The 139532-nt window shown below is 35.4% G+C and overlaps 17 protein-coding genes and 1 pseudogene across 23 annotated transcripts in view; 12 read left to right on the forward strand and 6 right to left on the reverse strand.

Annotated features, from left to right (window-relative positions):
- Positions 1-2529: 2529 nt before the first annotated feature.
- Positions 2530-6226, forward strand: LOC18591887 (Leucine-rich receptor-like protein kinase family protein). The gene is made up of 2 exons (XM_007018302.3): positions 2530-5325; positions 5494-6226. The coding sequence occupies exons 1-2, from the start codon at positions 2766-2768 to the stop codon at positions 5895-5897; spliced, it is 2964 nt and encodes a 987-aa protein (XP_007018364.2). The 5' UTR covers positions 2530-2765; the 3' UTR covers positions 5898-6226.
- Positions 6227-11605: 5379 nt separating this feature from the next.
- Positions 11606-15392, forward strand: XIP1 (Leucine-rich repeat transmembrane protein kinase family protein). The gene is made up of 2 exons (XM_007018304.3): positions 11606-14298; positions 14704-15392. The coding sequence occupies exons 1-2, from the start codon at positions 11829-11831 to the stop codon at positions 15096-15098; spliced, it is 2865 nt and encodes a 954-aa protein (XP_007018366.2). The 5' UTR covers positions 11606-11828; the 3' UTR covers positions 15099-15392.
- Positions 15393-25754: 10362 nt separating this feature from the next.
- On the forward strand, positions 25755-27747 carry LOC18591892 (tubulin alpha-1 chain). The gene is made up of 3 exons (XM_007018307.3): positions 25755-25970; positions 26239-26844; positions 26931-27747. Exons 1-3 carry the CDS (start codon positions 25878-25880, stop codon positions 27585-27587), a joined length of 1356 nt encoding a protein of 451 aa, XP_007018369.1. The 5' UTR covers positions 25755-25877; the 3' UTR covers positions 27588-27747.
- Positions 27748-28141: 394 nt separating this feature from the next.
- XK-2 (xylulose kinase-2) lies at positions 28142-33366 on the reverse strand. Its single transcript, XM_007018308.3, has 11 exons — positions 32963-33366; positions 31908-32562; positions 31679-31767; positions 31182-31246; positions 30478-30533; positions 29666-29786; positions 29508-29582; positions 29371-29424; positions 28957-29051; positions 28696-28870; positions 28142-28499 (listed from the first exon to the last, which is right to left on the reverse strand). Exons 1-11 carry the CDS (start codon positions 33019-33021, stop codon positions 28270-28272), a joined length of 1674 nt encoding a protein of 557 aa, XP_007018370.2. The 5' UTR covers positions 33022-33366; the 3' UTR covers positions 28142-28269.
- Positions 33367-34035: 669 nt separating this feature from the next.
- LOC18591894 (Putative serine esterase family protein) lies at positions 34036-41919 on the reverse strand. 2 transcript variants are annotated; one of them, XM_088809162.1, is made up of 16 exons: positions 41570-41919; positions 40753-41137; positions 40591-40676; positions 39952-40106; positions 39477-39541; positions 39111-39305; positions 38838-38895; positions 38013-38258; positions 37700-37905; positions 36704-36893; positions 36519-36578; positions 36187-36441; positions 35587-35845; positions 35298-35503; positions 35091-35141; positions 34036-34889 (listed from the first exon to the last, which is right to left on the reverse strand). In XM_088809162.1, exons 2-16 carry the CDS (start codon positions 40926-40928, stop codon positions 34599-34601), a joined length of 2499 nt encoding a protein of 832 aa, XP_088665288.1. In that variant the 5' UTR covers positions 40929-41137; positions 41570-41919; the 3' UTR covers positions 34036-34598. The 2 variants fall into 2 exon arrangements, with proteins under 2 accessions (XP_088665288.1, XP_017981618.1); XM_018126129.2 differs by having other exon boundaries at positions 37772-37905; positions 41570-41917.
- A 10953-nt stretch (positions 41920-52872) lies between these two features.
- LOC18591895 (amino acid permease 6-like) lies at positions 52873-56574 on the forward strand. The gene is made up of 7 exons (XM_007018313.3): positions 52873-53245; positions 53363-53596; positions 53844-53937; positions 54080-54294; positions 54447-54589; positions 55674-55901; positions 55988-56574. Exons 1-7 carry the CDS (start codon positions 53134-53136, stop codon positions 56411-56413), a joined length of 1452 nt encoding a protein of 483 aa, XP_007018375.2. The 5' UTR covers positions 52873-53133; the 3' UTR covers positions 56414-56574.
- Positions 56575-57111: 537 nt separating this feature from the next.
- LOC18591896 (RNA-binding KH domain-containing protein RCF3-like) lies at positions 57112-61946 on the reverse strand. Its single transcript, XM_018126346.2, has 9 exons — positions 61818-61946; positions 60340-61058; positions 59657-60088; positions 59272-59526; positions 58718-59041; positions 58370-58431; positions 58153-58264; positions 57576-57730; positions 57112-57464 (listed from the first exon to the last, which is right to left on the reverse strand). Exons 2-8 carry the CDS (start codon positions 61033-61035, stop codon positions 57587-57589), a joined length of 2025 nt encoding a protein of 674 aa, XP_017981835.1. The 5' UTR covers positions 61036-61058; positions 61818-61946; the 3' UTR covers positions 57112-57464; positions 57576-57586.
- Positions 61947-66862: 4916 nt separating this feature from the next.
- Positions 66863-70940, forward strand: LOC18591897 (putative inactive poly [ADP-ribose] polymerase SRO3). 2 transcript variants are annotated; one of them, XR_001929110.2, is made up of 6 exons: positions 66863-68118; positions 68301-68542; positions 68619-68737; positions 68842-68901; positions 70030-70113; positions 70225-70940. XR_001929110.2 is itself a non-coding variant. In XM_018126214.2 (4 exons), exons 1-4 carry the CDS (start codon positions 67133-67135, stop codon positions 68941-68943), a joined length of 1449 nt encoding a protein of 482 aa, XP_017981703.1. In that variant the 5' UTR covers positions 66866-67132; the 3' UTR covers positions 68944-69170. The 2 variants fall into 2 exon arrangements, 1 of the variants encoding a protein (XP_017981703.1); XM_018126214.2 differs by lacking the exons at positions 70030-70113; positions 70225-70940 and having other exon boundaries at positions 66866-68118; positions 68842-69170.
- A 4651-nt stretch (positions 70941-75591) lies between these two features.
- On the forward strand, positions 75592-80878 carry LOC18591899 (Inositol 1,3,4-trisphosphate 5/6-kinase family protein). Its single transcript, XM_007018323.3, has 10 exons — positions 75592-76098; positions 76731-76812; positions 76933-76965; positions 78609-78729; positions 78891-78983; positions 79290-79409; positions 79508-79684; positions 80011-80066; positions 80169-80253; positions 80387-80878. Exons 1-10 carry the CDS (start codon positions 75902-75904, stop codon positions 80473-80475), a joined length of 1053 nt encoding a protein of 350 aa, XP_007018385.2. The 5' UTR covers positions 75592-75901; the 3' UTR covers positions 80476-80878.
- A 3686-nt stretch (positions 80879-84564) lies between these two features.
- LOC18591901 (formin-like protein (DUF1005)) lies at positions 84565-86726 on the forward strand. Its single transcript, XM_007018326.3, has 2 exons — positions 84565-85332; positions 85585-86726. The coding sequence occupies exons 1-2, from the start codon at positions 84707-84709 to the stop codon at positions 86297-86299; spliced, it is 1341 nt and encodes a 446-aa protein (XP_007018388.2). The 5' UTR covers positions 84565-84706; the 3' UTR covers positions 86300-86726.
- Positions 86727-89583: 2857 nt separating this feature from the next.
- On the forward strand, positions 89584-93978 carry ERG28 (ergosterol biosynthesis protein). 3 transcript variants are annotated; one of them, XM_088809064.1, is made up of 4 exons: positions 89584-89796; positions 90098-90444; positions 92606-92812; positions 93386-93978. In XM_088809064.1, exons 2-4 carry the CDS (start codon positions 90330-90332, stop codon positions 93451-93453), a joined length of 390 nt encoding a protein of 129 aa, XP_088665190.1. In that variant the 5' UTR covers positions 89584-89796; positions 90098-90329; the 3' UTR covers positions 93454-93978. The 3 variants fall into 3 exon arrangements, with proteins under 3 accessions (XP_088665190.1, XP_007018389.1, XP_088665191.1); XM_007018327.3 differs by having other exon boundaries at positions 90146-90444; XM_088809065.1 differs by lacking the exon at positions 89584-89796 and adding an exon at positions 90023-90042 and having other exon boundaries at positions 90146-90444.
- Positions 93979-94030: 52 nt separating this feature from the next.
- On the reverse strand, positions 94031-96640 carry LOC148761119 (uncharacterized). The gene is made up of 2 exons (XM_088809063.1): positions 96399-96640; positions 94031-95187 (listed from the first exon to the last, which is right to left on the reverse strand). Exon 2 carries the CDS (start codon positions 95135-95137, stop codon positions 94472-94474), a length of 666 nt encoding a protein of 221 aa, XP_088665189.1. The 5' UTR covers positions 95138-95187; positions 96399-96640; the 3' UTR covers positions 94031-94471.
- A 3027-nt stretch (positions 96641-99667) lies between these two features.
- Positions 99668-101241, reverse strand: LOC18591905 (EPIDERMAL PATTERNING FACTOR-like protein 2). Of its 2 annotated transcripts, none has more exons than XM_018125444.2 (4): positions 101022-101241; positions 100393-100870; positions 100251-100288; positions 99668-100156 (listed from the first exon to the last, which is right to left on the reverse strand). In XM_018125444.2, exons 2-4 carry the CDS (start codon positions 100502-100504, stop codon positions 99899-99901), a joined length of 408 nt encoding a protein of 135 aa, XP_017980933.1. In that variant the 5' UTR covers positions 100505-100870; positions 101022-101241; the 3' UTR covers positions 99668-99898. The 2 variants fall into 2 exon arrangements, with proteins under 2 accessions (XP_017980933.1, XP_088665291.1); XM_088809165.1 differs by having other exon boundaries at positions 100393-100466; positions 100725-101241.
- A 911-nt stretch (positions 101242-102152) lies between these two features.
- LOC18591906 (alpha/beta-Hydrolases superfamily protein) lies at positions 102153-106472 on the reverse strand. The gene is made up of 10 exons (XM_018125412.2): positions 105978-106472; positions 105829-105896; positions 105218-105288; positions 104738-105007; positions 104299-104459; positions 104151-104206; positions 103935-103987; positions 103724-103850; positions 102627-102724; positions 102153-102480 (listed from the first exon to the last, which is right to left on the reverse strand). The coding sequence occupies exons 1-10, from the start codon at positions 106238-106240 to the stop codon at positions 102409-102411; spliced, it is 1239 nt and encodes a 412-aa protein (XP_017980901.1). The 5' UTR covers positions 106241-106472; the 3' UTR covers positions 102153-102408.
- A 2141-nt stretch (positions 106473-108613) lies between these two features.
- Positions 108614-113246, forward strand: LOC18591907 (endo-1,4-beta-xylanase 1). The gene is given in 7 exon segments (XM_088809343.1): positions 108614-109128; positions 109606-109958; positions 110525-110702; positions 110885-111003; positions 111005-111401; positions 111827-111906; positions 112004-113246. Coding segments are annotated over 6 exon segments (1230 nt in total). The 5' UTR covers positions 108614-108972; the 3' UTR covers positions 111854-111906; positions 112004-113246.
- Positions 111898-113096, forward strand: LOC148761120 (endo-1,4-beta-xylanase 1 pseudogene; annotated as a pseudogene).
- Positions 113247-113769: 523 nt separating the features above from the next.
- LOC18591908 (endo-1,4-beta-xylanase 1) lies at positions 113770-119076 on the forward strand. 2 transcript variants are annotated; one of them, XM_007018334.3, is made up of 8 exons: positions 113770-114296; positions 114432-114488; positions 114990-115357; positions 115461-115620; positions 115775-116127; positions 116283-116460; positions 116655-117191; positions 117746-119076. In XM_007018334.3, exons 1-8 carry the CDS (start codon positions 114240-114242, stop codon positions 118859-118861), a joined length of 2826 nt encoding a protein of 941 aa, XP_007018396.2. In that variant the 5' UTR covers positions 113770-114239; the 3' UTR covers positions 118862-119076. The 2 variants fall into 2 exon arrangements, with proteins under 2 accessions (XP_007018396.2, XP_007018397.2); XM_007018335.3 differs by having other exon boundaries at positions 113771-114335.
- Positions 119077-134373: 15297 nt separating this feature from the next.
- KNAT1 (homeobox knotted-like protein) overlaps positions 134374-139532 on the forward strand; it is a 5777-nt gene continuing 618 nt past the window's right edge. Inside the window, exons 1-5 of the mRNA XM_007018337.3 lie at positions 134374-135457; positions 135564-135686; positions 135850-135985; positions 139097-139350; positions 139478-139532. The exon at positions 139478-139532 is cut by the window's right edge and continues 618 nt beyond it. Of these exons, the coding sequence (XP_007018399.1) occupies positions 135065-135457; positions 135564-135686; positions 135850-135985; positions 139097-139350; positions 139478-139532 (961 nt within the window). The 5' untranslated portion in view covers positions 134374-135064. The remainder of the gene's footprint in view (positions 135458-135563; positions 135687-135849; positions 135986-139096; positions 139351-139477) is intronic.

Below are 139532 nucleotides of genomic sequence, written 5' to 3' on the forward strand. Positions count from 1 at the left end.
ACAAATTTGGACTTTTGTGGTGAAAATCTGTCCTCAAATTCACACGGTTGGTTTTGGGATTACAACACTGTATAAAAGTATTATTCCTTTTTAAGCATGTTTAAGATGCTAGATTTCAATATTTGATTTATTAATTAATATATAATTTTTTCAAATTTCTCTTCCCTTAATTATTAAAAAAACATATTTAAGACTCATAGTTAATTGTAATTGGAGGTACTGTAAAGTTGTTACTGTAAGTTTGATACAAGGAATAGCTTAGCTATTTTTTGTCTATTCCCATGGTTTTGCTCTACCTCCGTTTGGTATAGCAATGCCACAATAAATAACTATTATCTGGTAATAGTTATTCTTTAAAATGGGATAAAATGCAAGCATAATTACATCCGAGTTTTCTCATAGGTTTTTGCTATTTAATGACTAGGGGAATAACTTTAAAATGTAACAAGATTAAAATGCTTCTTATAACTTAAAAAATTACAATCCTATACCTATAAATGTTTTTTTTTTCTCATTTTTTCTTTTTTTTTCTTTCTCTTCTCACGTTCTTTCCTATCGCATTCTCTCTCTAATTGGCACTTAACATCAGAGATGACGTTGGTGGCGGTGGCGGCGACGGTAACATCGATCTAGTCATTTCTGACAAGATTCAACAGAGATCCAGTTAGATCTGGCACTCAACGACTAGATCTGGCAGCGGGAAGCACCGGATCTGGTACTTCCTGACCAGATCTCACAGTTGGATTTGACACTCCATGACCAGATCCAGCAACGGGGAAACGTTGATCTGGTGACGTAGTGGCCAAATCTGACTACCTAGTGAGTCAAATCGACGTTTTATTATACTAATCGCCTTTTTGGTGACCGATCCATGAAGAAAAAAAAAAGAAAAAGAGAAAAATAGAATAAAAAAGAAAAATTATTTGTAAAATTTAAAATATTAATATTTTATATATAATTTAAACATAATTAATATTAATATGATTAAACTATTAATATTTTATTTATTAAATTATTAATATATTAAAATTTTAATGAGTATAAATAAAAAATAAAAAATATTAATATTTTAATAATAATATTAAATTATAAATAAAAAGATTATTAATTAAAATATTAATAATCAAATTATACTAAAATATTGATATTTAAATTATTAATTATTAATATTTTAATTAATATTTAAAATATAAAATAAAAATATATAATTATATATAATAAAAATATTTTTATCTTTTTATTTTTTATTTTTTTCTTATTTTAAAATTATTACTATCAATCAAATATCATAATAAATTATAATAATTATTTTTATTCTACTCTATTCTATTCGTCATATCAAATTATATAATATTTATTTTATTTTATTTTTATTTTATTTTATTTTTATTTATTTCACGAATTAAACGTATTTTTAAAAATTTATTAATTACTATGACCGGCCTCTAGAAGGATAGTCCATCAATCACCTAGAGAGATTCAATGTATCAAATCTTCCTGGAAACAGCGACCTCGGTCTTGATTGATGATAGAGAGGTAGCCAGGGATTGATGAGGATGAAACGCCCCAGCGCGTGAAAGGAGCGTTTCGAAAATCAACCCTAGGAACTTTACCACGTGCTTTTTGTAGACCACCGGGGGTACCCCACTTATTATTATTTTTTCTTTTTTTTAAAAAATAAAGTCAACCTCGGCGGCTCTGACGAAATTCCGTGCTACTTCCACTCGCACCAGGCTCCACCACGTCATAATTACAAATAAATGGTACAAGCTTTACTAAGTGCAATCCCACCGGTGCTTGAATGGTTTTTTTGGGGATTTCCTTCTTGTTTCCTTTCCGCAAATTGGAAAGATCACACACAGATTGATCAAAAAACTCGACGTCCACCCAAAAGTGAAAACTCCACCCTTTTGCATTTGTCATCCTCTTTCTTTCATTTAACAAAGACAAACATCGATCCTTGCCCAGTTATTTTGTGCACTTAAAATTTAAGAATTTTTCAGAAAAATAAAAAAATTTGTAAAAATAGATAAATAAAATAAAGTCCTTCTTTTATTAATGCGCTCGAACAAGATACGAGAAGAAATGTTCAAAAGATTAATTTTTGATATTGTTAGCTCATTTATGTAAGTTTCTCCCTTGCTTCTTCGCCGTTGCTTCTCCTCCACTTGTTAAAAGGTAAAAAATTTTTGACCTCTTCGTTTCAAGTCTTTGCTTTGTCTTTTGCATGTCAACTGCCCTACTCAGTACACAGCTTTGGAGATAAGACCAGAACCTGAAACCTTGAATACAAACAAATAAAAGCTGGCTTTGAGGTAGGAAAAAAAAGAACTGGCGGTGCGTCATGTCTCCATGTTTGGATATAAAAAAGAAAGTCTCGACATTCTTACAGCTAACATAAATAAATAAATGATCTGCTCCAAACAAATCAGCGTTTGCGAGTCTTTTTAGAATTTACTACAAAACAATGACCGTTATAACAGAAAACATGAAAAACAAAAGGCCCCCACCCCCAGCCCCCGTAATGACTTCCTCCAATATAATGAGAATTCTCCTTCTAGGTTGCCAGGGATTGCCTTCCTTATTCTTCACAGTGTTTGCATAGTAAGGCAGATCAATGTGAACGCCCCGCCCGCCCGCCACCTTTCTTAAAATGCCACTACCTTGAGTCCACTCTTGTTCTTCTTCTCTTCTCTGTCTCTTGATTAAAAGGGAACCCTTCAAGAAAAGTCATCCCTTTCTTGATCTGTTTTCAAACCTCCGGAATGTCAACCGCCTTTTCTTACCGGCAAATCTTTCTGTCTTTTTGTCTCTTGTTCTGTTTTTGCTTACCCTTTTGTGTGAAATCTGATGAACTCCAAGCATTGCTGAACCTGAAATCTGCTCTTAATAGATCAAGCACCCCCAATGTTCTTGATTCATGGGAGGCTGCCAATCATGTTTGCAGCTTCCATGGGATCACTTGCAACGCAGAGGGGTCGGTTAAGGAAATTGAGCTTTCAAGTCAAAAGCTGACGGGTGTTCTTCCTTTGGATTCGATATGCCAGCTTCCATCCCTGGATAAGCTTTCCTTGGGGCACAATTTATTGTATGGTGCAATCACGAAAGACATGAGTAATTGTGTAAAGCTTCAATATCTGGACCTTGGAAACAATCTTTTTACGGGTTCTTTTCCGGATATATCTGCTCTCAGCGAATTGCAGTACCTTTATTTGAATGGCAGCGGATTTTCTGGTACTTATCCATGGAAATCGCTTGAAAACATGACCAATCTTGTTGTTCTGAGCCTTGGGGACAATCCTTTCGACCGAACTCCGTTTCCTGATGATATTCTGAAGTTGAAGAAGCTAAATTCGCTTTATTTGGCGAATTGCAGCATTGAAGGGACGATTCCACCGGCAATTGGAGATCTTACTGAGCTTAAAGATTTAGAGCTCCAATACAATTATTTATCTGGAGAAATTCCGGTCGAGATTGGAAAGCTTCACAAACTCTGGCAGCTTGAGCTTTATAGCAATGAATTGACAGGAAAACTTCCTGTTGGATTCAGAAATCTGACAAACCTAGAATATATTGATGCCTCTACCAACCATCTTGAAGGAGATATCTCAGAAGTGAGGTATTTGACCAACCTGATAAGTCTGCAACTCTTTGAAAATAATTTTACAGGTGAAGTACCACCGGAGTTGGGTGAATTCAAAAAACTGGTGAATCTGTCTCTCTACACCAACATGTTGACTGGTCCTCTGCCTCAAAAGATAGGTTCTTGGGCTGAATTCGTCTACATCGATGTATCAGAGAATTTCTTGACTGGTCCAATTCCTCCAGACATGTGCAAGAAAGGAACCATGAGAGCAGTTCTTATGCTTCAGAACAATTTCACCGGTGGAATTCCGGCGACTTATGCAAGTTGTACCACTTTAAAGCGGTTTAGAGTCAGTTACAACTCGCTATCAGGCAGAGTCCCGGCTGGCATATGGGGATTACCAAAAGTGGATATAATTGACATTTCTTTCAATCAATTTGAAGGTTCAATTACATCAGATATCAAGAACGCAAAAGCGATAGGAATACTGTCGGCGGAACACAATCTGTTATCAGGTGAGTTGCCAGAAGAGATTTCGGAAGCTACATCTTTGGTCAGAATTGACCTAAATAACAATCAGATTTCAGGGAAACTCCCTCATGGAATTGGGGAACTGAAAAGCTTGAGCAGCCTTAAATTGCAGAACAACAGGTTATCTGGTTCTATACCGGAGTCCTTAGGTTCTTGTGCTTCCATCAGCAACATAAACATGGCTTCTAATTCACTCTCTGGCAAAATTCCATCATCTTTAGGATCTTTGCCGACATTGAACTCAATGAATTTGTCTCGAAATGAACTTTCCGGTAAAATTCCAGAGAGCCTGTCGTCTCTCAAGCTGAACGTTTTTGATCTATCCTATAATCGGTTAACTGGTCCGATACCGGAGTCTCTCTCCATTGAAGCACATCATGGTAGCTTGGCCGGAAACCCTGGCCTTTGCAGTCCAACTATCACCTCTTTCAAGCGATGTCCACCAGATTCTGGCATGTCTAAAGATGTCCGTACGCTTACAGTCTGTTTGGCTCTAGGTGCAACGATCTTGCTTGCTTCGCTTGGATGTTTCTTATATTTAAGGAGGACAGAGAAAGACCACGACCGTTCTTTGAAGGAAGAATCTTGGGATTTTAAGTCTTTCCACGTGTTAACCTTCACCGAAGATGAGATTCTTGATTCCATCAAGCAAGAGAATCTGATCGGAAAAGGAGGGTCTGGGGATGTCTACAAAGTAATGCTTTCTAATGGTGTAGAACTTGCTGTGAAACACATATGGAACACAGATTCTAATGGCCGCAGAAAGAGCCAGAGTACTGCCCCAATCCTCAGCAAACGTGCTGGTAAGGCAAAGGAATTTGACGCGGAGGTGCAGACATTAAGCTCAATAAGGCATGTCAATGTGGTGAAGCTTTACTGCAGCATTACTAGTGAAGACTCAAGCTTGTTGGTGTACGAGTACATGCCCAATGGGAGCTTATGGGATCGGTTGCATACGAGTAGGAAAATGGAGCTTGATTGGGATACTAGGTATGAGATTGCAGTTGGGGCGGCAAAGGGACTAGAGTACCTGCATCATGGATGCGAGAGGCCAGTTATCCACCGGGATGTCAAATCTAGTAACATATTGCTGGATGAGGTTTTGAAGCCTAGAATTGCCGATTTTGGACTTGCTAAGATTGTTCAGGCCAATGGTGGTAAGGACTCCACCCATGTCATTGCAGGCACCCATGGCTACATAGCTCCTGGTAAGTTAACTTCTTACTGTTAATTACTCTTCCAAGTTCCCTTTGGTTTTATCAGAATAATAAGCAAAATTTCTTGGAATCTGTCTTCAACATCCAAATGAAGCATTGATCAGAAGATTGCTTTTAAAGATTCTGCTTTATTAATATAATGTAATGTTAATTCTGCAGAATATGGCTACACCTACAAAGTCAACGAGAAGAGTGATGTGTATAGCTTCGGAGTGGTGTTAATGGAGCTAGTGAGTGGAAAGAGACCAATCGAGCCAGAGTATGGAGATAACAAGGACATAGTGAGTTGGCTGTGCAGCAAACTAAAGAACAAAGAGAGTGTCTTAAGTACAGTGGACCCAAGAATTCCGGATGCCTTGAAAGAAGAAGCTGTAAAGGTGTTGAGAATTGCCATTTTGTGCACGACCGCGTTGCCGGCCCTTAGACCCACCATGAGAAACGTGGTTCAAATGCTGGAAGAGGCTGAACCCTGCAAATTGGTCGGCTTTGTCATTAGTAAAGACGGTGACCACAAGAAACAGGAAGCCATGGTTTATGCTGAGAAGTTCAAGCAACAGCTATAAATCTTGTAACATTGTAGCAGTTTTGTAACATATTAGGCATCAGATCACCTGTGATCAGTTGTAAAGTATTAGCTAGAGCCTTTAGGCTGTATGCTTTGTAATCTGTATAATCTTTGAGTTTAGCGCCAATAATTTTCCATGGTGGAGGCTAATCCCAGGGAAAATTTGTAGTTGCTTACCTCGTTTAGGAATTGAATGTATGAGGCATGAAATGCCATTTCTTAAGCTTAGTCTTTCCCAAAATTAACGAGGGTAATGTGCCAAAAAAATATTCTGTAATGTTGTCAAATCATTGGTCTGAAATCTGAATCACTGCTGGATATCGAAAAGGACCCTTGTTCTGCTCTTTGATCCTTCAGATTTTTGGAGGTAGCCAATATTTTGTTGTATTTCCACAAAGATCAATTTATCCACTCTTTCCTCCTAACTAAGTATGCCATCTAAGCAACACAAATTCATAAGATGTTGCGTCTACTCCAATATCTGAGAAATTTGTTTTAAATTACACAGAAAGCAATATCGTGTAGCTGACCAATCAAGCAATAGCAAAGTTTGATATATCAAAAGGCTCAACTATGCTTGTTTGTTTCTCGCGCCCTCCATCTCTCTCTCTCTCTCAAGTTTAGATTCTGACAAAAAACCAACAAAATTGTGTGTTTAATCAAATAGCAAAAGGAAGAACCAAAATTCAACCTAATTATTATAAATAGAATAGATGCATGTACCTTAAACTTATACGCTCGTTTATCATTTTAATTAACCTTTGAAAAGTTATAAAACGAGATAAAAATATTAGATAACTAGATAAGTATTGTTCAAACTTATACACGTAGGTTGTGTGTATGGTATCAGGTATTGATGGAAAACTCCAAAAGACCAAAACCATCATAAAACCTATAATAATAATATAATTAATTATAACTGATTCTTATTAAAACCAGGATTGATTGGACATCCTACTAAACAACTTTTCATTGCAATCTCCATCAGCTAACACAGAGGTTTCAGCTTTCAACTTTGAAACCCTTCTCTCTTAAGCAATCCGAAAAGGGGAGGAAAAAGTAAAAATAGCTAGGCCCGGATCGGGTTTCGGATAAGTTAAACGGTCAGATTCGAGAGCAAAAGGGGGCCAGAATTTAGCCCATTGAGAGAGGACTATCAATTTTGAGTTGGTGGATCCTGGGCCTATGGATTAGGCCCACAATCAAAGCTAGTAATTGAGTGACTGAAGATGATGCTATCCAAAGAAAACGATTGTGGGCCTAGATGCTAGAAGGCACATAGATTTTGAAGCTGTGCATGGCAAGAAGAAGAAGAAGAAGAAAAAGGAGTAATGTCACATTTGGAATCTATACCATAGAAATGTTTGTAATATTTGTAACAAAACAATGTTTAAAGTGGTATGTGAAGTTTTGTTCTTTTTATTAATATACCCCAATGTCTAACACCAAATCTAGTGACCTGTCAATGGACTAACTCAAAATGCGTCATATGTTGTAAAATAAATGTCACATCAATTTTTAAATTGATAATTAAGATCTATTTATCGTTAATTTTTTTTAAAAAAAAGAAAATAGAAAAAATAGATTTATTTTAGAATTTTTTTTCTTTTTCTTTTTCCTTTCGTGCTCCCTCTCGATCTCCCTTCATGTTAGTCCCAATATGGTCATTACCGATTGGACCTGACCGAACGAGGTTTGGATCCAATGTCAATATGGTCAGAAACGAACTACAGACAAGTCAAAAACAACTTGAAGAATTCGGCTTATTTCAAGCCAATTTTTGCCAGTTTTGAGGTTGGTTTTTCGACCATATCGACGTTGGGTTCGACCAAATGCAGTTGGATAATGGTTAGATCCGGCGTGACATGAGGGATATTGGGAGACAAGAGGAAGGAGAGAAAAGGGAAGAAGGAAAAAAAAATGAATTTAATAAAAAATCATTTTTTTCAAAAAATAAAAATTTTAATTAATAAGAGTAATGCCACATGTTTGCATGTATTATCTATCTTAGTCATTGACTTGGAAACTAAACATAGTATTTATTTGATTACATGTTTTAATTTAAAAAAAAAACACGTCGATAATTTTTTTTAATCGTATTAAATATTAAAACATATTGATAGATGAAATGAAAATTCATATATTACATTGAATATTTTCTCAAGAATGTACTACATTAAACATATTTCAAGCATGATATTATCACAAAACAAAATAAAAGAGTTTTGGATAAAAGAAGTACTAATTGTTCCCGTTTATATCATCTCTTACACAAAAAAAAAAAAATGAAGGCAAAGGTTTTTTATTTTTTTTCGGAAGCAGGATATTCTTACTAGTAGTGCTAATTGATCTTATCTTCAATCCCACTAACATGCTACAAACAGCTTAGCAATGCCATAATGCTAAAGATGTTCATCAAGATGTGCTTAATTAGCTTTTGTTGAGATTGTATTATATGCGTCAACTTCTTGATTCTTACATACTTTTGGAAAAAGGAAAACTTCAACACACAATCTCTCTAAAGTTATTCTCTTCTCTTAATTTTTAATCATTCACTCTTGCAAATACACAAGGAAATCAAGCAACTATAGCTAGCTCTCGACAATCCCGTGAAGAAAAAAAATAGTTTTTCTTTTTTTTTTCTTTTTTGAAATACAAGAGTAGGATTGAAAGAAAATTGAAGAACCAAAAAAAAAAAAAAACAAGTGATAGTAATGAATATATGCCCTTAAACGAGTTGGAATATGGTTCTGCCTTATGATGTTAAGCTTTGCTTTTTATATAAATTTTGGTGAAGAATCACCCCTTCTTTGGGATAAGGGTACACAAACCCAATATATTATAAAAAGGAAAATAGTACTGGAATGGTTGCAGTGGCCAAACCAATTAATGTTACTGTTTATTAATAAATTATTATTTATTTCCACTAATTTGGTTATGCCTTTTATTATTAGAATTGGTTACAATGATCAATTTTTTTGACTAAAAATATTATCACGCGTTGAAATCTTTTTATATATTATATAATATATGTACGTATGTATGTACATATAAGTAAAAAGGGTTTCAAACACTTATGCAAATTAATAATTACAAAAATGATTATAAATTGACTCGTGGTGCAAAGCAAAACCCTAATTATGCTGTGAAAACCAATGATAATGTCTGAAAATTGAGAAAAGAATTGACCCTCTCCAAAGAATAATCTTATTCTCCTTCTTATGAAAAAGGGAGATCATTATACAAATAGAGCGAGGAATAAGATGAGATATTGTGCTGGGACGCGGCCTGCCGTAGCCTAAATTCATCCTAGCCATGTTTTGGCCCTTAATCACAGACTTGGTTGGTTTAGCATGAACAAAATGCTTGTCCATTTCGGCACAAAAGCAAAAGATTTTTTTAAGCTTTAATTTGCAATCTACCCATTACCATCGTTAGCCCCTCCAATTGTGATGAACGAAAAGAAAAGAAGAGAGAAAAAAGCAGCAGCTTATAAGGAATTGCCATGTCCGAATTGCAGCAAATTCGCAGCTGCCAAATCAACACCAAATACTTTTTGAGGAGTGGGAATCTTTGCTTTGCTCTTCATCATTGAGCACATCTCTAGTCTATCCAACAAAGAGATTCCCAATACCATTCAACGACATCTATGGACTTCATGAAACTCATCCCATTATAGCTTGTTGTCAGCTCCTGGCTCTGAAAATGGAGAAAAAAAAAAGAACCCTTCATCAAGAACAAAATTCCTGAAGCTTATCCAAAATCTTTAAGCCCTGTTGAATATTTCCCACTTACATGATTGATAAGCTCGTCAAGCAACCAACTTGAATTCCAAATATTTGCAATCTTTTATCATCCTGTAAGGGGTTGAGTGATCATCAAGGTGACTTTACATCACATACTCGCAAACAACAGAAATTAACCTAATTAAACTATAGATATGCAAGCCAAACCCAAGTTTTTAGTAAGAAAGACTATCATTCATAGATGTTTTATTAGCCATGAGTTTCATTCAAGGAGGGGATATTTCTGTTGTGTCTGTTGAATCAAGCTTTGTTTGGTTATTTGTGAACTAAGGGATGGAAAAAAAAAAGGCAATAAGAAGTTAGGAAAGGACGAAAAGATCTTACATCGTTCTCATACCATTTTCCAGCATTTCCCTTTTCCTTTGAATCCTTCCATTCGCATTTTCATTGAAATGAAAATGCAAATGGAAGCTTACTTAAAATTCTTTGGTATTTTTAACTTAATCCGATCCAGACAAGTTTCAGTATTGGTGGTCCCCTGGGGAAATGCATCCGAAAAATACATTACTGTACCCTTTCTACCCTAATTAACCCAATTAAATATCTCTTAAACAATTATTTTCCAGCTTGGCCCCGCTTGTATAATGCAAATTCCCCAACAAGATTATATAATAGAATATATTATTCCCAACTTGTCCACCTTTATTCCGGAAAAGAATTTTCTAATCCTCTGTGGCCATGTACCCAGGGGAATGAAAATAGAATAAGGAAATAGTAAAACATCAAAAAATTTTGATACGGGTAGTGGAACTGTAAGGATTAAGTCCAAACTTCGATGCCAACATTCTATTGGCTCAACAAGGTCAACCCAGCCATTCATTTGATAACAAATCATTGCTGGTGTGTTTCTTCAATGTACAAATCAGAGGATAATGTGGTTGGTGAAAAATAAGCACTCAACCATGGTGCAGTTGATGGTTGAGTACAATTCAGATTCCAAGTATACTTGCTTGATAGCGTTGTTTCAGAAGAGAATGAGGATGCTTTGGCCAAGTGGTTTCTATGTCAACTTGTGTCATAGTCAGGTCAGAAGCCAAAAAGATAGAGTGTTGAGAAGAAAAAACACTGGCATCATTAATAGTCAAGGATTTGTCTGTGTGACGAATGAGTAACGTCTATCGTCAGAGCTCAGACAATATTTTGTAGCTGAATGCAGTTGACAATCCTTAGGTGAACAAATAACCTTATAGGATAGAGAAAAACCCAGTTTTACAATGAGGTGAGACTGTGAAAAGATTTAACGAATGACCCTTCACAAGTAACTGAGAAAAGTTGAGAAGGAATTACTATACAAGGTTGCGATTGTTCAAGTTTGTTTTTGGCGGTTGATTCTCACTCGTGGGAGCAAATTCCTGTTGTATCATGAGACGAAACTATGACATTAGCTTTATCTTTTGCAAGCAAACAGCTAACAGCATATATAGGAACCCATAAAATGATTCATGTCTAGTATATATATATATATATATATATATATATATATATTTTAAAGGCAGTGTCTTGCACATTATTGCACTACGTACAGCATTGCGAATCATAGTATCTGTCATGTAATGCCAGAAATGCAATTTGCTTTGATTAGAAAAATACATATCAGAAACATTGTACACATGGTCGTGCTTAAATAAATTAGTATATTGATGTAAGTGGCAATATTGCTAACCTACTTGCAAGCGTGTAGAACTTTGGGCTGTGGCCATCCAAGAGAAAGCAGGACTGATCACATCAAGAGGGCCTGATCGAGAGGGCATGCGGTGGTCAGGATCAGGTGCAGATTATTCTAACATCTAATCTGTAGAAAGTAGTTACAGTGATGTTATTCCTCTACATGAGCTAGTGGGGTATAAACATACAAGTAAAGCCTCTTTATGCAAAAGATATGCACAACACACACCTCTTTCCATCTCTCTCAGTACTACAGCACGAACCTGCTTTCTTTCAACACCTTATTACTGCTGCACCCAATGTTCCCCTCAATCAGCCCGTTTATATACTCTCTTCTCCACCTTCTTCTCTGCAACAACTGCCCTAATTAACTACCACTTCTTTTTCTCTTTTTAACATAAGCTGCCTCTTCCCTCTCTCTCTCTCTCTTTTTCTTGTTCTCTTTCCTTTTCTATGAGATGACACCAAAGGCTATTTTTCTGCTTCTAGTGTTGCTTAGTTTTGTGTTCTATTCTTCTGAAGCTACAAGACATGATCAGTCTCAGTTCTTCACCCTAATGAAAGCCTCTCTATCAGGAAAGGCCTTGTCTGATTGGGATGTGAGTGGAGGGAAAAATTATTGCAATTTCACAGGAGTTAACTGCAACGATCAAGGGTTTGTTGAAACTCTTAACCTCACAGACTGGTCACTCTCTGGCAATTTTCCAGCTGATGTGTGCTCTTATCTGCCAGAGTTGCGTGTTCTTGATATCAGCCGCAACAATCTCCATGGCAACTTTCTTAGCGGTATCGTTAACTGCTCTCTCTTGGAAAAGTTCAATATGAGTTCTCTATTCCTAAGAACAACACTTCCGGATTTCTCGAGAATGGCATCTTTACGTCTACTTGACTTGTCATACAACCTCTTTACTGGTGACTTTCCCATGTCGATAACTAATCTTACCAATCTCGAGGTGCTCTACGTCAATGAAAATGGTGAATTAAACTTATGGCAACTTCCGGAGAACATTTCCAAGCTGACAAAGCTCAAAGTTATGGTTTTCACGACTTGCAGGTTGAATGGTCGGATCCCAGAATCGATCGGGAACATGACATCACTTGTTGATCTTGAATTGAGTGGAAATTTCCTTTCAGGTCATATTCCTAAGGAGCTCGGGTTGCTGAAAAACTTGCAGCAGCTTGAACTATACTACAACCAACACTTATCCGGGACAATACCTGAGGAACTGGGAAATCTGACAGAGCTCATAGACTTGGACATGTCAGTCAATCAATTGAGTGGAAGCATTCCAGTGTCTATATGTCGACTTCCAAAACTTCGAGTCCTGCAGCTTTATAACAACAGTCTTACAGGAGAAATCCCAGGTGTTATTGCAAACTCAACAACCTTGACCATGCTCTCACTCTATGCAAATTTCCTATCGGGACAACTTCCACAAAATCTGGGCCAGTTATCAAGTATGATTGTTCTGGACTTATCAGAGAACAATCTAACAGGTCCATTGCCAACAGAGGTTTGCCGAGGAGGTAAATTACTGTACTTCCTTGTCTTAGATAACAAGTTTTCTGGAAAGTTACCTGATAGTTATGCAAACTGCAACTCTCTTATACGGTTTCGAGTTAGTCATAACTATTTGGAGGGCTCGATACCTGAAGAACTTCTAGGTCTCCCTCATGTTTCAATCATTGACTTGGCTGACAATAATTTTACGGGTCCTTTTCCAAATTCAATTGGAAATGCTAGGAACTTATCCGAACTGTTCATGCAGAACAATAAGGTGTCAGGTGTTCTACCTCCTGCAATCTCTCGAGCTATCAATCTGGTGAAGATTGATCTCAGTAACAATCTCCTGTCTGGTTCAATACCTTCAGAAATTGGCAATCTAAAGAAGCTAAACTTACTGTTGTTGCAAGGCAACAAGTTCAGTTTTTCTATCCCCAGCTCACTTAGTTTGCTAAAATCTCTCAATGTTCTTGATCTTTCCAACAATCTCTTGACCGGGAAAATCCCTCAGAGCCTCAGTAAATTGTTGCCTAACTCCATCAACTTTTCAAACAACAAACTTTCTGGCCCAATTCCTCTCTCATTGATTGAAGGAGGGTTGGTGGAAAGCTTTTCAGGCAACCCAGGTCTTTGTGCTCCAGTCCATGTTAAAAATTTCCCCATATGTTCACACCCTTACAACAAAAAGAAGCTAAATTCCATGTGGGCAATCATTATCTCAGTCATTGTCATCACTATTGGAGCTCTTCTGTTTTTGAAACGTCGTTTTAGCAAAGAAAGAGCTGTAATGGAACATGATGAGACGTTGTCTTCATCATTCTTTTCATATGATGTGAAGAGCTTTCATAGAATATGTTTTGACCAACATGAGATCCGTGAAGCAATGGTAGATAAGAACATTGTGGGCCATGGAGGATCTGGCACAGTGTATAGAATTGAATTGCGAAGTGGAGAGGTTGTTGCAGTGAAGAAGCTGTGGAGTAGAACAGAAAAAGATTCTGCCTCAGAAGATCAGTTGATTTGGGACAAAGGCTTGAAGACTGAGGTTCAGACTCTTGGAAGCATAAGGCACAAAAACATAGTCAAGTTATATTGCTACTTCTCAAACTTGGACTGTAACCTGTTGGTTTATGAGTACATGCCGAATGGAAACCTTTGGGATGCTCTTCACAAAGGGCGGATCCATCTGGATTGGCCAATTCGACATCAAATTGCACTAGGGATTGCACAGGGCTTAGCATACCTTCACCATGATCTGTTGCCACCTATTATTCACAGAGACATCAAGTCAACCAATATCCTACTGGATGTCAATTACCAACCCAAAGTTGCAGATTTTGGAATAGCCAAGGTTTTGCAAGCTAGAGGAGGGAAAGATTCTACCACTACTGTCATAGCGGGCACCTATGGTTACTTGGCCCCTGGTAATATTCTGATTCAACTCTATTTTAATTAAGATGTTTTCCTTTACAATACTAAGAGTTTCTTTATAACTTTATTCTGTTTTGAGTTTGAGTTTACATTTTGATTATGTTATTGCTCTTTGTTGGGACCTATATGCAGTTGTATATCAATATATGACAGTTTTAAGTACGTAGTTTTTCTGTTCTAAATTATCACATTAATTTCCTCAATATAGGGTTGCTTTTAAATATCCTGTAGAGAACTATACTTTAATAGTCATCAAGGATCATAGTAAATAGTCATATCCCTATTATATGTAGAAAACCTGAAACTGTAATCTATCATGTACATCTTGTTAATTCATATAAATCTAGTTTTTGGTTTACTCAAAATATTTAACTAAATTTAATTGATGGCTTTGACAGAATACGCATATTCAAATAAAGCAACAACCAAGTGTGATGTCTACAGTTTTGGAGTGGTGTTGATGGAACTAATAACTGGGAAGAAACCAGTGGAGGCAGATTTTGGAGAGAACAAGAATATTGTATATTGGGTTTCAGGAAGGCTGGATACAAAGGATGGGGTTATGGAGGTCCTGGACAAGCGGCTTTCGGGGTCATTTAAGGATGAGATGATTCAGGTTCTCAGAATTGCCATGCGTTGTACAAGCAGGAATCCAAACCACCGTCCAACCATGAATGAGGTTGTTCAGCTGTTGATTGAGGCAGACCCTTGCAAATTTGATTCTTGCAAGTTGTCAAATAAGACCAAAGAAGCATCAAATGTCACAAAAATAAAGAACCAATCAGAAGTATGATCAGATCAGTGCTATATGATGGAGTTTTAGGTGAAGTAACATAGCATCTATAGAACCGTAGCGTCTTCTAAAATATTGAGAGACCAATCATAAAAGCTCTTTGTTATTTCTTTTTCTTCTTCTCTTTTTTTATTTTTTTAAATTTTGCTGATAAGTGGCTTGTAGATTCTCTCTCTCTTTTTCTTCCTTTTTATTTTGTTTTTAGCTCTTGTAAGGACCTAAGGAATTTAATCACTATAACTGCTTTATGGTAACGCACAGCATCTGTATGAAATCATTGCATAGCTTTTGAAAGCTTTGTTTTCTCCTCTTTATCTTTGTTTTATTTTTTCTTTTCATGAGAGTGATACAGAGAAAAGAACACTTCAAAAAAGGCACCAGGGTGATTTGTAAGAGGCTTCTTTTTGGCACTGAAGTGGGGTTCCTGATTCTAATTATAAAAATGGAGGCATGATTCCCCTGGGCAGGTCCACTCCATTCAAGCTATCCATTGAGAAGATGAATTAGCTTGATTGATTGAGGAGCATCTTTGTCTCTACATGTAACTAAGGGACAGACAAGAAAGCAGAAGCCTTTATATTTTTTTGCTTTTTCCTGTTTCAGGTATTTCTCTTTAATTTCATTTGCTTTGCAAGTTTGCATTATTTGGTTGAAGTACAAGGCATTGAGGATTCAAAGGCTGCAAGCTTGTTTCACCGTAGATAGTGAGCCATGAACATCCCCACTCACAAGTTGATCACCCTTTTTTTTTTATTAAGGGTATTTTGAGGAAGAAACAGCATTCCTCCATTTGCCTATGAAAGTTCATCTAACTATCTTAGCAACAAGTTTTCAGCAGCTAGTCTGCAGCTTTAGACTCAAGTTTCAACTAATATTAATAGATCAATATTCTCTGAGAACAAAACTGAAAATTGATTCTTCCATAGTGTGCATCAATCCATTTGCCCCTAGGAAAATGAGGGTTCTGGGTTTTAGTTGTAAAATCATTTTTTAAAAATTCAGGAATGTTGTGATCGAGACGTATCCTAATTAATAGTAAAATCTCTATGCTCAAAGCAAAGGATCTAACTTCTGGAGTACAAACTACATCCCTCCCCCCCAAAAGATCAACTAAAAAAAAACCATCATGAAAGTCATAGTACACTGCTATAGGAACTAGATCATGTCCTAGACAGACATCATTGAGTTATTTGCATCAATGAATGCAAAAAAGCGTGTGCATATACTTGGCACTTGAGTTTGTGTTGTCTCAACTTTGTGAGTGGTTTGCGGGGTCCCCTAAGAAGAATGAGATTCATGGGGAGGAAAAAAACTATTTTCTTTTGGGCATGGTGGAGAGTCCATATAGAAAAGTGGAAAGCTATGACAATGGAATTGTTCTCAACCAAAAGACAGGGTACCAAAGCAAGCTTGGCCTTTCCAATAGGAAAAAGAAAAGGATAAAAAAGAAACAAAGCTTGGCCATGATATAAGAAGCTGCTTTCCAGGACAGAGATATCTTCCTCAAGTACCATACAGGAAGCAAAAGATAAAACACCAAGCAGACACAAACAGAAACAGTACATATTCATCCAAATCAATGACCACTGAAGTCAAAACTACATCAATTCTTCTGAAAATTACAGTTTCTAGAACAGCTTAATTATGCACACGAAAAAGAGGGGGGGAAAAAAGTACCTAATGATGACTTTTACTGAATCACATAGCAAATAAAGTTATCAACAAGTAGGAGACAAATGCCTGTTTTCACAATGATGGATTGCTGAGTTGAGTAGCCACTCTCTCCCTGAAATGATAGAGTAGAGGTAGTAAATTGGTAAGTGCGGGCTAAACAATTGACAGCAGCAAAAGAAAAATGTAGATGATGATGGGAATGACTGATTGCAACACCAAACAAAAAAAAAGAAAAAGACATTGATTATATATAAAAAACCTGATGTGCTAGTAACTATCTGTTGAAGTGGCTTAACAGGGCTGGCACTTTACAATGGTTGCTGAAAAAAGATGATGGCTGACATAGCCACATGTATTTTGACTCCATTGAAAGAGTAGTAGAGTTCACATTGAAATGGGTTGAGGTTGCTTTCAGCCAATGTCCCCAACAGGTGAAATCAAAATGTATTACATCTGATCCAGGTATTGTACACTTGGCAATTTAGAAAGATTCTGCTCAATGTAACAGGGTCACTACATAGTTTTCGCCCCTATTTGGAAGTGCAATCTTAAACATCCACACGGTAAAAACACATGGATGGTCCAAATTTTCCAGTTTAGCAATCACAAACAGATACTAAACAAGAAAGGAAAATGAACATCAGACCCTGAAAAGAAAACATCCAGTACAACTATTTAGGAAGCTTTTCATGAGGTCTGCTTTGATAGCTTTAAAGGCTTTGATGGGGCTTGGTTAGTCCAACTGAAACACATGTTGGACTTTGTTCTTGGGCTGGAGAAATTAAGGGCATTCTTTTCTTTGGGTCTTTGACACTTTCTGGATTAGGAAAAGGGTTTTAGAGTAACAGATCATGCATTCAATTCCAAAGGTTTGCATAAGAAAAAATGCAAGATAACTATAACACAATCAAGGGTAAAGATCCTGTCTATTATTAAAAAATGTAGTAAAGACATAATTTATGAGTGAAATTTAAGATCATAAATTAAGTAAAAAGATAAATAAAAACAAATTAAAAAGTGGTGTACATAGTATTTTATTTTAAATTTATTTGAATGTACATGTGCCAATTTTTGGATAAAATAAATCCTTTTCTCCTAATCAAATCCAATTTTAACCTACTTTCGGGTTTTTTTTAAAATTTTTTTAGGGTTCTTTTTAACGCATTACTTAACAAGGAAGGTTACAAATTTATGATCAAACCAAGTTTGCAACACTTGAAACTTAAAATATTTTGTTATTTTATTTATTTATTTGGAGGTACGGATACCTAACTTGATTTCATTACATTAATATTGAAGATCTTTGTACATGAATTCCCTTTTCTTTTTATTTTGGAGACTCAAACACATAAAAGGAATAGAGTTGGTCACTTTTAAGTATTTTTTTTTATATACAACCACACTTATTTATAATAAAACACACTTGTTTAAGGTCTCAATTAAGTTGGTAATTATATTATTATTGTGTATTTAAATAGATTGCTCATATCCATGAAGCTCTTTCTCTCTTCAACCTCATCTCCACCCTCCACTGCATCTCTCGTTTTTGTTGGAAAACATAGTCAGAAAACACCTCACCTTTGTTTTTATTCTCTTACCCCTTCACCTGAATCATAAAATTTTTTCTTTTCTCAGACGTACACCTAAAATGGAACAGCAACCACCATTTTTTCAACCTCCTAAAAGCAACCCAAAATGGAAGAGAGACAAGGACATCTGGCTTCCTATACAAAAAAGGGCGCTTTAAAGTTGGATGCAACTATTGAAACCCAAAAACAGAGAAAGCCCGGAATTCCCCACTCCCCCAACATTGTTTCTATTCTAAACTTGTTGTCTTTTTCTTTTAAAGCTTTTGATGAAGTAGAAAAAAAAATGAAGAAAAAAATCAACATTCCTTTCTATGGAAAATAATGGACTGATATAGAAATGAAGTAAATAAGATGCTCCTAATTAATACTACTAGTAGCAAAAATTTGAAGGTGAAAAAGGGTTTGGCATGGTGGCACTTGGCAGGAATTGTTTTGTCGGATTATGCGTCTCCTTTTCTTTTGAAGCCTTACAGACAGAGATGTTATATATATATATATATATATATATATAGAAATAGTGCTGTCTTCTTTTTGGTTGGTTAGGAAATGCCCCCTTCGGATGGGAGAAAAAGAAGGAGAAAGGATAAGGAAGGGGAGAGACGGGGGGTTGTTTTTAATATACCAGAAATCAGTGACGTTTAAGGAACAACAGCTTTTTTCCCTGTTTCCCCTTCTTGGCCTCTCTCTCTCCCCCCTATCTCTGTCAATCAGGGCGGCTACCTCACTAATCACTACACAGTACAGCCTTTTTCACTAACCACTTCAATTAACTCCTCTCATCAACCCCCCCATACCCTTTTCCATCCATCTTTCTTTGAATGTTTGTGTTGCTTTTGTTTGCTTTTTCATGCTCGTAGCAGTCCTAGTCTTGGTGACAGACAGCCTTTTTCATTTTCAAGCTAGCATATATTTGAGACAAACTACAAACAGACCAATCTGCACCTTTGGACAACAACTCTGTAAGGGATCTTTGATGGCCCCCACACGTTTTTCCTGTCTTTTGTCTCTTGCAGAAGATTACCCTGAAGAACCAAAAAAAAAAAAAACCATAGGAAAATTGTTTTCTTCGTACTTTTACTACTCAAAACAGTGCATATCCATCTATTCCATGACTTAATATCGGTGTCACTTGCCTTTATAACTAGCATTCCCCCCCTCTTTAGTAAAAACATAAAAAACAAGAGAAAAAAAAATGTAATATATTATCAATTATCTGTGAAATGCAAGGGCACAAAGTTTCATTGCTGCTTTTGTATTTGCAGATGCACTGTAAATGGTGGTCAGAAGATAATAAGTGCATGTTGAACAGACATAATTTGCTGTCACCCTAATAAAAAGAAAAACAGGGTACCTTCTAATCTTTTTTGAAGAGAAAATAAAGTCTGGAAAAAAGGAGAAAGAAAAGAACTTGAACGTTCAAACTCCATGATCAGTTTGGGTTTCGAATGACTTAAACTGTTCAATGCTTACAAAATAAGAAAAACAAAACGAAACATATCATGTCCTAATAATTTGGTGAATCTGTATTAATATCATTATTGGCACATTGGCAACTAAAAACTGAGCCTTCCACCGACAGAGCTCAAAGGCACCCAATGACTGATGAAACGTTTATAGTTCTGAGATATTTGAACCACAAGGGTTTTTAACTCTCTGTTCCCTTGCGTTTGAAGGGTTCAGTCCCTCTTTATTTCTGGTTGCCAGCCCGTGCAGGGGGCTGACTATTAATAGGTCACAGTTGCAGCCAGTGTTTTAAATTCCTACACTTCTTCAAAAATTAATGCCTTTTATTTTGGATTTTTCCTTTGGTCAAGACCACTGGAACAAATCATTATGAATCATCAATTATTTGACATTAATCAACATCTAAGTAGCTTATTCATATCTCCTGGGTTGGGTTGGGGTGTTCCCATTGATACCCATTTCTCTCTTGTTTCTTTAAAGTAATAATGTCGGGAAAATGACTTGACCAATTAAGACTAGTAACATATCATCGACGATAGAGACGAGCCGATCAGTGCTCACCATAAGATAAATCAATCGAACGATCCAAATTAAAAGTTAATTATGAGCTTTTTTAATTGTAACAATTTAAATAGAAGATACTATTTCTCTCTTGTTACTTATAATGGAGCTGCATTCTTTATTTAAAAATGTTGTTACAGAACAAGCATCCAATCAAATTGAAAGTTTATTAGGATTATCCCAATAAAAACTACTAATTTATAAATAAAACTGGAGAAGACCTAGAACCCCGTAATAATACAAAAGAGCACTATACCCTGTCCTGGCCGTCGGATGTAAAACAAAAGGAGCAGTTTTGGTCAAAACAAAAAGCGACAAAGACCTTACGTCACTTTGAAGTGAAAAAACACAGCTGGTGCTGCCTTGCTGTGTGTCCTCTGCCCTGTGCCCCTGCTTGCCTGCGAGGAGCTGTGACTTTTGATTCACTGATGCTTGGCTTCGCTCATGTTTATCGCCATCACACCCCTCACCCGCACCAATCATGTGCTGTAGCATTAGCATTCTTCCCATTTTTCCAATTTTTGTTTCTTTGTTCATGAATTCTATGAAAGGGTTTTTAATCTTTTGTTAAAGAAAAAAAGAAAAAGAGTTAATATTACATAAGAAAGAGAAGAGAGAGGAGCAAAAGAGAAAAGATTGAGAGACAAAACGGTGAGTCTTACCAGAAGAGGAACAAAGATAAAGTTGAAAAAGGCTTTTCACCGGCCTCTTTTTAAACCCCCAACTATGCCTGCCTACAAAAAAATTAAAAAAAAAGAAACACACACACACACACACACACACACACTCTGGTACTATTATTTCTTTAAACTCCATTGAAATCCCCATTTTGGACATGAATGAACCCGACTCTCTTTTCCTCCTCCTTCCACGTTTCTCTCTCTGGAAAAAACATAAAACCAGACAAACCTCAAAGAGCTGTTTCTTCTTTTTCATTTTAGGGGCGTGACTTCAAACCCAGCAGCAGAAACCTTAAACCTGTTACTGTAATGGCTGTTGAGAGCTGCAATGACCAAGCTACCCTTGGTCTTCACGAGGTACCCTTACCCTCTCTTCACACCTTTGTGAATCGAAGGTCAGTTTGGTGCATTCACAGATGAGAGAGAGTACAATGTAGCTCTCTTTCTCCCTGTGTAAAATTACTCCCTTCCCTTATTGCGTGCAAAAAGGCAGACAGGATGGAGCCAGGCAAATATAAATATAAATATATATATAATATAAATATTTTTCTATATAGTTTCTTGCTCAAGAAAAAAAAATCTCACACCTTTTTTTTAGTTTCATTTTTTTGGGGTTTTTTTTCTCTTATTTTCTGATGAGATTTTAAAGGTGGAGGAGGAGCATACGGTTCATCATCAATCGTGGGCATTCAATATCATACATTGAAATGCAGAGGAAAGAAGACGGTGGGATTTGAGAAGCATTTTCGTGATATAGTTTTTTTCACATGTTTGTGAAAGGTTGTACTTTGTTTTAATGTATTTATGGCCATGACGGTGATGATGTATGTTTTTCCCAATTTTCCATAGATTGACTTTGCTTCTATAAATATAGAGATAAAGTTGCTCTATTTCTGATTATGCCCACATTTTATTTATTTATCTTTTTGGGTGCTATGTATGCATTTTATAATTTATTTTTGAGTATTTACTTGCTAGATGAAATATGTGGAGAATGTAAGTGATCCTCATAGACCTCTGTGGATATTCAGTGAAAAAAAGGTTAAGCGTCTTTGAAATGCAGAAGCCACCCGAGGATGGAATGATTCCATTTTGCCTTTAATGGCATTTAGAAATTTGTTTGTATCTTTAGTTCCATTGCTGCATTTGACTTGATTCTATCAGTTTTTCATTGGTCCATGGATAAACAATTGCAGAAGAGTTGGAGAGGGGGGGGGGGGGGGGGGGGGGGGTGGACTGGAAAAAAGAATGTGGTCCATGTATGTAATAAACCTGGATTTTTGAACCATTTGTTTTAGTCTTTGATATGTATGCTATTTTTATGTCTTCATGTTGGTTTCTATATTAGTGAAAAGGGGAACAATTTAGTATATCAATTGTGAGGTTTAGGGAACCGATGTGATTGACTTTTATGTGATATTTTATACAGATCCATTTTAGGGAATTTGAAATTCGAGTGCCTTGTGGTTTTACTTTGAAACAATGATTTGATAAGTGATAACTATGGCGATGCTGGCTTGCCTGTTCCCCTGCCACATTTTATTTCTTTTGACCTTTCTATACTCCTATATGTATTTATGATTTTGCAAGGTTGTGTTAAGAAAAGATGAAGGGATATGTATGTAAAACTTCCTCTCTAATTAGCATCTTAAGCAAAATGTTGAGATGAGATTTTTCATCGGTTGATTTCTGCAAATGACATGAGTGATCAATACTCTCAAGTTACATATGCTTACAGATTTGCTATCCTTGTTATATTGTTATCAAACATTATTCAGCTCTGTATGCTGTGCTTCGTTGGAGTGAATACTGTCTTTTACTTTCAAACTGCGCAACATATTCTTTTACATGCTTATGGATGTTTTGTTTTTGGATATGAAACCAACTTACATAGGTTTCCTGAAAATCCTGTGAACAAGTCAACTTGTGCAATAACTGTATGCTTTGCTCATTCATAGTTCTATTTTGTTTGAGACATATTTATACTATGGGTTTTAACTCTTTCCAAAAGTCTATGTTAGTGCAACATTGTTTCATTATGCTGGCTCTACATGAAGATTTAAATGACAAAAGGTTTGGAGAACCATGTCTGCTGGTAGAAGACAGTTCTTTAATTAAATCATGGGTCTGGTCATGTTGTATGCTTTTTGTGTCCCCCTCCCTATATGTTAAATCATTGATTAGCAACTGTTTCTTATGAATCGAAAGATGAATGTACTTATGCTTCCTGTAACTAATTCAAGTAAAGCTACAGTAATCCCCATGAAATAATTCCCCTTTCCCATATAATTACACACCTTTGCCTTTTCCCTGTCATCATGAATATTTACTATTTGCTCATTACTTGTTAGTTCCTAGGGTTTTGTTGAAATAAGACATACTGGTGAGTGAACCTATTTAATGCATGTACCTTTTGGTATCTCTGTGAGTTAATCTGTCTTCCAAACAAGGTAGCATCCACACTTGTAATTATTCATGTTTAGAAGTAATTTTTGCTCCCTTTTTCCAGTGCTTTAGTTAAATGGCTTGTTAATACCTTGCTCATACAAGTATTTTCTTGGTTTCTCCTATCTTTTCAGATTGCTTGATATAGGTTTTAACTTTGCTGATATTGTTTCTTTTGCAGCTTTCATTGCATGACCTTAAACCTAGGATTCTCATTGTTATGGCACATTAGGCATGTGTGTTTTGATAGGTGGTTAAAAGTTGGAAGTTACGGAGTACTGCTGATTATGTATGTTCACAATTGAATAACACAGCATATTATTCTGATGCAATTAGCAGTGATTACTTCTTCAGTAGAATTAAACCTCACTTAAATGAGCCTAAATGGTTTTTTGGCTGCAAGTATAATTTCCTGTTATCAACTATCAAGTCTAACCAGGTGCACTAATGTGACCCTGTAGTCTGTAGATCTTCCCCCCGGGACTTTGTCAAAACTTCTTTTCCCCCAGTTTTTTTTTATTTATTTATCATTTTTGCCAAGTTTACTTACTGCTATAACATCTAAGGATGCTCAGATTTATCCTTAAAACTTTTCCCTGGGGAAATTTATAATGTTTAAGTTTCTTTCTTATGCGTTGATTCCCAAGTATAAGAATCTTTAACAAGATGGCCTTCTCATTTTGCAGCTTGTCAATGGACTTCATCAAGATCCATGACTCTTGCTATGCACGTTTATACTGACCATCATCATATTAATTCATAATCAGTTCAATCTTGAGATGCTCAGAACCTTTTTAATGCCACGCCAATTGTCTTGAGCCTTAGTGTTGCTGTTTATTGAATGCATGGATTTCTTCCATCAATGAAATCTTCAGAGAATATATTACACATCCATTTAGATGTAACCTGTGCTTGCTGGATTAGACGTTTTGACTTTGGCCGGTCGGATAACATTTCCGTATGTAGGACATGCATGTCCTTTACAGCAGGCGGCAAAAACTTGGAAGAAATGATGTTGTGTGTCGTTTGTTTATGGAGTGACCTCGACCTGCGTTTTGTATAGGGACCAAATAGAAATTGTCGGAAGCTGTTTGTGACATTTATGAGACAGTAAAATTATTCAAGTGGTTGGGGCGCTGCTGCAGCCGCCTCGTAGCTGCCCTTTTCTATCCATTCCCTAGAACCCAAAGAGTGTAATTACTGTAACTGCAAATTGGGGACTTTGTGTTTCGATCTTTGCTTGAACTCTAAAAGTCTCAATAATGGAGTATCAGCCATTCAAGAACCATATTGATTGTTCGCCAGTGTACTGCTAAGCTGAGGCTTTGCAGATCCTATAAGCGGGATTTTCTTCATGGTAACCCAACTGTAATCGGTCCGAAAAAGCCCAAGTCTCAAATCCAGCTCAAAACTCAAACACGAAACATCTTGGCAATTGATTTAAAACCCAAACGGATCCAACCCGAAGGAATTCAGACGCATCCCCTGGTGACACTCAACTCCCCATAGTCCATCCTTCTGGCCCTGTCCAAATCAGCAAAAGAGAAAAAGAAAAATAAGAATTTATATTCGATGGATGCACTGACAGCTATCAAGACATCAAATGATATCACTTTTATTATAAAATGTAAATTTAAAATTTTAAAAAAATTAAAATTAAATGTGATTAAGTTTTTTAAAAAATAAAAACAATTTCTTTTGAATTTTGATAGCCTCGAAAATAAATTCCAATTCATGTTTGTCGAATTTTGAAGTTAAAAAGAAAGATGAGGGCAAGGGGTCAAAGCCATTAGCCTATTCCCATCATTGGGCCCACTGATGGTAACGTAAAAGCCGCTCTCTTTTTGAATTTTGATGGCCTACCTATTCACCACTCACCAGCATTCACATGTTCCCCAGATCTATAATTATAAAGGACTAATTACGACGAGCCAACCACTAAAATGACAAAACCACCCTTCTCCTGCACACAAAAATAGCGCCTCTCTCGGCAATTTGAACAAATTCGCAGCCCTTTTCCTTATTCCAAATCAAAATCAAAATTAAGCGGGAGAAATTAATAGATGAACCATGATTAATTGGCCGTTAGAGAAAGCCAGGCTGGCTATCATTAACGACACCCGCTCCTCGCTGGCATCATTAACCACGGTTAACTAACGCTGGCTTGTCCAACCACAATTTCTTTTTTTTTTTTTTTCTAAAATTTTCCTCTGCCGAATCTCCTATATAAACCCCTCCAAAGAATAGTTCAAATCTCACATTCCCAAAGGCGTCTTGATAAACGCCCATTCCCCTTTTTCAAAGCAAAAATTTGTCTCTCATTTTCTTAGAATTTCCTCTGTATTTCTTTGAATTTCAAAAGAAAAATGAGAGAGTGTATTTCGATTCACATCGGTCAGGCCGGTATTCAGGTCGGCAATGCATGCTGGGAACTTTACTGTCTCGAGCATGGCATTCAGGTAAATTTCATTCCTCTGCTCTTAGATTTCTTTTCCTCATTTCTGTTTAAATCTTTCAATGTTATTTGAATTTGTTGCGTGATTAGGTTTCTCTTGTTGTAATAGAACTTATTAAACCGATAGATCTGGTTCGATTGAAATGTTAGCTGAACGATTTAGTTTATGTTCGATAAGTTAGGCAAGATCTAGGTTTTAGAATGTGAATTATTATGGTACAATTTTTCTAAATGTAGTCCGTTTTTTTCTTTTGTGAAATTTCTTTTTTCAGCCTGATGGCCAAATGCCAAGTGATAAGACTGTTGGTGGAGGAGACGATGCTTTCAACACCTTTTTCAGCGAAACTGGTGCCGGAAAGCATGTCCCTCGTGCCGTATTTGTTGATCTCGAGCCTACTGTCATCGATGAAGTGAGGACTGGAACGTACCGCCAGCTGTTCCACCCTGAGCAACTAATCAGTGGCAAAGAAGATGCTGCCAACAATTTTGCTCGTGGCCATTACACAATTGGAAAAGAGATTGTCGATCTCTGCTTGGATCGTATCCGAAAGCTTGCGGATAACTGTACTGGGCTACAGGGATTCTTGGTCTTTAATGCTGTTGGAGGTGGTACTGGTTCCGGTCTTGGATCCCTTCTCTTGGAGCGTCTCTCTGTTGACTACGGAAAGAAGTCCAAGCTTGGTTTCACTGTCTATCCTTCACCTCAGGTTTCTACATCTGTTGTAGAGCCATACAACAGTGTGCTGTCCACCCATTCGCTCCTGGAGCACACTGATGTTGCTGTGCTTCTTGATAACGAAGCAATATATGACATCTGCAGGCGATCTCTGGACATTGAACGGCCCACTTACACCAATCTTAACCGCCTTGTCTCTCAGGTATTGATAAGAAATCTTACAAATATTCTGATCTGTCATGTTTAATGAGCATAGTTTATGACTGGCGTTTGGCATGTGTGTTTCAGGTTATCTCATCTCTTACTGCCTCTTTGAGGTTTGATGGGGCCTTGAATGTGGATGTGACTGAGTTCCAGACTAACCTGGTCCCCTACCCCAGGATCCATTTTATGCTTTCCTCATATGCCCCTGTTATTTCTGCTGAGAAGGCTTACCATGAGCAATTATCAGTGGCTGAGATCACCAACAGTGCATTTGAGCCTTCTTCCATGATGGCCAAATGTGACCCACGCCATGGGAAGTACATGGCCTGTTGCCTCATGTACCGAGGTGATGTTGTGCCCAAAGATGTGAATGCTGCTGTGGCCACTATCAAGACCAAGCGAACTATCCAATTTGTCGATTGGTGCCCAACTGGATTTAAGTGTGGTATCAACTACCAGCCACCAACCGTTGTTCCAGGAGGTGACCTTGCCAAGGTGCAGAGGGCTGTCTGCATGATCTCTAACTCAACCAGTGTTGCAGAAGTGTTCTCCCGCATTGACCACAAATTTGATCTCATGTATGCCAAGCGTGCCTTTGTGCACTGGTATGTCGGTGAGGGAATGGAGGAAGGAGAGTTCTCAGAGGCTCGTGAGGATCTTGCTGCACTGGAAAAAGATTATGAGGAAGTTGGTGCTGAGTCTGGTGAAGGAGACGAAGGGGATGAGGGCGAGGAGTACTGAGGGAAGGACTGCCTTGATATATTTGCTACTCAGATGTTCTTTGTGTTGCTTCCAATTTATGTCACAGATTTGGTGGCTGAATCTCGTTTTTTGAATGTTTTTGGTTACTTTGGGTGAAGTATCCAGTTCTTCATATTTTCAATGAATAAGTTTTTGTAAAGACTTTGCCGTATGAGAGGTTTCCAACTTTGTTACAACTTAAACATGCATATAAACCTATGTGTCCAGTAATTTTTTTTTTTAAAAACAGAATGTCTTTTGAAAACTTATAAACTCATTTAAAATTTCAATTAAAACTTAAAAAGTATAATGTTTTATGACAACAGAGCTCTTCATAGTGAATGTTAGACCTTAATAATTTTTTTAATTAATAAAAAATATTTTAATTTTTTCATAATTTTTCTTAAGTGAAATATTTATTTAAAAAATTAATAGACTTGACGTAAAAACCCTTTATTTTCAGTTTACAAACATATATCAATTGACACTATTGATGAACGAAATAAATTGAAAAGAGAATAAGGTTTAAGAAGAGCATAACCATGTTAGACTGATTAAACAATAAGGTGAAAATAACTTTAATTAATCACGAAATAACTTTTATTGTTGTTTGTAGACATTTATCACAAAGTCTCTCTCACTCAGACCCCCCTTCTCACACCTCATTGAACTGATTTTACATCTAGCAACGGCCCAACTTTTTGACAAGGCGGTTCTCAATTTCCGTTCTCTTCTTCATCAGTATGGCATACTTGGAAACCAGATTTTGGTCTCCAGCAGTCATGGAGAGCTTGCAGCTGAGAGATGTCTTGTCCAAGGCCTTGTACATCGACGAGATCGGAACAAAACTGCCTTTCTTGCTGCACAGCCAACCATGAGCGGCCCTCAATGCAGCTCCTAGAGATGCCGAATCTGCCAAAGAAACAAGAATCGGATAATTCAGACTTCACACAATGTGCTATGTACTTCAGACAGGGTTAAGTTCTAAACCTTAATATGACAAACATATATAGATTGAAAATCTGAAATTGGCACAAATCTGGGCTGAGTTCATTGCATTCAATGGTTTGCTGTAAACCAATGCAGAAAACAACATATAGCAACATACCAGGTCTTTGGACTGTATAAACATCACAACCAAAGATGGATGCAATTGAGCTCAGAATGCTTTGATTTGCTGATGCTCCACCAGTAGCAATGATTCGTTTTGGAGGAGAAGGCATTCCAAATCTTTCTGCATGAGCACGCATCGAGAGAAATTGGCCCTCAATCAAGGCTCGAACCTGCAAAAAAATCAATTGCTTTTCAATAAAGAGCCGTAGTAGAAATTCATCAGTTTATAACACAAAACTATTTTATAACTAATTACCTCAGAAGGAGGATCGAATTCTAGCACTTCTTGTTCATTCAAGCCATCCACAGTTTCACCAGTGAAATTTTCAAGAAGGTAATGATGGAATCCAACTGAATGTGCAAAGAACCTCTTAGTTGATTATTCAAGGCTTGGAAAGGTTGTAGATTGCTTAGATATTAAATTATGATGTAAATATGACTTATTCCAAGGTTGCATGTGTATTGAAAGATCACCATATCAAAGTATCCCATCATAAAAATTTTCCTATGCTGTTCATATTTATTCCATCATTCAATTGACTACAGTGCACGCCAATTAATGATCTTCTTGTATTAGTAGCAAAATAATTATGAAACTAAACAATCCAATTAACAGGTAATCTCCTCACTGAAACCTTAGACATGCAAGAAGAAAAAACTTGAAACCTACCAGGCAGAGGAGGAAGGATCTCATGCTCCTTGTAATAGAAACCTATCTTCCCACCTGTTTCAGCAAATTGAATGAGAAATAGAGAACAAATAACTTTCATATTCAGGAGAGGTGAGTAAAAGAACGTATTTACTGACCATTTAGTGGAGGAGTTTGCTCTAGAAATTTGTTGAAAACATCCCAAGATTTCTCCGCATAGCGATTACGAACATCTAAATTAACATGGAGGCCATGTTAGATAATTAGAAATCACAACCAGCTTCATCTCAAACAAAAAAGGAGGAATTTCTGCTACCTTCACGCGTCAGAGACCCATTTTTGTAAACCAACATTACCATGTAGCCTTCTGTGTCAACAGGATTTGGGAAAACATGCCCTTCTAATCTTGGTTGAGGATCCTTAGTGATCCCAAATACCTGCAACAAACATGGGCAGAATCAAGTTAGACTTCACTGTGAGGGCACAGATTAAGAGACTAACATCTAAATCTGTTTGCATAGTAGACTAAACAATAACTTGCAAGCCTGGGAAATGCAACTAGTGAGGAAAGCTAAAAAAATATTACAAAAAGGAAGTTCAATTTCTCAAAGATAGTACCACTACTAAACGTCATTCGATCCATTTGTTTGATGTTTCATAAATATGTTTGTGGTGATCAAAGAAAGAGCTTGCAGTGCATTAAGTTCAATTTGTTCAAGGAAAAACGAAAGTATAGTGCAGAACAATTTGACAATTTCCAATGGAAGAATCTATCTCATGATAACATATAGAAAAGTTTCAGAGATCATGAAAAAAAGAGATGCACATGAAACACAAAGCAAAACAGTATTACCAGTACACATGCAATCAGAACCCTGAAGAGAAACTCTTCCAAAACACTCAGGGTAAGTTGTATTGTCATAGACAAAGCAACCAAAAACTTCAATGGAGTCTAAGAATTGCACCTTTGGAGTAGGACCTACCACTTAAAGTTTCACATAGGAATCTTCGTTGACCAGACATGGGACTTAACACATTTCCTCACTGAGGTTGTATATGAAGTTTCAAAGAATAAGAGAAAGCATGGAGATCGTTATTGATCAAATAAAGAGCATAAACAGTACTTACAGTGTCACTGGTGCCCAAACTGATTGCCAGATCACCAGGAGTGTTTAGGGTTAAACCTGCATGCCCAAAATGTTTTTAATTGATGAAAACTTAAGACAAAGAATTCTAACAGTATACAAAATACAGATGCTATCCTTCCAGCTCTACATTGTCAATAGCAGTATGAGATAATTTAATCTATTATGGTTATTTATTTGTTGTTTATTGTTACTTTTCTCCCACCATTACCTTAGTTCTTAATTAATCATATTGTCATGGCCCATCTTACCCCAATGAATCTATTAATGCTTTAAGCTATGTTGTATTGAGTCAGATATGGATGCTGGGTACTGGTGCATACATTTATCTGGCTGTCTACGCCACAAAGAATTTCAAATGCTCTGGGGAGTATGTAAAGTGAAGTAAAAGATCAAGATGGGGCAGATTTTGGTATTTATCTCTTTCTTCCCCTCTTCTGAGTTTTCTAAAGTGAAGGTATTTCAACATACATTTATGCTGTCTTGACCTCTATGTAATAGATTAAAAATTTGAAGGACAGAATAATATTCCTTAAAGTAGAAATGAAGGTCGAATGAATGTTGAAAGGAGACACATGATAACCTATTAGAACATAAGGGATTGACTAGCAAACCAGCATAATTGAGTAGCACCAGAATTAGTCTCAGAAAGAATTCAATTTAAAATAGATCAGGAGAATCATGGACCTGCTAAGCTGTTAGGATTGTCTCCAGACCAATGAACCACCAGGCAATTCTTATTGAATTTAAACCTGAAAAGATATTAATGAGTTTCAAGCTGTCTCTATATGTAGTCAGAGAGATGCAACATAATATACCTATAGAAACACAGGCACCAAAACAAGGGTATTTTGATTAATATCGTAGCATACTAAGGGGAATATATGTAACCATTCATTATCTAGGAGAGTCATAATTTCACAAAATTTGAAGTACACAACCACTACCAAAATCAAATACATAGATGCAAATACTTTACCAGAATGTATAGATAAGCATTAACAAATTTGAAGCCCAAACAAACTATATGCAAAGTAGAGTGTGGTTCGACACCACAAGGAAGCATGTATCATGGACAATGCAAATGGTATGAGTTTTATACCAAATCAAACCCAAAAATAACATTGAAATGTTAGCAACAGATCATCAAGGGTCAAATTCTTAGCAAGTAATATACTACAAACCTATCCACAAAATAGGAAGCTATAGAACCAGCAACAGCATGAGCAGGAGCTAGCTTTCCAAGCTTTTCCTCCAAACCTGGAGCTGTAGCCTGCAACAAATATATCATCATTTCAATAAAAGCCTTAGCATTTAAAAAAACATCAATAACATAAGAAATATCAATCAACAAGAGTTTGGGGATTGATAAAGGAACAAAAAACACAGATTTAGGTAGCATGCCAAACAAACCTCTAAAGCAACTTTAGACCAAGCCCTTTGCTTTATATCCATCAAATTCATCCCTGCACCATCAGTTTCATCAATACAAGCATAAGCCCCTATAAATAGACATGCCATGAAAGAGCTAACAAGAGAGATCCTCTCAGTATTCTTATAAACTTCAGGTTGTGTCTGAAATATCTTCCGAATTTGTGGTCCTGTATATCTCTCATAAGCACGTGAACCTGTAATTCTAGACAACTCCAATGCACCTCCAACAGCTTTCTCTATTTCTCTACACTGAACTGTGGTGCTGCAGTCCATCCATATTGGCGATTCGTTAATAGAAAAGGCATTGCCAAGCTGATCAACTAATGGCTTCTTGGGGTCCAATGATGATAATAATACAGAACTACCATTCTTCCAATAAACACTGCCATGTTGTTGTCCACTACCAGAAATGGCAGCAATTTTCCCAAAATCCAAATTGGATTTAGATAGTTTTTGAAGAATGAGATCCAAAGCCTCCACCCACATTAAGGTGGGTGAAACAATTCTGCCATTATCAGAAGGGTCTCTATAAACCCCATCCTTGGTCTTGTAATGAGGCAAATCAGAGTCAAAGTGAATTAGCTCTGAAGCAACAATCACAAGATTGGAGTCCAAAACAGTTGCCTTCAACGACCTTCATAGAAGGGGAAAAAGGAAAAGATCAAAGGTGCATCTCAAACGGTGAATTCACAGTAGTTAGATTCTAATTTTTAAAATACACAGAATTTTCAATAAACAAACAAACCCAATTGGATAAGCCCTGATCATAACACCATCAAAAATCCAAATTTTTCATAACATAACAAGAACAATACACAATATGGCAACATGGGTTACTTCTAGTTTTGGCTTAATGGCATAGGATTAAAACCCTGATCATAACAGCATCAAATTTTCACTCTTTTAATTTAAAAAAAAAACATTATTTTAAACATCAGAATAAGAAAAAAACACAATTTGACAAGATGGGAACTTTTTGTTTCTGCTCGATGACATTGGATCATGAAACTAAACGGAGACAAAGACAGACTTACTGAGTAGAGCTGTCAAGACCAAGGAACAGAGCGCCATGAGGAAGAGATAAATCCGCCATCTTGGGAAACAAAAAAGCAACCCAATGCTTTGTGTGGTCAAGTGAAGTGAAGAGGAAGCCGCAATGCAGCTTGAGTCAGGTGTTTCGATTATATAGTGAAGGCAATTAAAGCAATAACTAACATCTAAAAACTCAAGAGGTTCTATAAGATAGGAATAGTGGATATGGATATTGACTCATATGAGAGATTTTTGTTGGATAAAATATTTCAATTGTTTTCCTATTTTGTTAACGTTTATCCAATACGGATTCTTTTGCTGGTAGAATCTTGGTCAACCTTCAACCAAAACAGAATTCTAGTGGACGTGAATTTCGTTTCGGCCGGGGAAGTTTTGTCAGTTCGCAGATCCGGTTATGCCACGTCAGCGTATCAGCATTGGTTCCATTAAAATATATTTACTGTTGTTACCTTTTTGGATTTTGCCAGAGGATTGGGTTGGATTATTTCCATAACTAATTCATTAAGCAATTAAAATGAACCTTAAATCACACTTGAATGTTGACTGTTTAATTTCCATTATAAAACATATTTATTTCAAATTTAAAAAAATCAAGTTTATTTTAATTTTAATTTCATGATAAATGATTGAGTAATTGTTAATAAATAATTCAATATTTAAACTTTCTATTGTATGTGAAATTCAAAATAAAATTCTCATAAGTCCCACACAGTGAATTGTTGAAATACAAAAACCATTAAATATCTACTAATAAATTCACTAATTAGAATTGGAATATATGACACTGATTTTTCTCACCACCCGCAGCACCCTTTTTCCTCAATTTCAGTCTCGTTCGTTCCCTCTCACTACAAAGGGAGAACAAAGGAAAATTTCAGGGCTGAACCTCTTTGAAGTTTGAAACAGAACTGTAAGCCATCAATGGCATGCTCACCCTTTACACCCATGTCTTTTATGAGATTATTTAGGTTTCTCATCATATGGAAATGCCTGTCTTGCAGCTTTTATGCAAGGAAATATTGCTTCGTATTTATTTGTAGAAAAAACCTAAAACAGTACAAATGCGATACCATTAGCAGCTGCAGAGGGGAACAAGTCAGCATAATATTCACATAAGTAGGAAATGTCAACCTAAATTATAGTGCTGCACTCATTGTGTGCAGAATCCACTCCCCTGCTTCGGCTTGTTTACATGCATGATCATTCTCTCTGCTACGAACCCAGTGATCGAGTAAAATCGACAACGTGAATCTAACCTACTGGATTTACATTGCTAGTTTTCTAGACAATATCTACTGTAAAAACCTTGGCCACTCTAACTTGAAATTGTATTCTGAGATATGCTAAGCCAACAACGCTCGTGTAAAGGGGAAAAAAACTCGTCGAGATGAAGATACAACCTTTCGAAAGAAGCATCTTCAACCCAATAATTTACAGCGGCTACCATCTCAATGCATCTATCCACGCGTCCAATGTGCAAGAATGTGGCTACCGTTCACACCCTACACCAAATGCAAGGCCAGTGTTGCTCTGTGATGCTTGAAAACTAGAAACAGAGATCACGGGCTCTGCAATCGGCAACCTATCTAGATACCAGGCTTGGACTCCCACAATAATTTACTTAAATAGATCTGGGAATGACCACATTATGAACCGAGCAAAAATATCCGACTCCAAAAACTCTATATGAGCAGCTCGTCCAATGAATGTGTTTAAGTTCCTGCCATATGAGGATGTGTCAAAGTTGACATCACAACGCATGAACACCCGCTGCTCAGAGGTAGGGGCCCGTATCTGGTCCAAGCAGTCATTCAACATCTCCAAAAATGCTTTTCCCTTTTTGGAGTAGTCCATTGATGCTGCCCGGCATGACTCAATTCTGGCAGAATGATATGGAACATAACCATCCTGAAAGACATGTCCTCTGTCAATAACCTTATGGGTAGAAGGATAACACTGAACATCCAATGAACCTTTAAATTATGCAGTTATTCTATTATCACTAAACAGTTCTAAATTAAACTCTTCAGTTTTCATCAAAACTCACAAACAGCCCAATGATTGAAACAAGTTCAAGAAGACAAATACTCTGCAATAGGCATGGAATACCTGGGGCGAAGAGAGGAGGATTATATGCTTGAAATTTTCCAGTGTTTTTTGCTGCAAGAGGAAAAGAAACCGTTTCAGAACTTCAGCGCTTGAAATAAGGTTTATATTTCTGACATGTCTTAAGCAAAATTTTCAATCAAGACAATAGAGGGTAATAAATAGGAAGAACGGAAAACTTAAACCAGAATGTGACTTTGTTCTTCATACCTTACAAAGTTTGTAGAAGAAAGTGTTACGGATATCTGGATCATCTGTAAAAGTGAGCTGATGAATGCATTGTGTACCCTTGAGCTTCTTCAAAAGCCACAGCCCAGAATTGAATAAAGAATTTGAACTGTATAGATATCCCAAGTGTGGACCAGATAGCGATACATATGTATGGAGGAATCTTAGGTAAGGTTCCATAGCACTCTCTGCAGAAAGAAATGCACATTTCTAACAGACATTTCAAAATAGTAAAAATGGGAAACACAACTTCAAGAACAAGACCATCTACCCGCTAATGCTGTTCTAATTATGATGTTTCCAATAGAGTGCCCAACAAAACTAAGTTTGATATCTCTCAAGCGTCCTGATCTTGAAGCTTTATCCATTTTCTTTTTAACAAAAGAAATCACTTCATGTGCCAGCCTTAGTCCCATTTCTCTGAAGTCTCCAGATGTTTTCTCTTCATTTACCTCTGACATTAGAAACTCTATCTTGGGATCTATCAAAAGCCATTGATTCCGAACAAGCCGCAAATCCAGATGATGCCCCTATTTAGGATTAGACAAATTAACTAATTCACTCACTAATCTGTCTCTAAAATGACAATGCTAAACATAACAAGGGTCATAATCATATAAACATCAAATAAGACTTCCTAACTATCAAAACCATAAAAGAAAGAATAGGCTTTGCACACTAAACTGATTGGCACATACCCATATGTTCAATTTTGGGAAGTTATAGTTTAAGTGTCCTTCAATGTGCATAAAATTACTTCAGGTGTTTATTAAAACATACTCAGAGTCAAATGATTCATTGGGAATAGACAAGATTGAATTAAGGCAACAAAACTACAACCCAAGAAACAAGCGTGGGAGAGCGAACTTGCCTGAAACCCATGGACAAAGACAACAATCTTCAAATCACGCCCGTTTTGTAGGGCACTTGTACTTGATGGCCTTTTCCCAGCTTCAGAACTAAGACCAGTGTGTGAGGTTGCTGAATCCATTATATCCAAATTCCTCAAGTATGATTTATCACTAAAAGTGCGACGAGGTGCATTCATCACACGTTCTATAATTACAATAGGAATTCCTGAAGGATCTCCAAATATTTGCATGTCTTGGATTGATCGATTGTTAATCTGTTTGCGAACAATCCTTGCTGGTAAACTAAGATATTTGGAACCAAGGACAATAAGCACTAAACACAAGAACTTACCCTCATTTGTGCAATACTTCGCCGATGAAGCTCAGCCCGCATAGCTGCTATCTGTGCAGGCTGCAATCCACAAGATCAATTTTCCAAAATTAGAAACTAAGAAGTGAAAACCATTGTTGCTCATTACCGAATACATAAGCCAAGTGCAACATATTTACACAATGAAAACATAAATGTTTATTTACATCATCAGTTAACTTCCACAAGCTTGAACCCCTTTTATGCACAATTTGGTGGGAAGACTCATCAAAACTGCCATTTATATAATGATGAGGCATTTCAACCTTGGAGTATACCATCCATATTGACCATTCAGCTCTTCGATCCTTAGCCCATGCATCACGAAGGAATTCAAATATCTGTGTTTTGTTATCCCTGGAAAGAAATACAATTTCAACACCTTTAAGCACAGATACTAAAGCTATATTAAGAGGCTCAACACATCTTTTCTACTGATAGGTAGTTACTAGTTAGGGATAAAAAGATCAGTAAAGTCCAAATAAGTGGAGGTCCAAGCAAATATTTGGAGCCAAAGTAAATTGAAGGCATTGTTCCATTACATGATCCAGGAAAAGTACTTTGAGTTTAACCACAACTCAATAATTGGCCTCCTTAATTAGCAAGTTGATAATCCCAACAGCATCACAGGGTCACAACAAATGCCCTGACGCTATCCATATTACTTAAGATACGTCAAGGTACAGCATCAAACATACTACAACAGCATAAATTTAACCAATAAATGCAGTCAGTAAACACGTTCAAACTTGCAGTGTGCATGTCAACCAGGGATATCAAATGTCCATAGAAAGAATTAGCTTTAAGATAAATTATGATTCAAATGAAACTCTTTATTCAATAATCCAGAAAATCCTTTCTTTCAATTTGAAGGCTTTTTAAAAGCATCTATCATGGTTGTAACATTTCTTTTTCCAAACAAGAGGGAGTACTACAAATCCAACTTAAGATTCTACCAAAACACCACCCCATCCTTACCACATGAGCTGAACCCAAGTGGCAAAGTTTCAATTGCTACTATTACTGCATATAATTCAAAAATGGTCACTATTTGGCACACATTTGTGTAACAAATTGATTGGTACAAAACATAGGTAGCTGAATGTAATATATTAAGATGATGTAAAAGACTCAGTGTTAATAAATAGGAGACTGAGACTAACAAGCCTGCAATATTTGGGAGAAAATGTCTAATGACAGCAGCAACAACTGGAAGTAAAAATGCATAAGCTAACCTGTGGAAATTCAGAAAAGAGTTCCATAAATATAACATTTGATCACCCGATATATGAAACATTTTAATTATATCTTCCTTGGATAAATTCTGGAGCAATCTATCACTTTGAAATTCTGATCTGCCATTTACTCGCTGTTAAAGAGAGGAAGCTATTATAATTTTAATCTATAAAAACTAAAAAACAATAGAAATGAAAAATAGGAATACGAGTGCAGTGCTAGATAAAATAAAACAAGGACCTCAAGACCATTTTGTGGCTTGCCTTGTCCTGAAACTTCACCATCAGCAGTAACCTCATTTGCTTGAAGGAAGGTATCAAATAACTTTAAATCGTTCATTTTGGATGTAAATTCATTTAAATCAACAGCTTGATTAATAGCATTGCCAAGTTTTTGTAGCTCTCCAAGCAGTGTGTCACGAGCATTTAATAATGCCTTAACAAGCATGACCTGTTTCAGATCAGTAGAAGACCCTTCATCCAGCACCTGGTCAATCACATAATTGAACTATCAATACATAAATTATTGATTATCAAGGACATTATAAGATGAATTTCAACTATTTCCTAAGTAAATCCTCAAGAAGTTCTAATGATTTTTATCCCCCAAAAAAGAATTTTATTAAACCCACAATACTTAGAAATAAAACACTAAAAGGCTATATCTAACATTTTTATTTTAAATACAAGCCTCATGATATTCATAAATTCCAATCACTCCAATACACCCACAATTTCCACCACTCCAATGAATAAAGTAACCCCCAAAATAAGCACTTTATTTCTATGATTATATTAACTTTAACTGTAGGTCCTAAATTTCTCGGTCTCATGTGTACACCCTGTAGGCTAGATTCTGAGTTTATATTGTAGCCACAAAACATTTATATGTGTGATATTCCCCAAGCCACATTCTTTTTTCAGCCAATAGCGTTGGTGTATCACCCAAAAACACAGAACAAAACAAAACATCAACTATTGAATGTTTAGCCACAATTAAGCAGATGCACAAATAGACCAAGCTGTGAACAGGGGCAGGTTATCGTATATGAATATTCAAACAAACCTGAGTTGATCCATCAATACTTTCACCAGCAACATCATCAGTGGCAGTATAAGGAGCGCTGAAAAAATTCAACTGGTCAAGTTACTTCAACACATCAACAGAGCACAATTTACTTAATAATTGAAACCACCCCTCTCCCTTTCTCTCATTTCCACCAAGAACCACCCTAAACCCCAAAACCAGGAAAAAAAAAAACAGGTTCAAAAGGGGTAAAGAAAGGAACATGACTGGTGAGAAGGTTAGCCATTGTTGTTTCTAGAATCTGCGACAAACCTGGGTACCTTCGTTGGGGCCTTGCGAGAACCAGCTTTTAGCAGACTGATGTGAACACTTACATCAACAAGAACGGCATGAAATGCATCAAAATAAACAGGGCAATATGAATGCAGTCCTAAAAGAGCTTTAGGAGGGATTCGGAATTCATGGACAGCAGCAGGGCAACCATCAGGAGAAGCCTGAAACTCAAAACTGAATGCAGTGCATTCCAATCAATTTTGGGCATCTTCTTTTAACTCATGCAAAAGAAAATAATGAGAAATAAAACACGCACGCATGCATGCACACCCACACGAACAACGAAAAAAAGTACAACTTTAAATTTTGATCGTGCAGTAATATGAAGACAGGACCTCAACTTACCCATTCTCCAATACATGAGCATACAGAAGCTCAAACTTCAAAATGACAGCTGAAGAGGAAGGACCCTGTCAGATAATGATCATCAGCACCATAATAGGACATAGAAATATGGACCTCTAATGGCTCGACAATAGCCAAACCACCCAAAGTAGAAAAGCTTCTATGCATGCCCTTTCTGAATACCAAAATTAATTGAAGAATAAATACTGATTAACATCATTACTTTCAAGAAAGTCCAATGTCATTTCTATTTCTCATATGGTTGGAGTTGAGATTTTAGCATCTTAATAAGAGTAAAAACTCCAATCTCTCATAGACTAACATTAAGTGACGTATTTACTAATGAGGATTTTAGTCAGTGGTACTGGCGGTTTAGAGCCATGCAAGTTAAGGCAATGTATGGAGTCAGCCCCCCTGCCAAAGGAGTGTATAGTGTGTGGGTGTGGGTGTGTGCAGAGAGAGAGAGACTGCCTACCTCGTTTTCAGTAAGAGGTAGATCAAATGCAACCATGACTGATAAAAGAACATCCTGTCTAGAATATTTGATTCGAAAAGGCTGCGTCGCAAAACTGTTGTCTGTATCATCAATCCGCCATATGCCATATCCATCATCAGAACCAAGATTTGGAGCTGCAACATTTTTCTGATCTTATTAAGAAAAAGCACAGTTTGAAAAGACCATTGCATTACACTTTGAGAGTGTAGTAAATGAAATTTTTAAAAGTAGGTGAAAACAACAAATAGTTTCAAACATATTCACCATTGATCAAGAAGAAAACCAATGGTCGAGTTTTAAAGGAAAATAAATTTGTTTACTTCAATTGCATTATATAGCATATGCTTCTATCAGCCGTGGCACTCCCCAATTTTGTGAACTGCAAGGTTCCTGTTTAAGTCTCTCTAAAGGGACCAGTTTCAATACAAAATGCCAGAATGTAGCTACATTTCAAATGTTTTATAGGTTAATAATATATGCTTGACTAGAATAACAAATAATAAATTTTTTTAAAATTCATTTCAACTTAAGACAATTATCACATTGTTTTAGGAAGGAATGGAGGCAAATGTATAATGAGCATTAGAAGAAAAGGCGACTATAATTTCAACAAATTACCTTCATATTGCACAACTCTCGCAGGCGTCGCTACAGAATCATGCTCATCATCATCCCATCTCATAGTAATCTTAAGTTGATACCATCTAAGCACGCAAAGAAACGTAAGAAGAATGTGATGCACAATTCAAATAAACAAAAAAATACAAAAATACCCCATACCCTTGCTGGAAAAGGTCAAGGTTATGAAACCTATGGATGTAAATTGCAATCTCCTGGACAGTGTCCAACATGACCGCTGGCTGTACTTTAGCCAGGAGTGGCTTTGCATCTGGTAACTTCTTTGCTTGTCCACTTTTATTATTCAAGCCAATTAACCATCCAAGACGTCGTAACATATGTGATCCAGTATCCACAAAACTCGCATCCCTCTTTTATTTTTCACTCTTAAGTAACAATATCCAGCGTCCTGCTCAAAACCGCATTTTCTTGACTCTCATAGAATCATCCAAGAACAAAGCAACCATGCATAAAACCAAGACTCTAAAGAACTCTCTTATACGATCCGCAGTCTTTAATTCCCCTTGTACAGAATAAATGCCAATGGCTGCAGACAAGGAATTATAACAAACAAACTTTAAATAAAAATTATAATAATTCCAAAATCAGTAACCGCATAGTTTTCTCCGAACTTCAAAGTAGAATTAGAATATGATAAATGTTAATGAAGCACTTAATTCTTTGGCATTAAAGGCAGCTATTTTATAACAACATTGCTGTTTAAACCTAGGTAATTAGTTTTTTTATATAAAAGAAAAAAGAAAAAAACATTCTGATATTATTAACAGAATCGAGCTATCTTTCTTCAAAATTAAACTGTGAAGTTAATTTACAACCTCAACAAATACAAAAAAAAAAAAAGCAAAAAGGACATGAAATGGATGATTGAATAAAAGTAAATGCAAATAATAAAAAAAGCCAATGATAAGCAAAAAAAAAAAAAAAACAAGTACGAGAAAGAAACAGAAGAAGGTCAAACCTGGGCTCAGATCTGCAAATTTATTTTTTTGTGGGACAAAATCCGGAGCTAGGGTTTGCAGCTTTTTGGTGTTATAGCTACAGGTAAAAAAAAGGGGGAGATTATTAAAGAAATGGAAATGAAATAAAGATCTCGTGGAATACGGTGATCTTGTTTTTGAATTTTTTTTTTTAAAAGGATGTTTTAAATTTCTTTTCTCTATGTTTGGCTAGTCAATTTTACGATGATGTCCTCGTTTAACGTGTTGTTTTGGAGTGCAATTACACGCACGAGGCTGTCTTGCTTTGCGCCAAAATCCGTCCAACTAGACCAGACCGGAACGACCACAATAATAACACCAACAACGGCCCCTTCTCGTCAAACCTCGGTCTTGGTTCGGGTCGCCCCTCCGTCTATTGACCTTCGCAACTTAGGAGTTAAGCCCATTATTAAGATGTTAATTAGTTACTTATTTTAGTTACAATCATGATTAAGATTTATTTTTTCTTCCCACAAAACAATTATTCTTATACTATAATTTCAAAATTTCATTTAAATGATTCAATTTAAATTTATTGTATTCATTATACTATTCAAAATGTAAATTTTTTATTAAATAAATAAAATAATAAAAAATGTCAATGATTAAAATATTTATTATTTTTTAGATATTTTGATCTAAACTGGAATATTTGATTAGGTAGCAGAACCTATACATACTCACTTAAATTTTAAAATTATTATCTGAATTCCTATTCGAAAATTTAAAAAATTACTTATTGAATATACGTATCAATTAAATATTTAATTAAAATAAATTTAAATTTAATTTTTATGTCCATTATTAATAAAAATTAAATTAATAATTTGAAGTTACTTCATAAAAAAATTATGATTTAAATTATATTTATAACCATTAATAAATTTTAATAAATATTGTACTAATTCTAAAAATTTTATAAATAAAAATAAAGTAAAAATTATTATTTATAATTGAATTCAAATTGTATGTATCTTAATATTACTATCCAAATATTATCTAAATTCATTATGAGTAACAATTTTACTATTCCAATTATATTTAAAATTAATTATGAAATATTCTAATTTTTTTTAATCAAGTCATATATTACCAGATATCCTATTATAAGATAGTTATTGACATCTCTACTCATACTTATAACAACCTATTTGTCATAAATTTGTTGTCAAAATAAGTAAATGCAAAGTATTTAAGATCTTATAGTATTTTGATACTGCACAGGCTTGAATTATGAGTCGGCGAGCCAGAATTATTTCCACGTGATAAAAGAGGCTTTTCTAAAGCTGTTTCTAGTCAAAAAGAGGAGGGGGAGGGAACAAGGCTAGTGGTCGTATACGTGCCCCTGGGAGGAAATCAGGGCATTAAATTTGGTCATGATTGAAGGAAAGGCCAAAAAGCCAAAGCCATTCCAAGAAAACAATAATGAGCCAAAACGAAGATAGATGGGACAGTCACGTGCAGCATGTAACAAGGCCAGGGGACATTTCCCAGGTATTTTGTCAAAAAAGTTTTACAGCCCATTTTGGACTCATACTGGCTAGGTGTCTAGGCTGGGCCAAAAGGAAATAATAATAATAACAATAATACAGATGGCAATTATTTTTCTCTGGACGGATCATGGTGGTCCATTATGGGAATTACAATCTGTGGCCTGTGGGGCGAACCGAAGTCTTACAGAAAAAGTGGGAATATACATACAGGCATGACTTCCAAGGATTGAAACCAGGGTTGAGGTTTACTTAGAAATAAGAAAATACAAAGTGGGCTAAAGGCTTTACAGCTATGAGAATGGAGGCCATATTCTTTCTGTCTCCATGGACCCTTTTTGAATATATCATGGGCCAGGTGGGGTGGTTAGTTGGTTTCCATAGTCAACAGAATAACAACTACTAACAAGGTCAAAAATTTCAAAGTTTTATAGATCAATTACTGGTTTAGGTAAGGAGATTATAATATATATATATATATATATATATATATATAATGTTGCATGTGCCGATAAGGGAAATTCAAAGGGAATCTTCTCATGTAGAAAAATTTGTCAGGGTCATGTTTAACATGGAATTTCTGTTCTCTTGACTCTTCAAACAAGTTGCTAGCTACCACCTCTTGTTAAGTTATAGCACTAAGATATACCAAGTGTTGAAAGACAAACTTCCCAGACTGGTGTCTAGAATTAGGTCTGGAGTTGATTGGCATCCACTTTCCTGAAGAATAAATGGAGAACAGGAAAGATGCCAAATGAGAGACAGGAGGATCATGTGCCTAGAAGCTGAAGCACCCGAGCTGAGGAGATGTGACAAATCATTTAGGCACAACCGTACTAAATAAGGGAAAACAATAAAGCAAAAAGCATCTGAATAATTGGTTTCATCTTATCCCACACTAATGTATTTTTAGTACTATATCATCTCTAACTAGTCATCAAATTTCAAGTGAATGATTATGAGCAAAAGATTCTTCTTAATTGTTAGTGCTTCAGTCCAACGATCCTGACTGAGAATTTGTTCTTTTTTAGTTAAATTTTGATGTTCTCAAGCAATACAAAAGAATAATAGTCTTTCCGCACCACATTGGCATATTATCTCCCTCCTCATTCACAATCATTCATCTAAAGCCATTTTTGATTAATCACGCAACTAAGAATGCTCCTATACATATCCAAAAAGATAAGTTACAAGTTTTAATCGACAATTTTAAAATCGAATGATAAACTATTCATGCAAGATCGATTTTAAAAACTTGAATCATAAATCATTCATCAAATTATAAAATCGATTTAAATTCATGAATTTTAAATCACTCGTGAGCGGTCGCATTGCTAACTTCTAACATCTAGGGAACGCCCTATTAACTTAGATGTCGTTTGGCACAAATTTTGGCACTATGAAGAGCCTCTCCCACTACACTACACTAGGGTCCAACAACAATCGGGGTAAAAAGACGGTTCCCTCCCACTGCACCAGGATGCCAAGCTGTCTTTAAATGAAAATCAAACGTGGAATAGATTGATAGTTAGAACGACATAAAGCATATTTGAATTAAGACAAAAAATAAAACATGTAGGTCATTCCCCAAACGTGGTCCGTTGCTAATATTATTGATTAAAAAAGGAGCATTTTGAAAATAATCCTTAAAGATAAGATATTTTTAAAAATAGTCCTTTTTATAATTTTAACTATTTATAATCAAGTTGGATGAAATTACCCTTAATAAAGTTACACGCTATGATGTTACACGTCATGTATAAAAACCTGTGACAAACCATGGTTAACGTGTTACACGCTATGTACAAAAATATGTGACACGTCATGTACAAAAACCTGTGACAAGCCATGATTAGCGTGTTGCACGTCAAGTATAAAAACATGTGACAAGCCAAGTATAAAAACTTGTGACAAGCTATGGTTAGCTTGTTACACGCCATGTACAAAAATCTGTGACAAGTCATGGTTAGGTTGTTACACATCATGTTGAAAAAAAATACTGTTGTTACACTCCATGTAAAAAAATATGTTACACGCCATGGTTAAAAAATGTTATTACACGCTATGTTAAAAAAAAAATATTATTGTTACACGACATGTTAAAAAAATATTGTTGTTACACGACATATTCAAAAACATTTTGTTACACTTTAATGCCTAAAATGTTGTTGTTACTTACAAACCAAAACTTCAAATCCTTTCAACTTTTTTCTTTTTTTTTGTTTTTTTTTTTATAATTTGGCACAGATTAAATTGTTTCTAACATGTTTTCATAAATCAAAATGCAAATTTTTTTTATCTAAAACACCTACTTTGACTAAAAATAAAAAAAAATATTTGAAAACCTAGATTTATAAATTTCAAAATTTTGAGTTTATTAGTATCTAGGTCCCGAATTGATTCAATTAAAAGCTATTTCATACATTTGTGATTATTTCTACTATTTTAGTTTTATCCAAAATATATAAAAATCGAATTTTCCAAACAGCCACCCACCCAAGCACATCAAAATCATTGTTTGGTGTCTTGAAAGCGTAAGAAAGAGAAATCTGAAAACGCAAAAGAGAGAAATCGGAAGTATAGCAAACGCATGCCGAACAGAGAAATCGATAAAATTTGAGAGACTAGGATGGTAAGAGAGAAATCCGAAGCACAAATTGAGAGAAATTGTGATGAATGGTTTAATTTGTTTGAAATAGTTTAAATGGTATTTTTGTCAAGATATGACTAAATATGGCTAAAAATGGTTAAACTTATTTTGATGGTTACTTTTAAAATGTCTTTATCAAGAAAAGTCATTTCTCTCAATTTTCTCATTAAAAGACATACCCAAATAAAAAAAGTTTAGTGTTTTGAGTAACAATACTTGAAAAGTTCATTTTTTTACTTTAAATCTTTAGTTTTATTAATCACTTATTCATGAAGTACGTTATTAGTTAATCTTTGAACCATTTCCCGACATTCAATACACTCCCACAAGAGTTTTTGGATGCATTGGGACATAAAAAAAATTTGGATGTTCAACTAAAATTGGCATAACGGACCATAATCATCTATTACATAATTAAAGGAAGCCTCATCATTATGCCATGTGTCAACCTAAAGAAAGGTCGCATTTTCAAGCTGAGACTTTTAGATTTTTATTAGAGTTTGCAAAGGAAAAAACCACGGCCCATGAGTGAGTTAAACTAAAATGTCTCTTACCCATGAACGAGTTTATTAAAATTTAAAAAAGAATAATCTACCTTAACACGGTGGGGGCAAATTCTAGTTCATGTAAAGAAAAACTTTGATTAACTGTGCAACTAAAATTATTTCCGTGCATATTTGATAAGGGTGAAGATGGTTTGAATGGATGATTTTGAAATCCATATCAAATATCATCTATCGATCTTCAAAATTTTAGATCATTGATCGATTTATACCTTCATAGCACTACTTTGATATTAAGTATGATTTAGGATCGATTTTGAATTTTGAATTTTGTTTAAAAATAATAATTTAAAGAGAATATTTTTTTATCATAAATGTAAATTACTATCACATCTCAATTTCGGAGACATGACCCAAGCAAGCTTCCAACACATGATTCGCTACAACAATTTATTCAAAACATAAGAGACACATATATAATTAAACTAAATATATATACTTCAAGAGTAATATTCAACATTTCAAAACAATCCACTTTGATTGTACATAACGATCAATATAACTTGTAAATATGAAACTTAAACATGATCTCAAGCCATATATTGGCCAAACATTAAACAATGTATCAAGCATATGAAAAATCGACAACTGATGACTCGATCGACGAAGTAATATAAAAGGGGAAGCCCTAACCAATTGAGAGCACCAACGATCACCTACCAAAAAGTGACTCTCCACAAATGCCAATTAACGATCTATTGACCTGAAACAAAAATATAATTTATGTGTGATGAGATATAAAATCTCAATGAGCAAAAAAAGGAAGGGAGAACAAACTAGAAAGAGGAGTATTTGCAAACTTAATTTATATCAAATATGCACATTTCCTCAAATCATTGCTCAATCATCCACACAATTCTTATAACTTAGGACACATCATAGTCATACAAACCTCTCGGGTGTTAAGAGAGATAAACTAATCATGAACGAACTCAAAACATGTTGGTGTATTTTCAAAATAAATACTTGTGTCGTCAAATGAAAAGCAATCTTAACTCAAGGTTATGTCGCATAGTATGACATAGTATGAGTATTGAATTATAGGTGATTTTTCATGTAAATAGTTATGTCTCTTGATAAAGTGATATGTTGGAAAACACCTCTAAATTCAAAGGTTATGAGACAAAATTATCTTTTCATATTATAACTCAAAGATTATGTCTTATGATATCAATGATTATCCTTTTATAAAGTGATTATTGAAACAATACTTTCATCTAAGGATTGTGTTTTGCAAAGTGCAGACATGTCTTTAAGACAAAGAAATGCCTTGATGAAAGGGTTATGTCCTTGAAAAGAGGTACTTGCAAGTCTATATAAAGGACTTGTTGCCAACCATTTTGACACACTAAAAACAAATAAAACAAAAGTAGAAAAATCAAAAGCAATAAAAGCGTTATGTTCTAAAAAGAAACATAAACACTTTGAGTTCTCATCATCTACCAAGAAAGTCCAAATTTCTTCTAATCTACTAACTGTAAAAAGTATCTAAAGCCAAATAACTTTACAAACCCTCATATGTGTCTAGCAGTTTACTCTCATCAAGTGCAAGATGAAGTTAGATGTTGGCTTTATTGTATCCCTCAAGCTATTAGCATAATTCCTCTTTACATACTAAGTGGTGGGGGCGAAATAAATCTTAAAAATAATATTTATTGAAATGTTCACCTTGAAGTCAATTTTGTTAGTTTTTTGAATTCCATCTAAACCTTATATACATTAACAAAACCCTTTAAATTTGGATAAAAACATCACAGATGCAGTCAAGGTATCGATTGTTTTGCCAAAGGTATCAATACTTCCTGAACAGAATGTTTTCTACCTTCAAGGTATTGATAACTTGGGTAAATGTATTGATACTTTTAGTCCATAATGCTTTTCTCAGGCATTTTGTAGAACAAGTATCGATACTTTCTTACAATGATGGATATTTTTTCCCTTGTATCCAATTTTTCCACTTTTCTCAAGTCAAAACCAAAAAGGGAATTCAACGTTTGGCTCACCAATCCATTTCCGAGCATCATTCAACCAAAACACATGCTTAAACTTTAGGTCCTTAAACCATTTACACCACGCACGTATCATTAACGTAACATCCCATGTAAAGCAAAAAAATTGAACCAATGACAATTCCTGCTTTATGGTTTATGCATCATCTGTCGTGCTTATTTAATGATGCTATCGAAACATGTTGCAACACGTGATCCAAACATGCAACGGCATGTACAAAAAGTGGCAAGGCTCGTAACAAAACATGTTAGGAACATGTAACCAATAATAATATTCAAAACACATTAAAGGCATGTGACCTATTCAAACATGTTTGGCACATGTAACTCATGATTATTCTAATATTCAAAACATGTTATGAAAATGTAAGTCATAATGATGACGCATTCATGATATGCTAAAGCATATAAGTCACAAGATAACGATTCTAAACATATTAAGAGTATGTGATTCCAATTACAATTCAAATTCTAACTCACAAGCCAAATAATCAAAAGTTCAAAGCATGCTATAAGCATGTCATTTCAATTATGAAGTTTTCAAAATATGTTAAGGCATGTAACTCACGCATCAGTCTCAATTTCAAACTCAATTCACATTTTGAAAGTAAAAGTATTGAAAGGTTTGTTTCTCACAAAATCGGTTTTATACATATATAGGTATACTTATATTTCATATACACTTCCAAAACCATATTCAAAACACGGTAGCAATATCATTCATTCCACAATCTCATGTTTTCATCACAAGCATTCCCAATGCTATTCCAAACATGCTTTTATATTTATATGTCAAAATACTTTCAAAATGCCATAACCACTTACCTGTTGAAGCGTGCGTTATACTCTAGCACCTTCCGACGAAGACTCAACCTCTCCAAAATATCAACTTTTTCAACAGCACCTATCTATGATTAATCTATTGTTAATACCTTATTCTTTAGACATAACCTTCACCAATAACCATTAATACTTTCACTAACTTTATTACTTAGCCTCAAATTTGAAAATCAGTAGCTAAAATTTCTAACCCAACTATGAATGATATTACAACTAGTTGTTGACTTGAGCAACTTTATCTTGGAGAGCTCAAGAGTATCAAAGTCCCTCCAAAAACCTAAGTTTAGAGAGTGAAACGAATTTCTTATAACCCATAAGTTTTGAACATTAAAGCCACTATTTAGATGTTTCGAATGAAGAAACCTTACTTCTAGAAGTTTTTAGAATCAAAATCGGAATTTGGATATGATTTTCTTTTAACTTTTTAAGATTTAAAATCTTACGATATGAAATTATTTAATTTATTTTGTACAAAATAATCATTAATTTAAAATTAATCCAAAACTCGATCCAAGAGAGAACATTAATAAATGTCTAAAATCATTAATCATCCTAAAAATATGATTCTAAAAAAAACTTGAATCATAAATCACTGGTCGAGACCAAAGTGATCTTAAAATCAATCCCAATCTATGGACCCAAGACAGTCCTTCCTTGAACCATTGCTCACCTCTGATGTCCTAAAAACACTTTGTTGACGTAGACCTGAGTGGATTAGATTGTTACTTAGAATGACATAAAGCAGATGTGAACTAAGGGGAAAAAAAAAGGAAAAATTGATAACAGAATCGAGACAGGTCACTACCCGAACGTGGTCCCTTGCTAATATTATTGACTTAAAAGAAAAACAAATGTTATGAATAGAAATTCATGGAAAATTAATTCATTTTTACGTTAAGTCTTTAGCTTTATAATTAATCACTTGTTCATGAAAATGTTATTGGGTTAATCTTTAAACCATATATATCTCTTGGCATTCAATATATGCCCACAAGCTTTTTTTTTCTTCATGGTTAATTAGGACAAAAAACCAAATTTGCTTGGCAGCAGCTATGGTGGTCGAGTGGGGGTAACCACTGGGTTAGAAATGGTTAGAGTGCAGGCTCGTGACCACAACAAAGTTGCAGTCAAAATCCAAGAATGGCACGTCTCAGTTAAGGGGACCCATCTCTCTTTTCTTTTTTTTTTTTTTTGGTTGCCATTCTCTATTCAGGAAAGCCATGAGCTGCTGGAGATAAGATACACTCAAACATGACTCGTGGGCTGCTCCAGACGAAGTCATACACACATGGCGTCCTTTTAAGCTCATATATTGTTCTTTGTCCCCTAATCTTTTACACCCTCCACCCCCCCCCACCCCCCCACCATCTATCTCTTCATTCATTATTCAGGACTCGCTTATTTTTCTTTTTATGAGGTTTACTTTCCATTCATTTCTTGTCCAATTCTTTGCAATTGGAGAGCTGTCAATGTTGAAATTTTGGAGAATATCGTTGTATTCAGGTGTCTGTCTATAATTGTTCCATTGAACTATAATGATACTTTGCCTGCGCGTAAAAAGTCTCCCATTTATGCGTGGAAAGTACAGGTTAATTAGATGAATGAATGTGACATGAAACAATGCCAATTATTAAACTCTTAAGTGCTGAAAGGCGGCAAGCAACAAGCCGAGAAGGGATCAGTGTACAAAGCAAACTTCTGCTTCTTGGTTTTCAGAATCTTCAGCAATGCAGCGTTTACTTTTTCCAGGATTTACCTCCTATTTCGTACATGAACCTAGCAGGTTTAGTTCAAGTCCAACTTCCCATGACCGTGATCAAGTACCAAAAAACTTCACGTTTCTATTCTAGCAGTCAATGCCAGATGAAAGAAATGACTCAAAGCCAGTCAACCCCATCTCAGCCTCGTGAATCCAAATTCCATTTCATTCAACAGACTGCTCAATAATTGAACTTCCAAATCCCATGCTTACGTATGCAACACCATATAAAGGAGTCGTTCCTCACATGTGAACACGAGAAACAAATCAGAAAGGGCGGAAAAAGAAAACAAAAGAAAAGACCTCCGCTCCAGATCTTGTCCAAGGCCAAGGCCAAATCTGAACAAAAATGGTTAGCAGCAAGACGCGGCTACCAGTGACACGTAATATACTCCAGCCAATAGTACAAAATTTTCCACAACATTTTCTTCTGTTATCTTGTCAACTTGGAGAGAAAGCGAGTAAAAGATTGAGTCAATAATAACATGCTGTCATTATCTGATTAATTTCGCATCATTTATTTAATATCTGGTTTCGAAAGCATTGTTGTCCCTTTGCAGAATATTTGCTATATTTCGACACGTTAATTAAATCTCTCGCGTATGGTATTTAATGTCTTTTTTCTGTCCATTGTTCTTCGACGTGGATGTCTGTACTCTTCCATCCTTTCGTTTAGTCCTTGAGCTTTGATTATATAGAACAACCATACGCCAAGTAATTAAAGCAAAGTACCGATCAAGTCCTCAGATAATGAATGTTTATTGACCCTTTTTGGCCATAGTACAAGGTTGAATTCCCATTCAGTCATCAAACCTGTCATTTGGATTTGCATGTTGTCCCAAATTAACCAAGTTTTCAAACCCAAACCAGAGCCAATGTTTTCATAGTCAAAAACTATCCGGGGTAAGGGAGTAGGGCAATTAACCAGTTAGGACTGCTGTACTGTACAATATATCAGAACAAAGGATCATGATTGTAAACCTGCCGATGCATAAGAAAGTCAGATTATCACTGTAGGGGATGTAAGAGGAGGCCAAAGTGTTCAAAGTGTTGTCACCTATGAAATTTAAAAGCCCCTCCATTATCTAAACAACAAAAGTCATGGAACTTATAATTATCAAAGCACGGTTCGCGGTTGAGCTATAAGGTTGCCAAATTCCATGGCTAATGTGAATAAAGACTTGGTGTATACTTAATTATGGTAGCATATTTGGAAAAGAGACTAACATAGAATAAAGCCAAAAAATGTTCTATTGGATCCGAGATATATGAAAAGATAACATCGTTTACTCCCTCCAACATTGGGGCCGACTCTCTTGTACAATAATTAAGAGTGATAATCGATGCACTAGCTAGGAATCACTAGTTCAACTCAATTAAGTTTAACTTTATTATTATTTTGTTCTTGCAATCTTCATGAACCATTGATTCAATTCTTAAACTTTGTAGTCGTGGAATGTTTAGAATTTATTAAAACAAGTCGGTTCGTAAAGCGAATTGTGAAACCTACTGCAATTATCATTATTAGATCACTTGGAAGTCAAGGTGTAGCGTGATTCACCAAAAACCTCATCAAAGCATCCATTACCGTAACTTTTGAGCACTTAACGCATCAAAATGATCTTCGCCTGCATCTGATACCCGCCAACAACGCATCTGGAGGGGTCAATCAAATTTCTAATTACGTGTGTTCCTCAGTGTCTTGGGGAAAAGTTGATAGCACTCTAAACCCAAAATTAGCAGGGAACCGACTAAGCAAAGGAAAGTGCAAGGAGGGGGAAGGAAGTGGCATAGTCAAATCACAATGGATGGTTACCATGTAAAACATATTCCCCAAAACCAAAGTGTGGGGACCGGCCCTTATGAGAAGACCCCGAAAGCACGAACGACGACCATCGATTGTGCCCAAAAACCTTTTAATTTCCACTCCCACGCTCCAACCAAGCCCTATATATGCTCGCTTCTCTGTAAACTCTGTATCATTTCCTTATAGGCTAAAGCCAGTTTTATTTTCCTTTCCTCTCCTGTCCTATATATCATCCCATAGCGCTTCAGTCATAATTTCTAGCCTACCCTGTTTCGACATTTGCCACAAACCAACGCTGCCGTTTGACCTTTGCCTTCAACATTCTACTTTCTTTATTACTGCCCCACTTTTTCCAAAAATATAGTCTTCTCTTCAATAACTATTTTAGCTTGAACAGTTCAGAGAGTTTTAGAAAAGAGAGACAGGGATGGCCAGAGAGATGCAAAAGACCAGCATGTTCATTGAGCAAAACCCTGGAGATTATGAGAATGGAGATATCCAGAAGAACTTGGATGATGATGGTCGAGTCAAGAGAACCGGTAGTTATTCCCCCCGCAATGCTTATTATCCTTCTTTGCATGTTTTTTTTTTTCTGTGTCAATGTTTTATGGGGGTTATAAATTTTTCTTAGATGTGGCTTTGGTTTTGATTTGAAGGGACTTGGCTTACTGCAAGTGCTCATATTATTACTGCTGTGATTGGTTCTGGAGTGCTGTCTCTTGCATGGGCCATCGCCCAGTTGGGATGGGTGGCTGGACCAGCTGTTCTCATGGCTTTCTCCTTCATCACCTACTTCACCTCCACCCTTCTTGTTGATTGCTATAGGGCTCCTGACCCTGTCCATGGAAAGAGAAACTACACCTACATGGATGTTGTTAGAGCTTACTTAGGTACTAATATCAGCAGTCAATCTTCACATTAATTAATACTATAAGTGATTGTTTACCTTGTTTGATTTATGCTCCTACCTCTTTAACTTGTTTAAAGTTCCATGAAAATATATTTTATAGAGAAATTGCTTCCTTCCCCATGTAGATATTTCTTTTCAATATCCAAAATTCAACTGTGTTTGTCAGGATGATTAATGAAACAGCAAATTAATGCTTCTGTTTTTTCTTTTTCTTTTTCTTTTTCCAGGAGGAAGAAAAGTCCAGCTATGTGGATTGGCTCAGTATGGAAATCTTATTGGCGTAACCATTGGTTACACTATCACAGCATCAATTAGCATGGTGTAAGTATAGTCAACAGAACTGACTTTGAAAATTTGAAATTCTCTTTCTTATAAACTACTCTTTTTGACTAATGCATTGAAATTTATAGTGACGATGATTTTGTAATTGTTCTTTTGTTGTCTGCCGTTCCATTGTTATCAGGGCCGTCAAAAGGTCAAATTGCTTCCACAAGCACGGCCATCATGTGAAGTGCCAAACCTCAAACTACCCTTTCATGGTCATCTTCGCTTGCATCCAGATCGTTCTCAGCCAAATCCCAAACTTCCACAAGCTTTCATGGCTCTCTATTCTCGCGGCCATCATGTCTTTTGCTTATTCTTCCATTGGCCTTGGACTCTCCATAGCCACAGTTGCAGGTAACAGGGAGAAAGATAGAAAAAGCTCGCATATCCACATAAACAAACAAACAAACAAAATCATTAATTAATTTCGTTTCTGTTTATTCAGTTCGATTGAGTGGCTTGAATTTCATCTAAACCTAATTTGTTTCCCTGAAATCAACATCAAGGTGGGGGACATGTAAGGACAAGCTTAACTGGAGTGACAGTAGGTGTGGACGTGTCAGGATCTGAAAAGGTTTGGAGGACATTCCAAGCTATCGGGGACATTGCCTTTGCCTATGCCTACTCCACCGTCCTCATTGAGATTCAGGCAAGTATACTTCCAGCCTCACACATTAATTAATTTATTTAACTTCACACACACACACACACACATATATATATATATATATATATATATTTACACACATATATATATAGTATGCAAGTAGGTATATGTATTAATAGTGCTGGTATGTAGGTCGCATGGTAGGTATATGTATAACATTAGTACAGTATATACTTTAAGAAAAAATGGTAATGAACAAGATCATGTGATGAATGCATGGAGGTTGAAATGTGTGCCTGATTAAATGTCGGCATGAAATGGTGGTTGTTTACCCTATTTTTTTTCCCCAGATTCCTGCACATAAAGAACAAGTACAACCCTTCAAAAATGAAAGGATTGTTGTTAGGTATTTTGATTAGTTTATGGGGTGTACCCAAGAACCCAGCATGTGAAATTATACGTGTAAGAATCTTTAAAAGGTGTATAGTAGCAAAAAACAAAGGGAGGCTTGGAATGTTTAGTAAAAAAGGACACCTAAAACATGAAAACTGCCTTTCTTTCGGTGGCGGTCCTGAGATGTGGGGGCCAGTGGTAGTAGGAATTAGGAAGAGGCAAGTTACGTTTTCAGCTTGAATTTTTCAGCTCTTGGGATGAATGTTCAGAGATGGGGGGCTGTGGGGGGAAATATTATATAATAATAAATCAAAGAAGTTTGTCGAACGAAACAGGAAGAGTTACTGTAGGATGACGAGTTACGAAGATTCCTATGGACCATATCTGGTGGACCATACTGTTTTCAGAACTTGGGCCACTGCTTCTGTTGGCTTTTTTTCAAAAAGGACGAAGTGACAGCCCCATTTGTGCTCTTTCCAATTCGATCTTTCCTTGTCCACCATCCTTTTAAAAGTGTGCTATGAATTATCATGAACACTATTACAGCCGATTGTGACGTCCAATCTAGTTGAGTCTCAATTTTCCGGTCTCATCTTAAAAACGAATGACCTTTTTCTGAAGTGCAGCCTCTCGATTCGTCGCAATAGATAGGAACTAGTACTTCCATTGGGAAAACAATTTCTTTTTTTTTTTTGCTGGTATAGCTGAGAAATATGGAACTTTATGATTGCAGGACACGATCAAATCGAGCCCACCAGAGAACAAATCCATGAAGAGAGCAACTAGCATTGGTGTATCAACAACTACTTTATTCTATGTCCTTTGCGGCCTTGTTGGTTATGCAGCATTCGGAAACGATGCACCAGGAAATTTCCTGACCGGGTTCGGTTTCTATGAACCCTTTTGGATGATTGACTTTGCTAACGTCTGCATCGCCGTCCATCTTATTGGTGCATACCAGGTAATACCTACAATCCGTGGAACATGTTCCTGTGAAACAATATCACTACTATTCACCTTTGCTTAACTTGATTGACATGCATCCAGGTTTTCTGCCAACCATTATTCGGGTTCGTCGAGGGGTGGTGCGCCGGACACTGGCCCGACAACAAGTTCATTACAAGTGAACATGCTGTTGATGTTCCGTTGTACGGTATTTACTATATCAACTTCTTCAGGTTGGTGTGGAGGACAGCATACGTTATTGTGACTGCCGTGGCAGCCATGATATTCCCCTTCTTCAACGACTTCTTGGGTCTTATCGGAGCAGCCTCGTTTTGGCCACTGACTGTCTACTTCCCCATCGAGATGCACATTGCACAGACGAAAATGCCCAAGTACTCGTTCAGGTGGATGTGGCTGAAGATACTGAGCTGGGCCTGCTTGATAGTATCACTCATTGCTGCAGCTGGATCTATTCAAGGACTGGCGCAAAGCCTCAAGGCATACAGGCCCTTTCAGACTCAGGAATGATATTCCTTACCCACAGCCTTATTCTCTCAAATATGTAAAATTTTTCAATAAGAAAGAATTTGTGCAAATTGTATTTTGTTCTGTGTTGCAAATGCAAATCTGCTTGTAATGTGTTCCCTACTGAAAAAGAATGCTAAGACAAAATTTCTGCTATGGTGCTACCATAATCTTGATAGCAAAAGCACTTTTAAAGCACCACCCAAATGGGTGAGTGATCTAGCAAAGTCAACGATGCACGAAATTTCTCTCATTAACCAATAAGTTTTATATCAAGTTAATTCAACATCATATTAAACATAGTATTTTAATTGTTGCACAAATCATTGCCATGTCATCGACACATGAACTCTTTCACTGGTTCATGTCGACAGTGTCAGAGTTAGTCCTTATTTGAACTGAAATCGCGAATACAAGATCAAAATGTGTAAAATTTTGATACAGGAAAAATGCAATTTCTGTTGAAGTATATGAACAGGATAAGTAATTCTATCATTACAGGACAAAACGGTTATCTCCGACAAAGAATTCAGTCAACAAAAACACTCAGCACATGATCATGGGAAAGCTGATTGTACCACGTCAACGTGGAATCAACCCCTTATAGATACGGATGCATTGACCATGTGTTTGTTACACAGCACTATCATTGGCAAACAGCAGCATCTAAAATTAGTATAATTATATTTATCAAGACAATCAAAAAGTCAGATGTTCTCTACTGTATATATAGCTAACAATTACCTCAGTTATTTGACATCAAAAGCAACAAAACAAGCGACCATGTTTGATGATGTGCCTAAAAAGTATTTACATATCACAGTCTATTGAAGCCTCATCCAATCCAAATGTTTATGTAAGTCAAAATAGTTTCCTTCTCAACTTTTAAAACCCGAAGTACAAATCGATCACTAGTGTAATTCCTCATGTGAGATTAAAGAGGAATGCTTTACAGAAGGAACTAATTAATCTACAAAGTATGATATCAATCCCTAGCTAGTTTAAAAAAGTACCGGCATACTCACAAAACTGTGAAATCAGAATCCCTGGCAGTCTGCAATCAGTAATAAAACACCTTGTAATAAACATATCAAGTAGAAACGTACAAAGCATCACATATATCCAGTTTCAATAACCAAATAAAAGAAGTTACATAGATTATTACCTTAATTTAGTTCACGAAGATTCTGTCTCACTCATTACAAAAGCCTGAATTAGAGACTGGGCTGCATGGGTTTGTTCCGGTGTTCCAGATATTATAATCACTGTTTCTGTTGCCGCGGGCTTGGGGTCAGTAATTGTAATTTTTGCATCAGAAATCTGCAACAGTGATATTGTTATTGAAAATTTATAAAGCTATTGTTTGAATGTAGTTATCATTTGGAGTAATGCATAAAAAATTATTATTTTTAGGGAGTTATCCTGTAAATATAAGTGAAAAATGCAGCTGAGGACTGTAGGTACTTATTGCCATACTCTTAAATGACAACAAGATCAATGGCCTTAAAAGGTGAAAAAAATCAAGTATAACAAAGAAAAAAAAGCCCATGCCCTAATTTCTCTCTACTGACGAGTATAGAAGTGTAAAAAAGCACAATTATGGATCTCTGCATGCCCCTACTGTTATTAACTGAATTTCTATTCTTTTAATTTAAGGTAGTGAGTCTAAATTAGCTTCCTTTTCCGTATCAGGGAAGGAAAGCATGATAAGAAAAGATGAAGTACCAGATTCATTAACATACCTGACGTATCTGTTTCAAACATGCACCATCTTCTCCATATATTGTAGGAACAAGAGAACGAGGAACAACAACTTCAATGGTGGTGCTTGTAATAATAGCTGGTTGGCTTCCTCTACATATCCAGAGATTAAGGGAAACAACAAAACAATTGAGACATTGCCATAAGAAAACTTGTAAACTAATACAACTACTAACAGCTAAATTTTGATTGATTTACCCTCCAAAACCAGAAATTCTTCGGTGGGGAGGTCCAGCAAAATCTGGCATGCCTATAAATCCCTACAAATAAACACAGGAACACAAAATAAATTCACATCTTAAATAAGATTGTCACAAAATCTATTTAGTCTATCAACCTACTGCTTTACAATTTGTTTCTCCCATTTCAAATTTTAGAGCCGTCACCAACATTTTGTCATATAATTCCAATAACCAGATGCAAAGAAGTAAACCACTACTATTAAATCTCATGGCAACCGAAAATACTCGAGAAAGGCTCATGTTGCTTAGCTATATGTGTAAAGAAAAACTTTGCCTTGCAAGGCACGCAATATCACCCCAATACCTGAGGGGCCCATGCTTTTCTTTCAGATATATGGGGAGGCATGCCTGGTCGATGAATATTGCGCATGAAAGGAGGATCATCATGGGGATGAAAACCACCATGTGGAGGTGGGCCACCAAAAGCATCAAAATGGTGAAATGGACCTAATCCTGGAGGTGAAAATTCCCTCCTTCCCATAAATGAAGGGAATGGGGGTCCTTGATCCAGGAAGGCAGGATTCGAAGGATGGTTAATAGACGGGAATGCATCACGAAAGAAATGATGCCGCAGCCTAGTTGTTATTTGCAAAAGAGCCTCACAAACAGTGTCATGTTCTCCATTAATCTGCCATAACAAAATAAAGAATCAAAATGAGCAAGCCCAACCTGAATCTGAAACTAAACTATGCTGGATCAAAATGCAAGCAAAGATATGTTTCACCATAAGTAGATAACATACACAAATACTTCATTACAGTCAACAACAAGATATTGTTACCATCTTTGTAAAAAACCAACGATAATAACACCAAAATTTCCAAAGTTATACATCTTAAGAAAAACACATAAGCACACCTGAACAACTTCTTCACCTTCTGAAGCACACTTTGGAACCTGATCCTTTCCCAATATACGAATATGAGCCCCAGACGACTTCCTCATTTCAGCTATGATGGCACCACCCTTGCCAAGGAGACAACCAATTTGATTTGATGATACAAGAAGCCTGGCCATCAAAGACTTGTCTTTGCTATCAGGTATAGCCCTATTTATCCTGGTATGCACACGGAATACTGCATCTTGTGCTGCTGATATCCTATCATCTGGGTGCTGAAATAATTATTTAACATCAGTAAATCAAAAACCACTGTAATACTAACAACTTAGATAATCAAGAAATAGAAGATTAAATTTTCAAAATCTTGTCATATTTAAACATATCCAGAGAGCAAAATCATACCGCTGGACCAGATATGACAATTATGCGGTCCTCCGAATCAGAAATACCTTCCACAACTTTGATCTCGCAGCCTGTCTCTTGCTGAAGAGTCTTAATTATTGCTCCTCCCTTTCCGATAACACCACCTACTCTTTCATGATGACACAATAACCGGAATGTTAGCATTTCCATAGAAGGCATCATTCTGCCAGGGATAAGAGGCGGAACAGCTGAATGAATATCAACGTCCCGTGGCCCTGCAGCAAAAGGTGGTCCTTGAGAACTAAAAGAATGGTTTGGTGGTGGGTGAACTTCAGGCCTAGGACCAAATGAATGGGATGACTGCCCTGTTGGGTTGAGAGGGGAAGAGTCATGATCCCGAGGTGGATTTTCTATAAGCTGTTGAGAAATGGATTGAAGAGCTTTCCTAACTGCAGCAACCTCCCCCGTGATCTACAGCACAACCACAGAAGATAATGTCAAAAGTCCATAACAAATTATAAATGATACCTAATTCACATGTGGAATCATATGATAAAAAGTTTAAAGCTAGCAACAGCACTATAATCAAGGTTCAAGTCTCAAATAATTGTCACAAAACAAAAACAGGACTATGAAACCTAGCATCACTTCAATTTACATTCACCAAACTATATGGCACATTTGTAATAATAAGAGTAATATGGGAATTGAACATAAGGTACCTGAACTAGTTCATCAGAAGCTGTAGCACATGGAGGAAGTTTGTCTCTAGGAAGAATTCGAATCTGTGCCCCACTTTCGGCAGACATTTGCTTAATTACACTGCCACCTTTGCCAAAAAGGCAGCCAACTTGACTAGAAAGAACAAGTAACCTTAAAACCATCGTGAAAGACTTAACAGTTTCCTCATCAACTCCACCTAAATCTGGCTCTGCTTCAATTATTCTTTCAAAAACAAGTAACAAGGCCTTCTGCACATATGAAGTTTCCTTTACAGATTTCAAATCTTTCACAGGATCAGAAATCTTATCATCATTGTTTTCACCATTTTCCTTTTCTTCATCACTCTGATTGGCTGCATTAGCCTCTTCACCACCATCCTCCTTCCCCTGCTCGATACTAACTCCAGCCTCTTTATCAGAAGATTCAGAACCCATGATGACAACTACTCTCTCATCACAACCAGGGATGACTTCCTCAACTTTGACCTTTGCACCAGTTTCTTGACGAATTTGTGATATGATGGTGCCACCTTTGCCAATGACACTACCAGTTTTAGATGCAGGACATAGTACACGAAAAACAATACCACCAGGCAAAATTTTTGATTGCCCTGACTTTTGCAACTTTCTTTTCCCATTTGTCTCTGAAGGGTTCCTATCATGTGGTCTCTTAGAAGGCGTCAAAGGGGTAGACATGGTTGAGAAGTATGTGAAAATACCTGTTTTACATACATTCAAATGCAAATAAGAATTCCATAAAACAAAATTGGAACCTACAAAGAAAACATGACCAAAGTTCTTATCAGGATTATTCAGAAAATAATAAAAAAAAAATCCATATCTTGCACATTAGGCTGCCCTTGAACGCTTAGAATATCAAAATGTGAAAAAACAAACATGTCAACTTATGTTCACCAGGCAATCTCCAATCTTTTCCAGATAACCAAACGCAATCAAACATTGCTGCCCAACTTTAAGGTAAAAACAAAGAATTAAAACTTCTGAATTAGTTAGTCCGTAATGTCGCTCAAGTTTGGTAGAAGGGTAAAAGTTTTAGACAGACGAGCATGAGCTTGAAGATTCAAGCCTAAAGAACTAGGATTACTTTCATTCCATCACTCCCAATAACACATTTTCTTGAAACTTATATTACATACATTTGTATTAATCTCAAACACACTACACCACTGGTAAAGAAAAAGTCATAGCTTCCTAATCCACGGATTACTCCTATTCTCACAATTACTATGAGTTCTACAGTCTGGGGCTAACTAATGAACTCCGGATAAAGTCGAAGCTTTAAAATAATAGGGAATTCAAACTTTTAGGATCCTTTAACACTGAATTCGAGACTTAAAATTTATGGTAGAACAAACGAACAAACGAACAAACTCTAACCATAATTCATTAAAATAATAAACATTAACCAAAAAAAAAAAACGAGAATATTAAGTAGGTGAAGAACGAAATAAACTCACCGTTTATTCGACCATCCAAAGAAGCAAAACCCAAAAGGAAAATTAATTTACTGATAGCTTCGGGAGCAATGAAGATTGAGAATGGACGAGATTCAAACTAGAGATCCTTAGATTCTTGGACTAGGTTTCTGTAGTACTACTTTTCATTTTTGCCTGTTTTTGTGACTTGATGGGCCGGGTACAGATGGATTTTCCTGTTCGGATTATGGGCCTTTTGTTTTACAGGATACACGGGCTCACTCAATCAGCCCATGTCAATGAGTTGTTACTTGGTTAAATAATAATGTGTCCATCGTCTACGTCATAAAAGCTACCAATTAATACTTTAAAAAGTTACTAATTTAAAAAAAGTTTAAACAAGTTTTTTTTAATAATTCAAACGAAAAACTTCATTAATCATCAGAAACATTGATACAATAAGACATACTCTTACTAGACATAAACAGCTTAACTCTAGCTTTTGTCAACTCTAACATCTTGCAGAAAGAACCTTATTGAAATCTCTTTTCATAATAAAATCCAATGAGATAAAATTCATGAAAAAAAATATATCTTTTTGTACATGTCTATTACATTAATCAAGAGATCTTGTATCCCTTCCATCACAACCAAGCTATTAGCTACAGCTCACGTATATCTTGCAACACAATTTTTGCTATGTTGTTTGGCATATCTGCTACATTTGTCCAAAAGACTTCACCACCCATCAGTGTCTTTGCACGTTGAGCCAAGGAATGCGCTGCTTTGTTGGCCCCTCTGACACAAATAACTAATTACTTGACAAGAAATCCTTTCTAACAGCAACAAGCAATCTTCCGCGATGTGGCCCAGCTGACCTGTACTTCCACGGCTTTTCACCCAATGATTCACCTCTTTGTAATCAATCTCTGCTTCACTCATATAGATTCCTTGTTGATAACAGATCAATAGAGCCCAGGCTAAAGCCTTTAGCTCGGCTTCCACTACAGTTGTGACATGAGGTGTGGGCTTCGAACCTGCTAAAATCACATCCCCGTTCTGTTTTTACACGTTGAATCCAACCCTTAATTTACAGTCTCCATGTGAATGAAACAAAGCCGCATCAGCATTTAACTCAACAGTAGTCGGCCCGCACCATACCTCACATGTAATCTCATCTCATGTCCAACATCCCGTGAATTTCCATGCGTGCAAGAAGCCTTGCGAAACTGATGAAGTATGTCCAAACCAATCTCCACCACTGCCATTGGACTAGATGCAAATTATAAGCTAAAGTAGATACTTGGGTTTGTAGCCTTCAACCTTGTTTAGCTAGCATAGTTAAATTAAATTTCTTTGTATTTCTAAAACCCATGCCCCTATAATGTTTTGATTTGCACATAAATTTCCAACTCTTCCAATAAATTTTATAATCCTTAACATTACCTCTTCATAATATGAGTCAATTTCAGCATAAAAAGTGTCTGGTAATTTAAAACAACTCATGACATAAATTGGGATCGCTTGGGTCATGGCTTGTATTCTTTTATTATATTTAATCAAATTTTTATATTTTTATTTTAAATCAAATAAATTTTTATAATTAATAGTTCATTAAATGTTGTCAGTTAAAATACTATTTATCATTCTATGAAACGCGATGCTAACACAGTATATTAACATGTCATAATAGACAATGATGTGATATGATAATATAATTACATGATATTTTTAACTTTTCACATTAGCATCACATTTGCATTTTTATTAATAACAATTAATCAACTATTAATCATAAAAATTTAGTTAAATGAAATTAAAATACAAAAATTTATTAATTTTTTAAAAATAATATAAGATTTTTTTCAAACATTATATCAAAAGTTATTTATAACAAGTTATAATGAATTTTGAATGATAACTCATTGCCCATCACTTGAAAAGTGATGAATGTGGAAAGTTTTCAATCTCTCAAATCTGAAGCATTGTGATTGTTGGAGAAATCAATTTCAATAAACAAATAAATAGTTTGGGAAAAAGAAAGATTATTAAGAGAGGGAAGAGAAAATGGTGCAAGAAGATGAAACGATACCACGTTTAACAAAAAAAACGTAATACATTGATATAACATAATTATATAGTTACGTGATATTGCAATGAATATTGATTACCCATAAGTAAAAAAGTGATGAATGTGGAAAGTGTTAATCCTCAAATTTGAATCATTGTATTTGTTAGAGAAATCAATTTTAAGAAACAAATAAATACTTTGGGAAAACTATAGATTATTAAGAGAGGGAAGAGAAATGGATGCAAAAAGACGAAATGGTGCAACTTTAACAAAAAAAATATAATATGCTGATATGACGTGATCATATAATTATATAATATTTTTTAATTTTTATGCTATTTTCATGTAACTATAAATATTAATTACATTTTTATCAATTATAATTAATCAACTATTAGTTATACAAATTTAAATAAATTTAATTAAAAATAAAAATTTATTTGAAAATTTTTAAATAATTTAAAAAAAATTTCAAATATTATACCAAAATTTATTTATAACAAGCTAAAATAAATATTGAACTAAAACTCATTACCAATCACTAGAAAAGTAATGATTGTGGACAATCATAAAATTTGAAATATTGTGATTGTTGGAGAAAACAAATAAATACCTTTGGGAAAAAAGAAAGATTACTAAGAAGGGGCATTTTTAAAAACAAAAATGTTTTTAAAAATAGCATTTTTATAATTTTAACTATTTTTAATCAAATTAGACAAAATTACTTTTAATGAAATTACACGTTTTGACGTTACACGCCATATACAAAAATATGTTACACGCCATGATTAGGTTATTACACGTCATGTACAAAAACATGTGACACGTCATGATTAGGTTGTTACACACCATGTACAGAAACATGTGACACTCCATGGTTAAGTTGTTACACGTCATGTTGAAATAATATTGTCGTTACACGTCATATACAAAAACATATTACACGCTATGGTTAAAAAATGTTGTTACACACCATGTTAAAAAAATATTATTGTTACACGTCATATTCAAAAACATTTATTACACTTTAATGTATAAAATGTTATTATTACTTACGAACCAAAACTTCAAATCCTCTCAACTCTCTTCATTTCTTTTTTTTTTTTTTACAATTTGACAACGATTAAAGTGTTTCTAATATATTTTCATAAATCAAAATATAAATTTTCTTATCTAAAACATCTATTTCAACTAAAAATAAAAAAAAATTATTTTGAAAACTTAGGTTTATAAATTTCCATTTTTTGAGTTTATTGGTGTCTAGGTCCTGAATTGATTCAATTAAAAGCTATATCAAACATCTGTGATTATTTTTACCGTTTTACTTTTACTCAAAATACTTAAAAATCAAAATTTTCAAATACCCACCCACTCAAGCATATCAAAACCATTGTTTGGTGTATTGAAAGCGCAAGAAAGAGAAATCTGAAAATGCGGGAGAGAAAAATTGGAAGTATAGCAATCGAATGCCAAACAGAGAAATTGATAAATTTTGAGAGACTGAGATGGTGAGAGAAAAATCAGAAACACAAATAGAGAGAAATTGTGATGAATGGTTTAATTTATTTGAAATAGTTTTAAGGATATTTTTGTCAAGTCATGGCTAAATATGACTAAAAACAATTAAACTTATTTTGATAGTTATTTTTAAAATGTCTTTATCAATAAAGACTATTCATCGTAATTTTCTCTACTAAAAAAGTGAAGAGAAAATGATGCAAAAAGATGAAACGGTGCAATTATTGAATAAAAAGAGTAGTATTTTGATACAGTTATTTGATATTTTTCACCTTTCACTTTAATGTCACATTACATAGTTATAAATATTATTTATATTTTTATTAATAACAGTTAATCAATTATTAATTAGTTAAACATAATTAATAAAAAAATAATTTTTTTCAAACATTAAATGTTGAATGATAACTGATTACATATAACTAGAATAAAAATATTAGATAATAACTCATTACTTATCACTAGAAAAGTAATAAACGTGAAAAGTAATCAATATTCGAAATCGAAACGTTATGATTTTTGAAAAAATAAATTTAAAAAAACAAATAAATACCTTATAAAAAGAAAAATTATTAAGACAAGAGAAAGAAAGAAATGAAAAAGACATTTAACCATGGTAACATCCAAATAATGGAGACTTTTTTTCTCAATTTTTGTGGGATTTCTTAAGTAGTTGCTCGTGGTTGACCACACTTTTTTCTCTTCTATCTAGTCGTATCAATGACTTCTCGTATAATTCATGACTCACCAACAAGTCATTTGAGATTGATATGAACTAAAACAAAGGATGGGAGAAGTGAGGAGAATGAAACAAAGACAAGACTACACCATTGACTTTAATTGAGCTTTGTATTTTTCCAAATTCAAAACGGTTGTAACCTGCTTGTTGGTTCATACTTTGTATTTTCTTTTTAATTCTTTGATTGGATTGAAAATTCTTTCTTGTTTTAGAAAAAAAAAAACTCATGATAAAGACCTCATGACTTGCACGAAAAGTAAATAAAAGAAAAAATAGAGTGCATAAATTGATTTAAATTAATTTAATGATAAGGATAGAAATTTGATAAATTACTTAACAAAAACAAAAGATGAGCATTTTAAGGTGAAAAAGAAATAGATAAATAAGAAAAAATAAAATATTAATATATGAAATTCCTGAATTCTAACCATTTTTTTTTCTAAAGTTGAAAACGCGCTATTTTTTAATGCAAGTTTAATTGTCAACTCGATTAATTAAGAATTAAGGAGAAGAAGAAAGAAAGTCAAAAGTTAGGAATTTTTTTTGGTCATCCAAAAATTTCCAAGTCGCGAAAGAGCTTCTCTGTCTTTTTTTTTTAATTATTTTTTAATTTTCAAATTTCTTTGGGCCAAAGAAAGAAACAAATCGGCAGACAAGCCCAATTGACGTGGCACAATAAAGTACGAGGAGCTGAAAAAGCAACTTAGCCAGCAAGTTTGTTCTGAACAACTCTTCGTTCTCGAAACGTTCATCGCGGGTCCCAAGAAATCTGTAACCGCCTCAATTTAATAGACGTATGAAATATCAGAAATACCCTCGTTCATTTTTGATTACCAACGTTAACGGTCCTAAAACAGAGACCTAGTTTTGTAATTTAATATGAACCCTATTCCGAGTTCTACCCGGATTCCGTCCCGACGCGTTTATATAGCGCGGGTTCCAGTTACACATATTTCCGATTCCATCAGTTCTCGCGTGTATTGTTTGAGAATCTTGAGGAATCTTTGTGTTATAGTTTGAGAAAATTCAATGTCTCAACCAGCAGCAACGACGAAGAATCGGGTGGAATCAGTTGGGGATATGGTTGCTCCTCCTCCACCGCCACCATCGTCGTCATCGAAAAGTTCAAGAAAATGCGCCCGCTGTCGAAGCTCGAAACGAATTGCTTCACAGAACAAAGCGAATTTCGAAAAAAGCGCTGCTCCTTTCCTGTTCATGTACTATCGCAATAGTTCTTGGCTAAATTTCTCGGAGGATGTTGTGAAAAAGCTGCGAGCCGGTTTCTTGGAACGGAGACCGATTATCGAAGCGTCTATCGACGGTGCGAAGTATTTTTTTGATTTGAAGAGGATGGTGCAGATCGATTACGTGACAGGAAATCAACGATCGATTTCTTGGATCGATGAAAACCACAAGTGTTTTTTCCCTAATGTTTTTTACAGCGAAGAAGAAATTACGGAATCTGAAAATGAAAGTGTAAGCGGTGATAATATTGGCTGCAATTTCAAAGATAATAGTAACAATTGTAATGCTAAGATTGAGATTGAGGTTAAGATTGATGGAGCTTCATCGAAGAGAAAACGAGACGAGCCTGAAGTGAGTTCTGCTAACAAAGCCGTAGATGTGATTAAACGTCAGCGTTTGGAGGATGGGGGAGCTGCTAGGTGGCCTGACTCGTTGCTGTTGAGAGAAACAGAAAAAGCTTATGTGGTTGTTAAGGGTCATTTCTTGAATGGAATGAAGAAAGCTGATGATGGGGTTACGGTTACTTCAATTCATCAGTGTAAGCATCAAGGGCATATGAATAAGGCTCGTCGTAAGGCTTTTGAGAAGCAGGTGGGGATCACTAAGTCCGCGAGAGGTACTTCAAATATAGTTTATGCCTGGTATGGGGCTGCCGCCAACGTTGTGGAGAGTGTTCTGGCTCATGGCTTTGGGATGCCCAGCATTGTTCCCGCGGCTGACGTTTGCGGGGTTGGCATTTATTTGTCGTCTTTTCAGTTGCCACAATTGAGGTAGTTGATTATGTCTCTTGTTTATTGTTCAGTAACGTACTTAGCTTTTCCTGGGTGGCCGCGGCTGTTTTGGCTCATCTCTATAGGTTTAATTACTCCCTAATATGTTTTTTTATCTCTTTTGTTAATTTTTAATTTTTATTCTGTTATTTGGCTCTGCTAAATTGTATTAATTCTTCCAGTGCAAAGCTGGCTGATGCTGACGATAATGGTGTAAAACATCTTATTCTGTGCCGGCTTATATTGGGAAATGTCGAGAAATTGGAAGCAGGATCTAAACAGTATCACCCATCTAGTGTGGATTTTGACACCGGTTCTGATGATCCTGAGAATCCGAAGTGGTATGTGGTATGGTCAGCTAAAGCGAATATGCATATTATGCCCGAGTGTGTTGTGAGTTTCAGAGCTTCTGGTAACATTCATGGTAAACTTTTCTAGTCCCCTTGTATCTTTTTTTTATTCTTCATATATAAGTTAATATTTTGGGCATTTCCTTGTAGGTCAACCGAGGCCTGCTGCTGGTGTTGTGTATTCCCTTGCGAGCTTGTTTTCAAAGATTAAGAGCTGTCTTCCTCCTGCCAAAGTGCGGGAAATATGGATTTCATACAGCACATTCAAGGTAAGAGGCTGCATGTCTATTAGATGAAGATGTTTCTTGTTGCTTATAATGGATGTTGGGTTTAAACTATGAACACATTTTTATTTTTTCAATTGTTAAAACAGGCTGGAAAGTTGGCCAGGGATGCTTTTCTAAGGCACCTACGACTGGTTGCTGGAGATGAGGTTCTAAAATCTGCTATTCTGGAAATTAGTGCTTCTGGATGATCTGGAAGTTTGGAATTGTTTTAGTTACTGATTTCATTTGCCTATCCTGTTGGAAAAAAAAAATGTAATTGTTACCTCACAACTAGGATAGGAAAGGAGACGCTTAGACCACAGAAACAACATAAATTGTTCTTACTTTTTTTTTCTTCATTTTTTCCTCTTTCTTTAACCCACAGTACATTGTAGTAATTTGATTAAAGACGTTAAGAAGTTTACAATTTCAGCTAGTGAGTTTTTCCTTTTCTCTTTTTACTATAGATTTTATTTTGTGGACTCTACACCTTCTAAAGATTGCAGTGTGGAGAAGAAATGAGCAGTGAAGTTTTTGATAGTTTTATTCAGTCTGCATCCTCATTACATGTGCAGATGGTACACTCTGGACACATTCATACTATTGACAAGCTTATAATCTGAGATGAACTACTTTGTGATCTAAAGCTGTAAAATCACAGCATCTTTCTCTTTACTTTTCAACATTATTATTTTACCTTAGGCTGTTTCAGATATGTCTGGGTTCTTTTTTTTTTTTTTTTTTTTTTGTTGCACTTGAGGCTTTATCTAAAGCACAATTCTTAAGTACTTAACAATTCATTGGTTTTTGAGTATTGAAACTTATGGTTTCCATGGTATCTTTGTTTCTGTTCTGAAAAGCATATGATGTTTTTCTATCAAGTAGTATTTTCAGCTTTTGGTATAACAGTTTAAAAGGGATTTATTTGGACCTGCATTGTGATCTACAGTTTATCTAAAGCTTTTTAATGAGTAATGGCCTTTGATTATACTAAAGTTGATTGTTTCCATTTTGTCTTTAGCTTCAGTTCAAAGAAGCAGATGATTATAGGTGTCAAACAACTATAATTTATGAAATTGTACTTTTGGCTTTTGCTACAGATTATTGTAGGCATCAATATGAGATAAACATGTCACCTTGGTTATATTTTTGCATGGCTCATAGTTGTTTTTTTGTCCATTTGGTTTTATCTAAAGTATATTGTTGTATCTTTGCTGCAGTTTGAAGCAGCAGATGAGGTGATGTTAAACTGGGTTTTGTTGGCTTTTTCTTACATATTTACCCTTGTGTAACAGATTCAGACCTTTTGAATGATGAAAGGAAGCCTACTTGAATAAGAATCTAAGCATGAGTGCTGAGCTTCCTTTCTAGTTAAGAAGGTTATACCTGTGTTCAGTTGTTGATTTGATGTCATTTATCTTTATTTATTTATTTTTTGTGATGCTTATCCATCTTTAATAAGGAGCTCATTGGGGAGAGTTTTTTTGTAGCCATCATGAGATTGTGGAAGCTGCCCAACGCATGCAAGATGTCAGGGGGTTTTGGCCAAAAGCTTAACAAGGTTTGCATAATTGAATAAGCCAGTTCAGCATAATATGTATAAATGTTGGTCGACAATTGTAGGCTTTACTCTTGATTTTTTTTTTTATTTTACTTGAGTATTGATGTGGTTTATGTTTGGTGTACTATTCACTCTACTTAGTTCTTGATTTGTCAAGATTTTATACAAGTACTTACTAAGTCTCATTAATCCAAAACACTTAACATATCTGGTGCAAACGGTAATATCTGCCTTGAGGAACTAGAGATACTGCAAGTAGTTTCTTTCTTTTTTGGTGTTTTTGGCCCCCACTTGTGGAGCATGCTTATACGAAGGATTGTTATTAAACCCAGAGGTTTAATAATATTCACCTATGCTATATTTTAAGTTGCCTCATATTTATGAATAGGAAAACTTTGGTTGATGTCATGTATCGTGGTATGTTATAGGGTCAGAAGGTGGTCAAAAATGTTTGCTTAAAGCATTTTGCATCAACAGCAGGGGTGTCATCAGTTATTATTGATCTCTATTTTAAAGAATATATGTCCCCTGCGCCCTCTCTTTTTCTTTTTGTGTTCATGTTATTGTGGCATTTGGGGAAGGTTGTTTTCCATTTGAGTTTTTCTCAAATGAAATCAATATGGATAGGCTGTTTTCATGGTGTTTCGTATGCTTTATTTGTTCTTAAAATTTTTTAATTTGTTTATTTCTTTTGTCAATAGTTGGAGAGTTTTGCACTTCCATTTTATCTGTGAGATCAATTAATTCATTCAAGCAAGCAGTCGTTGGATAATTGATAGGGTTAAAGGATTATCACACACTAATTGAAGTATATTTAAAAAAATTAATAAATTAATATGATAAATGAAAAAACATGTTGTAATATTCTAACTTTGTTTATGAACGGAAGAATGAATAATAATGATAGGTTTCAGTACTTACAGGTTAATAATGTTGCTTGGATAGCCCATAGCCCCTTGCATTTTAATTCTCCATTTATTTATGGTATAGTGTTCTTTACTCGTCTTTGGAAAGCATCATGCGCAATTTACCTTTATTATTTTCTTTTAATATGGAAAGGGAGAGGTGAACTTCCAAAGTGAAACTAGCCAATGCTTTTACACCAGAAGCCTGATGAAGGTATGTGAGAGCAAAATATCCTGTTAAAGCACATGGTAGGACTTGAAAAGAGGAAACTATCACACTGAGTTTGCAACAAAGACAGATTTTCTCCTGTGTATCAGAAAGGACCGTTCATAATATTTGAAAATAGAGCGATACCTCTCCTCCCTATTTGCCTCAGCAGCTCTTGATACAACTAAATGAACAGAATTAAAACTGGCTGCCTTTCCGAGCAAGGGTATCAGGACATCGATTCACCTCCTGAAAAAGGTATGCTTTACTGGCTCCGGTACCGTTCATTGGAGAGAGACCTGCATTTTTAGAATTTGAGATAAAAGACTGATAACTGCATGTTGCATCCAGCTCAAATTTCTGAATTCCTGTGATTAACTTATTTAGATAAAAGCTAAATTATCCCTGGAGGCCTATAACTCAGCTTCAAGCCTTCAACACTAACAAACGTCAACCATGACAAGAATCTGAGCAACTAAGAAGTGTACTAAATTTTGCAACTGTATGGGCAATTTCCTCACTGTGACTGGACTTTATTTTTCCGAGAAGAGAAATGAAGTGGAATACCAGCTATGCAGTCCACTAACTTAAAAAAGACCCCATACCTAGATTGCTTGGAAAAAGCATATAAAAACAAAATACTACATACATTTGCAATCAATTGTTCGTCCTTCAGTTGACTTCTGGGCTGTAACCATTTGTTTGTTTCTTTTTTGTTTTATCTTCTTTTGTCCGACCCATTTAACTCATTCCTGTCAACTCTAGAGTCTCGATGAAACATCAGAAGACGGATTTCTTCCATCTCATAAACTAAAAGGAAATTACTTGAAATCTGTTCACTTTTACATTTTAGTGTTGGTTAAGTAGTTACATTCAATTTTTAATTCAGAAAATGACAAATATGTTGAATTTATGCTTGGAAAGATTAAGCTAAGGACCCCAAAAGCAGTGAAGTGCACTAATGGCGATGATGGCCAGGCCTGCTTTGCATTATGATTTGCACCCCTCGAAAGTTGGAGACGTGTCCTTGCTTGTTGCACAACTGTATCCAACTATAGGGGTTGAGAATTACTGGCAAAGCAAAATTTCACATCACTAAAATCACCCGAACCAAACTTGCCTCCCCAATTTCAGCTCTTTCGAAACAGTCGATGTCTTGCTGACAATGGGTCTTTGAGCAATGGCATTGGCAAGTACTGACAGCCAGGTATGAGGTTCCTTCTATTTTCTCAATTCTTAGGTGCTTTAAACCTCTTAAAATTTGCAAGAAAAAATTGTCGGAAAAGTCAAGTTTGCTAACGGAAGCAATGTTATGGTGGGAAATGATGATGGTTGATAAGCAGCTTTGCTACACCACACCTTTTCTCCCGTATCTTCCATTCATATCCGACAAAAGAAATTGGAAGGAAATTAATATCAATATCAATGTCAAGGTCTTGAGTACCCAACTCTTTAAGTCATGTACAAAATACAAAGAGTTGTTGTGTAAAAAATGCTCAACTTGATTTGTTCATCCATCCATATTGAATTCCCAACCTAATCCACTTGATTATAGTATATCCATTTTTTGGGGGGGAGACATTACCTAACTAAGGAATCCCATGTTTGTTTCAATAAAAATGTGGTCAAAGGAATTGGAAAACAAGAAGAAAGACACCAGAGGGAATGACCTAATTAGTGCAATATGGATATCATTTTAAGCTACATCATAAAGATGAATCTTTCTCATTCTGTTAATCTTAACTTTTAGTTTCAGGATTCGAATCCGAGTTTCAGGTTTTTAACTCTTGGAATGTGATGAACCCAAGCTGCCAACCATGGAGAAAATACTTCCAAATGATTTTCAGCATCAACATGTTGGCAATTGGCACCATTAGAACTCGTGGCTGCCCAGCCATGCATACAGTCTCATTCTTCAGTGATCCATCCTAAGATCATAGGCAGAGGAAAGGTCTGAAAGAAATCAACAAACAAAGAACCAAAACATCAAAGTCCCTACCAATCGGTGGCAGCTTTGCTAATGCGAATTTTTTTAAAAGTTATCTCAAATTCCCGAGAGGTCAAACAAACATAGTCCATGGATAAGACTGCTTGGCTTAGGGTAAGAGATTAGCAAAGGCTAAACTAAATAAGAAAATGGTCTCATATTTTCCACAATGGCGGAAAACGACGTGAAGTGGTCCTGGGTGTGTTTTTATGATGATAGCTTTTAGTAAAAGAGACATTATATAATGGCAGTCATGTTCAGCTACGGGAAGCATCCATCATTTTCAGAAGGTATTGCCTGACTTTCCATTAAAGTGAATTGAATCAACGAATCAGTACTTGCTCCTTTTTTGTGCAAAAGGCATGGTGTTATGTGCCCGTGGTTGTGGCTGATGGTATTCAAGTGCGCAAAGTCTTCTCTCCATGTATCATGACAAATCAACTTTTCCCATTTCATTACTTCTTGTTTTTTATTTTAAATGGTAAATTAGAATTTTCATCTATTTAAGTGAAATTTATAAAATTATTCGACAGAATGGTAGTGTATTAAGACAGCATAAAAGCGACATAAAAATTGACTTACTTACTTAACCTGTTTAATAAAAACAAAAATAAAGTAATTCGATTGTAATAAGATCACACAATCCACACAATCAAACTTAACAACCCAAACACAAAAACTAACCGAGAACATTAACTACTCATCCCACCACAACAAAGAGTGCATCCTTTCTATATACTTGTTAAAAAATATAAAATATTGGGTTTTTTCCTCTTTCTCCTGAAAGTGATTTAGAAACGTGTCATCTCTTAGTATGTTATTAGAATTAGCAATAATTAAAGAGACAAAATTTATTAAATTTGTGAAGAACTACTCTGAATTTCATTCAATTGTGTGTTTTATATATATATAAATAGAAGATAGATTTGTAGGGCAAGTTCACAACAAAAATACAAAGATAAATCTTTGAAAATTTTTTCTAAGTGGAGGAGCTATCTGGCCAAGATAAGATCTGCCCACCCGGTCCAAGTGGACCCAACAGGTTAAAGATGGCAAAATAAAAATATATTACATCCACGTCCTACCCTATGAACCAAACCATAACTAACTCCACCTTTGTTAATAATAATAAGTATATAAAATATAACATATTGACACTCGTTTATAAAGGGTTCAATATCCAACGCTTATCCAATTGCAATTGGTGTATACTACATTTTTGTAGGATATATTTTTATTTCAACAAGTATTTACCTTCTTCCAAACTTTAAAAAAAATTCGAGTCTAATTTTTTGATAAAAATAAACTAAATATTCGGGTGTTTGAAATTTGAGTTATATTATATAATTAGTGATTTTAATGTGTTATCAATGCTTGGAAAGATGGCATTGATTCCATTTCATGGTCAACTGGTGAATTTGGTTTGAAATTTGGTGGCTTCTATAGAGGGCAACAAGAAAACAAAATAAAAAAAGAAAAAAAAAGATTGATCAACTTGTTGAAATCATGGGGTTTTGCATTTTTCAACTTGTTCAATAAGTGCTTACGTTTCAATGTCCAATCCCAAGTATTCCCTAACTTTTTGTACAAGTTATTCCTAACACTTTTTTCTTCAAAATTGTAAATCATTGAAATGAAATCAAAATTAATGTTCCACTTCCACTCAATCATAGACCCACATTTAACTTTAATCTAATTGCTACTGTACAATCGGGTTCTCTTGTATTTAGTTGCTTACTTCTTTTTTAACATATTGACTAAACCATTGGAATATGAAATATTATAATCCAAGTCACCTCTAACAGAGTTTTTTTTTAAAAAATCAACTAATTTCTAAGAATTTAAGAAAAAAATTTTGTACACATATATTTATGTCATACATCTTATCTCAAACAGAACAAAAAAGAAAATATCTTAAAAATTTTCGTATTTATTCTTGAGGTTGATTAATGATTATGAGACAAAGCTTATCCATGAATTTGTAACTCATTAATATTTGTGAATTTATCATTTTATCTTATTTATTATAGAACAAAATTGATGATGAAAAGCCGGTCCAAAAATTTTGCATTATCTAGAAAAGAGCTGGAAATAGTAAATTGAATTATCCCCAAAACAAATCCCAGGTGTCACCACTAATCTGCCACGTCATAAGCCACCTTTTCCGTGATATATCTGGCACATGTGGAAACGCATCGTCATTGCATCACGCTTGACGATTTGATTATCAAGTTCAAATCAAATTGAACGCGTCCAGAAACTAAGCCAAAAAGCAAGCGAAACATCTAATCCAAACTCCTCCTTCCCGAAAATATGTCCACAATCAATACGCCTATTTATACACGCGTTTTCCTTCACCAAACCCCAAACTCACCCATAATACTATTTCCCGTTCTCTTCATCTTCTTCCTTGTTCGTCGTTTTTTTGTTTAACAGACTCTCTGAAATCTCGGGGATCTTGGTTTTCCTCGCATTCCTCTTTATTTACCTAATTTTTTACTCCCATATGAGGCTCAAGGAAGAATATTCTCATAACGTCGATGACTACGACGACGAGGATTCTGAAACGATGTCGCAGATTTCTGTCGGAGCTTTACAACAACAACAACAACAACAACTGAAAAACGTTGTTGTTGTCGGTTACGCGCTTACTTCTAAGAAGATTAAGAGCTTTTTACAACCAAAGCTTGAAGGTTTAGCCAGGTGAATCTCGCGGTTTTTTTTTAAAGGTGTAGCCGGAGATTTTTTGTATACGTTTATTTTTTCTGGTTGATCGTTTTGGAATCTAATGTGTGGATTCTAAGGTGTGAGAATATGCTGCCAATTTGTGTCGTTGTCGTTTTGGTTGTCAGGAAAATGAAGTAATTTATGTGAATATTACATCAAACTCTTTTACTCTTATAAGTCAAAGAGTTTTTATTTTATACTAAATATGTTTATTATGTTGATAATAATATGTCATTTTCAGTATTTACTTGGAATCAATTCATGAAGATATTTAATATTTATAGTATTTTTTGTAGCAAAGATTTTGACTTTGGTCGTGTATGATGTACATATTGAATTTGCTGCTATTACTTAGTCTTTGCTGTTATTGTTACTAGTATTGGATTTAGTCTACATTTTTTGCTGCAATATGACCTTCTGCTAAAATTAAAATATGGGTCCTAAGTTCTTGTGTTTTCAAAAGAAGGGATGCGGTTGTTTTGTACCTTGATAGCAGAAAAAGCTTGGATTTTGCGGTTACTATTAACCCTTTGTTGCTGTTCATGTGTTGGGTTTTTTTTTTTTTTTTTTCTGGTGAGTAACCGTGTAAAATGTTGGAAATGGAGCAGGAATAAGGGTATATTGTTTGTTGCAATTGATCAAAACAGACCTCTTTCGGATCAAGGTCCTTTTGATATTGTACTGCACAAGGTTGGTAGATACTATTTCTTATATTTCGTGATGACATGAAAAAAATAAAAAGAATGGTGCAAACAAGTACTTGCGCTTGCGTGTCTGACTTAAAATGGCCTGTTTTTGTTTCTGGTGCAGTTGACCGGAAAAGAGTGGCGCCAAATTCTTGAGGTTGGTCCAAATCCTAGATGCTACAGTATAAATTTTGTTTTCTTTTGAGAATGATGGATGTCTTGGAAATGATCGAGTATGAAGCCACTGGTCTTTGATATATTACGTTGCCATGTTGATGTGTTTTTACATGTGAGGAACCAAATAACCCAGTGACTGGTGACAGACAATTGCTTTGTGTTTAAATCTCATGAGTGGCTGACATAATTTGCAGACTGCTTGCTCTTTCCTTCCTCATGAAACCTGACTTGATAATTGAGGTCGAGGCCTTAAGCTTCCAGCAAGTGAGGATGTTTCTACTTCCATGGCCATCTAGCTGATTTTTCAGGTTTTCCTTAGCATTACCTGCAAAAAAACTTTTTCATTGTTTTGAATGGCTTCATTTGTCCTGGGTGTTACCCTTTTTATCCTGACTCAATCCTAATAAGGGTAGGATCTGGTGTACCTCTAGTATTTGCTATATCATGCTTGAGGACTAAATTTTGCAAGTGCCTCCCTCATCACTCCATTTTTGGCTGCTTGATGAAGTGTCTAGTAAAAGGATTCACTTCTCTTATTTGCAAATATCCAGCATTGGTTCTAGGATTACAGTGTCAAACCTTCTGACCTCAGCTGGGTTCAAGTTCTTATGTTCAAATTTATATCAGTTATGCTTTGGAAGTTGGGTATGCTGTTTTTGTCGTATTTTTTATGCTGAAACATTAATGTTTTAGGGAAAGTTATCTTTGAAACTTCTGTAGTTTATCTCAGTTTATAATTTTCAGTTTTTGAAGTTATCAGCTGCTGCACCTGATATCCTTGGAAACTAATGCTAGAAAATGAGTTCAATTCATAACCAAAATGGCCCACGTTTTCTTTTCTAATTCTGTTTTGAGTCAATTCTTTCAGATAAAAGTGTAGATACTTTTTCATAATTCTAGCGCTGGACTAACCCATTCTTCTTAAATAAGTATCCTTTTTTTTATGCATTATTTTTGAACTGTCAGCTTTTACTTTGTATTGTGAGCCTGTATTGTTGTGCATTTTCAGATGGTTCCTTGAGTTTTATGTCACTTAATCTTAATAATTTCTCAATTTTTGTGTTGCTGTGTTTGTCTAGTTATTTAATGTGCTTTTCATGTGAGATTTAATTTTTCCTCTTTTTTTTTGGGTGGGGGGTTGGAATGGGGTCCACATCACCTGTTGCTTTGCTTTCTTAAGTATCTTCTAGCATGCGTGGGCTGTTTTCAACTTTCAATAGTTCAGTGTCGGCATAAGTTTAGGTGGATAGGATTCATATGTTACAACCAGAGGATGATTTCTTAACCACAGTTGCCTAATGAAAAAAACAATTTAGTGAGCTGCCTTGTGAATTTGCATCAATGCATGACTAGATAATGCATGTGAACCAGGAATTATGAAGTATGTTAGGTGTCTCTTTTATAAGCTCTTCTTCTGGAAAGAATTGATTATAAGCAAAAGTGAAAAGCAAGGAAACTTTTTCTTTTTCTTTTTCACCAAAGGATTATAAAGCGTTTGGTTCTGGACAGTAATATATCAACAATTACTTGTAGAAAAATTGCTGTCTCAAGGGTAATTTGTTTGCTAATTACACATTTGTCTTCAGACCTATCCATCTTACAATTTCTAACCTATAATTGCAGGAATATAGACGAACACATCCAGAAGTCACAGTTCTTGATCCTCCTGATGCTATACAACATTTACACAATCGCCAATCAATGCTACAATGTGTTGCAGATATGAATTTATCTGATTCTTATGGTAATTTATGCCATGTTTTTTATGGTTGACATTGGAATTTAGAATCCAATGGGAGTAGGGTTTTTCTTCCTCTCTCACTGGCAACTTTCCAGTTTTTGATGAAAGATTTACAGATGAACTCCGAAGCTGATCAAAATGAATGTTGATGTTTTACCATGCAGGAAAAGTTGGTGTTCCCAGGCAATTGGTCATTAAAAGAGATGCATCATCCATTCCTGATGCTGTAGCCAAAGCTGGGTTGACACTGCCCCTTGGTATGCAGATTTTTTCATGCGGTGTTCTAATATGTTGTACCATTCTATAGTCTCCATTTAAGTTATACATAGTCATTGGTATGCTGTGCATTCGACTTAATGATCTGTTTCATGTGGTGTATATGTTACCTGTGAGGTGCTTGGGACTGTGGCTGGACTTGAATCATAAGAAGCATAGAGATGCTTTTGCTAGATCATGCTCCCAAGTCGTGTGATTTACTTTAGGATATCAATTTTTTCCTTCGTCTGATCTAATTTTTATGTCACTTTTTTCTAAGCAAACTTGCTTATTTCTGTCTGTTTCAGTTGCAAAACCATTGGTTGCTGATGGAAGTGCAAAGTCACATGAACTATCACTTGCTTATGATCAATACTCCCTTCAGAAACTTGAACCTCCACTTGTTCTGCAGGAGTTTGTTAACCATGGTATGCAACTGCAGATTCTGTAGAGACTAATAACCATAGGCCAAAATTCTATGATCCATCATTAATTGCTGTACTGTTTTATATCATAATGGCTGTAGGAGGTGTTCTCTTCAAGGTTTATATCGTTGGAGAAGCTATTAAAGTGGTCAGGCGTTTCTCTTTACCTGATGTAACTAAACGAGAGCTCTCTAAAAATGCGGGTGTTTTTCGGTTTCCACGGGTTTCCTGTGCTGCAGCTTCTGCAGATGATGCAGATTTGGACCCTAGTGTGGCTGGTGAGTTGTCCTGTCTAAGAATAGCTTTTCTTCGTTGCTACTCTCCCAATTCTGCTTGTCGGCATTTGTCAACGTGAATGTTTGATCATCTGATTGGACTTGAAACGTGTATGAAGAAATTTTCATGGTTGAGTAAAAAAAAGTTATAAAGGCTGAATGAGCCCTCAGTTGATTGCAGCTTTTCAGTTAATTTCATTCAACACCATGTGATGTGTCTCAAGTAAAAAAGGAGATGCTGCTTTGAACTGTGCTGAAGTGTGATGTCTTAAGTCATGCTTTTAGCATCTTTGTGGGCCGTCTTACATATGTTTTTCCTTCTGTTGCAGAGCTTCCTCCTCGCCCTTTACTTGAAAGACTAGCCAAAGAACTTCGACGTGGACTGGTAGGTTTTTCAATTTTGACTATTAGTTTCCTGGTCTCTACATACTAATGTGTAAATCATGCTTATAATATATATTTCTATGCAATTTTTTTGTTACTATAGGGTCTTCGGCTATTTAACCTAGACATTATCCGGGAGCATGGGACCAGAGATCATTTTTATGTCATAGACATCAACTACTTTCCTGGCAAGTTAAACTTCTACCGTATAAGCATCATGGGGGCAGTTTTGGACTTGGTTTAAAGCCCCCTTTTAATTCTTTGTTCGAAACACCTCAGACATGCTGATTTGCTCTGCAATTGTTTGTGAAATTATTGCAGGCTATGGGAAAATGCCAGGATATGAACATATATTTACGGACTTCCTCTTGAGCCTTGTGCAGAGTGGATACAAGAAAAGATCATGCTAGTGACTGTCCGAAACCCTTCAGGAATCGAGATGTTGAAAAACTCCGAAGCATCAGATGCTCTCAATAATCATATGCAAGATGAGGTCTTGTACTTGTTACGGTACCCTTTGTATAGCATCATGTAATTCCTGCTAGCGGCTCAAGGAGGGTGTATTTCAAAGTGCAAAAAGATTTCAACCTCCAAATTCTGTAATTACATCTTGCTGGTAGGATTGTTCCCTACTAAGAAGTTTACAATTTAAACAGCTCTTTAGAAATCAACTTAAACTCATTCTTGCTCGATTCTTTTGTTCTACCTTGTAATTACCCTTATGCTGTTACATGTATCATGGTGATAGGAGAGCACTTTGGGGCAATCAACAACATTTCTCGTTCTTAATACACATTATTTTGTTCCTTGCAATATCCAATGTCTTGTTTTCAGTATGAGTCTCGATTAGAAGAAGGATCCTTGTCCTCTGAACTTAACCCTAAGTGCTGAAATAAAAGGAATTGATTGTCTCAACTCTCAAAACATTCTCTCCTTTTTCTCTATTAATTTCTCCTGCATCATGGTTACCCATCTCGTTATTGGTGGCATAACTGGTCTAAGGATGATTCTATACCTTAATTCTTGCTCTTTTAATTTGCAATAATGTAAACTCAAAATTCAAAAAGTTTTAGTACCTGAACTGAACTCTTCTGATTTCTGAAGCAGAACTTCAGAGTAGCAATGGACTGTGGGTACTGTGACTATGTGTGACATGTTTCCATTTTCTTAGTAAGTGAAACAAAAGTAACCTATCTAATGTAAATTTTAACCGATTGCCCAAATTCAAATGAAATAAGATTCACAACTAGTTATTAAGTGAAACGACAAGGCTTGACTGTTATCAAGAAAAAGCTATCCGTTCCTTTTGGCAAAGTCTGTTGGCATAGAAATAGAATTCCATGTCCCTGCTCGAGAAAAACTTAAACATAGGCAATTCATGGGAGTATATTACAATACCAGAATCAATTTCATTTTATCATTCAAACATGAAGCCTATAACTAAGCACGAAAACCCAGACAACCAAACAAAAACCTTCAAACAAACACGACACGACCGACATAATGATAAAACGGAAGCTACCCACTGGAAAGAGGTGCCTGTAGAGCAGAGCCAGCGAGACCAACCTCAGCAACAGCACCAACATCGCCACCACCATCATTGTCACCAGCGCTTGAAACCAGGGTCCAGTCAGGAGGGAGTGGAGGCAAAGGAGCGTAAACGGTGGGCTTCCTCCTTATGTCCCATGCCTGCGTCTTGCGCGGCCTTGTCTTCATGTGATGCTTCGTTGCCTTCTTCTGCGGTCGCGATGAACATTCTATCACCAACCCGCCATTGGCAATTGTCCAAGATGGGAGACTAGGTGTCCTAAATGAAGGTGTGGAAGAGATGGAGTTGGGGATAAAGGTGACTTTGGGAGCTGAAGTTACGGAAATTATAGGCATGGTTTTTTCTTTCTGTTTCGGCTTGGATTTGCTCCCTCTGTCCTGCCTTTGTTTTGGGTTTACATAAAAGGACATGGAAGAGTGGGAGAGTTAAAAGCGTAACAAAGGAGAGTGAAAGGGGTGTCTCCACACCTTTCCTTTTGGATTACATGCGTATCCTTTTCTTCAGTTGGGCCTCAAAGTTTTCTTATGGATCATACCCATTCGTTATTTCTTTTGGGCATTCGGCCTTTGGGTCAACTATCTGCCTCCTCTTCTTTCTTCATTGAAAGAAAGGATTCATAACTCTTACCTAAATATTGATTGAAAAGTTTTATTTTCACCTCCTTCCCATTAAAACCAGTCTAAGTACTCATTACGTTTGAGAAAAACTAAAGCTAGATGCCCTAATCTTGAAGCAAAAAATTCTTAATGTCAGCCAACGTATATAGCTATATGCTAGTTTGAGTTTCAATGGTGAATAGAGGGATCCACTCTCTTGAATGAATGAGATTATTGCTTGATTAAATCACCATTATGGATTCTCAACCATATTGGTGCTTTGGCATACCCTTTAATTAATTACTTCATATTGTTTTTATCTTCATTTACATTCTCGCCGAGTTTATCACTTCATTTTGCATCATTGAGGGGAAAATTTTATAAAAATAACAAAGCATAATGTTTAAATTTTTTTTTGGAATTATTTGAAAAAATTAAATATATATATATATTTTTATTAAATTCAATCAAATCTTTGTACTTTTATGTTAAGTTTTAATAAGTATTTGCAACTAACATTTAACTAATTATCATTTTGATGCTGCATGTTACTAATATGAACCTAACGTATCTAATAAAAATGCCACATGATCATATTATTATATCCACACTTAACATGTTATGTCATAATTCAAAACGAAATATTAGCTTGTCACATTAACATCACATAATATAAAAATGACAAAACAACGTTTTGATTAATAACTATTAATCAATCATTACTCAAAATGACTTATTTGATCGAAATTAAAAATATAAAAATTTATTTGATTTTCTCATAAATAGTTAAAAACATTTTTAGATATTATATCCAAATAATAATAATAATAATTAAGGAAAATAATTGTCATTAGAAGAGCTTCAACTATGCATCGAAAACAAGTGTATGCATGTGTTTTTTTAGAGTCTTTGTTAGATGGTAAATTACAATATGGAAATCCAAACCAGTGCAAGCATTTAATCATCAATAGCACAAAAGTGTGGTGAAAAAAACGTTGTCTATGCTATTACATTTTAGGTCCACATTTTATGATTAAGGAAACATGCATGGTTAGGAGACAAGACTTTAGTTTCGGTTGGAGTTTATCCCAAGCTACAGCTACGTTTTGTGTTTATATTTTTTTTTGTTTTAATTTTTTCAATATAACGTTCATTCAAAACCATTTAAAAATGGGGAGGAGGGGGGGGTTCCTTTTTTTTTTTTTTTCCCGAAATTATTATGGATAAATACGGAAATGAAATTAAATATTACCAATATATATTTTTTTGGTTTTTATTAGAATGCGTCATTGTTATGGATAAAAATAACAGCTAATTATCTATTTTCATCAGAAACCATCATCCATCTAACGTTTGGCTACCGTCCGTACCGCAGCCTGCCTCTAATTCATTCATGTATCAACAAGCAAGTAGCAGACTTCAAAATTAATACCACAAACTCCATTTTTTTTTTTGTAAACAATATTATTAATTTTCCAACAATATGACATCAGCATGACATGGGCGAGGTCAAAGTCTTTCTCCCCCTCTTTCAAAAATGAAAATTGAAATCCATTCCCAATGACCCACGTGTCTAACACCATGCGATCCTCTCTGAAAACTCAGCAGTCAGATTCTGATCCTAACCACCGGATAACCAAATTCCAGATCAGACGAACATAAGTCACTAGAAAAAAAAAAAAAAACGGCGGACCCACCAAAATAAAATTAGAATAAAGAAAATAAAAAGAAAGAGGGAAAAGGAAAACCCTCAATGGCACAACCCACGTGTGGTACCAAAGATTCACTGTATAAACACAAACAAAAATACAATCCTAATTTAATTAAATTAATTATCAATTTTAACACACCGGATCTTTTTTTTTAATGTATTTCCATTTCTTTTTTGTGTGCATAGAAGAAGCGAGATTCCGTATAGGTGGCCAGACTTGCAAATCGCCAAATTGAACAGACAAGGGTGTTTTCGTCATATAACAAATTTCAAAAAAAAAATAGGAGTCTACAATAGAGTTGGTCAGGTGAGAGGAGAGAGAGGGAAGGGAGAGGGGCCTCACTCAGATACCGTCAGCTTCGTTCCCGTCTGGCAATCAACGCCAGGCTGTACCCAGCTGTCTTCCACCCCTACCCTATCCCCCTCTTCCCCGTCTACCCCTGGTTTTTTGGCAACTAATCCCAAAAGCCTTTCCCATTAATCCCCTCCCTATCTAAACTCTCTTACTATAGAAATAGAGAGAAATTGTCTCAAATAAAGGAAAAAGAAAATTCAGAGACTGGAAGGGCTCACAGCAAACTCAGGAGAGAAAGAAAAAGAAGATGATGAATAGAGTGTTTGGCGTACCACCATTTCCAGTTTTCCGAAACGCATCCCTTACACGTTTTCCCATGTGACCTCCGTTCACATCTCACATTTTTTTAGCTTAAACCCTTCACTTTCTTCATTGCTATAAACAAGAGTGTAGGTTTTTCTCGAAAAGGAAGGGGCAAGTGAAACTGAAAATGGACCCTTGCCCTTTCGTACGAATTACCGTAGGTAATCTAGCGCTGAAAATTCCGGTTGCGTCCAAACCGGCGCGGTCCGTTGTTCACCCTTCTTCGTCGCCGTGTTTTTGTAAGATTAAGCTCAAGAACTTCCCTTTGCAAACCGCCGTCGTTCCCTACATTCCGCCGGAGAATCAGTTCCCAGACAACCAGCTCCAAACCCTAGCCGCCACTTTCCACCTCAGCAAAGCTGATATCGACAAACTCGCCGCGAAATCGATCTTTTCCGCCAAGCTTTGCCTCAAGATTGCTATCTACACTGGCAGGAGGGGCACCACTTGCGGGGTTAACTCGGGGCGTCTGTTAGGGAAAGTGTCTGTACCGTTGGATCTGGCGGGAACTGAATCTAGGGCTTGCGTTTTCCACAGTGGCTGGATTTCGATTGGGAAAGAAGCTAATAAAGGTTCCTCTGCTCAGTTTCACTTGAATGTTAAAGCGGAACCTGACCCGAGATTCGTTTTCCAGTTCGACGGCGAACCCGAATGTAGTCCTCAAGTGTTTCAGATCAGAGGAAATATCAGGCAACCCGTTTTCACTTGCAAGTTCAGCTTTAGAAGTACCGGTGACCGGAATCAAAGATCCAGGTTGGTTTTACTATTTTTAGTTAGTTATTTTTTAGGCTTTTTGTAAAGTTTTTGTTACTAAATTTGAATGCTAAATAGTACGGTAAAGAAATTGCAAAGTTAAAGTTTGCCAGATTATGTTCTTAATTGAAAACTATAAAAAATTTTGATTTCATGAAAAAGTTTTTCCTTTCTTTTACTTTTTACTGTTCAGTTAGTTCCAAGTGTTTGTTCTTTGCTTGTTGAGTAATTTTTTAAGTTATAATCGGACAGGTCGTTACAGTCAGAGCCAAGTAGCTCTCGGGGTTGGTTAAGCTCGTTCGGAAGCGAAAGGGAAAGGCCAGGAAAAGAGCGGAAAGGATGGTCAATAACGGTCCACGACTTATCCGGCTCACCTGTAGCCGCCGCTTCAATGGTTACTCCTTTCGTGGCCTCACCAGGTTCGGACCGAGTGAGCCGCTCTAATCCCGGCTCATGGCTGATTCTCCGTCCGGGGGATGGCACCTGGAAACCCTGGGCCCGTCTCGAGGCTTGGCGCGAACGTGGCTCTTCTGATGGACTTGGTTACCGTTTTGAACTCATTCCTGATATGAGCGCCGCGGCTATTGTTTTAGCCGAGTCGACTTTGAGTTCAGGTAAGGGAGGGAAGTTTGTAATTGATCTAGGCGGCGGCGGCGGCACGAACGGGCGTGCGACGCCGGGGAGTGCGACGTCGCCGGCATGTAGTCCGAGAAGTAGCGGGGATTTTGGGTACGGATTATGGCCGTTTTGCGTGTATAGGGGGTTTGTAATGTCGGCTCGCGTGGAAGGTGAAGGCAAGTGTAGCAAGCCTTGCGTGGAGGTGAGTGTACAGCACGTGAACTGTACGGAGGATGCAGCTGCTTTCGTGGCTTTAGCCGCTGCCGTTGACCTGAGTATGGATGCTTGCAGGCTTTTCTCTCAGCGGTTAAGAAAAGAGCTTTGCAATCACCAGGATTTACTTGGGTGATTCGGATTATCCCCCTCCTCGTTTTTTTGTCGTTTTTCGTGGATTTTCTTTTTCATTTTTTTCCTGAGTGGATGGGTTTTAGGTTCCATCGTGGAAAGCGAGAGGTTTTCATTTTACCGCTACGTATTTTACCACTAACAAACAAATCTTTAAATCTCTGTACAGTGATGAGAAGGGGAGATCATCAGATTAGACAGGCACGCTTCGTTTCACCGTGTGGCTTGTGTTAAATTCTTTTTTTCTTCTGTTATGAGCAAAAAAAAAAAAAAAAGAAAGGGTTGTTTTTTTTATGAGATATTGTAGTCAAGCTGACTTCGTCATAGTCTTTTTAATAGTACCATTACTATTTCCTATTTGAATTAGATTGTACGGATTGATGAGCTGTAATGTTATGGTTTGTCAATTTTAAGTTGGCAATTTCTGATTATCTCTACTCTTTTAAGTACTATTACTCTTGATTTAGTTAAACAAGTGAGGTTAGGGCATTAATGATTGATTATTTGGCTTTGAAAATAAACCGAAGGATCAGCAAGTGAAGTGGAGGGTTGTTGGGGAAATGAGCAAGGGATGTGCGTACACGTTACTACTGCTTGTTGGTTATTTATTAGAGCTTTTTGGCATTATTTCAAAAATTGTTTTATGGATGATAGCTGTAATCCGCTTTCATTATGTAGGCAGAAAAGAATAGAGAACAGTGGCCTGTTTTAAGCGTGCAAATGGAGAGGAATTAAACTATTTTAGAGCAGACTTTGCATACAATCATGGTTTGTAATGACTTAATGCTCATAGTGCAATTAATAATGAGGTGAAGAGTTGCTGACTTTCACATTCAAAACAGTTTTGGCTAACATAAATTCTATGTAGCAAAGGGTTCGTAGTTGTTACACAAGGCGTATATTATTATTTTGAACGGAAGTGCTGTAAAAGGAAAGTTGTAGGACCTGGATTTGGTGGCGCGTGCCTATACGTAAGGGTCCATTTGAATTTTTGTTGGTGCCAAAATGGTTTTTGAAGGAAGGGGGACCATGAGTCCATAACCTTCCCTTCAACTTCTAACTTCAAAAGGGGGAGAGGGAAAGAATGGAAGGGAAACGTAAAAAGGAGACAGAGATGCATGTGAGTGCTTTGCTGGTGGCACTCTGCAGGCAGGGGCCTCTCTCTGCACACAGAATGGCTAAATTTTGAACAGTTGAAGATAAAAAACAAAAGAAAAGAAAAGGAACAAAGGCTTAAAAAATGTGGACATTGGCAGAGAGGCCAGATAGGCTTACGTTGGATTGGCAGTATTTGTAGGCGACTAAAACCGAAGTTGCTTCGTCGGGACGGACTCGAGACTCGAGAATCAGGAGTCAGGTTCACGTCTTTGCTTGGGTGTGTGGGCAAGGGGGGGGGGGGGGGTTTCAGGTTTTTCTCCCTCTTTTCACATAAAATACTGTCACAGCTTTTATTGGAAAGTGAAGGATGCTTAACTATGGTGTGGGGATTTGGGGAAAGAAAAACGTTGGTGGGGTTTAGCATTAGACTGCATCACTATCACATGAGGTGCGTAGCAATTACCATAGGTGTGGTACGATCGGGGGTTGGGACCAGAGCGCCCACAGTCCCAGACCCTTCGTTTTGTTGGCCTATGGAACTCGGGCCTCGTGCCAACTGGGTCCTGACTCCTCGCCCACAAACGCTTTACGTGTCAAATTTTAACATTTACCCACGATGATGAAAATCATCAAAAAGTACTGATTCACGAGAGTTTTATTTTGCATGAATTTCACTTGGCCATGTCTTTTGGACTTGGTAGGGAATCTAAATCCATGCTCCCTTTCGGAGTGTTTTAAGGTTTTAACTCCGCTAGTGGGAAACAAGAGAGGATTTGGATTCGGTTTGCTGTTGGAACTGTGGCTTTGATTTACATTCACTAACGATATTGTCAATTATTTTCAAGCAAGAATCATCACTAGACCAATTAATGAAATGCAACATGCACCCATCATTGGCTAATTCATCTAATGCAACAATTTCTCGTTTTTAACCCATGTAAAAAGGTCGCATTAAAAATTACTATGGTTAAAACTACAAACGTGAAACGCTTTCCCAGAGAGTTTATACAGTTAATTTACCAATGAAAGCGAAATCCAATCAAACATGCTTAATGTAACATCAATGTATCCATCAAACTAAATCACCGCATACTTGAGCATCGACTCGGTATTCAACAAAATGCTTTTATTACTTTAAAGAAAATATTTCCTGATGCGCCCACCACGGAGCGGTACGACCTTGATCAAGAACCTTCCAGATAAGTTGAGATCAATAAGAACATAAGGAAAAGAGTTTCTTTTTACATGTCTCATTCGGTGCGGTGAAAAATCTTAATCATAATCTTCTGTTGGGTCATGGTATCCTCGTATTTCACTTTCTCCCAAAGTTTGAAAAACGTTTGGCACAAACTATTTGCCCGTACCACTCTTAAAAAGAAGCCAAAAAATGGACAAATCAAGGATGACGTTGGGAATGACGTCTAGTGACCAAGTGACCAAATTGTCCAACTGAAATACATTATTGTTTATGGAAATTTCACTAGTTTTAATTTACTAGTTAATTTTTTTAATGGAATTTATACTTAATTTTTTAAAATTATAAATATTTTTTATTATTTTATTATATTTAAATATTTTTTATTTTTAATTAAATAATTTTTTTATAAATTAATATAAAATTAATTATTAATTAATTAAAAATATTATTTTTTATATTATATTATATTATATTACATAATATGATGATATATCATAATAAATTATAATAATGTAATAAGATATTTTTATCTTCCATGTCAATACATAACAACGTTATGTGATATAAAAATAACAAGTAATATTTTAATTAATAGTATTTAATTAATAGTTGATCATTAAAATTTATTTGATTTGATTTAAAAATATATAAATTTAATTAAATTAATAAAATCATAATTTTTATTTATTTTTTAAAATAATTTAAAAACCTTAATACACATGTTCAACACAGATGATTTCCCTTTTTTTATTTTAAGCATTATTTGTCTAAAAGATTCAATGGTGGTGGCTTTGTTTTAAGTTAGATGCATGAAATGTTGGAAAAAGGTTGCCAAACAACATGACCACGATGATGTGAAGTAGAGAAAAAACCTTTTTGATGTTGATGAGCAGATGCAAATTTTACCACAGGAAGTTGAAAGGAATAGAAGAGAAAATATCTACAATACCTGGAAACCATAAAAGGAAAACGCAAGTTGGGGAGGAAGGAAACCATCAATTTAATAATAGTGATTTAGAGCTGGAACTGAATATGATGCCAGAAGGAATGCAACCACTCCCGGACTAGGCACCATTCAGACCGAAACAAAAACAATGGGTAAAGCCTGGAAATCTTGTGGCTTGTCTCTTGTTGACAAATAGAAAACAGCTTCATTAAAAGTTGCTGTCTTTGACGTATTCTGGAAGTATGGGATGACAAGAAAGGTGAGTTAGATTTACCTAATTTTTTTCGTAAATGGAGTTAAAGGAGCATTTTTGCTAGCAGTTTCTTGGGTTTGCTCGTCTTAACAATATTGGGTTTTTTTTTTTTTGGGGTGATATTCAAGTCTAAAGGAAGGATAACGAATTAGACTTTGGTCTTTTGAATACTTAATCCACTGTTTTAGAGAGGGGAATTAAGCCACCAGTGGATGGTTTGAATTGAAGCAATGTTAATTTCAACTAGAAGTGGTAATATGTTGTCAATTAAACACCATTTTGAAAGCTTAAAGTCTCCATGTTACAGTGATTAAGTATGATGAACACGAATTTGACATTCACGACCATGTTCCAGGAGAGCAGGAGGGTAAAAATGGCAATACGAAGTCAAATCGAAGCAGTAAAAAACAGTTAACAAGTCAAAAGTCAAAACTGTGACTGACTGACTATCCATCCAAAGGCAAAGGTTGCAACTTTAAGTCTTTAACTGGATCTGGTCAGCGAGGCGGATAGGAGGGAAAACCAAAACGCAAGAAAAGATGAAGGCTTTGGGATGGTGGTTAATGCTGGTGGGTTCACTTCGATTGGTTTCCGTTTGGTTCGGCTTTTTTGATATTTGGGCTCTTCGTCTCGCTGTTTTCTCCAACACCATCAGTAATCTTCTCTCTCTCTGAACCTTGTTTTTTGGTTGCTTAATTTCTTTGCATTTTTTTAATTGTTTCTGATGATTTGTTTACTGTGAATTAGAATATACAAATTTCGGAAAGATCGCAAGAACAAATCTTTAATTTTTAACAAAGAAAGTAAGCTAGTTTTTTTCTGGGTCATGGAGACAAGGTGCTGTTTTTGTGTGCGTGCCGAGTGTTCGGTCATGTCTCTTTAAATTAGAGATCGAATCTTCAATACCCAGATTAAAAAATAGGGAAAAAGTTAAGTTAGGATCCCAAAGTCAAGGGATTTTGAAGATTCTTATAGGAAAAATGTTAACTTTGCTGCTTTGGGAGCTATGCTTTTGGAAAGCTTGTAGCGATGACCTAATTTGTTTTTCTAAAAGCAAACAAGAACTTTCAATTGGGTTAAGGAATGTTGCATTGACTGACAGAGTATTTCTTCATATGGAGTGATGTATGGAGATTATTTTTGTTTTAACGTTACTACTAATCAGCAACCTCTGTAGCTTAAATTAATGGAATCTTTTGCTTCTATTTTTGCTTTTCTGAATCCAATAATGAAGATCTGCTAGTCTGCATTTGAAATGCTTCAACAAACTGATCTGTAATAAACGCATAAGGATAGATGGTGTATCAGACTTGTTGGGTTAGGTCCAATTTCCTATTTGTTTTTTGCTCTGAATTTTAGATTCTTGCTTAATAGGCCAATGCTGATGATTCTTCTTACTTGAAGTTAGATTTTGATCCAAGGACTTTTTGATTGCGTCTTGGTTGATGAAAAGGAATGAGGGTTGTGTAGAGAGCAAGTCACATATCTCTATGTAAACGAAGCTAGCAGAACCAAGAAAGATACATATTGGTAGATTTTAAGTTGTAATAGGTCAGTCAATGGTAGACAAACCTAGAACTACCATGTAATGGTGGGTACCATGAAAAATAACAAGGTGGATGAGTTTGGTAAGCAAACAGTTGATTTTAGGTCCATTATCCAAGAAAGATATGGGATGTCAGTTTTGGAGTAAACAAACACAAAACAGATTTGATGCATCTGAAATTTTAGATGTATTCGTTGCAGCTTCAAATGTAGTTCTTTAGGTGCATGTTTTAGGCGCATGTATAAGCCATTGCCTATTTGAAGTGAAAGATTATGTTGGCAGCAAAGGGGACATTGGTGGTTTCCAGCATGAAAAATAATGAGGACATGTGGATTTTGATTTAAGTTGAAACACCTGGAAGAAACTATTCAATGATGGATACTATGAAGGGAATGGGTTTGCTTAGAAGGCGATAGGATTTGAGTCCAGAAGCCAAGAAAGATATAGAAATTTGGATTTTGATTATGATATCAGAAAAATTAGTACTCTTAGTAGAATGTGAAAATGTCCCTGTTCCTTTCATGGTCTTTTGGGTGCATGCATATACAGTTCTGTCTTTGAACTGTATGAGTATGCCATAGGGAAAGGGAAAAGAGGAAGTGTTACTGAAAATTTAAGTTATTACAATGCTCTCATTCCTCATCCAATGCATATATGTTAGATACGGCTTGAACATGATATTTTGTGCATGTAAAGGGAGATACTGTATTTGAGCATAGCATGCCTTACTTTTTTTGGAGAATTTTGAAGGTGTTTCATGACAACTTTAAACTATGTTTTCTATATCCTTGATGATGTGTTTTGCCTTATCCAAGTTAATTCATTTTGATGATTTCAAGTATCTGTTTTGAACAAAGCAAAGGATATTGGAATTGAATCCCTCTAAATGTAGTTGCTTTTTGGCTATTAAGAAGCTCTAAATTCTTTTGAACTACTTCAACATCAGATCGGGGAATGGAGAAAGTAAAACATATGCTAATCTGACCTTGGGATACCTATATTTTTCAGATTTACATTTTTTAAGAGTTAACGAAATAGTTAATACCCCATTTTATTTCTATGTTAAATGGCACCTTTGTTACCCTTGCAGTTGAGTTTTCGCTGCACTTTCTGAGATAGATATTAGAAAAAGGGAAGAAGATTCTGATATCAGTGTATTGTGAAAACGTCTCCACCTCAGAATTGCGTTTTGTTTTCTGGTGAGGAATAATTTGTCATTCCAGATCTTGATAATTGGTCATCTCCTATTTGTTTTTAACTGATATGCAGTGACTGAAGTTCACGGGAGGACATTCGGAGTTTGGACACTTTTGACTTGCACTCTCTGCTTTCTTTGTGCATTTAACTTGGAAAATAAGCCACTATACTTGGTGACATTTTTGTCATTCATCTATGCCTTTGGTCACTTTTTGACTGAATACCTCTTCTATCACACAATGGCCCTTTCAAATCTGACAACTGTAGGCATCTTTGCAGGTATGTTTTTCATGAGGAAACATGGCATCATTTTGAGTTTGTTTTACATGTCACTGCTTTTGCATGAAGTTTTTGACTGAAGTTGCCTGATAGCTTTTCCTTGACTTGTTACTGTTTACATCAAACTTGTAGATTGTATAACTGACCTTGAAATATAATCAATTTAATATTTAATGAATGGTGATTATATTCTCTTCAATAGCCTGGTTTGTAGCTTTTATGTTGCAATTGCAACCGGCATAGAACTACATTGAACCAAGCCAGTCCTAAGCTTTTACAACAGCAAAAACCAAGTTTCTCCTTGATAAAGCCTGAGCTCTCTTATGCATCTTTGTTGGACCTTCTTTAGTATGTCTTGATCCGTAACAAATAATGGCATCCACATTTTAGGCTGAAACCATGATGTGTTCTAAGATTGTTATTTTTCATTGGAAAGTCATTGGTTCATCATGATCTGGTTAAAGTGTTATGGCTTATCATTTTCCATGAGACTTTGATTACCATACGACTATATGAAAATTGTCATTTTGGCCTAGAATTAATCATGTTTTTTTTTCTTCTCAAAATCATCAGGGACATCAATTATATGGATGCTGCTACAGTGGAATGCACATCAACAAAGACATGTCAAGCATTCCTGAAAATGGACTCATTTACTTTCAGTTGCTTTACTCTTAGTGCTGACACAGTGATTTCTCAGCATTAATTTTATTTTTCAACCAGCTAACGGCTGTTTACAAATAGATTGTGGAGGTCTGTCCCTGGCAGAATTCAAAGCATTCTGATGTGCAATTCTGTTTGAGTACTTTGATTATAGTTTAAATTGTAAGAAAAGAGACATGGCTCTAAACTTCTATACCATACTTAATTGGTGGTATTTGGAATCTATGGTTTTCTTGGAACCATTGCATGAACCTCATGAGGACCCCAAGGCCCAAAAACGATGAGTGTGACTTTTCTTCTCAGCAGACTCTCCTAAGGCCCAAACAGGAGGGAACATGGAAAAAGAATTCTCAAAAGGTAGCAAATGGCATCCACCCCATCCCTGGAAATTCTTCTCACTCTGTATCATGTCATTTGGATTGGGGCTACCTTTGGCATAATTTATGGCGATTAAAACTAGAATGGAGATTTCTCTATTCAATCGGACGAATCATTGGGATAAATTTGTTGTGTATTATCCAAAAGAATAGTAGAAGTTCTGCTGGATGACAAAGATGAGGAAGCTTGTGCATTTAAATATAATAGAATAGTTAAAACTCATTTAATCTCAAGGAAGCATACAGTTAACTGATACCTCTACAAGTTACACGTTTAGTTTTACGATACAACACCAAGGCAGTTCTACTTCTTCCTAATTATTGGCAATCTTGAAAAATTTCTTCTATAGCATGGGGCAAATGCTAAAACTTTTGTACAGTTCAGCTACAGGCCTGTATTCTGAAGACAGGAAAAAGCAACTATCTCCTAAGGCATAACAAATAAACCCAACAACATGTTGATCAGGAACTACTGTCAACTTATTCTGCTGCAACTTTGCTGGAATTTCCTTCTCTTGCAAAATGTGCAAAAGAGGTTGATGAATCGTATCAGATTTTATTGTTGAAATGAAGAATCCCAAAGACCTGAAAGACTCAATTCTGAGCAACACCTGCTTTCTCACTTGTTGTTGATGATGCTAAGGTTTCCATTGTGTTCTCTGGTCTGTGCTATACTAAAACTTGATACTTCCTCACCTCTTTGTTCATCATGTACCTCCACACTTCTCAAACGTCGAATTTGAGCAGCAGTTCCTGTATCAAGGTTGTTTTGCACAATGGAACTTGATGCATCATCACTCTTGTACATTTCCTCTCTTGGATCCTGTAAATTTTCTTCACCTTCATTTATTGCTTGATCTTCTAATGAACTTAAATCCTCAATTTGGTTTTCCTTCTCTCTATCCTCTTCGTCAATGAGATCCTCAACTTCCTCAGTCTCTTCCTCGTCCCCTTTCTCTTGATCACGCCCATCAATCTCATCATCTCCACCCCCTCTTCCATCATCACTCTCTTCCACCTCTTCTTCTGCTTCAACTTCTCCACTTCCGCTATTCTGATCAGTGGATGACCCTTGTACTTGAGGATCAAGATCCTTCCTCCCAAGGTTTATGGCTCCATGCTCACTCGTTACCTTTCGGAAAATTCCAGGGCCCTTCTTATCGTAAGTGTCCCTAACTTGGTTCAGCAACCAGATGCAAAAGGCAAGCAAGGCACATATCTGAAGAACATGCTTTACCTTGAAGCCTTTATACCTCTGGTTTCTATTAGCTGATTGCTTTAGCATGGTGAACCCTTGTATATATGTTTCCTTCCGAAGCAAGAGCCAAATTTAATCTGTTCAAGTAGGGAATGAAATTACTTATATATAGAATGCGTCCGAAAATCTAATGCTGAATTTCTCTCATCGTCGTTGTTCATTAAAAAAGTGGTATCCACGAAACTAAATTTTGAGCCATTAATTTATTTTGATAGATAACATGTGGGTTCTTTTTCCATAGGGTTTCACAAAGATGACAGGATAACAAAGTTCACAGGGGAAGCATGATAGGGGGATGAACTAAGTTTTGACAAAAGATCAGTCTCAAACTATAGATTGTTGCCTCACTCTAAGAAAAGGGTCTCCTTCCATTAATGAGACATTGAGCACCCAACTAATTCTCCACCACATGAATTGTAGCTGACTTGGCATTTGCGAACAACTACGCTAATGTGAACCAAACACGTTTTTCTGGAGGAAATTAATGTTAAAGGTAAGTTTCCATGCCCTACATTTAATGAATTTGTTCGCTTGTTTCCCAACTTGCAGAAACCAGCGACCAAGCAGGGCACATTAACAGGGTAGGTACCGTTTGCAGAACCAAATAGTCTGAATTCTGTGATAAGCTAAGGCTAGGTTCTAATTACCATTGGTAAATTCATAGCATGGGTTCGAAATTCGAACCCCATTCTTTGAAAGTGTCAAATTCTCAATTCAATTGTGACAAAGTCGAATAGATATATAGCTTTCACAAAAGACAGAAGCCAGTTCATTAATGGACTAGCTTGAGGTGCAGCTAGGATAAACGACATGGGGAAGAGGCACAAAATCTTTGAACTAAGAACCAGCTTTGGAAGAGTAAAATTTTCTTTTTAAAAGTAGCATTTAAGTTGCAATATGTGTCTGCTCCTGTTTCATTTTGTTTTCTCCATTAGACCACGGTGAAAAACAAGAAGAAAAAACCATAGTTAACCCTTTTATCTCTGACAAGTCCTCTGTAGATATTGAACTTTGCAAAAACACAACAGACACCAAACATTTATCTCTTTTAACTTAAAAACCACACAAAGCTGTTCGAATTTGAAAATTTTCTCAAGAAATTAACAAAGAACAAAACACATTGATACATAAGCCAGCTAATACTGCAAAAATTAAAGAAAAAAGAGAACTCCTGACAGAAACTCATAAAAGTAATGCAGGTCAGAGAAAAAGGTTGAAAGAAAAGATACCCTCTTAAAAAGGCAGATCCGTAAAAAAAAAAAGGTGAAATTGACAAAGAAAACAGTACCCTTTTCGTAACCCGGAATCTTGGACACACGTATATCCAAGGGAGTGTACTTTCAGCAGCAACAGTAATATCTCGGACGGAAATCTTTCTCCAAGGAAGTGGTAGGAGAAGGGTGATGATAGAATAACCACAAAAAGGAGAAGAGAGGTACTTGAAGGATTATTATGGAATGAAAATGGAACAAAACCAACGTGAGGGGTATATCTTTTGAAGAAAGGGATAGCGAGAGGGCTAGAGAAGTGAATGTGAGAAAACACACTAATACAGAAAATGTCAGCGTATACTACCACACTTGGCAACGAATTGATGGCAATTGTTTCATTCGTTGGTTTCACGTGTGGGGTTCATGACAAGTATATCATGTCCTAAACGACTTCGTTTGAAACTCTCTGCCATGAATGCTCCAAACTGTGGATGTTGTTTTCTTGGTGTCACATTCCAAATTCCTATCCAGGCATGTTCTCCACAGGAAACGTCACTATACATATATAGCATTCTTCAAGAATACAATATTCCCAGTTATTTATTATCTGCTAGTTGCCTTTTGTTCTCTCCCGGGACATATCCTCTCCGCAGCACCCATTTTTTACTACTGGGTCAAAAGATTACTCCACCCATCTGACAGGAAAGAAAAGAGTCAAGCCTTCAATCCTATGAACAGGTAAATGAAAAACACGAAGAAAGTGATCTTAAATCTTTAAAAGCAAACACAGGAAAAAGGAGACCAATGCACTCAAACATTAGCTCTTCTTCAAGATCCATTTTTCCATTTTTGCAGCTTTTCTTAAAGGGCTGAGACATAGATTTCCTGCTTTCATTTCAGTACATATGAGAAAACTCAAGTGGAAAAGAAAGATTCCATGAATTTTTAATCTTTCAAATTGCTTTTTTTCCATTTACTTGGATGAAAAGAAAGAGTGAAACATGACATGACTCAATGAATAAACCGGCAAGTGTGATTGAGGCTTTTGTTTTTGTGTTTTACCTTTTTATCTTTATGGCTTTACTTTTGCATTTCCTTAGCTTGAAACTGTTGGTGTTGGATTTTAGCACCCTTTACACATCAATTCACAATACACACGCGTGTGCATAGTAAATTTCACAATTGAGTTCATTTATTTACCTTAAAATGATTATTACTCTTTCAATAAAAAAGTAAAAAGCATGAATTGTGTTTAATTATTTTTCATTTCCGGACCCTAACAAAATGTATAAAGATGTCGATGCTTTTCTGTAATCAATTATTTTATATTATTCAATTCGATTAAGTAAAAATAGATTATCCTATAATCGGGTTTGAGTAGTATTAGGATACTTAATGCTTGAATTCAATTATAAATAATAATTTTAATATTTTTATATTATTTTTTATTTATAAATTTTTTATATTTAATATAATATTTATTAAAATTTATTAATGATTCTAAATATAATTTTTTGTTAATAAATCAACTCTAAATATTTAATAATTAAATATATTTAACGGGTAATGTTTAAGATATTCAGTTATGAAATCAGATTATATTTCAAAAATTTAATTGAGTATTTATAAAATTAAGATTCTCTATCAAATAATATGGTGATTAAAATACTTAAAAAATAACAAACAACTTTTACTTTATCCATTGATATATATAAAAAGAAAAAGCAGAGATTTCACTCTGTCACAGTAAAAATTTTCTTTGCATGGCTCCCTCTGTGATATGGCCGTTGAAGATAGTATTTGATCTCACGCTACCCAGGAAAAGGACATGCAGAACAGAGTGGTGCCCTTTTCAACTGAAACCCTGAAATCTCCTTTGCTGATCACTGGTGGTTACTGCCAAGCACCACACCCACCAGAATCAGAAAAGTAGAAACAGAAGAACTTTCGAACAATATTGACCTCTGCCTCTCAAGGTTTTACTGATCAAAACATTAATTAAATCATTGTCATTAGTACAAATTCTATCCACCTGTTAAATTCCTTCTCTTATTAGCAACAATCTGTTTCCTTGTTTTTTTAAACGAGGTGGAAAACAATCCTTATGAGTGAAGCACAGCAATTTAAGCTGTTCACATTTTGTTTGAAGATATATAGGATATTTGATGGGACAATTTTTATATTAAATATCTGGGTTATTTTGTTTTATTTTTTTTTTCATTTTTCATGACCAAATTTTCTAATCATGACATCAAGTTGCAGCTTATGTATTGTCACCAGTAACATCTAATAAGCAGTAAAGCAGAGAGAGAGAGATAGAGAGCAAAGAGTGAAAAGAAAAAAGAGTTACCCTACAAACCAACTAAAATGATCCCATCCATCCATATAATTTTGATTTGCAGAAGAAAGGGGGGATGCAGTGAGGCAGATTAGCAGCTCTGCAAGACCTAATGAATGACGACGATGAGTCCTTCACTTCCTTCGGTAGTCTTTCTGCAATCTTTTTCAGGCCCATATTCAATGCTGCATTTAATGTTTTCTAACCTCTGTGACATGAAAAGGAAACAGAACCAAATCCACCAGCCCTTGCCACTTTTTTATGCACTTAAAAAATTGTATTTCTACAATAAGATACAGCAGCGACAGTTCAATTATTTAAGTGAGATCAGCTTCAGAAAGAAGCATGGACCATGTCATGGAATGGAACTCTTTTCGTATTTCATTTGCAGGTTTTTTTTTTCATCAGCTAGTAATAGCCTCATGGGGTTACAAGAAAGGTTTAAGGAGAGTGAACCCTGCCATTTACTGCTTACCAGCATATATTTTTTATTGTTCAAATATCTGACAATACCCTTTATCATCACTAACTTTAACTGCACGTGAAGATTATTTTCATCCATCTTGTAGCTTCAATTTCACCGCTAACCCTTTCTTTTAACCTTGATCTAATCAGAAGCATTGTTAATCTTGATTTTGATGGATATAAACAATAGGTTAAGGGACAATAGAAGGGAAATAATGAGATGATGAGGTACGCTAGGCATTTTTCTCTTCGAGGTGGGCTGTCTAACATGCACGGGGTATCAGCTTTCTCTCTGGAGTGTGGTGCACAAATCTTGTAAGATACGAAAGCAGAACTGTCTGACAGACTTGATACGCACCCATCTTTAGCTCTTTTAACTTACCCATGTCGTCACTTGCCATCAAAATTAACAAATCTCACCCCAAATTTTAATGACAATGAAGATTTATACAGGTTGGAGTTAAGGCATCTTAGCTATTGCTGATGCTGTTTAACTGTAACTAAAGTCTGAAGAAAACAAATAGTGGACAAAGGCATTGCGAGTTAGGAGAAGGGTATAACCTTGGCAGGAAAAAGCGAATACATTTTATATGGCAGAAAGGGAAAAAAAATGTTACAGAAAGTAAGAAAGAAAGAAACGCTTTACATTGCGCAACCCATATTTCCACCATGCAAGAGGAAAGTGAAGGAGACAAAGGTATACAATTGAAAGTCAATTTATCCACAGTTGAAAGGAGGTGCTTTTACACTGAACAGTGTTTATTTTTACTGAAATCAGGGATTGAAAATCATGTTCCCACACTTGCACTTCCAACTCATGGGCTTGTAGTTGGAGATGTCATCGCCTCTGGAGTATGCAATTGAGAATATTGCAGCTGAGAATTGGCGGGTTCTGCGGTTTTCGGATTGTGTCGTAACAGGAACTTGGATTGCCTCACAGTGCGGGCAGGAACTGCACCTTCTCTCACACCTTGGTGGCCTTGACCCTATTAGACTTCTCATCACCAATGCCTTCTCCTCTTCAATCCCTTTCTGTGCATACAACATTATTGAATTCTGTCACTTCTGATTGGATTGATAAGAAAGAAGCAAGAGTATACATGAAATGGAAGTATGATCCTGATACCTGGGCAACCTCAAGTAGTAGCCTGGAAAGAGGCCTTCCTGGAATACATGAAAGTGAGAGGAGTTTTGAGTCAATGAGTGGATTTTCTAGTTTAAATTTGGAGAATTATTTTCCTTTTTGGAATTTAGACAAGGAAACTTACCTTCAGCCATGAATCTAACTTGGGTCAAGCTTGAAACCAAGAGCAACAGCAGGGAAATTATTAGGTGTCTATTTCTGTGGCAACAAACATAATTTGGAGAGCTGCTCATCATTTTTCTCAAAGAGAGGAGGGTGAGAGTTCAAAGCCTTAAAAGAGGAGAGATACGGGGATGGGGTGTAGAGCAGTAAAATTAATAGGACCAACGCAGGGAAATTAAATAGTTGGCAGTGTAGACGGTAACTGAATCTGAACTTCTGAAAAGTGTCCCCAAGGAGAGCTTTCAGTACTTGAATGCCACCTCCACAATGCAAAAAAGAAGAGTCCGTTTTTACCTTGTAATATAGTATCTCTGAATCAAGGATGGAACGTGGAAGGCAAAAAGAGCACTGCAATGAGGCTAAAAGCAAATGGGGAGGACCTCAACCGAAAAGGGAAGGACCTCAGCCTCGTTTCATGAGCCACCAAAAAACCAAGGTACCTTACGATATGAAAAAAAGAGAAACAAAAATGAAAATAAACTGTAGCAGCCCAGAGCAGTTTGCAAAAGCAAAGGATGGACAGCACAGCCAAGAAGAGAGTGAAACCGTGAATGAAAACAAAAACAGAAACAAAAGAGATCACACAAATACCAAATGATGAAGAGTTTTCTGCAAAGGGCTTTATGTAATGTCACAGGTGGGATGAGTTTATTGGGATTTCCTTTTCCTTTTCCTTCTCCATTTCTCCTTTCAATTTGTCCCCCACCCGGTTTACGTTCCTTTCGATGGGAGACTTGGTTTTGGGTTTTGGCTCGTGGCTCGTGCGTCTAGAACAGTTCCACTCCAACACGCCAAATCCCTCCTCTCTCTCTCTCTCTCTGTTACTTGGGAATAGTATTTTTATTTCTATTTCCCAAGGAGGATACTATTCGCGGGTTGGTATGTAATAGAACAGGCCATGGAGTTTGCTTGATAATATGCTCTTTTATGGGAACAGCAAATTTCTGGGTTGGTGAAGAGTTAAATTTTTTACCTGCAGGCTCACGCACGCTCTTGGGAATGAGAGTCGTGTGTTCTTAACAGAGAGCACTGTATATACTCTGCTACCCTAACTGCTTATGTAGCCAATTATAGCAGAGTTTCTCCGGTGGTGCTCCCACAAGTTTTAAGATACCAGCTCATCCCAAAAAAAAAAAAAGATTACATTTTACGTAAGATTTCAATGCTGTCAAAACGAGAAGCAGCTCCGTATCCAGAAATCATAGGCTTTTGTCCAGAATTCCACGTTTAGGAGATTTAAGAACATCTTATAATACTCTGTAAGTCATCACAACGCACCAAACCCCGTAAGAATATTACTCCAAAAACTTAAAATTTTGTGGACTGCACGGGGACCCATAACATTTCTAGTTGCGTCCATCACTTATTTTACTTGTGATACCTTCTTCTATTATTGATTGTACACCATTACGGCAGCACTAGAATGCCAGGAGATTGGGCCAAACTCCAGCTGCAACGTAAAAGCCAACACAAAGAACAGGGGTACTGAGCTGGGCTGGGACCGACAGGAGGCCACAGATTTTCTAAATTCTACTAAATCTTGATTACTAACACTCCAACGCCCACATACGTGGAGTTGCTTTCAAGCTGTTAGCTGCTACAATCTTTGGAAGATACCGTCATCTTGTTTTTGACAGAAAATAAAGCAGGTTAAACCGCTGAACTAAGAAATGTTTTTTCCAGCGTCGGGCGCACATTAATAGCAAGTAACCCATCTCCACATCACACGAAGGAGACCTACGATTATTATATATTTTGAACGTTTATACTTGTAATACATAAATTTACATTGAGATGCTATACTACTTTCCTTTACAGAGGGACTAATCTCTCTCTCTCTATATGCTTTTTGATAAACGACATATGGTATTTCACCTCCTTCTTCTCTTAGTTGACGTCCCTCTTTTTGAATGCCATTGGACCAAAAAATAAAGCCATTGGCAATTATATATAGTAATAAACAACAAACTGGCACCTCTTATAACAGAAAATTGTCAATCATGTGTTCGACTACATCAGCTCCATCAGAATTAACCCAGTAGTTTTTCACCTGTACAGAATAAGGTGATAAAATAGCGTCACTTACGGCAGCATCTATCAGAATATTTGCATGGTACAAGGAAAGAGAGTGAAAAGGGCTGGAAGGATTAAGCTCATCTACATCCAAAACAATGAATTTTTGAAGAATAAACTTGCCTGAATGGTGCTGTGTGCAAGAAGTCTTTGTCGACTTCCTTTGAAGTAAACATCAACCCGCTCCCAGCTCACTTTTGTTAAGCCCCTGATCATTTCCTCTACAATAGCGATAAAAATGAGTGAAAACTGTGAGTCAACTGGGCAATAACTAGTTATTTAACCATTATCCTCTACTCGTAGCTTTAAATATGTAATGGATGAAATGAGTGATTTTGCATCTTCAAACAACAAAAGTGCCAAGTTGAGAAAAATTAAAAGTAATCAGATGTTTAGAAATGAACTTAAATATGTACTTTAAATGTAAAAGGTAAATCAGAAATGGTGTGAAATTTCATCCCCTCTTTCATTTAGAAATGTTTCTTTGCCAACAAACAACCAAATCAAGGAAAAAGAAAGTCTTTTTCTCCTTCCATCTTGCCTTTTCAATTAGCTTAAAAGTAATCACAGAGTCATATGTTTGACAATTTAGCAATTATAGGTGATCCATTGAAGAGAAGGAGAGTAAATAGTAATCACAGTCAATGACCCTTGAAAGAATCACTTTCACCATTTAAACATCTTCAACTCCTCTCCACAACTCATGGATTATACATTTTGTAGAACTTCCTCAAACATTGGGCCGTAACCAAGATAGACCTATCATGCCTTCAGCCTGCTTTTAACTATAGATCATAAAGTATTGAAAATTGTGTGATTATATCATGATTAAATTTTCTAATCCGAATTCAAAAACAATAAACAGCCCGACAGATTGAAGGAAAACATTTTTCCACAACAAGATAAAAGTTAGTTGAATCCAATTGTTTATTGACTTAGAAGTTATTGCCATCCTACCTCAGTACTTTTCTATTCTATATACATTGCTGAGTGAAATTGTAAATAGGAGTGCTGTTCCTTATGCTATTTTTTAAATCTCTTTACATCGACTAGAGCTCTCCATAATCATTAAGAAAATGTTACAAACCAATTCCCTTGAAGTAAGATGATGCCAACAACCCAAAGTAACAAATAAAATGACGTTTAGGAAGATCTCCAAAAGATTATGATAGAAGGCGATTTCATTACTAGTTTTACAAGAAAAAAATTAGGAAGCAAACCTTCCATGTTTATCTTCTCTTGTCCATTGACTTTGGCCTCTGAAGGGACTTCATCAAGAGTGGCAGTTTTTGCTGTCTCCACATTTACGATATGCGGGTATTTGTCACCTCTTGGAAGATGTTTAATCTGATAGGGGCAGAAATTCACATTGACATTAGCTTCATAGCTTGGTGATACAATTAAAAGACCCCAAAAATGCTTAATGGTTACCTTTGGAAGCTCATTTCGACGCCGTAAGGAAGAGGTACTCCACCCAACAATATCTAAGAAAGGCGTTAAGTTCTTGAACAGTCAGAACAGTTGGAATCTGGAATAAGTCTTATCCTAGTGCCTAAAACAGTTAGATCCACTACTAAATCTTCCTTGACTAGTAATGTTCAACGAGAAAGTATAGCTATGAAATCAACTGATATAGTAAAAGGATACGGTCGAAACTTGCATTTGCATACGCAACACGACGCCTGAAGGACTGCAGAGCAGACCTGCAGTTTGAAGAAGTACAACTATAAGTCTGTAATTCACCATCTGCTCTAACATGCTTTAAACAAAATCTAGGAAGCTCATGAAAACTCACATAAATTTAAGATCTTCACAATCGCTAACCATCTGGAGAAGAAGAGGAGGTTTTCCCTCCTTTCCATCAGTCAAAAACAAATGTTTCCCAGTTCTACCAAGTAACCAAGATGTGCGAGCAGCAACTTTTTCCAGTGCATGGGAGCCACATAACAATGGAATCTGAATAATGCAAAGCCACCAAAGGAAAATATTACCAACCTCTGATGAAAATATTAAAAATATATGTATTCTTCTACGTTTTATTACTCAGTTTTCACTTTCATGTATACTTGCATAAAGATGAATTAGTCGTCTCTTACATCAGAACATATTTGAAGACTTCATTAACTTTAAAAAATTATGCAATTCACTTCATCAAATGGCATGCAAAAGCAAATTATCTAACGACTTTCAAAGCAACTCCTGATCACATATAAAGAAGCTGGTGAATGGAATACCTGTTTATGCCACCGAGAACCAAGGTGCGGACTTGCAAATGTTATGAAATTAATGGGCTCTAGTCCAGCAATTTTGCCTTTGAATTTGTTTTCAGGGCATGAATCTCCCAAATGATCAGTTCCACAATCTCCATTTGTTTGAGAAAGTTCTCGAGTGAGATCTTGTGCATAAAGCCGCGCAATGGCATACCTTGCTACAAGGCCACCTAATGAATGACCGACAAAAGATATCTTCTGAACACTTGGGTGACGGCTTATGACATATTTAACCTGAAAGATAAACAGCATTCTCCTATTGGCATGGCAACCTCAAGTCTGAACTAATAAAAAAAACAAGAAAGAAGTACAGACAATATCGACCTACAGAACAATACCTAACTCTCAACTGTAAGCAGGAGGTTTGTAAATTGGGAAAATGATGTAAGTTGCATTCATAAATAAAGGAAAGATAGTTTTGAATATAAAAAACTCATAGCATACCTCCTCTGCTAATCTGTCGCCCATTACATTGACGCCATCGAATGTCAACATTGAAGAATTGCGTTCACTGCCTGCATTGCACATTAAGCATACAGTAATCATTTCATTATGAAAGCCATCTACAATATCAATTATCACAAGTATTATTTTTTTGGAAAATACCATAGTATTATTATGGCACAAGATATAAATCTTCTGAAATCAACAAAGCAGACAATAAGCTGTAAACAGGGGATGCAACTAAATCATTCCTAAGGGGACTTCTATGGTTCTTAGGAAGGTTATCATCCAGCAAAACTGAATATGAAAATAACAATTTGCAAAATTTTGATCTTCTGGATTAGTGAGTCATATCTCCTTATAAAATTTCTACTAGGTCTAAGGTCTAAACCAAAGGTTAAATCAATTCAAATTTGCCTCAGAGTTGCTAGTTAATCTAAATTACTTTGCAGTATAAAGAAATATTGAAGAAGAATTATGTAACAGAGCAGCAATTTTTTTTTTTAAGAAAAAGTACAACAATCACAAAATTAAGTTGACATTAATCGCTAATTAGCGTAATTATAAATTAAAACAAAGAAATAAAAAACGCAGAGAATCATAGAACTCACAGTGAACAATAACATCTTCCGGATACTTCTTCAAAAACTGCTTTGCTGCGTATGTCCAATTCTGAGCACTGTATAAATATCAATCCAAAAATCAGTCAACTGGTGCCAAATAAATAAAAAAATAATCAAAAAGATTAACCGAGATCAACCTGCCAATGATGCCATTAACCATGATAACTAGATGAGTAGGATCATTACGCTCTCCCGGAAACTCGACTTCCATGTCAACACCTCCGTTCTCATCAGATTCCATTCTCAAGCATCCAAATCTCACCAAACTCGACGATCTTCTCTTCTTCTTCTTCTTCTTCTGCTTCCGCTTCTTCTTGTTATTGTTGTTCTCGTTTCCATCCTTGATCCCTTCTGCGTCATCAACTTCCTTCTCTCGTACCCTGCTAGAGTCTCCCTCCATTGAAGCTAAAAGTACAAAAAAAAAAAAAAGCAGAGCTAAAGAGAAAAAACAAAGTTCTCTCAAGTCTTTTTTTAAGCGAGATTGTAGGCGAGAGTCAGAGCGCGTTAGATTTTGTTGGTGAGGGAGGAGGGAGGGAGTCGAGGCACTCTGCCATGGTTTAAGTAGCGAAGGGGGACGATGAGGAGCCGGGGGCGGTTTTTGTAGTTACGGGTTTGTTAGCTAAATGGGGGCCGCGGGTCCCCACTCTTGTTTTTGAAGTTAATTGCCCTTGATTTTTCCCGGTTTAATCACGGGGTGGTTCGATCGGTTTAGGTGCTTGATCCAGGGTATAACTGGTATTTAAAGGAGGGTTTTGTTCTTTTATTTTAAGTACAAGTAGTAAATCTTTTATTCCTTAATGATTCTAGAAAGAGACAGAAATTAACACGTTAATTCCTTAGATTTGTCTTCAATTTTTTAAGTCGTTTCGCCTTAGGCGGCTTTTTTTTTTAAAGTTAAAAATAGGTGGCAAAAAGACTGTTCCCCAATTTGGCAATATAATATATTTATAGGACTACGAAACTTAAAATTAGTTTGTAGGTAAGATTTTGGTGGGGTACGGCCCTAAGGCTGGCCAAATGTTTAACACCGCTGATCCAAGGTCCGCGTACGAGTACCAAAAGCATGACGGTGCCAAATCTTACTGTTTGCGTTAGTCAGAGTAATCAAGGTGGGGTGTTTCATGTTGTTTCAGATGCCGTCTTAAGACACTTTTCGTAGCACAACGTACAAAACATTCGGACTCGTGCAACATGTGCCTAAAGTGCTAATTGTCATGTTCTTCCATGTATTAAATTCTTAGATTTGGCACTCTAGGATCTAGCAGGGTAACGCCCATTGATGGAAAAAATAACTTTTGTAGCCATTGTCAACCATATGAAGTTTAATTAAACATTGATTAAAAAAAGAAATAAAAACCCATACTTATAACATTAAATGTAGAATCAATGGGCCTTTTTCCAATCACATTCTATGCTGTCTAAGGTCTTATGCTATTGCAAAATCGTTAATTAGGTCGGGGTGCACAGGTTTGGTAATAGTTAAAGCAAGCAAATTGTTATGTTTGTTATTTGTCTGTGTCTTCTTTTTTTTTTTTTTTTTTCCAAAGAAGAAAAAGAAAGCAAAGCATAAGCAACTTATCCCTTGAGAGCGTGGGCAACAAGGCAAAAGGTCGAGTTAGATGACTTTGGATTTGGTAGGTGGGTGTTGGGTGGTTTGAGTGGTTCTTTGTTTATAAGACTTTGCCTTACTTTTTTTAAAAACCATATAAAAAAATTAAGTTGTGCTAATTAAATATATAAGGTTAAGTAATACTAATGTTAAGAAAAATACACGGATTAATGTTCTGCATAATATATGATGCTTCAATGGTCAAACTCTTTACTTTCCAAGTCTATGCCTTACAATTTCAAAATATCTAGAAGTCCTCCAGCCTTTTTTTTTGGGGTCAATGGCAGTAGCATGACTCTTCAAAGTTTTACCAAAGTAGACGAACATCTTTCTCTCAAGTCTTTTTCTCTCCCATAACTTTATTATATTCTATTCTTTCTAGTTGTCTATATAATTGAAATGAGTAATGTTATTTTATTCAATATTTGAACCGTCACTGCATACATATAACAGAAAAAAAATTATATCAATTTAAATATTTTTTAAGTAATTAAATGGTCAATTTACGACATTTAGGCATTTCTCAAGTCAAAAATTCTAATCCCCTTTCTTTGATTTTTCTCTTCAAAGATCACACTCATCACAAAAAGTATAAATGCAATAACACAATATTTTAAAATAAATTACTGAAAATTTTATAAAAATTTAAATAATTTTTATATTTTTACTAAGTTCAAATGTATGGCTAATGATTAACTAACTGCTATTAATTAAATTTAATTATTAATTTATATCACGTGACATGCTAAATGATGGTATAATATAATAACACGGTTATGTGAAATTTTTTACTTTCAACGTTAACTTCATATTGATATAAAAAAATAAGTGATATTTTGATTAATGATAATTAATTAATTATTAATTATAAAAATTTATTTAAATTAAAATAAAAAATTTAATCAAATATAATAAAAAAAGTAAAATTTTATTTAAATTTTATTAAATAATTGAAAAAAATTTTTGAAAGTATTGTCATACAACAATTACCGGAAAAATAGTAACAAAAAATTAAATTTTCCCAGCCTAAGATGAGAAGCCGGGAAAGCCCACCAAGTGCTAGGAAGTACAAAGTAATGATAATTGCAAAGTGTTTGGGCTCTTCAATTGATTGATAGGCCTTATTCTTTTTTTTTTTCATATTTCTAGAAGCGTTGGAGAACTACAAGTCGTCACTTGCCGGTCTCTAAGAGCTGCGCTCTAACAATGGAAACAGAGGAGGCGTAAAGCTAGGGCAAACGGCAAGCAGACTCTAGGGGTAGAAACAAACATTAACACCAAAAATGCAAATGCTTCCCACTCAACTCCTTATTGAATTATTTGATTAATACTCCACCAACGTTTTTAAACCCATCTTCCATTATTCTTTGCTCTGCTCCTGACTCAGCTTTAACATTATTTAATGACGATCTCTAGATGTTTTTCTCCTCCCGCCCATCTTCCTACTTCTGCACCTGAAGGATAAAATAGCATAATTTTTTTAATTTTTGTAAAACGTTTTCCCCCTTTTTCTTACATGCCAAATGGAGCCTTTCCAAACCCAGCACCATTTCACATTCTGTCATGGAGTTCTCCTTTTCTCTCTTCCTTTTCTGCATTGGGTTCTCTCTGTAGATACTGTTTTTCTGCCAAATATACCGGCATTGGACTCAGACCCTTCCTTGCCCCTCACCAATCAGGTATTACCCCACATTTCTCTTATGTTGATGTTTTAGCTCTTTGATTATTCTTATTATTATTAGTTTTTTATGTGAGGAAAAAGCCCGGGCAAAATTATGGAATAAGTGATACCTGCATTACCAGAATAGGAAGTTAAACTAAAGGTTTCCGTCCTATAATTGCTTGCTTATTATTTGACTGTTTAATGTAGAAATCAGCTAGCAAGTAATACTGACAAATGGTTAAGAAAACCATAAAGTATGTATAGAGCAATGCCAATTAACAACAAATCACAAAGGCCTTAATCATTTCCATCTTTAAGCTATAAAATCATGTCGATTACTCCATACTCACAGGAGAATCTTCAGATAATGCATCCTTCTCTATATGTACTGCTTAAGCTGAAGAAGTGAGAGAGTGAGAAATTTATGGCTGCTCCTTGCATATGTTTGTGGATATTGATTTCTGATACACGTATTTCTCTGTATGCACCTAAGAGTACAAGAACAGGCCATCTCATCAATGGAAATAATAACATCATACTAAACCCTACATTTGAGGATGGCCTTAGTAATTGGTCTGGCAAGGGCTGCAAGATTCTTTTGCATGAGTCAATGGGAGACGGAAAAGTCCTTCCACTATATGGAAAGTTCTTTGCTTCTGCAACAAATCGTACAGAGAGTTGGAATGGGATTGAGCAGGAGATCACAGGAAGAGTGCAACCAAAGCTTGCTTATGAGGTTACTGCTGTTGTTCGGATATATGGTGGGAATGTCACCAATGCTGGAATACAGGCCACATTATGGGTCCAAAGCCCAGATATTCATGATCAGTACATTAGAATTGCAATGTAAGACCCTTTCACCCTTTTGTGATGCAGGATTAGCTTATGGTTTCTCATGCATGCTCTGTAAACAAACTGTAAGCATTATCTAGTTAGCGATTATAACTATATATGACCTTTATATATCAACTATGTTCAAAATTTTGACCATTGATTGATTCTGGAGAGAATCTTGTAGATTTTGTCACCTTTCACCTATCTCCATTGGAAAATAAAATGAGCCTATATTGTAGAAACTGGGTTATGGAAAGTTAATGAGCTCAACAAGTCTGGGTAATATGCTTTCAAAAAGAGACTTTTCAATGGTGTAAGTTCATTCAAATTTTTTTTTTGCTTGTCCTTGAGTAATGTGTGTAATTCGCTCTTCACATCCCTCTGATATAACTAGTTTAGGAAACGTTAGGCATGTAATATCATGTGTCTATACGTCTCTATGTTTACTCTTTGGCATTTTGTTTGATATACATGAAATTTTATTATATCATATTACAAGTTTTACTTTATGGTTTCTGATATTAAGAATTTTCTTTACTGTTGCTCAAATTTCTAAATGAAATTAGTTTGTTCTGAAGTTTACAGGCAACAGACAAAGATTGGGTGCAGTTGCAGGGGAAATTCCTCCTTAATGGTTCCCCTTTAAGAGCAATTATATTTCTAGAAGGTCCTCCTCCTGGCACTGATATTCTTATTAATAGTTTGGTTGTCAAGCATGCTGAGAAGGTTCCCCCTTCACTTCGACCAATCATGAAGGTTGGTGAACAAGTGACTGGAACTTCTAAAATCTTTTGATTAAGACTTACATGTATAAATTAGTGAGATACACAGACACACATGAGAATATGTTTACACTTGAAATTCAATGTACACTGTTTCTGTAAGCTTGAAATCTGGGTTTTAATTATGGCAAGTTTTTGTTCCCTGGGCTTTTGTAGGGTGAAGCTTTTGGAGTGAATATAATTGAGAACAGCAATGTCGATGATGGGATTAATGGATGGATTCCTCTAGGTGATTGCACTTTAAGCATAGGGATTGGTTCACCAATTGAACTCCCTTGGACTTAATGAGTGTCTAAGTGGACGCTACATACTTGTAACAAACCGGACAGAAACTTGGATGGGTCCTGCACAGATGATCAGTGGCAAACTGAAACTCTACTTGACATATCAAGTATCTGCTTGAGTTAGAATTGGTCCTGGATCTACTAGTCCTCAGATAGTCAATGTTGCACTTGGTGTTGATGGGAATTGGGTCAATGGAGGCCAGGTTGAGTTTAATGATGAAAGGTGGCATGAAGTTGGTGGGTCCTTTAGAATCGAGAAGCAACCATCTAATATTATGGTTTATGTACAAGATCCTGCTGCTGGTGTTGACTTAATGGTTGCTGGACTTTGTATTTTCCCTGTTGACAGAAGGGGAAGGTTGAAATTTTTGAAAAAGCAAACTGATAAGGTAATTGCAAGCTGAACTTCATAGTCATTAATCAAAAGGGTAAAAAATGAAAAGCTAAATTCAATATGCTGGCTTGGAGTTTTAGAATATACCATAAGTTTCTTTTGATTGCCTTCTGCTTAAGCTGAAGTAATTTGATTGTCTTTTGTTGAGGCAACAAAATTTTGGAGCATCGTTGACAATTTACAATATTTAGTACAGTCAGACATGCATGCTCCGGTTGTGGCATGTCAAGAAAAAAAAAATTGTGTGGTGCCATCATCCTTTATGAATCTGACCAGTATTAGGAATGATAAGTAAAAATAGTTTTTTGACACTGACGCTGTAGTTCTTTAGGCTGCCAGGGGACTTACTATTTTCTCTTCATCTTTTGTTTCCAAAATTGATAGTATGATAAATGATGTGAAATTGTGCTTTATTTTCAGGTTGATTACATGCCAGTGCTACATTAGTTCATTTGTTACTTGTTTTGCATGCACATCTAACAGCAAACTGCATGAAAAAGGTATCTTAGTGTTTGCAGTTGTAAATGTTCTGTTTCATTTTTCTTTGCAAACGATTCAACCTTCTAATTTTGGAAAATTTGTTTTTATTCATTGCAGATACGTAAACGTGATGTCATTGTAAAGTTCGCAAAATCAGAAGTAATCAATGTCAGTGGTGGCTTTGTGAAAGTGAAACAAACACGAAACAGTTTTCCTTTTGGCTCATGCATGACAAGAAGAAGCATAGACAATGAAGACTTGGTTCGTTTCTTGGTAAAAAATTTTAACTGGGTTGTGTTTGGAAATGAATTAAAGTGGTCCTGGACAGAACCACAACAAGGTAACCTTAACTATAAGGATGCTGATGAGCTCTTGGAATTTTGTAAGAACAACAACTTGGAAATTCGAGGCCACTGCATCTTCTGGGAGGTGGAATATGCAATACAACCATGGGTCCAGTCACTTAACAAGCGTGGTTTGATTACAGCCATTGAAAACCGTCTAACCGACCTTCTCACACGTTACTAGGGAAAATTTAGGCACTATGATGTAGATAATGAGATGCTGCGTGGATCTTTCTATAAAGATAGACTGGGTGAAGATATCCAAGCGAACATGTTCAAAACATCCCATCAACTGGACCCATCCGCCATCCTTTTTGTTAATGATTATCACATTGAGGATGGATCTGATGTTAGATCATCACCAGAGGAATACATAGGAACTTGATCTGCAACAGCAAGGTGCTCCTGTGGGACACATTGACAGTCCGGTGGGGCCAGTTGTTAGTTCTGCCCTGGATAAGTTAGGTACGCTTGGTTTTCCAATCTGGTTTACAGAGCTTGATGTGTCTTCCACCAATGAGTTTGTTAGAGCAGATGACTTGGAAGTAATGCTGCGTGAAGCATTTCCCCATCCTGCAGTGGAAGGCATAATTCTATATGGATTTTGGGAGTTGTACATGTCCAGAGAAAATGCACATTTAGTGAATGCAGAAGATAAGATCAATGCTGCTGGTAAGAGGTATCTTGCTCTTAAGAAAGAGTGGTTGACTCATGCTCCTGGTCATATCGATGCGCAAGGTGAATTTAGATTTCGAGGCTTTTATGGAACATACAAGATAGAAATCAGTTCCCCTACCAAGAAAATCAACAGGACCTTTGTTGTTGACAAGGGAGAATCGCCTTTGGCGATTAACATTGACCTATAGTTTCTTGAACTTGTCTGTGCCCCACATTCATTTGGAATCAGTAGCCAGTTTCTGATTATTGAATAAAGATACAATAATCAATGTGACCTTGCAGTAAACAAATAGAAGATTCTTTAGAAAATTTGTGGTCTTGGGTTAAATTTTTCTTCACATTGACATCTTGACGTAGGAATATGGACTCCATAATATCTTCTGTGTCTTAGAAATTGTTTAGAAATTTTAAACAGCTAATCGTCTCTGGTTTGAAACCTCAAAGTTGTTCAAAGGAGGCTACCGTCATTTAGTAAGGCAGATACGTTTCAAGTGATTATCCTAACATGGTTAAAAAGGCATTAAAGGTCAAACAGGCCATCATAGGATGATTCTTTGTTCCTAGGAACACGCAATCCCAAAGTTCATTCAATGATCTGATAATTCCTGAAATCCTAAGACGACACTTCGAACTGGGAACTCTTGGAAGATACATAAACAACAAATACTGCCAATGACTACCGAATGGTTCTTTCTTTTGCTAACATTGTTTTCCGGCTTGTAAAGCATATTTAATACTAATTCATGTTCCATAGTATTTTTTTTTTAATTCAGAATCGAAAAGTCAATGGTTTGATCTCAAATTATTGGATTTAAAACTAAAGCTATGAAAGTTAGTGAAAGCCCATCCCACCTAATTCTGCAAGCATCTAAAAACATTTGCCTTGTAATCAAAGACTCATGATATCCAGCTCTGAAGATGAACATTAAAATCAATGAACAGAACAGAGCATTCCCCACCCTTTGAACCTTCTATTCCAATTCAAGCATAAAACTGCAAATTGGGAGGTTACCCCAGTCTGCAAGACAAAGCAAGGACTAATAAAATCCCCTATAGTGAACCATTTCTTCTAAAAAACAATTGAAAAGTAGAAGAAATCAGGAACAACAACAAAAAATAAAAGGTTTTATTGGGATTAGAAGGTAAGAGATCTGTCCTGTCTGGATTAAACCCCGACAAAACCGAAGTGGGTCAGACTGTTAACGGCTTTTTTATTAGCCTGAAGAGTGAAGAGGTTTGATTGGTTGGTTGAGTTAGTTAGGTCCCGCGCTTTTCTTAGACTCCACTTTCAAAGCTCTCTCCCAAACAAAGGGTGCGCCTGCGATTTATAAATGAGGCGGCTTTCCATTTGCTGCTTCACAACTCGAAAGCACAAGCATTCTCCTCAGGTTTTCTAGTTATCTTCCCGCTTTATTTCTTTACAAAACGTGAGAACTTTTCAATGTCTTATTTGATTGCCGTTTCGTTTTCTTTTTGTTCTCTGTTGTGTTGATGGGTTTTTCGTTTTTGGTGTTTGTTGTTAGAGATTCGGAGAAACAATGGAGAACCCACAGATGAAGTCTGACAACGCCAACGCTGAGGTTTGAGCTTTTCACATTTTGGAATGTTTAATTACATTTTCCCACCTAATTGGGAGACCTTCGTTCTTTTGGTTTTGGTTTAATGGGTATCTACTTTTGTGTCATTCCCCTTAATTTTTGGTTTGAGCTTTAGTTCTTTTTACTTGTTTCATGGTATTATATCAGAAAATTTGATTTTTGTATTGCTGATAGAAGATAGGCTATGTTTTGGGATGTACATTTGATCTGTTTAATTTTGGAGTTGGAGGTCATTTTGGGTTCTGAACTGTTTAAGATAAAAAAATATGTGGTTATAAATAGGGATGAACAATTAATTATTAAGTGATGAAATAGACAATGAGAGTAGTTGGGTGGTCGAATTGTGCTGGAGGTATTTTCATCTTCTAAGCTGAGCTTATGTTATATTCTTTTATTGAATAACTTTTTCCATTTCCCTTTCTTCATAATTGCTGTTTTAAGCTTACTCAATATAACTTTTATAGCTGCTTCTTTTCCTGGCAGAACTTGAACCAAAACATGATCAGTCCAATTGGTAATCCTGCTGCTAATATCGTAGTAAATCATGACTTCTCCAATGGGCTACACTCTTGGCATCCCAATTGCTGCAATGGCTTTGTAGTATCTGCTGAGTCTGGCAACCCAGGTGGATTGTCAGCAAAGTCAGGTGGTAATTATGCAGTTGTTACAAATCGCACGGAATGCTGGCAGGGCCTGGAGCAAGATATCACGGGTAGAATTTCACCAGGTTCCACATACTCAGTTTCTGCTTGTGTTGGAGTGTCAGGGCCTCTTTCAGGGTCTACTGATGTCTTGGCAACTTTGAAGCTGGAAAACCAGGGCTCAGCAACTAGCTATCTCTTCATTGGAAAGTAATGGTCTTTTTATTATTATTATTATTATTGCATTACATTTCATTGAAAATAAGACTTGACTTAAAAAGGATATTTTTGTTAATGACATTTGTTACTGCAGAACCTCTGTGTCAAAGGAGAGGTGGGGAATGGTGGAAGGTACATTCTCATTATCAACCATGCCTGAACGGCTTGTATTTTATTTGGAAGGGCCTCCTTCTGGTGTTGAGCTGCTTATAGATTCAGTGGTCATCACCTGCTCCAGTTCAAGCAAGTCTGAGGTAGCACTGCCTTTACAGCACTTTATCCATTTCTTAACTGAATATTATATTATGTGCATTTTCATTGTGTCAAAGTGGTCTAAAAGAAAGAAAGAATCCACTTAGTCTTACACTGGTTATTTTGGCATTTTTGCCATCCTTTTTATTTTGAAAGAGTTCAAGCATAAGGTGGGACATTGCTGGAGATGAGAATGTTGTCATAAACCCTCAATTCGAAGATGGCCTCAACAACTGGTCTGGAAGAGGCTGCAAGGTTGTTTTACATGATTCTATGGCAGATGGGAAGATAGTCCCGCAATTGGGAAAAGTTTTTGCATCTGCGACAGAGCGCACACAGAGTTGGAATGGGATCCAGCAAGAGATTACCAGAAGAGTGCAGCGAAAGCTTGCTTATAATGTAGCAGCTGTGGTACGGATATTTGGTAACAATGTGATGACTGCTACTGTACAGGCCACATTATGGGTCCAAACACCAGATCGCCGAGAACAGTACATTGTAATTGCCAAGTAAGTTCCTTTATTTGTTTCACTGTCTTAGAACTAGTGTTTTTTCCTGTGGAATATCTGACCTTTTACATGCTCGTTTTCCCTGGATTTATTTGGCTTTATGAATATGTACCTGTGGTGTTGGGGATTTGATCTTCTTTTTTTCCATTCAAAAGTGTGCAGGCAACCGACAAGGATTGGGTGCAATTGCAGGGAAAGTTCCTTCTAAATGGTTCCCCATCAAGAGTAGTCATCTATTTAGAAGGTCCACCACCAGGTACCGACATCCTTGTCAATGCCTTAGCTGTAAAGCATGCTGAGAAAGTCCCTCCTTCATCTCCTCCAGTTATTGAGGTCAGTTGAATAATTTCAATCTTGGTATTTTTCTTCATTTGCTTTGGAGAAGATATTGGATATTTGGATCTGCTGCATGCTTTCGTACACCCTAATTGATAACAGCATGCACATTTTCAGTGTAGAATCCACATTTTGGAGTCAATATAGTTACAGGAGGGATGGTTTCCTCATGTGTTTCTACTTTTTTGTAGGATCCTAATTTTGGAGTTAATATAATTACAAACAGCCAACTAAATGACGGCACCAATGGATGGTTTCCTCTTGGTAACTGCAATTTGAGTGTTGGAACAGGCTCACCACATATACTCCCTCCAATGGCAAGAGCTTCCCTTGGTGCCCATGAACCTTTAAGTGGCCTGTATATCCTTGTGAAAAATCGCACACAGACTTGGATGGGCCCAGCTCAGATGATAACTGATAAGCTGAAACTTTTCTTGACATATCAAGTATCTGCTTGGGTTCGAATTGGTTCTGGAGCAAGTGGTCCTCAAAATGTGAATGTTGCACTTGGCGTGGACAGCCAGTGGGTAAATGGTGGACAAGTTGAGATTAATGATGATAGATGGCATGAAATTGGTGGTTCCTTTAGGATTGAGAAGCAACCATCCAAGGTTATGGTTTATATCCAGGGTCCAGCTGCAGGTGTTGATTTAATGGTAGCTGGACTTCAGATTTTCCCTGTTGATCGGGCGGCCAGGTTAAAATATTTGAGGAGACAAACTGATAAGGTATGGCTAGTTGTGATTTCTGTAGGATTTGCTTTATCAAAACCATGCAGACATTATAACTTCAAATAGAAAATTGAAATTTTTGTTACCCTATATAAGTCAGGAATTTGTTGCCTTTGATCATGAAAAGGTCAGAAAAGTGCAGATAGATGCTGCAAATCTTTTCCCTCCAACGGCATATGCTGCATTTGGCCCTAGAATAGAATGTCTCATTAGAAATTTTCAGTTACAAATTCTCTATTTCAGAGATTTCTCTGGAATTTTGATTTACTGAAATTTTCTTTTTTATTTTTTGTTCTTTTCAATAGTTCGTTTCATAACATTATCATAAGCATCATCAAACTTGTCTTGCTGTATACAATTAAGACAAGATGGCCCTTATTAGTATATGCATTTAAAATTATTTACTCCTGATAAAAGGGAGCAAAATGATTTGGTTGGTTTCTCTCTTCATGAGATGTTTCCTTTCAAACATTGGGGTCCATTAAGTCTTCAGTATTCCTAGTCCTAGCTCATTTCTCATTGTAATGATTTTTTTTTTTGCTCAAATACAGATCCGAAAGCGTGATGTCATCCTCAAATTCTCAGGAGCAGGTTCAAGCAGTTTGTTGGGCACCTTTGTGAAAGTCATACAGGCACAAAATAGTTTTCCCATAGGGTCTTGCATTAACAGAACAAATATAGACAATGAAGATTTTGTTGATTTCTTCGTGAAAAATTTTAACTGGGCAGTGTTTGGAAATGAATTGAAGTGGTATTGGACAGAACCACAGCAAGGAAATTTCAACTACAAAGATGCTGATGATATGTTGGCTTTGTGTCAAAACCATAAAATAGAAACCCGAGGTCATTGTATTTTCTGGGAAGTACAGGCCACTGTCCAGCAATGGATTCAAGCACTGAACAAAAACGACTTGATGACAGCTGTTCAAAATCGTCTAACAGGCCTTCTCACCCGTTACAAGGGAAAGTTCAGGCACTATGATGTGAACAATGAGATGATGCATGGGTCATTTTATCAAGATCGATTGGGCAAAGATATCCGAGCAAACATGTTTAAGAATGCAAATCAGCTAGATCCATCTGCGACTTTATTTGTGAATGATTATCATGTTGAAGATGGATGTGACACCAGATCATCTCCCGAAAATTATATTGAACACATTCTTGATTTGCAGGAGCAAGGTGCACCTGTGGGAGGAATTGGAATTCAAGGACATATCGATAGTCCTGTGGGACCAGTTGTGTGTTCTGCTCTAGATAAATTAGGTATCCTTGGCCTTCCTATCTGGTTTACTGAGCTTGATGTGTCTTCTGTCAATGAATACATTAGAGGGGAGGATTTGGAAGTCATGCTTAGGGAAGCTTTTGCCCATCCTGCTGTGGAGGGTGTAATGCTGTGGGGATTCTGGGAATTGTTCATGAGCCGGAACGATGCACATTTGGTCAATGCAGAAGGTGAAATCAATGAAACTGGTAAACGATTTCTTGCTCTTAAACATGAGTGGTTGTCTCATGCTCATGGACATATAGATGAACAAGGACAGTTTGAATTCAGAGGCTTCCATGGGACATACGTTGTGGAAGTCGTGACTGCCTCCAAGAAGAGTTCAAAAACTTTTGTTGTTGACAAGGGTGACTCCCCACTGATCGTGTCCATAGCTTTGTGAATTCTCCGTGGCTGCTTTGAACCTAATAAAAGGAGGTAATATGAATGTCTCTCTCCATGCATCATCAATTATTTCTGTAAAACGAAAGAATATACATCATACAGAGCTTGTGATTGTGATTATCAATTATATGGTTTGTTTGCAGAAGAAAATTTGAGTTGTTATCCATTGTAAAATACAATTAAAGAAATAAAAGTATGATCTTTTTCTTTTCAGTTATTTAACTAACTAAACTGGTTTGTACTTTACATGTGAAAACCAGACAGTATCTACATTCGAGCAGTGTAATCTGCACTTGAAATAGTTTATGCTCAGTGCTGACATTTAAAAGAAGTATATAACCATAAGGAATAGAAGAATGGTGAGTTATAGAAACTCCAATGCTACCTTCGGCTACTATTAACCCAAACATGGTCCAACCTACTAGTCAATTCAAGCTTCAATAGTTTGGGCTGAATCACGAAAGTTCCACCAAAAGCTTGATTATGTAATAGGTCCTTCTTGCTAAAGAATCACCCTTGATGATTATCTTCCATGTCCAGTCTGCTGATTGTGTGTGTATCCAAACTTTATAACCTCAAGAAAGTTTCACTGTCCTTCTATGAAATAAAATGTATAATTTGGTTACCTTGTGTCTCCCAAGTCAGCAGCAAGTCCGGCGGCTTTACTGCTGAAGAATAAAGAATGTATCTAGGTGGAGAAAGGCTGAGTCAGCCCAAACCTGTCACTGTAAAAAGTCGGGCCCAGGAAGAATTTGAGGCTTGCAAACTGCATAGTTTAGAAGGCCCAAAGGTTCAGACAAAAACAAAATACTTGATTTTAGTGACTAAAAAGGAGGAGAAAATGACTGAATGTAGCATTGGAGTCAAGGGAGGTAAAATATTCTATGCTATAATTTAACGAAAGAGGAAAAGGGAGAATTCTTGTGAAGCTGGCCAGCAGCCGAGAAGTAAAGTGCAAAGGAACAAAGAATGGATTAGACAACTTCTCCAATTAGGTTGAAAATGAGAGAAAAAAGTTAGGTGGGAGATATGGAAGTTCTTGGCCTAAATGGGGACCATTCTTGATTTTGTATTGGATTCTACCATCATTTCAGTTAAATCCATTGGTCGTCTCCTTCAGTCTGATGTGAGAAACAAAAACCTATCTTCCCCCTCGCATCAAACACAGTCTTACAAAAAAGAAAAATAACGCCAGCTTCTGTGCACTTAGCAATATATATCCTCTTCCAGAATATGTAACATCAGTTTTCATAGGCAATTACCATATATAAAGATTGAAGTTTTGGCCATAGGAAGCATGTTACTATCTCCATCAAACAAATGAAATGTAACCTCCAGCTGCAATTTTACCATCCAATTAATGCCCCCACATTATTTCACATCAATTTGATAGACTCTCACCATCTACTACTACTCCTACTAGACTACCACTAACTGGTGTTATCGTACAACAGGACTTCGGTTTCGTTTTTTTTCCCCTCAACAAGTGATTCATGATTTTGGTATGTGTATAAATCTTTAGTGTGTATATACTTATCATAATTGTTCTGACCTTGCATGATTGGACACCATTGATTCACATGAACAGTCTCTTCTATACGGCTGGCTTGCTATGACGTCTAAGGGATTCCTTGATTTTAGTCTCATCCTTCTGTAAGTAGTACATGTATATATATCTCTCATGCAACCAATAAGTTCAAATGCACAAGTAAGAATGGAAGATTGCCAGTATAGGATGACAGAATGAGAACAATTGCCAAGTTCAAATGCATAAGTAGGTTAAAAGATGTCAAAATGGGATGAAAGAATGAGGGCCATTGCAATTTGCATTATACATCGATGTATAGGAACCCTATGCACTAATGAAAAAGAGTTAGTTAGAGAGAAAGTCTAAATCCAAAACACATAGACATACTTAAGATACTCCATATAAAGATTGGAAGAAGAAGTTTTCTGAAATCCAAACACAATGAGACGAAAGAATATATAGAGGAGTTCGGTGACTGACTGCAAGTAGTAGCATTGTTGTTGGCCTCTGAGAGAGGTTCATGATAGGTTTGGTGTGTGTTTGATTGGACCCAAAAACAGTCTCATCCGTGTCTCAAATCCTTGGTTCTCATGGACCCCATTTCCCACATGGGTGAATAGTGTAGGTTGCCGGCTCCATACCCCCGCGCACGTTAGCCTCAGCCCCTCGCTTCCCCTAGCTCTCTCTTAAAAACCATTCCTTTACTTGAAGCAACAGAGAGATGGGTGTCAAGATCAAATGAGTTAACCTTTGATGTGATTGGCAGCAGACCCCACAAAGTGTATGTATATATATATATATATATATATATATATATAAAATAAAAAAAAGGTAAAAAAATATACTAAATATTGTTGCAATGGAGAGAGAGAGTGGGGACTGGCAGGGAGTTATGATGTCTAGTGCATCGGGAAACAGCTCCCGCGCTGTTTTCGCGCGCCTTTCACTGAAACGACACCCCGAAATGGGACCCAAGAAACAGGAACTAACCAAAGAAAAGTGGGAGTGTTTTTTCTTTTGTTGTTTTTGTTGGGGGAGTGATGAGACTGAGAGAGATCCACCCATATGGTTAGCAGTGGCAGCAGCAGCTGCAGCTGCAGATCAGTTGGCAGCTGGGCACTGGGAGTTATCTTCTAGTCTTCTCTAATAAACAACTGGTAGCGTGGCTTAAGAGTGTCACATTCAAAGGGAGAGAGAGTAACTGAGTCAGCCAGTCTCAGGCAATAGAGTAGACTAAGACTGACTACTGTTGTTTTCGTATGGTAACTTTCAGTTGTTTTTTCTTTCTTTCTTACAGGTGTCATAGTATTTCTGTCTTGCCTCTATGTCTAGTCTCTGTTATGCGGACCTTATTTCGGGTCCCAGCCCTTTTTGTGTTTTGTAATCTAATTGCCTAACTTTGAACATGAATTTCCTTTTTCTTTCCAAACAAGAAACATGTGCTTCCTACTTCCCAGTTTCTACTTCGATTAAACAAAATTAATTAACGTCTAATGGTTTCATTAAAGTAAGTTAATAAATACAGTGTTGAGTCAGAACTGATAACAGTAAGCATTCATTATAGATACAGTGTAAGGATGTAAGGTACCTTTATTCTATAATTTAATTATAAACTTGTGCAGATAATCATTTCATAGAAAAGATTAAGAACAATAATCTGTTATTAATTTTCCCCTACACCTTTTACACTATGATTTGTGACCACACACTGTCCCTTGCATTGAGAATGCATGCTTAATTTCTTAGCATCTTTCAAAGAAACAAAAGTAAGAGCAAAAACAAGATCTTTATGTAGATCTTAGGAATTGAAAATCCCACTTGAACCTGAGGATTTTATCTTGTTTCCCCGATTGGGGTTTTAATGATTTAAACCCCACATGGGACAAAATTAGTTAAATGGCCAAATCAGGAAAAGCTCCAAGCTAGCTAGTCACACACAGTATAATAACACCAGCAAAAGGTTTTCAACATGAAACAGTGACATACACCTGCATTCAAAAGGACTTAACAGGTTTCTTTTCATGCAGAAACTTTCTATTTGGGAATAGTTGACAGATTGATCAAGAAGAAAACCTCTGTTCGGGCATAGTCTTTTTAAGGCGGCAGCCTAGGTGAAAAAGATGTCAAATTATACGTAGATACTGCAATGACGCAAAGGATGCCATGTCCTAATTTAAAAATCTTTCTTGGTTTCGATATGATTATATACATTATAATGGTTTAAGGTACAAGTGCGTTATTCTCTTGAACTCTTCATCCTTTGTACATTGATGAATTGAAGAATTAGTCAAATCATCAAAACGAATACTTATCCCCCCCACCATTAGCAATATTGCCGTTTGCCACCAAGGCAAGGGTAAGCTAAGCAAAAGGGATTAGAGAAAAAATGAAGATTGAGTGGGCCACCATATATATATATAAATAGAATAGGAATATTATTATTGTATAGAGAAGGTATATGTATGCATATGTGTAACTTTGCTGTGACTAATGGCAATTGACATCACGAATCAATTAGCTGCCTACATTATGATGACGACGGGCATTCAAAAAATTTTCAAAGTGCAAAAAGATTAAAAAATAAAAAAATAAAAAGAAAGAGCAAGAAGATTCCCCCATCCCCCGTATTCTTTCCATTAACCTTTTCTTAAATTGGACATTGTTAAATCTATTTATAATCTATCATGTTTTATGCATGGGATATAGCTTAGAAAAATATTTTTTAAGCCCCATGCAAATTTAATACTTAAAGAGACCAAACGTACATTAAGCTTTTTGACTATGAGATTTCCTTGGATTGCATGTAAAGATGAAATGAAAACCAAAAAGAAAAAAGGAATGTGCGTGGCAAATGCTATGGAAAGATAATATTTCATTTTATTTTGGAATGACATCTCTCTATTCAGATTGGGAATGAAACTAGCTAGGCAAATGCTATGCTTTAAATCCAAATAGGTTACTTTTTATGGTTAATATGCAAAGCTTTTTTTTAAATATATATATATAACTATTATTTATATTTTAAACTATTTTATTCTCTAATTTGGAATTTGTTGAAAACTTGGGTGGATGAAGGCCACTTAGACATGTCGGCGAATGTGAAAATTAATGAGGGAAAGGATTAGAATAATTACTATTGACGAGCCTCCCTAATCTTCCCTTGAGTCAATGCTAAATTAGTGATTATAGCAAGTGTTTAATTTCCTTAATTTAGGTGATTAGACACAAACCATCCATCTTTCCCTTTACTTGAAAAGGACCTTTAATTAGCAAAAGCTGTTTACAACCCTCATCTAAATCCTCTTTCCTTGGGAAGGAATACTTAGTTTCAATAATAGACATAAAGGGGGAATATTTACCTAATAAAGCAAAATGACAGTTGTGTTAACTTAGCTTTGTTGCATACATTAAATTAGATGCTAAGCAGCTGGAAGGAGGGTATCATAGACAAAAACAATGATCCCATTTGCTCTCTACCAGAATCTAAGTATATGTGTTCCAAATGATTCCACGTAACAAATTAAACTTGTTGATTGGGAATCAGAAATCAAAAGAAAAACCCAAATGGCAAATTGTATCACCTTGGATTCTTGTCATTAGGTTTTGATTGGTTGATTAATTAGGAAGTGTTTAGAAAGATAATGCTTCGGATAATTATGTGCTAATTGTATTTCAGTCAATTCACTATCGATTTCAAGATTACTATAACCACTTCATTTATCTTACATTTAATGATTTTGTATATGATTTGATATGCAACTTTTAAAAAAATTATAAAGAGAAAATGTTGTTAAGAATAGAAACATAGAAAATTAATGGTATCAAAATATAAAAGGTAAAGTACTGTTATTTGATAAATATTCATTGAAAATTTTTTAATTGTTATTATATTGCTCTATTGAAAAATTTTTCTCATTAGTATTTGATATGCAACAAAGTTTGCATCAATAGAAAGGTTTATGATTGTAGTAGTACTATATATTTGCACAAAAATGAGTGCTTAAAGGCCAGTCAAAAGTTTGATTAAAATAATATAAGAAGTTAAGGCGAAGAGGACTTTCCTTATAGGATTTGGTGGTATATTAAATTGTAAGGTAAAATATTTTTACCATTTTAACTTTTAGTAATAATTTCACATAAGTTTATTAATTTTTTAAATAAATAATTTATCTTAAAAATGTAAACATCGTTAATAGAAATATAAAAAAAATTAAAATGTTTTTTCTTTCTTATCAATTTAAAAATTTATTAGTATATATATTTAAAAAAAAATTAGAGCACATCGATCAATGTTACTGTTTTTTTTTTAAATTAACAAAAATTCTAAAAAGTAATTTTTAAAATTAATAAAAGATAAATTTGTTCTTTCAATATTACCACATTATCAAATTAACGGAAACGCTAATGGTTGGCTAATGATAGAACCTATGTGCTCAGCGGAAGTTTTTTTTTAGAACGGAATGTCTATTTCAAAAATTAATGGACCCGTTTGGAATTTCGATTAAAATTTAGGGTGATTGAGGTATATTACCTTAAATTGTAAGCATATTTTCCAATCCATCAATAGATTATGACTTCATTTTTCTTGATTTCTCTAGTATTTTGTAAAGAAACAAGGTGAGTGTTCGGTTTATTCGATTTTAAAATTTAAAAAAATGAATTAATTAAATTTTTAAAAAAATTAAAATTAATTGAATTATAATAAAATATAAAAATAAATGAATCAATTTGATTCGGTTGGTTTTAACAGTTATATTTATATGAAATATAAAATATTGTTATTTATAATATATTTATCATATTTATAATATATTTAAATGATATATTGTTAATGATTGATTTTTCAATCAATTTGGTTATAAATTTTGATCATCGATATAATCGAATAAAGTATCTATTCTAAGGAATTAATATCAAAACTAAAAAAATCAAATTTTTTTATTTAAATCAAAATATTCTCACCCCATAAAGAAATATGTTTATGTTCTTCAATATAATTAATTAAGAACATAATGCCTTATAAAGTCTCTGAATTATTCTGAAAATTTTAAATATATCTTTATTATTTTATTAAGTAAAATAGGTTTTTTATAAATAATTATTATTAGTAAATATGTCATTTATCATTTGATGTAATATAGTGTTAATGTGACAAGTTAATATGTCATAATCGATAATGATATAGCATAATAATATAATTATATGATATTTTTACTATTCAAGTTAACGACATGTTAGCACTGCATGATATAAAAATAATAAATAATTTTTAATAAATATTAATTTATCAACTATTAATTATAAAAGTTTATTTAAAATAAAATAAAAGTAAAAAATTTTGATTGAACATAATAAAAAATAAAAAATTATTAAAATTATAAAAAATAATTCAAAAACCTTTTTTTTTTTTTTTTACTTGAGCCCATCTATTTGCCTCTTCATGGCCTACATCTTTTTTTGAAAAGAAAAAGCGATGACATATAATAATATTATGCAGTTGACATATGTTCATCTTTATTAATTACTCCCATGAAAATGAATTTAGAACTGAATTTAATTACGTCATGAATGATACTACTTGTAAAGTTAGTAAAGTAGTAACCCCCACTTAAGCAAAACAATCATAACACCGATTGAGGTGGAATACCAGAAATTAATGTGAGTAAGCATATAAAGAATTAACCTATGGTCATCTTCGCTTATTTTTGCTATGTAATTAAGGAAATAAATGAATGGCATTAACTTTTGGTGACAAATTCTGTTCCTCAATCAACCCAAAAAAGTGCTTTTTATCAGGGCACAGTGGGGGAAAAGCCAAGCTGTTGCAGGCTAGCAGCTGCCTTTTGTAGTTTTGGCCAATCAACCAACCTTTAATTATCAAAACTCAATGGGACATGCACTTGTTTTATCAACGAGGGAAAGCTCTCTCTTTCAAGATTGCTACGCCAACAAAGGTTGTCAATAAACATTTGCCTTTTTTGCTTGATTTCCGGGGGCAAACAAAGGAATGTTAGTACATTAATTTAATTCAAAGCTCTCTCTCTCTCTCTCTCTCTGTGGAGCGCCCAAAACTAATTTTTTTGCAATGATAAATATGGAGGTTGATGGGTCACTTCACTTGTTCAATCTAATTATAAATGAACAAAATCTTTTTGACTATTGATCAAGTATTTTTTAGTTTTCTCCCTTAACAATATTGTTATGTAAACATCAAACGATTTTTCTTAAATGTTTTATTACCACAATCCTTTTTTAAGTTTTTAACTAGGATTTGTATCTTTTCATTTTTTCCTTACACTAAGTTGCTTCTGGGTGACATGACAGGAACAGCTCACTCAAATGATGATTGAAGCTGATGATTTGACTGGCAAAAGGCAAGCACCAATAATGGACAAGTGAACTGTAGGTGATGAACTCAAAAGCCTCCAGCCTGTGTTTGTAGTTGTAGTAGTAATAGTAGTAGTATATCAAAATGATGATGACTCAAAAGTCTTCGGCCCATAGCTATCAAAACGAAATAACCTTGCAATTTGCCATGAAAACTGATTAGACAAAGTAATCCATGGTCACAAATCCCCTCCTAATTATTTCAACTTCATATCTTCTCTGAGTACTGTTCAGTATTACTTCCTAATAGAGAAAAATGTAGTCAAGTTTCATGGTTAACTCACATTGATCATTGAAAAGAATCTTAATTTTGCTGGTAGTAACATTTTTTGCTGGGCATGCAGCCAAGCCAAGTGAGTGCAGATACTATTGAGAACAGTGCATAGGGAAGAGGCAAGGGACTGCACTGTGACTGAATTCAGTGAATGACAAATGAATATGGGGTACCTGACTACTTCACTAGTACCCCTTTCCCTGCAAGGTTTCTGTTCGAATTTAGACATGTCCAATCCCCTTCAGAACCAAGTTTTTTTAAAAATAAAAGGTTCAAAAAAGGAAAAGCCCCAAAAGAAAGGGCAAGCAAAGCGACCAGAACCAAGTTGACAGCTCTCTTCATTTTTGGCCCCCACCCGTTTTATAGCGCGCGACTCTCGGGGGTGGGAGGGCTAAGGGGCTGTGCTATGGCCTGTGGGTCTCTCTTTGTCTCTCCAAGTCTTTTTATATGTAATATATATATATATATGTATATGTAGAAAACTATATAGATATTTGCATAACTTTTAATTAAAATTTGCAGTGTAAACGAGTATAATATATAAGTAGTAGATATGATTTCTGGTGGGGGCATTGGCGGTCGTCGCCGCCAGCTATTACCTCGTTGCAGAGAGCCAAAGGGAGGGCAGGCCACTTAAACTAACAACGCTCTTTTTTTCAGGGGGCCTTTTCATTTTGGCTCTCTGGGTTTATGTTACATACCTCACACGTGCTTTGCTGCCAAATGCTCATAAAAAACAGTACAATCTTGGTCAGACTGAAAGCCAGGTGAAGCCAGGGGACCCTTTTCACTGTTTACCGTTGAAAAATAATTTTTCGTACCATTAACAAATATACGGATCTTCTTCTTCTTCTTCCTTCCTTCCTCCTCCTGCGTCCCTTCGCACAACCCAAAAAATAAAAAAAAATCAAGTTCTTATATTCTCAATAAATACTTTGTTGGTGGTTGGAAAGTTTTGGAGGTGGATGCATAATGCAATTGCTATCATGAAAGGGTTCTTTGCGCAAATTAATATACTTTTTTTTTTTTTTACTTTTTGTAAGTTTTGTTTGTTAGTTATAAAAGAATATTAAATTTGATGAATTATGGTAGCAGTAAATGTAAATACATAGTGCTTTTCAGTGATTGAGCGGTTGATAATTATTTGAATGCAAATTGTTCTAATGGCTAACCCACTTAGGGAAATACAAAAGGGGTAACCAAAAACAAAATGACATATTCCATTGTTCCACATTTAGTAGACAAAAAGCATGATAGATTTGCTAGCATATGAATATTAAATTAATATTAGGAAATTAAAGAATATCTTCTCCATAATATATTTTGGTAGTTGCTTTCCCCTTTTGATCTAAATAAAACTCTCCAAATGGGGAAAACGAGTGAAGCATCAAGTGCCCTACATAAATCAAACTTAAATGATTTTGTTCTTAATAATGCTTTTGCTACTCTCTAAAAGACAATATTTTAAAGAATAAAAAAAAAAAAGGGTCGAGAATATATAACAGTATGATCTTGACCTTTTTTCTTCTTCTTCTTTTGTAGATGTAATCATAGAAAAAGAGAAATCCCATTGAAAGTAAGGCTTCGATGGTTAGAATGATCTTGACCCATTGATTCATCAATTATCAATTCGAAGACAAATTAAAAAAAAAATCACCTTAATCATATTTTTTCTGTATACCTTAATTAATGGCATTACGAGGAGTGATCAATAACAAATTTATAGAAGAAATCAGTTGATTTTTATTATTAAAAGGAAGTGAATTGAATTTATTAAGAACCTCATAGTGACGCCAGTGGATATGGTATTGAAAAAAAAAAACAAGAAAAGAAAAAGGTAAAGGACAAGAATCTCAAGTTGATGGTAGAAGATTCGAACAGTTTATGATATAACTCGCTTCCAATTTCTACATTGGAACCCTTTGAAAATATCAGGGTTTGTGATAGATAAGTTTGGAAAAATAATCTCATTGACTTTAAATGTAGCAAGGGCTTCTCTAGAAAAAATAGTGATTAAGATGAATTTCATTGTCATGAGGTCGTGTTCAACTCCACTCCTAACAAAACATGGAAAAGCAAACGATGAAAAAACAATGATTTGTATTGTGAATTTTCTTCTTTGATTATAATTGAATTTTCCCCATTTTGATTGTCACCTTTTGCTAAAACTTTACAAGATAATCTAAATGATTAAACAATTTTTTTGGGGGTATATGCTGCAAAAAACAATATTTTATCAACAAAGAAATTTGGTTGTAAATTAGTAATTAAAAGTATTTAGTAGCACTTAGTTTCTTACAATTGAAAATGGGTTCACTTGTTCTTCCTTGCTAGCATAGCAGTTTAATTTAGGGTAAATTTCACGTAAATATTTTGTGATATGATATTTTTTCACATAATTTTTTTCTCAAATAAAACTCTATGCTTTAGTATTATTCCCAAGTAACAATGTTAAATTTTTAATTAACTTTTTATTAAAAAGATAATAAGACCCTTATATTTAAAAGAATTTTTTATTGCATTTGAATCTTGAATTTCCAAATTTTTCTTCAAAGAGATAAAAAGAGGATTGAACCTACTTAATTTAAAATTTTGACATTTGTATTATAATTAAATTAATGATTTTACAAACATATTAGTCATCACACCAGTTTTTATAACATAACAAAAGGATGATAAAATATATCTAGTTACCAATTTTGCTAATAAGTCTTGTTTTTATTATTTGTTTCTAGCTATTAACTTAATTTTTTTAATTTTCTCATACTTTTGTTGTAAAAAAAGTATATAATTAATTATATTTTGCTAAAAAAAATGAGATAAGCCGTTAAAAAGTCTATCAATTATATTGACATACATTAAGGTTGCTTTTGAAAAGAAAAACTATTTTTTTTTTGAAAAGGCTTTTTTCCATTAGAGCCCCATATTTAGCATGCTATTACTGTTGGTATATGCCTTTAAGCAAATTGAATTGATCAAAGAATATATATTATTATTTAATACATATTTAATCGCATAAATATATGGGATTGAGATTTTTTTTTCTGTTAGTGTAATAATAAGGAGTTATTAAGTACTAATTGGATTAAGCTCATAGAACATAAAAGCCTTGTAAGAGAATTATAAAGTTTTTGCAATTATGAGATCACCATGCATCAAAGTCATATTCCTAAAATTATTCCTGATCATTGTATTGTCAAGACAAGACATTGACAATACTTAAATACTAGTGCATGTTAAGCCCTCTTACTTGAGAAATAAGTAATCGATCTTATAGATTGAAGTATATGGGATGCTTGAGGACAACATGTGGGTGTTTGTTAAAATTTAAAATTTTGACATTTGTATTATAATTAAATTAATGATTTTACAAACATATTAGTCATCACACCAATTTTTATAACATAACAAAAGGATGATAAAATATATCTAGTTACCAATTTTGCTAATAAGTCTTGTTTTTATTATTTGTTTCTTGCTATTAACTTAATTTTTTTAATTTTCTCATACTTTTGTTGTAAAGAAGTATATAATTAATTATATTTTGCTAAAAAAAATGAGATAAGTTGTTAAAAAGTTTATCAATTATATTGACATACATTAAGGTTGCTTTTGAAAAGAAAAACTATTATTTTTTTTGGAAAAGGCTTTTTTCTATTAGAGCCCCATATTTAGCTTGCTGTTACTGTTGGTATATGCCTTTAAGCAAATTAAATTGATCAAAGAATATATATTATTATTTAATACATATTTAATCGCATAAATATATGCGATAGAGATTTTCTTTCCTGTTAATGCAATAATAAGGAGTTATTAAATACTAATTGAATTAAGCTCATGGAACATAAAGGCTTTGTAAGAGAATTGTAAAGTTTTTACGATTATGAGATCACCATGCATCAAAGTCATATTCCTAAAATTGTTCCTGATCATTGCATTGTCAGGACAAGACATTGACAATGTTTAAATACTAGTGCATGTTAAGCCCCCTTACTTGAGAAATAAGTAATCGATCTTATAGATTAAAGTATATGGGATACTTGAGGACAACGTGTGGGTATTTGTTAAATAATAAGTTCACTAAACATTACCTGTTATGAGAACTCAATTTGGTATTTCACTTAAATGTCTAGGAAATATGTTCTCATACGATAGTCGTGCAACTAGTCCTTAGACTTGAGACACCGGGTCATCTTATATGAGGAATGACATACTTTGATGTCACCTCTGCGGATCTAGAGGCTACGAAATGCCTAAACGTGGTGTTTTTAGGTATGCCGTGTAGCATACGAAGGTGAATGAGTGGTCAAGAGAGGATTCATCATCCCAAGTGATATAAGGGAATGTATATTTCTTATTCTTAATTCTTGATTAACTTGTGTAAAGTATTTGGAGAAAGTACGATGAATTTGAGTAAAGTTAGTGTCCTAAATTCATAAGGTTAGTCATGAATTATGATAACTAATATGAAATTTATAAGTAGACACTAAGCCATGCTTTATGACATATTCGAGATATTTGATGAAATGATTGTATTGCACAAAGAGGCTTATCACTGAAAGGTTTTATCAAATTTTTTAATTGACTCTTTAACATTTTTGTGGTTATGATGTATTGTTAGATGTTGTTTATGATCTATAAATATAAATTAATTATCAAATCGATATTTGATTATAATTTATATTTATTACCAATATATTAGAAGCCTAATAGATTACACTCATCAAGTGACATGATTGAAATTAAATAAGGATAATCAATTAAGTTTGACTTAATTGGAATAGAGTAAAATAAAGTTAAAAATTAATTAAGTTTATAAGGACTTAATTTAATTAAAATACAACTGTTATATTTAGGGTTACAACTTAATTTGGCTATATAAATATGTTATATTTGCAAATTATAACTCTAAGTCTTTAGCCACTCCTTAACTGTTTTATAAAAATAAGAAAAGAAAAATAGTTTTCTTTACATGATAGAAATAAGATTTGGGAATAATTTTTTATCTTTTTGTTTTAGAAATAAAACTTGCTAATACAAGTAAAATTTTACTTTTGATAAAGTCTTATTCTGTCATTATGTGGATTACTGTTAGAGACCAAACACTTGAGTGGCTGAAGATTTGACAAATCTTAAAAGTGAAGAAATAAGATTTCAACTGGAGGATTTTAAATTGTCTTATTCTCTTTTATGGTTACTTGCTTCATTACAAGCAATTTGAGATTTAATTGATTATTGATTATGATATTTAGAACAAAGTATGTAACTCTTAAACTTATGAATATTTATAATTAATTTAAAAATTACATAAAAACATAAATATTAATCTTATAAGATTCTGTTATTTCTCTAATTAAATATTAATTTATTTTTTCTTTTAGTTATACTTTTATTTTTTTGATTATTTATATATTTTAATATGAGGTTACGAATCCTCAGCCTGGGTAATTGAAGACTCTGGCGACATACCGAATACTAACTTCGGGTAATCGAAACCTGTACAATTGCAAATTACATTTTAACCATTCAAAAGCTATTGACGGTCTATAACAATGATTCCTAAAGAGCTCTACCTATGCTAAAACACAACCCAGCAGATACAGAAACAAAAACGTCCTAACAAAATCCAAAATCCTATCAGCACCACTTGTAATACAATAATTCTGCCCTCTAGACAAAAACATAGGCAATTGTTTCTCCTACCCATCTATTACTACCAACATCAGCTTTAATTATTAATCTTATTCCATGCATTAAATTTAAATTTCTTGGTTTCATGTTGGGTTTTTGTTGGCTGGAGCACATTATGCCTTTTGCTATGTGTTTAGGTTGTCTTAATATAAGTTTATAGTTTCTTTTCAAAATAAATAGTCAATTTCCTTAATTTTGAATGTTCTTTTTATTTATAGTTGAATTGTTTTGATATAGGCATGAATTAAAGTTTATCTAAGTTATTGTTGAAGTTATCTTGAGCAAAGTGAATCCCATTTTCATGGATGTTGCCAAATACCCAATTGATGAAACTATTACAATACAAAAGTTTTTAAATTAACTGTTTAAAATATACATTCTTCAAAGAGAGATAGATACTGATTTTAATGATTGAATGGTATATTTTCTAATCTCAAGTGTGTGAACAAGATTTTAGATTAAATAAAAAACTTTTAAATATAAGGGTGTTATTATTTTTTTAATGAAAATTTAATACTGTTAACTCTTAGGTAACATACGGTTTTATTTGAGGTAAAAAAAATTTAAAATGTTATGTAAAAAAATATCATACCACAAAAGATTTATGTGAAATTTATCCTTTTAATTTATTTATATTTTTATTTTAAGTTGCTACATGGTATCCCCTCTTTCCAAATAAATGCCTGTATAAGGCATTGAATATTACATTAGTACAACAATTAGTGTTTCTTTTTACCTGTCCTAACTCCTCACTATTGCATTAAAAAGTTGCTCCCTTTTTCAGTAAATATTGACTGCAGAGTAGTACTTTAATCCAATATTGTTGTAGTAACAAAATAATGCACGACTTAATTTATAATATGAAACTGAATTGAATTCACGCTCTGTGACTTTAATTTAGAGTTAAGAGGGTTCAGCCTTTCAGAGTCTCTCGCTCTTCCCAACTTGGCACCTTCACCTCAAAACGAATATAAAAAAAAAAAAAAGACTTGTTGACAAAAGAACAATTCCATGTCGAAATGATTAAAGTTTAAGTGACAATTGTCGATAAACTTCATGGAATTGTCTTAGAGGGAATCTATCTATTTAACAAATATCTTTTCTTTTTTGTTATAAATTTTTAACGGTAGAAAATAATTCATCAAATTTATGCAAAAAAAAAAAAAAAGAATGAACAAGACGAAAGACCCACACAAGGAAGGTGATGAAATTGGTTTTAGTTTGCTGGGGTGTGGTTGGATAGATAGGGTCACGGATACGATTTTAGTAATATAATTGAATTCAAATCTCTTGAGGGAGCTTTTACAAAATGCTTTACTATTATTATACATGCAGAGCCTATATTTAGGCAGATTTTGACCATAAATTCTATCTACAATGATCACATCCAAATTAAATTATTATCACTAATTATATTACTTAGTATGCAAATCAATGGATTAAAAAAAGTTTTGATTATAAAGAGAAAACAGAAGACCTATAATCTGATTGATGTAACTGGTTTCTTTAAGTAAAAAATTCATTACTATAAAACTTTTTAGACATTGATGAATACTTAATTGAGTGAATAGTTTTCCCCTCATTCATCTCAGTATAAAAACAAGCAAAGGGGGGAAAGGATGTCAAAGGAGAAAACCCAAAAAGCAACTAGAATAGAGTGAATTTTGGTACGTCCGTGAGAGCAAGTGCAATAATAAATATAAAGAAGAGAGAGAGAGAGAGAGAGAGAGAGAGAGAGAGAGAGAGGGCAAAGGAAAAGAGAGGGAGAAAAAAAATCTACAAATCCAATTGCCTTATCTCATGGTCTTCTTTCTTTGCCTTTATTAATTTTCAAATATTTCTTTTTCTTTCAACAAAAGAACGTCTTGTCAACCACCCAAAGCCACGCAGTCGCTTGCCGGTTCCGGCTCGAGCTTAACCTTTCTCTCCTCCTTTCTTCAACCCTTGTCAGATCACCTCAAATTTTCCGGTTTATCTTTTGTTTTTATGAATTTTTTTGGCTATCCTTTTCGATCTTCTCTTTAGCCTGAGCAACTCTTGGTGCAATTTCACTTCAAGGCCTCCCTGACATATAACTGCAAAGAATTTCAATATTCCCTATTAATCCAAAGTTCAAGTCTACTCGATTTGATATGAAAATGGAAAAGCTTCTTGCAGTTAGATGAGTAGGGTCTCTAGCTATACTCTTTAGGATTTCTATTCCTTTATATTTACTTCTTTCTTTAGGGTTTTACGTTTTCTTTGTCTTGGCTTCAATTTCTAGCTAGAAAGACAATTTTTTGGCTTGTTTAAGCTCACCTGGGAATTCACAAAAAGGAAAAATGGATGAATATAATCAGCTAAACGAGAATAGTACTCCAAGGGGAAATTTCTTGTACGCATCTCCAGTTCTTGCACCAAATTCTTCTCCATACGGGAGAGCAAGTAGCGGCTCTAACGTGAGTAATCAGCAGGCCCAGATGCCTTTAACCTCCTTTCATCTTCAATCGAGCGAGTGCTACCAATCCGAGGCACACCCAATTGTGAAAACCGAAGCAAGCACCTCGCAACATGGCCAAAAATTTCACTACCCTTTATTGAGAGGGCATCAAGCAATTCATCACCAGCAAGAAGGGAACGAGAGCTCCAGTACTGAAGTAGAAGCTATTAAAGCCAAGATCATTGCTCATCCTCAGTACTCTAACCTGTTGGAAGCTTACATGGATTGCCAAAAGGTAAGACTTAGTCAACCAGAAAAGTATATTCGGTGAAGACAAAACTTGCTTTCAAGCTCTAGAGTATTCGATTAACTCATCGGTTCTTTATGCTATTGTCATATAGGTAGGAGCTCCGCCAGAAGTAGCAGCCCGGCTAGCAGCTGCTCGACAAGAGTTTGAGGCAAGGCAGCGATCATCGGTGACATCAAGAGACAACTCAAAAGACCCGGAACTCGATCAGTTTATGGTGATTTTGTTTCTCTTTACCCTACTCAAACCATGGTCCTTTTTGTTTCCCATGAACCTTATTCTTTGCCTTCTGATCACTTTTTAGTTTTATGACTTATTGGTAAATCCTTGTTTTTTAGTACTTTTTTTCTGACTCAAAAAATTGTGGATCCACAACCCAGGAAGCCTACTATGACATGCTAGTGAAATATCGCGAGGAACTAACGAGGCCAATACAAGAAGCATTGGATTTCATGCGGAGGATCGAAGCTCAACTTAACATGCTCAGCAATGGTCCCGTGCGGATCTTCAACTCTGGTATGTTTTTATCTCTTCGCTTTTCTATCCCGCACGCTTCTGTATATATTCACACACTTCACGAAGATGATGAGGCTTTGCTTTTCTTTTGCCTAATGCGCCAAGTATGGAAAACGAATCAGAAGAATAGATCAAAAGTTTTGTATCGTTGCAGAGATGGGAATTAACTGTGCCTTTGTTTTATACTGTCCACCAAAAAAACTGATAGTCTAATTTTGTTAGGCTTCCTTTGGAAATTGTAGACCTGAGCCTACGTCTCTCTCATTCATTCATTTGCCATTGCTTCTCTCTCCCAGTTAAGGAAAAAAGGATGACTTTGACCCATATAACGCCTTCCAATAATGAAGAAGAAAAACCCCACAAAAATTGGATCCATTGAGAGAAGGAAAACGGAGAAGAAAACCCAACAGTGAAGAAAACCGCTACCCTATGTATTCATTTAGCTTTGCAAAACCCTAGCTAATCACGAGTCTATAGTTAATTGATTGCAATGGCTTAAGAAATCTAGACTTGAAAAAGAACAAAGACAAAACGCACTTGGTTTATGCCATTGCTGGCTATATATATACACACTAATGATGAAACCACACGTTTGCTTTCTCTAATGGGTTATCTTCGCTTTTATATTCAACTAAATGAGATCTCTGACAGAACCATTCCCTATTTTAGGGTTTTGTTTTTTCCTTCCCAAAATCTGGATACTCTATTCTATTTAGTTTGTCTGCGAAATCTGATTCTGTGGGTTTTAGTACATAAATACATACCTCGAGAGATGAATGGATCATTATTGTCGTCTGTTCCCGAGTTGTTCTTCGTTTAAATCAAAAGTTGTATTTTTTTTTCCAAGAAAATATTTATAAAGGCTAGGAAAATTTGAAAACATAGGATGCTGTTCAAATCAGTGCTACCCATGTAGCCTGTACGGCGTTGGCAGGATATATATTTCTTTATTTGTTTTGGTTGTGTCACTCACAGTTGAGTGATCTCTTTTTTGTTTTTCCTAATTTTTTAAAATTATCAGTGAATTTTCTTTCTAGCGTTTCTTTCTGTATTGGGGGAAAGGGTACTGGGGATTCTGGGGAAGCTTGCCTGAGCCATTGTAGCATTTCACTCAAATTTAGCCTTATAAATTAGACAGAAGAAAATGCTTCAAAGATACTGATTTTGGTGAGTAAATCCCACTCAGATGGTGCACAAGAGATCTCCATTTATGGTAAATTTGTGTCTACATTTTTGTTAATGAACTATGATTATAGTCTATAGAAGCATTGGCGATTGCCCATGAAATGTTTTGCAGTTTTTGATAATTGAGTAAGAAATATGAATTTGTGCTGAATTTAGATGGATAGCCTTGTTTTCTCTCTGGATTGTTAATATTAATTTATGTTATTTAAACATTTTTCTGTGATACATTCCAAATGGATATTTCTTGCTTAATCTTTATTGTGAGAAATTACAAATCTTTGGGGATCAAGCTGATGTTGTGAAATCATGTTTGTTTTTGCCAGATTTTGTATAGTAAAAGTCGTTGACTCCTTGTCTGTACAACTTGAAAAACCTGATAATATTAAAACCTTGAATGCACCATGAATTGGAGAGTACTGCTAACATTTCCTAGTGTTTGCATGATAGATTTGAGCCTTTGACACACTTTGCTATTGCAATCTGAGTTTGGATGTGGATTATAGTGTTGAAGCTTATATCATTTTGATCAAGTTAATATAAAGTGATTCATCAGTGATTTGAGGAGCAAAGATGTTTGTGCATCTTTGCAAGTCTTATTTAACAGCATAGATAATTCGTGTTAATCAACCTGATTAATTCAAGTTGGTTCAAGATATAAGAGCATTGACGTGCTAAACTTTTTCAATCTTTAATTTGCATCCTACTTTCTTATGATTTAACTGATTTCCATGCATGCATTCTATAGAAATTCAGAAGTTTGATGTGAATTGTGATCTTTATGTGTCATGACTGAAAATTTGAATATTTAGTAGTCTATTAATGCCGTCTTAATTATATTATTTTTATAATTTTTTAGTAAATTTGGTTTTTCTCTAGGACCTTCTCCTGCATTCTTATTAAACCTGTCTTGGATTTTCCCTTTTTCTAGCATAAAGATGGAATGATGGTTGTCTATTCCAACTAATGCAATTAGAATAGGATGTTGTTCCACCCATAAGGCAGTGAAGAAGGTGGGAAAAATGGTTGAGTGGTTCCTTCACTATTGATGCCTCATGATGCAGATGATCCAAATTCTGACTCAAGACATTCCCTTTTGAGGGCTAAATTTATGAGATTTTGTTGGTTTGCGTTGCTCTATGCTAATGGGAGCGTATGTCCATGCTTAAAATGGTGAGAGTCCGTTTGTCATCTTAAGAAAGGTGGGCTTGGAAGAAAGTTGTAAGTTGGTTAATTTAGATATTATCTAGCTCTTTCTCTAACACTGCTCAGAACCTTCCTCTCTCGCTTCTCTTTGGCAATATGATCAGATGGTTCTTTTTTTAAGTTTACTCTTGTAGCTGTCTTGGACACTGTATAACTTCACTGTAAGTTTGGTGAGTTATAATCTTAGTTGGTCAGCTTTGACCAAATTGAATAGGCAATGCATTCACTCTCCTTTTCCTTCTTTCCACTTTCCTACAGTCTGTCTGACTTATCTGTTGGTGGCTCCTGACTTTTGTGCAAATTGAGTGACTGTTGATTTACACGTGTCATCTCTGTAGTCGCTATCTTGCTAGGACTTCTGTTTGATTTAGTCACTGTCCTTATCCAAAAGGTTTACTGATTGAATTTATTTACGAGAAATAGTTTTAGACTTCTTTGCCAAATTCAAAAGGATGAAGACAAGTTGATATAGGTAGTTATTACCTATTATTGTTTAAGAAAACTTTAGTGTCCTCTTTGATTTGAATTCTCTGGTGCTTTCATTAATTCTATGTCAGTAATCAATTGCACTGATTCTGTGACTCTGATGATGATGATGATGCTTGTGAAGTTAGTTGTAATTGGACAGAGAATATTGTTGTTATGAAAATTTACCGCATTGTCTATTTGGTTCTCTTGTTAAGTGCTTATTTTTAAAACTTTTCTATTATAAATTAAAAACAGATGAGAAGTGTGAGGGTGTTGGTTCATCTGAGGAGGATCAAGACAATAGTGGTGGAGAAACCGAACTGCCTGAAATTGATCCACGTGCTGAAGATCGAGAACTGAAGAACCACCTATTAAGGAAATACAGTGGTTACTTAAGTAGTCTCAAGCAAGAACTCTCCAAGAAAAAGAAGAAAGGGAAACTACCCAAAGAAGCTAGACAGAAATTGCTTAGTTGGTGGGAGTTACACTACAAATGGCCATACCCTTCGGTAAGTATCTGTATATCCTCTTATATTCTTGTCTTCTTCTACCTGTTATAAATTGTTATGCTACTGAATTTCACATGAATTTTAGTTTTTATCTTAGCATGCTAAAAATCCAATGGTAATCCCACAGGAGACGGAGAAGGTGGCATTGGCTGAATCAACTGGTTTGGACCAGAAACAAATTA

The sequence above is a fragment of the Theobroma cacao genome, chromosome 8 (genome assembly GCF_053813885.1).
Source record: "Theobroma cacao isolate CCN51 chromosome 8, ASM5381388v1, whole genome shotgun sequence".
NCBI lineage: Eukaryota > Viridiplantae > Streptophyta > Magnoliopsida > Malvales > Malvaceae > Theobroma > Theobroma cacao.

Excerpts from the sequence above, each read along its gene's own strand:
- LOC18591897 (XM_018126214.2), top strand. The coding sequence starts at position 67,133 with ATGTCTCAACCAGCAGCAACGACGAAGAATCGGGTGGAATCAGTTGGG. Across the intron at positions 68,119-68,300 it reads TTTCAGTTGCCACAATTGAG|TGCAAAGCTGGCTGATGCTG; the intron begins GTAGTTGATTAT and ends TAATTCTTCCAG. Across the intron at positions 68,543-68,618 it reads AGCTTCTGGTAACATTCATG|GTCAACCGAGGCCTGCTGCT; the intron begins GTAAACTTTTCT and ends ATTTCCTTGTAG.
- XK-2 (XM_007018308.3), bottom strand. The coding sequence starts at position 33,021 with ATGGCGGATTTATCTCTTCCTCATGGCGCTCTGTTCCTTGGTCTTGAC. Across the intron at positions 31,247-31,678 it reads GCTTCCTATTTTGTGGATAG|GTTTAAATTCAATAAGAATT; the intron begins GTTTGTAGTATA and ends ATATCTTTTCAG. Across the intron at positions 30,534-31,181 it reads CAATCCTAACAGCTTAGCAG|GTTTAACCCTAAACACTCCT; the intron begins GTCCATGATTCT and ends TTGGGCATGCAG.
- LOC18591901 (XM_007018326.3), top strand. The coding sequence starts at position 84,707 with ATGGACCCTTGCCCTTTCGTACGAATTACCGTAGGTAATCTAGCGCTG. Across the intron at positions 85,333-85,584 it reads GACCGGAATCAAAGATCCAG|GTCGTTACAGTCAGAGCCAA; the intron begins GTTGGTTTTACT and ends ATAATCGGACAG.
- XIP1 (XM_007018304.3), top strand. The coding sequence starts at position 11,829 with ATGACACCAAAGGCTATTTTTCTGCTTCTAGTGTTGCTTAGTTTTGTG. Across the intron at positions 14,299-14,703 it reads CTATGGTTACTTGGCCCCTG|AATACGCATATTCAAATAAA; the intron begins GTAATATTCTGA and ends TGGCTTTGACAG.
- LOC18591905 (XM_018125444.2), bottom strand. The coding sequence starts at position 100,504 with ATGATGAGCAGCTCTCCAAATTATGTTTGTTGCCACAGAAATAGACAC. Across the intron at positions 100,289-100,392 it reads AGTTAGATTCATGGCTGAAG|GAAGGCCTCTTTCCAGGCTA; the intron begins GTAAGTTTCCTT and ends CATGTATTCCAG. Across the intron at positions 100,157-100,250 it reads TACTACTTGAGGTTGCCCAG|AAAGGGATTGAAGAGGAGAA; the intron begins GTATCAGGATCA and ends TTGTATGCACAG.
- LOC18591899 (XM_007018323.3), top strand. The coding sequence starts at position 75,902 with ATGAGGCTCAAGGAAGAATATTCTCATAACGTCGATGACTACGACGAC. Across the intron at positions 76,966-78,608 it reads AGTGGCGCCAAATTCTTGAG|GAATATAGACGAACACATCC; the intron begins GTTGGTCCAAAT and ends CTATAATTGCAG. Across the intron at positions 78,984-79,289 it reads TGGGTTGACACTGCCCCTTG|TTGCAAAACCATTGGTTGCT; the intron begins GTATGCAGATTT and ends TGTCTGTTTCAG.
- LOC18591892 (XM_007018307.3), top strand. The coding sequence starts at position 25,878 with ATGAGAGAGTGTATTTCGATTCACATCGGTCAGGCCGGTATTCAGGTC. Across the intron at positions 25,971-26,238 it reads GTCTCGAGCATGGCATTCAG|CCTGATGGCCAAATGCCAAG; the intron begins GTAAATTTCATT and ends TTCTTTTTTCAG. Across the intron at positions 26,845-26,930 it reads TTAACCGCCTTGTCTCTCAG|GTTATCTCATCTCTTACTGC; the intron begins GTATTGATAAGA and ends TGTGTGTTTCAG.
- LOC18591895 (XM_007018313.3), top strand. The coding sequence starts at position 53,134 with ATGGCCAGAGAGATGCAAAAGACCAGCATGTTCATTGAGCAAAACCCT. Across the intron at positions 53,597-53,843 it reads TGTTGTTAGAGCTTACTTAG|GAGGAAGAAAAGTCCAGCTA; the intron begins GTACTAATATCA and ends TTCTTTTTCCAG. Across the intron at positions 54,590-55,673 it reads CCGTCCTCATTGAGATTCAG|GACACGATCAAATCGAGCCC; the intron begins GCAAGTATACTT and ends TTATGATTGCAG.
- LOC18591896 (XM_018126346.2), bottom strand. The coding sequence starts at position 61,035 with ATGTCTACCCCTTTGACGCCTTCTAAGAGACCACATGATAGGAACCCT. Across the intron at positions 59,042-59,271 it reads AAGGTGAAGAAGTTGTTCAG|ATTAATGGAGAACATGACAC; the intron begins GTGTGCTTATGT and ends TTGTTATGGCAG. Across the intron at positions 57,731-58,152 it reads GTTTGAAACAGATACGTCAG|ATTTCTGATGCAAAAATTAC; the intron begins GTATGTTAATGA and ends TCACTGTTGCAG.
- LOC18591908 (XM_007018334.3), top strand. The coding sequence starts at position 114,240 with ATGAGGCGGCTTTCCATTTGCTGCTTCACAACTCGAAAGCACAAGCAT. Across the intron at positions 114,297-114,431 it reads AGCACAAGCATTCTCCTCAG|AGATTCGGAGAAACAATGGA; the intron begins GTTTTCTAGTTA and ends GTTTGTTGTTAG. Across the intron at positions 116,128-116,282 it reads CAGTACATTGTAATTGCCAA|TGTGCAGGCAACCGACAAGG; the intron begins GTAAGTTCCTTT and ends TCCATTCAAAAG.
- LOC18591887 (XM_007018302.3), top strand. The coding sequence starts at position 2,766 with ATGTCAACCGCCTTTTCTTACCGGCAAATCTTTCTGTCTTTTTGTCTC. Across the intron at positions 5,326-5,493 it reads CCATGGCTACATAGCTCCTG|AATATGGCTACACCTACAAA; the intron begins GTAAGTTAACTT and ends TTAATTCTGCAG.
- LOC18591894 (XM_088809162.1), bottom strand. The coding sequence starts at position 40,928 with ATGTTACGACGTCTTGGATGGTTAATTGGCTTGAATAATAAAAGTGGA. Across the intron at positions 39,306-39,476 it reads GCTCATGTATTGGAGAATGG|TTTTGAGTTTCAGGCTTCTC; the intron begins GTAAGTTGAGGT and ends CACTGCATTCAG. Across the intron at positions 35,142-35,297 it reads TCTTCTACAAACTTTGTAAG|CAAAAAACACTGGAAAATTT; the intron begins GTATGAAGAACA and ends TTCCTCTTGCAG.
- LOC148761119 (XM_088809063.1), bottom strand. The coding sequence starts at position 95,137 with ATGCTAAAGCAATCAGCTAATAGAAACCAGAGGTATAAAGGCTTCAAG.
- LOC18591906 (XM_018125412.2), bottom strand. The coding sequence starts at position 106,240 with ATGGAGGGAGACTCTAGCAGGGTACGAGAGAAGGAAGTTGATGACGCA. Across the intron at positions 104,207-104,298 it reads TGTGAAGATCTTAAATTTAT|GTCTGCTCTGCAGTCCTTCA; the intron begins GTGAGTTTTCAT and ends TTCAAACTGCAG. Across the intron at positions 103,988-104,150 it reads TGCAAATGCAAGTTTCGACC|ATATTGTTGGGTGGAGTACC; the intron begins GTATCCTTTTAC and ends CGCCTTTCTTAG.
- ERG28 (XM_088809064.1), top strand. The coding sequence starts at position 90,330 with ATGAAGGCTTTGGGATGGTGGTTAATGCTGGTGGGTTCACTTCGATTG. Across the intron at positions 90,445-92,605 it reads TGTTTTCTCCAACACCATCA|TGACTGAAGTTCACGGGAGG; the intron begins GTAATCTTCTCT and ends ACTGATATGCAG. Across the intron at positions 92,813-93,385 it reads AACTGTAGGCATCTTTGCAG|GGACATCAATTATATGGATG; the intron begins GTATGTTTTTCA and ends CAAAATCATCAG.